At 35.6% G+C, this 144,179-nt stretch overlaps 3 protein-coding genes and 2 long non-coding RNA genes across 6 annotated transcripts in view; 1 reads left to right on the top strand and 4 right to left on the bottom strand.

Annotated features, from left to right (window-relative positions):
- The window catches only part of LOC115427583 (uncharacterized), a 14,417-nt gene extending 5,571 nt beyond the window's left edge, over window positions 1-8,846 (bottom strand). The window contains exons 1-2 of the long non-coding RNA XR_003936514.1: window positions 8,836-8,846; window positions 1,099-1,104 (exon numbers count right to left, since the gene is read on the bottom strand). This is a non-coding gene — a long non-coding RNA (uncharacterized LOC115427583). The remainder of the gene's footprint in view (window positions 1-1,098; window positions 1,105-8,835) is intronic.
- Window positions 1-12,398, bottom strand: part of gfra4b (GDNF family receptor alpha 4b) — a 94,995-nt gene extending 82,597 nt beyond the window's left edge. Inside the window, exon 1 of the mRNA XM_030145044.1 lies at window positions 12,034-12,398. Coding sequence (XP_030000904.1) covers window positions 12,034-12,076 — 43 coding nt within the window. The 5' untranslated portion in view covers window positions 12,077-12,398. The remainder of the gene's footprint in view (window positions 1-12,033) is intronic.
- A 36,397-nt stretch (window positions 12,399-48,795) lies between these two features.
- On the top strand, window positions 48,796-72,103 carry LOC115427585 (uncharacterized). The gene is made up of 4 exons (XR_003936516.1): window positions 48,796-48,885; window positions 52,978-52,984; window positions 70,138-70,140; window positions 72,093-72,103. It is a non-coding gene; the product is annotated as an uncharacterized LOC115427585 (long non-coding RNA).
- Window positions 72,104-95,210: 23,107 nt separating this feature from the next.
- smyd5 (SMYD family member 5) lies at window positions 95,211-108,792 on the bottom strand. Its single transcript, XM_030146175.1, has 13 exons — window positions 108,675-108,792; window positions 105,790-105,898; window positions 105,330-105,469; window positions 102,205-102,326; window positions 102,023-102,092; window positions 100,627-100,731; window positions 100,321-100,383; window positions 99,495-99,565; window positions 99,284-99,390; window positions 99,013-99,069; window positions 98,790-98,884; window positions 97,915-97,985; window positions 95,211-97,478 (listed from the first exon to the last, which is right to left on the bottom strand). The coding sequence occupies exons 1-13, from the start codon at window positions 108,765-108,767 to the stop codon at window positions 97,328-97,330; spliced, it is 1,254 nt and encodes a 417-aa protein (XP_030002035.1). The 5' UTR covers window positions 108,768-108,792; the 3' UTR covers window positions 95,211-97,327.
- A 3,637-nt stretch (window positions 108,793-112,429) lies between these two features.
- sfxn5b (sideroflexin 5b) lies at window positions 112,430-143,738 on the bottom strand. Of its 2 annotated transcripts, XM_030146178.1 has the most exons (14): window positions 143,326-143,737; window positions 132,793-132,861; window positions 130,497-130,574; window positions 127,077-127,103; window positions 126,914-126,968; window positions 126,792-126,817; window positions 126,581-126,634; window positions 126,344-126,400; window positions 125,413-125,478; window positions 121,806-121,896; window positions 120,332-120,447; window positions 119,997-120,082; window positions 115,651-115,768; window positions 112,430-113,404 (listed from the first exon to the last, which is right to left on the bottom strand). In XM_030146178.1, exons 1-14 carry the CDS (start codon window positions 143,380-143,382, stop codon window positions 113,327-113,329), a joined length of 978 nt encoding a protein of 325 aa, XP_030002038.1. In that variant the 5' UTR covers window positions 143,383-143,737; the 3' UTR covers window positions 112,430-113,326. The 2 variants fall into 2 exon arrangements, with proteins under 2 accessions (XP_030002038.1, XP_030002039.1); XM_030146179.1 differs by lacking the exons at window positions 126,581-126,634; window positions 126,792-126,817; window positions 126,914-126,968 and having other exon boundaries at window positions 143,326-143,738.
- Window positions 143,739-144,179: the final 441 nt, after the last annotated feature.

Raw genomic sequence — 144,179 nt, 5'->3', positions numbered from 1 at the left:
CAATAACTGTCATATTTTTTAACCCTTTAAATGCCGTGTTTGTAATATAAACAAACCATTTTTTTGGATGCAAAAAAACACAAAAAATTATTCTTTTTCAATATACTACATAAAAAGTGGATCACATATTATTTGATTTCTGCAGCCTGGCATATGTCAATGATTAACTCCAACATTGGTTCATTTGCATTATTATTTTTGGTGCTAGGTCAAACGTTCAAAAATACTAGCATCTGTCACCAAGTGTGCGTAAAATGCACACCTATAAATCAAACTATTAAATATTATATATTGATTTATTTTCTGCTCTAATTTGATTTATTTTTGTAAATCAAGGTCAGCCCTAATCATACATATCAAATGGAAGAAATAGTGCGTTTTAGACACACTTGGGAGACAGATGCTAGTCTTGTAATTTTCTTTTGTTTACAATGTGCACATTTTAGTTGTGGCCAGAATTTTAAAGATCATGCAAAAATGAACAACTTTTGAATTCTAACCTTATTTAAATTGTGAAAAATAATATGAAGTTTTTTAACGAGAAGTGGAAAGTGTGCCTAAAAAGCGCACCCGGATAGCGGAGGGTTAAGTAAGTAGGCAGACCTCCCCCCATTTATTTATTTATTTATTTATATTAGTGTTCATGTTCTGACATCACATATATTGGATACTGTATATGACTTTTTATATTGTCATTGTCCTAATTTCAATAAAAAGAGTAAAAAAAAAAAAAAAAAAGAACCAAAAATTTAAGAAAACAAAGGGTGGTCTAATAATTTTTTCCTCGACCTTATATAATGTGACATTTTTTTTCCATTTTAGGATAATGTATCATCAATCCTAAAAACACACAAAACATACAAAATATGCTCAGTGGTTACAAAATGCAGAGAGATTTGGGGGAAAAGACTGACATAAGGAAAAAAAATGTGCAGGATTTTCACCGGACTGTAATGTTAAATTAGTCTCATTCCTGTTTTTTCTATATTTATCCAAAGCCACTAACACTCTTACAACCTAAGCGACCGAATTCCTGTATTTCCTTCTCTTCATTACTCATTGTTGGTCATTTTTCTCCTACTAAACACAGTCTATCACATAAATCTCAAAATGTAAACACATTCATTAATGAGTTAACAGTAATATAACTGGAGGCACTCAAGTACAATAATGGATTACGGCATTAAAGTCAGACTCATTTATTTTTCACCCACATCCATCACACACCTAATCAATGGCACGTCTCAGGCTTTAACCCTCGCCCTGAAGGCCCTGACGGTAGCGCTGCCTCCTTTGCACTGTTAGACTTCTGCACTGAGAGCGACTCTTTTACTCCAAACTTTACGTACTGTTTAAAAGTTATCGCAGTTTAATATTAAAGGGAGATGATGATTATGTGAGAAATTGAACCGTTAACTGTTAAAGGTCAGAGCCATCAGGCTGACTGACACCCGATGAATGGCAATGCGCCAAATTTAAAACCTCAATAATTAAATACAAAGACATTTTTTGGGGCTCTGACAAAGAATGGAGAATAAAAGCAGCTCACAGGGAAAAAAAAATGTAACAGCCATTCTGTCTCTAAAGCTTTTAACCACAGCTCTGCCAGTGAGTGAATGTTACTCAAATCTATATCGATAGGGTTTAGATGGAAAAAGTCATATACCTCACAGAGTATTGTTTCCTGTAGTCCATAAGGCCGGTCCGATGCCGACTCTTGAGGTCTAACGATCAGATACTGTAAAAGTTTACTGAAGATTAAAGGTACCATTAGGACAGATGCATTAAGTCCTGACTCTGACTGTAATTTATTCCAAATTTTCTTGCGTTTTCTAGCTAAATCAGTAACTTAGGTAAGCCTTTAACCCCTTTAAAATAAAAGCAGACCTGCATTAAACTTGTTATCTGACCTTACTCCACAAAAAAATAGTGTTTTATGTCAGTCTGTCTTCTGTCAGCATTATAAACATGGGTTCTTGTAAAGATAATGTGACTGCGATCACATTAGTTTAGTTTAGTTGAATTCATTTCAGACACAAACATAATACAAAACATAGGGGGAAAAAAATAAAACAAACAAAAATAAAAATAGCATAAAGGTAGAATATTACATCTACCATTTTCTTACATAGTCTTTTATTCTCTTAATACTACAAAAAACATAAAGAGATTCATTTTCCTTAAACACCTACAGGCTTCTAAATATACAATAAACAATAATACATTCATTTTGAGATTACCAGAATACACCATTTCACATCTTAGTTGCACTAAAAGGTATGTAATATCAAGAGTTGAATAAATCACCAACACTGCTATGTTTCTCTTGCAGTTCTTATGTTGTGCTTGAATAGTAAAATGTCTGGCTTATTTTGGAAACAAGATCTAATTAAACAGATATGCCACTGTGATTTTTAAATTAGACACAAATTTTAGATGATGTGTGAAAATGGATGCTGAGAATTAAGTTCCAAAGAAGTGACAAAACAACAGAAACAAATATCTGATCAGTAAATTAATTAGAGTAAATTATGTGAGTATTCAGGATAAATAAAGTTGCAATTATGTTAATAGAGTCATCATCGCCCAGGGTCTCACCAGTATACACAGTGTAGCCCAGTTTCACCAGAAAAATGATTATATTAGTCAGTTGTTATAAGTGGATAAAATGATTGTGTATCATTTTTTTTTTGGTAAAAATTTTAGAACATTTTGATGATATTGTTGCATAGAGTCAGAGGAGTAGATGTGGTGGAATAAAAGAATCAATAAGAAGTAAAGGATGTTAATGTAAAACCGTCCCTAAGTGTTTGCTATTGTAACCATAATGATATTCATTATACAGGGTGGGGAAGCAAAATTTACAATATTTTGAGGCAGGGATTGAAAGACAGTGTATGACCAATTAGTTTATTGAAAGTCATGAGAATTTATTTGCCACAGGAAAATGTACATAATAGAAAATGTTTTTATTCTATGTGTCCTCCTTCTTTCTCAATAACTGCCTTCACACGCTTCCTGAAACTTGCGCAAGTGTTCCTCAAATAGTCGGGTGACAACTTCTCCCATTCTTCTTTAATAGTATCTTCCAGACTTTCTCATAATAGTTTTGCTCATAGTCATTCTCTTCTTTCCATTATAAACAGTCTTTATGGACACTCCAACTATTTTTGAAATCTCCTTTGGTGTGACGAGTGCATTCAGCAAATCACACACTCTTTGACGTTTGCTTTCGTGATTACTGATATGGGCAAAAGTTTCTGAAAAGGTATGGATAATAGTGTTAGGTATGATTATGACATCAATATATGTTTGGTTTCAAAACAATTGACGTAGTGCCTGCTGAGAAAAAACAACTAAATGTTCATTGGAAATTTTGCTTCCCCACCCTGTATAGTATTCATAAAGTCGAGGAACAAATTATTAGAACATTGAAAGTCATCAAAAACAATAGTTATGCAATCAAGTACTAACTCCTGTGTGTATCATGTGACTAAAACAGACAGAAAGAAAACATGGAATGCCTAAAAGCACTGTTTTTGTCAGTACAATGCCATAGATAATGATGTAAGAACTGAAGTGATTTTGGTTATTATCAAGAAAGCATAGAAAATGGATAGATACCAGCTCTGAATTAAACTACTATGAACTATTTTTGTGTTATCATTATATTTGTCCAAATAAATGTACCTTTAGTTGTACCAGGCATTAAAATGAACAAGACATCACTACCTATTGGACTGAAACTTTTGAGACTTTGTCTAAGATTTTTAAGAGACAGTTCCCTCCAGATCCAATAACAATAATGTTGGGTGTGGAACCAACAGGAGTGGACCTTAGTACTAAACAGAGTGTTATTTTGAAGTTTGTGACACTACTGGCCAGACGCCTTATTCTGTTAAACTGGAAGAACAAAAATCCTCCAACTCATCAGGTTCTGTTGAAAGATATTATGCAACATTTACATTTGGAGGAAATCAATTCTTCATTAAAGATAATGGAAAGTTATTGTATTCAATCTGGCAGCCCTTTATAGATTACTTTAATATTAAATAAGTAGGCAGACCCCCCCCCATTTATTATTTATTTATTTATTTTAGTGTTCATGTTCTGACATCACATACATCACATCGATAGATATCAGCTCTGAAATTAAACTCTTACGAGCTATTTTGTTGTTGTCATTATATTTGTCCAAACAAATGTACCTTTAGTTGTACCAGGCATTAAAATGAAACAAGAAATTGAAGAAAACAAGGGGTGGTCTAATAATTTTTTCCACGACTGTATTTTAGCTCTACTGTGATCTTTTCCTAACCATGACCTCAAGACCCAACCATCCACTAGCAACCAAAATCACTTACTGATCTAAAATGTTAAATAACCACTAAAGCTATCAATACTTTGAAATAATTCAGGAAAAATGCAGTTTCAGGGTCATCAGATATGACCCATTTGGGATGTTCAGAGGCTCCGTAGTTACCGTGGAATCACTGTCATCTTCTACGACATTGATTCACCAGTAAAACTCATGGAGTTGGATCAATGACAGTGGATGGAGGTACTTGTTTTATGTTCAGTTATTATCCCACCCCCCGAAGTGGAGGCAAGCGGTATTGTTTTTGGTTTCAGTTTGTTTCTTTGTTTGATTGTTAACACTCTAGCAGCAAACTATTGGTTGAATCTTACCAAATTTAGTTTATAGATTGCACGTGAGCCAGAATAGATCTCATCACATTTTGGGAACAGTAGGTCGAAGTTCAAATTTTTATGAATTTTTAGAATCTTTTTTTCCCATTTACTTATAATTGGCAAATTTCAAATGTCTGTAGCAGCAAAACTATTGGTTGAATTCACACCAAATTTGGTTTATAGATTCCCAGTGACCCAGAATAGACCCTCATCACATTTTGGGAAACATAGGTCAAAGTTCAAATTTTTATGAATTTTTAAAATCTTTTTTTCCTCCCATTTACTTATAATGGCGAAATTTTCAATGTCTATAAAAACATTTTGTTTCAATTTACTTCAAACTTGGCACATATATAGAGGCAACTGATATCTGACATCAGCACACGCATCGACATGATGACATCAGCTGGATTGATGCCAAAATAAGCTACTAAACGTACGAGGAGTGGGGTTTGTTGTGCCTGTACCACTTGTTAATATATTGTCGGAAAAAGACACTTTTCTTCAGTTTTCTGTTTCTGATATTATTAACCTCAACTTTAATCTGACCTTTTATAAACATCTGCAGGATCAGTAAATTCAGTATAGCAAAAACCAGATTAAACACACACACACAAAAAAAAGCAAAATAAAGAAGATAATATTACAATAAATCACTTAAGGGAGTTATTTTCTACATTTATATTATTAAATTATTGTGACATTTTGTGCCATCTGCTCTATTGCCTGCATCTGCTATTTTGGTGCATATCTCCTGCACAAATCTGCATACACTCATGTCATTTTTGAAGTCATGAGCGATCAGTCTATTCTATTCTATTATGAGTTCTCTCATATTATCATGTTTTGACATAATGCAGTGTAATGAGGAGGTTCAGTATTAATGGTTATGACACAGAACTGTAATGAACCTTTAACCCTGAGCAGTAATAATGATAAAACACATACTTAACCCATGCTAAAGATCCTTGAATCATAGAAACGCCTTCTCTTGTCACCATTTTCCTGAGGCTGACCCAGCTGTCCCATGAAAGAAGCATGAGCGTGAGGGGATGTCCGCGGTACCGGCCTCAAATGAGATTCATGACAAATCCCTTACAAGAGGTCGACCATACAGGTGGGTAAGATAGGTAATAACATGCTTGGGTGGTACTTATCTATCTCCATTAAAGACACAGGTCATATCCCACAATGTCCATAACCATTATTGTAAAAAATGTAGCATGATCATGGGGTTAAAGAGAAAGTCTGACTGAGGAAGGAGATTAAAAAGAGCCAGAGCTCAAATCAGGAGGAAGAAACACAAAAATTAGAAAATGCACACCTTCCTTCTACCACGCTCCCCTGTCAGTGTAATCAAAGGAATACGTATAAATATAGATGAGCATGTTTACAACCTTCCATGTCAAGTCACAGAGTACAGCAGTACAGTTGTGAGTAGCTAAATGTGATCAGTGATTGGTAATTACAGCTGTCAATTACATGTTTAAACCCACCCCATGTCCATAGAAATAGCTGTAAGTCATGTTTCCCCTGAGGCTACTTGAATTACAACATGCAGAAATATGATAATTAAGGATTTTTTTTATAGAATAGAATGAATAGAATAGAATAGAATAGAATAGAATAGAATAGACTCCTTATTGTGAATACAGTCACAGAAAAAAATATGAGATCACCCTTGTTTCTCTCCAATTTCTTGTTTATTTAATGCCTGTACAACTAAAGGTACATTTGTTTGGACAAATATAAAGATAACAAAAATAACTCATAAGAGTTTAATTTCAGAGCTGATAGCTAGCCATTTTCCATGTTTTCCTTGATAATAACCAAAGTCACTTCAGTTCTTACATCAATATCTATGGCATTGTACTGACAAAAACAGTGCTTTTAGGCATTCCATGTTTTCTTTTCTGTCTGTTCTAGTCAAATGATACACACAGGAGTTAGTACTTGATTGCATAACCATTGTTTTTGATGACTTTTGATGGTCTAATAATTTTCCATGACTAGTCTTAAAATGCATTCATATAAACTACACAAATAAATGAACAAAAGAGTGTTAAAACCCTTAAAAAAAAAAACTCTAAGACAACAATTATCTGGTCTGACAAAAAGGTTGCCAATTTATCTTTATGTAAATAACTCAAGCAATAATTTCCCTAAATATATAAATATACATAAAAGTTATTTTGTGCCTACCCACAACAGAATAGAATAGAATAGATAGAATAGAATAGAATATCTTCTTTAATAGCTAAAAAAAAAAAAAAACATACATAGAAATAAAACTATACAAATGAAGAAATGCTCTATAACATTTAAAAAAAAAACCTATCCATTCAATCTTTCTTTAATACTTCTACATGAACTATAAAGTTAAGTTACCTCCAATCTGCAAGTAATTTTCTGCTGTTACTGTAAACCAGAAATAAAGGGGTTTATTGCACAGCAGAAAAAAAAATGTGTTATTCATCACACAGCCCAATTTTGCTGATTAAAATACTGTGTAAGTATTTATAAAGGGGGAAAGGGGTTTATGGGTGTGTTCACTGACTGCCCTCTAGTCATGGGAAAACTCATTTCAGAGTCAAATACCACTACTACCTAAAACACAAATGCTCCATCTTGCAGTTTTATTGGTCTTGTACAGTCTTACATGTCTGAGCCCCCGTCCAGTTATTTAACACGATTACTGCTGCAGAAGGAATCTAATCACAATCAAAATTACATAACCAGAGGAGGCAATTTAATTAAATGCAAAATTTGCCACATGTAGGTGTAAACATGCAAACCGGTTTCTGTCTGATTGGAGCGGGCTCATTCTCCCATCCCATAATACGGACATGTCCAGTTGGTTTATGTGTAGCTGGTGGAGCATGTCCACTGTTGACTGACTATCTGATCTGGAAATACTTTGGAAGTCAAGTTCTCCAACATCACATTACAGCATAACAGTAATCTGTCAGCAAGCACGCACACTAATGAAAGTAGATGATTATTCTAAAGCTACATTTTCAACAGTAAATGTAAGCGTTTTTCTTTTTACAGTGCACATGGTCCTCCTGATCATGATGGATCGTGTTCACCATTTCAGTATATTATTATATAATAACTAGGGCTGTCAAAATTAATGCATTAACGGGGATTAATCCATCATCATGATTAATCTGATTAAAAATTTTAACTCAATTAACCCATCTGCTATGTAAAATGACTCTGAACGTCTCTGCCAACACATTTGGGTCAGTTTGTCTAAGTAGAGTTACCACCGCACATGTGCAAATGTGCAGCTGATCTGGTAGCGACAGGCAGCAGAACCAACCCATGCAGATGGAAGACACTAAACAGCACGTTGGCCCTCTGGATGGAAATATGAGGACAAAAAAACCAAGACAGAACAGTTGTTTACAGTTGTTTTGTTGACAGTGTTTAATAAACATCTTAAGTGTATATATATATTCCCTTCTTTCTTGAGTCTGTTCGCTCAAGCAAAATGAAACGTGATTAATATAGATTAACTAGAAAAGCACTCAGCGCAGACCTCCGCCAAGGCAGATCAGTGCCCCCCCCCCACACACACACACACACACACACCCGGATCACCACCAAAACTGAATCATTTGTTGCTTGTGCCAGTATCAACATTTCCTGAAATTTTCATCCAAATCTGTCCATAACTTTTTGACTTATCTTGCACACAGACAGACAGACAGACAAACCAATGCCGGCAAAAACATAACTTCCTTGGCGGAGGTAAAAATGACTGATATTTAATCGTGATTAATCGAAATTAATCCACAGCAAACCATGTGATTATCTGATTAAAAATTTTAATCATTTGACAGTACTAGTAATAACAATAACACTCCATTCACACTGCAATCAGAAGTTGCCCAAATCTGCTTTTTATGACAAATCCTTTTTTTTTTTTAAACCAGACCCAGGACAGTTTCATATGCGATCCTAAATCAGATGCATGTCACATTCATCCGACTTTTACGCCATTGAAATTGCGACAGAAGCACTGAAGGAGGTGGGAGCTGGCAAAATCCATATCTAATTCCGTAAACACAGTATACTGCGTGTGACGTCATGTTTTCTAGGCATGTGGGTCACTTCAAGACCACAGACTGTTCCCACATGAGTCTGATGGCATCGCATTTACATTATAATATGAACACTTACTTGTCCATATGCACATTCTATATTCATATAATGTTTTACATTTTATTTTATATATTTTATGTATATTTTATTTTCTACACTAGGCACAGTTTGCACAGGGGTGCTTGCTGCAGTTTCATTTCGCTGTGAGTGTACCTCTGCATGTGACATGTGACAAATAAAAAAAACCTTGAATCTTAAACAACCACACAAAAAAAAAATCAAAATTGAGCATTAACACCTGCAGTGTGAACATAGCATAAGACAAACGATTATCTGATCTGACAGAAATGGTTCCTGTCTTACCTTTACATAATCAACTCAAGTAGTGATCTTCTTTAAATATAAGTTATATCTGTACCAACACCCAAACAAACCTTCACCCCAGCACTGTCCTTATGTAAAAAGACATATTTCATGACTTGGAAAATCTTCCTACAGGTCATACCAAAGGCAGCCGACAAGGATCTGAACCGCCTCCTTTTTCCTCAGAGAAAACAGGTGATTATGAGCACCCTTTATGTTGGCCTGCAGTATCTGGAGCACTTACTAGACCTGGGTAATGTGTGAACTCAGCTTCAGCTCGCTTTATATTAACGGCGGAAGTCACAGAAACTCACCAGACTGCCACATAAATGAGTTGAGTCATCTTAGCAGCGCGTAGTTGATGACCTTTTGCAGCTTTGTCTTGGTTAATTGACTTGAACAGATGGCTAAAACAGACTACAGTCATCATCTCAACCTCACGGGGAAAAGTGGATGATGCAAAAAACCACAATCTCTGTTTGACTGAATCGCTAAAATCTAACTTAAAATATGGAAGTAAAGGAACGACCCCTGTTTTTAGATGTACGTCTCCAGCTGCTGCGAATCATCCGCTGTTAGACGAAACATTTGCAATAAATCAGTGACCATGAAATGACAGTACGGATGCAGGAGCAATGATTCAAAAAGCAAACTATCCTTTTTCCTTTTCCATTCACCGTCCCCTCTGATTCCTCTAATGAAACCTCTAAAGGAGGACATTAATAATGAATAAAGAGGTCAGACATCATACATATTTCTGCTTTTGTTAAGCAGGAGGCTGAAGCCAATTAAAATGAGAACCATTATCTTGTGGTGTCATGGACATCAGGGCGAATAATGGAATTAACACAGCAGCTGCAGGAGTCAGATTGACACCTATAGTGACAAAGGGGACAACTAGAGCCAACAACACAGCACTTTTTCTCCCAGACCCTGGATTGTCCTCAACAAAAAATCAATATCCCAACTTAATTCACTTACATGGAGAGCAGGTAGCTCAGTGACACTCAACTGCAATGACTGATGCACTGCTGAGGGTGGAGGATTTACCAAAATAAACAAAAACCCAGGTTTAAAAAGGGGGAAAGTGGGACATTTCAATACATGCAGCAGGTCTATGGGACTGAATAAACCTCTAAATCAGGGGTGTCAAACTCATTTTCTTCCGGCGGTCCACATTCAGCCCAATTTAATCTGAAGTAGGCCAGACCAGTAAAATAATAGAATGATAACCAATCAATAATGACAACTTCAAATTGTTTCAGTGCAAAAAATAACATTCAACTATGCCAATATTTACATTTACAAACTATCTAAACAAAAAGGATGTGAATAACCTGGAAAAAATGAAATTCTTTAAGAAATATAAGTACAATTTTATCAATATTATGCCTCGACTTATCATTTATACATGTGCATTACAGATCAGATCTACAAAGGCACAAAACATTTAGTAACAGGCAGAATATTGTTAAAATTGTGCTTAATTTTCTTTCGACATTTCAGGTTATTCATATTTGTTCAGGTTATTTACATTTTATTGTTAAAGGATAGTTTGTAAATGTAAATATTTTCATAATTTAATGTTTTGTTGTGCTCAATCAAAGGGAAAAAATGGTGTTGTCATTATTTATAGGTTATTATAATATTATTTTTGGGTGTGATGCCCGTCTGATGGCCGTATTGGACACTTTAGTGGGCCGGATTTGCCCCCCGGACCGCATGTTTGACACCTGTGCTCTAAATGGACAAAGTGATTAATTTAGGCACATTAATGCTCAGAATTAATAAAAAACTGTTGCTCACGTTGCTTCAATAGGAATTAAAATGTTTGTGCAGGTTTCTTACACACACATGCACACGCACACATTTACTAACATGCGCGTAAGAAGCTTATTTTCACATTTTCACTTCACAAAGCTGCGCAACAAGCGACTATAGAAGGATGATCTTATATTAGTGAAATAGTGCAAGTTTGTGTCTGACGTGGAGAATCCCAATCATCTCGTAAAACAGGGGTGTCAAACTCATTTTCTTTCAGGGGCCACATTCAGCCCAGTTTGATCTCCAGTGGGCCGGACCAGTAAAATAATAGCAGAATAGTCCTATAAATAATGACAACTCCAGATTTTTTAGTGCAAAAAATAACATTAGATGATGAAACTATTTCTATCCAAAACAAAAAAAATGGGAATAAATGGAAAAAAACTGAGATTTCAGAAGAAAAACATGTACAATTTTATCAATATTATGCTCAACTTATATATTAATATATATATATGTATATTAACACATGGGCATTACAGATCAGATCTACCAAGACACAAAACAGGCAGAATATTGTTAAAATTGCACTTATTTTTCTTTAGAAATTCAGATTGTTCATCTTTGTTCAGGTTATTGACATTTTATTGTTAAAGGATATCAGAATTATGTTCTTTTGCAATAAATCAAAGACAAAAAATTGGTGTTGGTATTATTTATACACATGTCATATTATTTTTTTCACATTAAACCAAGAAGAAATTTGGAGTCATTACTTCTAGGTTATTACACTGTTATTTTTTGAGTTTGATGCCCTTGACTGTTAATATCTTCAGGGTAATTTTTGCATTTTGCACTATATAAATTCATCACGCGGGCCAGATTGGAACCTTTGGCGGGCCGGTTTTGGCCCCCGGGCCGCATGTTTGACACCTGTGCCGTAAAAGGTTCCAATATGTGCCATCAACTCTTTAATTCCAGTTATAATTAAACTCTAACAGGCTGTGATGGGGTGTTTAATTTCCCCTGTTGAGAAGAGGAAATTCCAGTATTTGCAGAATTCAATTAGCGAAAAAAAAAAAAAAAAAAGACGTGGTTACTTACCCAAACTTATGAGATGAAACAGATAAAGTCCCCACAGATCCATTTCTTTTCGAGCTGAGAATGTCAGATTTTCGGCTTGAACTACACCTACAGCTGATTATGACGCCAAACGGTGATATCCTGTCATACATGAGGAGATTAGAGTTGGCACAAGGATGAGAATGTCTAGAGTGGGAACCCTTCAGTCCTTCAGTCACTCTTTGGGCTTGTTCTGCCTTCTTGTTTCAGTGTTTCTGCTCTTTCTCTTAAAATCCAGTTTCTTCAAGGCGGTGTCTCAGTCGCGCTTTTACCTTTTTGCGCAAACACACAGCCATGCGTAATAATGTCTGTGAAAGTTGACCTGAGCGGTGTTTTTTGCGCAAGTGTGTTCACGGAGCCTTCTGTTGCGCCGTCGAGGTGGTCGCACAAGTCCACGAGTGTGTGCAGGAGAGATGCTGAGTGCTGCCGGGAAGAACCACAGAGAAGAGGGAGGGAGGGGGAGAGAGAGGGAGGGAGGGAGGGAGGGAGGACTGTTTGTGCGGGAGAGGACAAGTGAACAGCACGGATACACGGTCATGGCTTCTGTGGCGTTAATAAACTATGACATAACATGACATTCATTGTGCAATGAAACATAATTTCACTATTCCTACTGGGATTGTGTGTAGTTTAGAGTGAGCTCAACTGATGCCATGAAACTGGACTTTTATTTACTGGGAGTCTCATTTTCTTGACATTATATTATTACAGTTTGCAGAATAAATATGACAAAACTAAATAATCCTAAAAAATAATTTTATGACCATTGATTTTTATTTATTTATTTATTTTTGTAGAATTAAAACAGATTAAGTTTTGGCTTTCAAACTGTACTTTTATTTACTGGAGTCACATTTTCTTGACATTATATTATTACAGTTTGCAGAGTAAATATGACAAAACTAAATAATCCTAAAAAATAATTGTATGACCATTGATTTTTATTTATTTATTTATTTATTTATTTATTTATTTATTTATTTATTTTTGTAGAATTAAAACAGATTAAGTTTGGCTTTCAAACTATACTTTTATTTACTGGAGTCACATTTTCTTGACATTATATTATTACAGTTTGCAGAATAAATATGACAAAACTAAATAATCCTAAAAAAAAATAATTGTATGACCATTGATTTTTTTTTTTGTGGCATTATAAAGTTTAAGGTTTGGCTTTGAAACTGTACTTTTATTCACTGTGAGTCACATTTTCTTGACAAATTTTTATTACAGTTTGAAAAATGAATATGACAAAAACTAAATAATTCTAAAAATGTATTATGACTATTGATTTTCTGTGGAGTTATAAGAGGTTAAGGTTTGGCTTTGAAACCGTAACTTTTATTTACTGTGAGTCTCATTTCTTGACATTATATTATTACAGTTTGCAGAATAAATATGACAAAACTAAATAATCCTAAAAAATAATTGTATGACCATTGATTTTTTGTAGAATTATAAGAGGTAAGGTTTGGCTTTGAAACTGTACTTTATTTACTGTGAGTCACATTTTCTTGACATTATATTATTACAGTTTGAATAATGAATATGACAAAAACTAAATAATCCTAAAATATAACTGTATGATCATTGATTTTTTTTTTTTTTTTTTGTAGAATTATAAGACATTAAGGTTTGTTTTCATAACCGATGCGATGAAACTGTACTTTTATTTACGGGAGTCACATTTTCTTGACATTATATTATTACAGCTTGAATAATGAAAATGACAAAAACTAAATAATCCTAAAAATAATTGTATGACCACTGATTTTTTTGTACAATTATAAGAGGTTAAGGTTTGGCTTTGGAAACTGTACTTTATTTACCAGGGAGTCACAATTTTCTTGACATTATATTATTACAGTGGAAAATTACTGAAAATGACAAAAACTAAATAATCCTAAAAAATAATTGTATGACCACTGATTTTTTGTAGAATTATAAAGAGGTTAAGGTTTGGCTTCTTGGAAACTGTACTTGATTTACTGTGAGTCCACATTTCTTGACATATATTATTACACGTTTGGAATAATGAATATGACAAAACCTAAATAATTCTACAAATTATTTCTGACCATTGAGTTTCTGTGGAGTTATTAAGAGGGTACGGTTTGGCTTAGAGTCGTACTTTATTTACTGTAAGTCGCATTTCTTGACGTTATAGTATTCAGTTTGCAGAATAAATATGACAAAACTAAATACCTAAAAGAAATATTGTAATGACCACTGATATTTTTATTTTTTGATTTTATTTTTTTGTAGAATTATAATAGATTAAGTTTTGGCTTTGAAACTGTACTTTTTATGTACTGGAGTCACTTTCTTGACATTATATTATTACAGTTTGCAGAGTAAATATGACAAAACTAAATAATCCTAAAAAAAATAATTGTATGACCATTGATTTTTTTTTTTTTTTTTTTGGTAGAATTATAAGAGTTTAAGGTTTGGCTTTGAACTGTACTTTTATTCACTGTGAGTCACATTTTCTTGACAAATTTTTATTACAGTTTGAAAAATTGAATATGACAAAAACTAAATAATTCTAAAAATGTATTATGACTATTGATTTTCTGGTGGAAGTTATAAGAGGTTAAGGTTTGGCTTTGAAACCGTACTTTTATTTACTGTGAGTCTCATTTTCTTGACATTTATAATTATTACAGTTGAATAATGAATATGACACAAACTAAATAATCCTAAAAAATAATTGTCATGACCACCTGATTTTTTTTTGAAATTATAAGGGTTAAGGTTTGGCTTTGAAACTGTACTTTATTTACTGTGAGTCACATTTTCTTGACATCATATTATTACAGTTTGAATAATGAATATGACAAAAACTAAATAATTCTAAAAATTTATTATGACCATTGATTTTCTGGGTGGATTATAAGAGGTTAAGGTTTGGCTTTGAAGCTGTACTTTTATTTACTGTGAGTCTCATTTTCTTGACGTTATAGTATTACAGTTTGCAGAATAAATATGACAAACCTAAATAATCCTAAAAAAATAATTGTATGACCACTGATTTTTTTTATTTTTATTTATTTATTTATTTGTAGAATTATAAGAGATTAAGTTTTGGCTTTGAAACTGTACTTTTATTTACTGGGAGTCACATTTTCTTGACAAATTTTTATTACAGTTTGAATAATGAATATGACAAAACTAAATAATTCTAAAAAAAAATAAAAATATTATGACTATTGATTTTCTTGGAGTTATAAGAGGTTAAGGTTGGCTTTGAAACTGTACTTTATTTACTGTGAGTCACATTTTCTTGACATTATATTATTACAGTTTGCAGAATAAATATGACAAACTAAATAATCCTAAAAACAAATTGTATGATCATTGATTTTTTTTGTAGAATTATAGACATTAAGGTTTGGTTTTAATAACTGATGAGATGAAACTGTACTTTATTTACTGGGAGTCACATTTTCTTGACATTATATTATTACAGTTTGAATAATGAATATGACAAACACTAAATCATTCTAAAAATTTATTATGACCATTGATTTTTTTTTTTTTTTAGTGATAGTTAAAAAGACATTGTGGAGGGAAGAAAAAAACAACAACAACCAACACAACTACACATAAAACAAAAGGAAACTCAAACAAATAAACAAAAAAAACAACAACTGTGAGTCACATTTCTCGCCAATAATATTAATACAGTTAGAAGAATAAATATGACAAACCTAAATAATCCTAAAATGTATTATGACCATTGATTTTTTTTTTTTTTTTTTTTTTTTTAGTAAGTTGTGTTTTTTTTTTTTTTTTTTTTTATTAGTGATAGTTTTAACAAGACATTGTGGATGGAAAAACAACAACACATAACAAAAGGAAAACAAACAAATAAACAAACCAAAAACAGCAACAATCTGTGAGTCACATTTTCTCGCCCATAATATTAATATAATTTGAAGAATAAATATGACCAAACCTAAATAATCCTAAAATGTATTATGACCATTGCTTTTTTTTTTTGTTTGTTGTTTGTCTGTTTTTGTTTAGGAAGTTGTTGGGGTTTTTTCTCAGTGATAGTTACGAGACTTGTGGACAGAAAAACAACACACACATAAAACAAGGAAACTCAATAAAAATAAACCAAAAAAAACCCAACTGTGAATCCCATTTTCTGACCATAATATTTATACAGTTTGAAGAATAAATATGACAAACCTAATAATCCTCAAAATTTATCATGAACGTTGATTTTCTGTAGAATTATAATAGATACAGGTTTGGTTTTAGTAACTGACATGATGAAACTGTACTTTCATTTATGGGGAGTGACATTTTCTTGACATAATAATATTACAGTTTGAATAATGAATATAACAAAAACTAAATAATCTAGTCTGTTTGACTAAAATTTAGTATGACCATTGATTTCTTTAGAATGTTTGGCTTTAAATAATCAATTCATTTTTTTTCTCTTCTGCTCAATCATTATGTCAAGGTCTAACACTTTCCCTCAGGTTTATTTAATGCATTATATAAGATCTGAACAGGTATCAGAAAGAAGTTAAAGAAGAAAAGGAAAATTGTAGCTGTAGCTAAATTTAAGATTAATGTTCAGATGGTTATTTGGTAAAGATAGATAGATAGAAAGATAGAAAGATAAGATAAGAAAGATAGATAAGATAAGATAAGATAAGATAAGATAAGATAAGATAAAGATAAGATAAGATAAGATAAGATAAGATAAGATAATATAAGATAAACTGGGATGGCCGTGGTTCACACAGTGTTAGTTTCTGTGTTATGTTATGCTTCTGTGGTGTGATATGTCACTCATGATCAATACCTGATCTAAAAATTAATGATTAATTAATAAAGAGAGAACATGTTTCATACATAGCAGTTTTAATCTTCCCCAAAGATGTATTACAGGGGCTCCTAGAAATTAAACAAAAGATTAATATCATGCAAGATTTAGCAGAACTCTTAGTAGAGGCAGATTGGGGCACTTTTCAACCAGAAACTTATTTAATTGTACGATTCCTGTGCACAAAGTTTGAATCCTCAAAGTCCAAACTCACATGCCGACAGCATACCTCTAAATTGGTTATACAATCAAATACAGACAGACAAGCAGTCCTTTCTAGAATATTCCTCACTAAGTCTCATGGTTTTATGTGGTGAATAACTAAATTTGATACAGTTCCTCTCAGGAGTTATTAAATAATAATAATGGTTAATATGTGGAATATTAACAGGCGGAAAGACTTTCAGCCACACCACAGAGAAACCTGGAGAGTGTGTGTGTCGTGGATGAAAGTAGATTTTTGTCTCCTTCTGCCAGTCACACAAATATGAAACACTTTTCCCCCATGGAGAGGCTGATCCAGTTCTTGGTCACTGAAAATGCTCGATCTGCACAGCTCCAATGCTTTCAGTGCAGTTCACTGTTTTGAAACAGATATGTATTGATTTATTTTTAGCTGTAAGAGTTTAACTTTCGCTCCATCTGTTCATTTTACGGTCAGGACTGAGTATGTCAACAGGCCATTGTGTACAATCGAAGTTTGTTGACTCACCCCTTTAGTACGTCTTCAAAACAGCAGCAACAAATGGAGTTTCCAGATGATGCATGCAAACAAAGCTGGTGAGGAGCAGATAACAAAGGGTCACCATGTTGGATCAGTCACACTCAGCGTGTGTGCTTTACTGTATGTGTGTGTTTCTATCTGTAAACCAGCCCTGGGGTCCAAAAGGATGATCCAGCTGTGTACCAAAGACACACTGAAGACCTCTAAAGACCCATGTCAGCCCACTGCTGTTATCTTTACTGCCATTCATGATCACTCTACTATGGAGTTTCAGTGCATTTACATGAGCTGAAACATCATTTCAACTGAGTTTAGCACTACAGTTCTTCCTAGTTTGGATTTTATTTTTTGCTGAGAGCAAAATTGGAAAGACTATAACTGTAAAATGCCTTTACGCCTCAACAATTGTAATTTTAACTCCCTAACAAGCTTGCTAGGAAAATATTTGGAATGATACATTACTGTCTATTGGGACTTGGAGTACTTAAACGTGGAGAGATAGGCTTTGGAAATGCTTTATGAATCTTTAAAGAGTGGCTCAGTGCCTTGGGGATGTTCGGGTAAAGTACATATTTGCAATGTGCATCTACATTTGTAATTCAAATCAACATAAAATTGTACAAGAATGAAAATGCTCCATTGAGAGTTCAGTGAGAATTACAGAGAAAATGTTTATTCTCTCCCAGACCGTTTAAGTCTTTGGCTCTGTCCCAGTGGCCAAAGACTTAAACCAAATTAACTAGCACTAACCTAATGTGACAAAATAAATAAATAAATAAATTAGCCCCTCCACTATAAGTGTTGCACATATTAGTCTCTGAACCAAAAGTCATCCTATATATAAAATGATCATGCTATACATATACAGGGTGTATCAAAAAAAAACTATACATTTTGAAAAATTACCCCCAGTTCCGCATTTGATAATTTTTGGAATTGTCTTTTATGGACGTTGGTAGGTAGGGATTGGTGGATATTTGTATAACTGAACCGAACCCTAACTTGTCCTGTCCTCAGTGACATTTTTAGACCTAAACAAGTTGAATTAACTTTGAAAGGCAGGAAAAGCTGCCATGGGTAAAAGAAATGAAATTGACATGGTGGCCAAAGTGTTAATGCTGTAACCTGGCAATTTTGTGGAAAACACAGATGGATGCTCATTGTCTCCTACCATGACCTTTGATCGGATTTAATCCTACTGTTACTTTGCACAAACCAGTTTTAACTTGGAGTGCGCAATTTGCCCCTGCTCACGTCATGCATGAAAACCTGGGTCTGTAAATTTGGACAAATATCCACCAATCCCCTACCTACCGACGTCCATAAAAGAAAAGTCCAAAAATTATCAAATGTGGAACTGGGGGTAATTTTTCACAATGTATAGTTTGTTTGTTTTTTGATACACCCTGTATGTACTTGGCACTATTAAAAATGCACGGTCCAAAATTATTTGCTCAGGTGCCTATTTTGTATATGTTGCTCATGAGATGAGTAACACAGTTAACAGCTGTGTTTTTTTCAATCCTGACGTGTGCAAGGTTGGAGTTTGGACTAATGCCTTAATGTCGGACATTGAGTTGAATCTCTTGTACAGAGTCTTGACTGGTAACTTTAGGTGTGGTCAATAGTCCTATATAAAGGCAGAAAAGAAACGCTGAAACGTTTTTGCCAGCTCAAAATGCCACGACTTACGATAGAACAGAGAGAACGTGCCATTGGCATGATACAAACAGGTCTGAGACGTGGTCTGCGCTGTCATTGCAGTACAATCAGTCGTCTGAGTGATCGGATCGGATCCCTCAGGACAGGATCATGACACTTGTCAGTTCCATGCATCGTCGCTGCACTGCTTGTTTGGACGCCAGAGGTGGACACACCCTATACTGAATGATGACACTTTCAGTTTCTGAGTACCTGTATTCAGTGACTGAATAAACGTGTTAAGTCGATCACAATTTGTCCACAGTTCATTCTCTAATGACCAATGCTTCCCTCTTTAATATGAAGGTAACCTTTCTTCCTGTCATTGATTATGGTGATCTACTGTCAGACATGCAGCTACCTCCCCTTTAAGGAGCCTCAATTCAGTATATCGTGTTTCTTTATGTTTTATTTCTAATGCAAAATCTCTCACTCACCACTGCATTCTCCATGACTTAGTGGGCTGGACTCATTAACCATCTAAGACAAAAACACTGGTTTATGTTCATCTATAAAACTCTGCTGGGTAAACTCCAGAATACCTCAGTAATCTTTTTCTGTTAGCTCTACTAGTTACCATTTACGTTCCTCCAAGTGGTTGCTTTTGACTGTTCCCCAAGTTCTGACAGACTTTGGAAAAACAGCATTTTCCTACCGTGCACCATGGTGGTGGAATAATCTTCAAAAAACTGTAAAACTACATACATTAATTTCTATGAATGATTTTAAACATATCATGGAGAATGCAGTGTAGGAGGAATGCCACTGTTTTTCTTGATGCCATTATGGTTGAATAGTTGTTACTGTGTTTTATTGCTCATTGTGTATCATGTATGTGTTTTATGTTGTTTGGACTTTGTATGGCTGCTACCTCGGCCAGGTCTCCCTGTAAAAGAGATTCCTAATCTCAATGGGACTTCCTGGTTTAAACAAAGGTAAAATAGAAATAGAACCCCAAACCAATTAATTCAATATATCTCCAAATATACATATTATTCTGACTGGTGCATTTTTAATGGCGCTAAGTATATATAGAAACTATAATATGCTTTGTGCAGAGATCTTACTTTACTGATCTCTTATTTCTCTACCAGTCTTTCAATATGTAAAGTAGGTCTGGTTTAAACATGACAGACAGCTCTCAGTTCTTGCTTGAGGCAAAGGATTCATTGATTTCCTATTTTTGTGAGCTGGAGCGGAGTGGACACAACATTAATGAGGGATTAGTTATTGTATCCATTATCATTGCTGTGTCAAAGTGCCAGAAATGGCAGATGAATAGAGGCTTTGTAAATATTTGTTGGAATCTTTTAACAGTTTTACTTCCTGCCAAATGCAGACTTCTAACTTCTGCATGACAAACCAAAGCAATGTGGCCCCATTTCCCCCATTTTGCTTCAAAGCCAAGTGTCCCGTTGGATGCATACCTATTTTTTGTGTTTGGGGAATTGTGTTGTTTTGTTCTGGAGTTGCTTTACAACTCCTACACACTCTTGGCACAGACACACAAGTGTTTTCATTTGACTTCACCTGATTAGACCTCATTTCGGAACTTAGGCAGAACCATGCTATAATTCACAAGGTCAACCCATACCTCATAGTTTTTCACAGGGGACATTCACATGGTTGAAAAGTTGAAAATAATAATGTCTCTGCCCTGTATCTCATTAATGTACATCAGCGATCTAGAATGTAAAATATTAGAACTTCAACATCAGAAATCAAACACCAAATTTAGAACGGAGACTGCTTTTACAACTAAGTAGCAGAATATGTTGCTGTTCCAGTTTTTGCAGCTCATATATACTGTACATACTACTACTACATTATCATCACGTTATAGCGTTTAATTTACCATAATGATTTTAAGTGTCTATGCTTGTTTTTTTAGGTCTACATTGCACTTACAGAGCGTACGTAAGATTAAGGGAAGATAACAAGGAGTGATATTTTGCTTCTTTAAATGGAATTCTGTATTTTAAAATATTTCCCTGTGGTCTACATAAACTGTAAATGCTATGCTTGGGTCTGAATTCTTCATTAATTCAACTCCACAGGTCCATCTTCAACCCTATTTCTCAGTAATGACACCAGAAAGGTTGTTTTGAGCGCTGGCCCTTTAAATGCAAATGAGCCACTTCATGCCCCACCCCCTCCAGGTTGTTGGCTGTGCTGCTCTGTCCCATTCAACCAACAACTGAACATTTTAGGTAATCGGTTCGAAGTTTGGACATATTTTCAGTATGGGCTACAACCACTGCTGCTGACAAACAATTATGTCGTACTCGGAGAAATGTTCGTCAGAAGTCTTGACCTTATATGTGCAAATGTCGTTACGTAACTAGTTGTAGATGCGACAAATTAAGAAGGAATAAAAACAGGTTATAGAAATCCACTTGATTTTTGCCAAAATGAATATAAAGATAGCTTTGTAGCACCTGGAGGGTTCAAATTCAAACTTTATGAACTATTAGGAGTCGAATACACAAATAAATGTAACAAAGACTAATACAAGTGGGTTTAGTAAAATATGACCCCTTTAAGACGATACACCAAACAGGTAAATTTGACCCATATCATCATTCTTAGCCACTAGTGTTGCATAAACCTGAAAATATCGGTCATACATTGTATATAACTACAGGCTTGAGGACCTGTGATGTTACTAGCTGGTTTCTGAACTGATGTTTTGAGCTAGTACTTTGCAGTTTGGCCATCCTGTTGGGTTTTGGAACCAGAAGTGACCACATTTGGACAAAAGGAGCTTGAGGTGCCAGAGGTGAGCTAATGCTAAATGCTAGCATACTAATGTGTATAAGCTGTAAACTCCATCAAGTTTACATAACAAAGTAGTTTTACATTCTTGTTAGTGAGATGTTTTTACCACAACTACAGGGGAGCCGTCAGTCAGGAAAAATATACTTTACTGAATAAACAGAAACTCAAGAAGTCTGACTCAGCAGGCGAGCGAGCTGTCATACTGACCTGTCAATCAAAGCTCAACATGGCAGCTTCCATTTGACCAGAGATCTAATTAACGGGGGAAGAATTTACAGACGGACCACCAGATCACTTACTGGAGAGTCCAAATAAAACAGACAACAACAGAATGAATCCTGGAAAAAATAACAGAGAAGTTCAATATAAGCCAGTGTGTTTTCTGGAGCCACGCCCATCTGCTGTCAACTGTATTTATTGTACTTAAGATACTTCTACTGGCTTCATTTTGGAGCCAAGGTCAGCATACATAGGCTGGTTTCTCCTGATTTGTGTATTCATCATCTGCCTCCTCTGCATCCCACACACTGAAGAAAAAAAAAAAGACAAAAAAAAAAAAGACAATTTTTTTTTTTGTTGTTGTTCACACATCATGTTAACTAATGTTAACATGATGTGCAGTTTACATTCAGAGAATCAGATATTATAAGGTATGATTTATGAATTCCACAGCTATTGGTTCATTTCAATAATTTTAAGAAAATCATCCTACATAATGAGAAAAATATTGTTAAATGTTGTCTTTCCATCAAGAAATTTGCAGTAGTTTATAGTATAATTTTTCCTTATGTCAAGATGATGGCACTAGCATTTACTTAATTTAAAAATATTTTTCAACATATTGAGAAAAGAAGTCTCATGTACTTTATTTGTATCAAGAAACATGTACTTATTAGTGACAATACACTAATTTTAAGGTTTTTCTGGGTTTATTGAAGTCAGATATATTTACTTGTTTTTGACAGTCTTGACAAGCCTCATTTTACGACATAAGAAAATAAAAACGCCTGTCACTACGAGAATAAAGCCGTAATTTTTCGAGAATAAAGTCATAATATAATGAGAATAAAGTTGTAGTTCTAAAAAAACTCATTATTTAACAAAAATAATTTCGTACTTTTATGAGAAAAAGTCGTAATATTTCGAAAATAAATTCCACAGAGTTTCCGGTTACAAGCAGCAACTTTCACTTCTGTTGGACCAGATGAACCCCATATAAAAGTATAACCTCACAAAATGTTCCAAGTTCTAAATTATGCGACGAGTGGGTACGACTTTATTCTCGTAAATTATAATATTTTTCCCACATTTCTCATAATATTATGGCTTTATTCTCAAAATATTACAGCTTTAATCTTATAAAAGTACAACATTATTTTCGTTAAATAATGAGTTTTTTTAAAACTACGACTTTATTCTCAAAATATTGTGACTTTATTCTCATTGTGACAAGCATTTTTATTTTCTTATGTGGCCCTAATACACCATCGTATCATTTTCTTGTTCTATTGGCAGATAATTTTGCTTAGCTTAAGTAATATTCCCCCAGTTTTTTTTTTTTTTTTTTTTTTTTTTTGTTTCTTGTTTTTGAAAGCTGGCTTTTTGCAGTGTAATGCTGATTTGCAGAAATACCTTTTTTTTTTTTTTTTTATACTTTATTTATTTTGACACAATATCCAATCCAATCTAATCCAACTTTATTTGTAAAGCACTTTAAAACAACCACAGTGGACCAAAGTGCTGTACAGAAAAATAAATAAATAAATAAATATCAGAGGAAAATACAAGAATAGACTGACAGACAACTGTAAAAATAAAATAAAACATAAATAAATAAATACAGAATATAATAATAATATATAACAATATGACAAAAATAAAAACAAATCTGAATCTGAATATTAAGGTTATCCAGTGAAATGAGTGAAGATCCATAAATGACAGTATAAAAAAAAAAAGATTTAAAAAACTGACATGGCCTTCAATTCCAATTTGAACCACGTTGCGTTTCTTTTTATTTGACAGTGGTCTTAATCGCTTATGGCATGATTCAAACAACCACAGCTCACTGTCCTTTCAGAAGACGCCTTTAGCTGCCTGTCATTTTCCTGCATCATTAACAACTGTAACAGACTGGAAGACTTCTTATGCTAAACATAATCCATCACAGTAACATAAAGCCCTAATTTCACTTGTATCAGGATGTGCATTATCTTACACTCTGCCTACTGTCAATCATGTGATGTCTGCAGGGGGAAAAAATTGGATTGCAGGAGAAATAATCCCTGACAAGCACCTTAAGTCATGTTATTGATTCGATTATTTGATCCGTTCTTTAATACATGTTTGTTAACCATGACAGCCAGGCTAAAGTAACCGACCCCTCTCTAAATAATGTGAAGAGGGAGGGTCGGAGGTGGAGACGAGGGGCTCATGTTGCACTGAGTAATAATGAGCGTGGTGACATGTGTTGCAGTACTTCATTCTACAGCTTCTAAACACACACAGTTGCCTAAAAAGCAGGCCATACATACACACTCCCAGGACAGTGACGTCATGTCTACACTTGATTGGGAACAGAGTTGTAGTTGTTCTGCTCCGTGAACCCCCGGGACACTTCCTCTTTCTCGTTCTTCCGCTCCCTAACAGCTCAGTAGGTCAACACGGCCCGAGCTTCAAACAAACTGTGAGAAGATTTCCACATCAGAAGTGTCATTGTCCTGTTCTTGGCTCTGTGAGGAGGCTCAATGTCATTTAAAAGAGTGATATTTAGCTTTTTTTAAAAATGGAATTATGCATTTTTAAACATTTCCCTGTGGTCTACATAAACTGTAAATGCTCTGCTTGGGTCTGAATTCTTCATTAATTCAACTCCACAGGTCCGTCTTCAACCCTATTTCTGAGTAATGACACCAGAAAGGTTGGTTTGAGCGCTGGCCCTTTAAATGTAAATGAGTCACTTTACACCCCACCCCCAGCCAACAACTGAACATTTTATGTTTATGTTTATGTGTTTATGTTTATGCATTTGGCAGACACTTTTTTCCAAAGCATGAAAAAAGGTAAACGACACGCACATCCAAAATTAGAGGTGTGCAGGATCCCAAAAAGTAGAACGTAAAAAAATAAAGGAAGGCCCGCACAACCTGTGAGCTCCCAAACCATTTATTGGTGACGTTTTGGGCCGAGGCCCTTCATCAGACTGAGGACAGAAAATTACACAGGTGTTTTATATGTAGCGTCTAATCACAACACGTGACCCGCGTTATACGTCATAACAGAAAAAAGTATTAAAACTTTTCAAACATATGATCAACTGTAAATGATCAAGAGTCAAACATTTCAAAGTATCCACAAGTACAAAATACACAGGTGTTTTATATGCAGTGTCCGACCACAATAGCACGTGACATGCAATATACGTCATCTTAGAAGAGCAGAAAATAACTTATAAAGCCTTATCATACGTACAATCCATCATAAATCATAAAGTGTTTCAAATGTCTACAAATATACATAATTTTTAGTGATCAAATTGCTTTGCACTCATATTTGTAAACAGATATTAATCTAATTTCTACAGGTCCATGTAGTTATACTGTCCATCTGAATGTGGTGACTTTTTTCCAAAGCGACTTACAGGGGAAAACCAATCAAATCACTCAATCAATCAGATTTTATTTATATAGCGCCAGATCACAACAGAAAAGTTATCTCATGACACTTTATATATAGAGTTGGTCAAAACCAGACTCTAAGCCAATTTACAGAAACACAACAGAATCCTCCAGGAGCAAACACTTGTGACTGGTGACAGTGGCGAGGAAAAACTTCCCTTTAACAGCAGAAACCTGGAGCAGACCCAGACTCCTGGAGGACAGCTGTCTGCCTTCACCAGTTGGGGTTAAAGAGAGAAAGTAAAGAAAGAGAAAAAGAGAGAGCGATAGAGATAGAGGCTGGGGTAGAGGGGGAGACACATGGAGGCAGTTGAGGATAAGTGAGTGATGATGATGAAGGCAGGAGAGAGGCAGGACCACCGCAGCAGGTCCAGAGATAATCCTGAGAAAATCTGTGATAATCCTGGGAAAAACCTTATTAAAATATTTAAAATGGAATGTCTGGTAATCAGCTCGAAGTTTGGACATATTTTCAGTATGGACTACAACCACTGCTGCTGATAAACAATTATGTCGCACTCAGAAAATGTTCATCAGAAGTCTTGACCTTATATATGCAAATGTTGTGATGTAACTAGTCATAAAACTAAATAAATTAAGAAGGAATTAAACAGGTTGTAGAAATCCACTAGATTTTTGCCAAAATGAATATAAAGATAGCTTTGCAGCACCTGGAGGGTTCAAATTCAAACTTTTTGAACTATTACGGTCCAAATACACAAATAAATGTACCAAAGACTAATACACTGCAAAAGTCAAAATCTTACCAAGTGTATTTTCTCATTTCTAGTCAAAATATCTCATCACACTTAAAATAAGACATAATCACCTAAAGAGTAACTTTTCAGTGAGATATACGAACTTATTTTTAGACAACAGATCTTGAAAATCTTATTTCAAGAAATCTTACCAAGATAATTTTCACCTGTTCCATTGGCAAAATTTTTTGCTTAATCCAAGATTTTTTGCTTAATTTATGCGGAAAAAAAAGAAAAAAAAAAAAAAATCTGCCAGTGGAACATCTACATGATCAGAAAATTAAGTATAGGAAAATACATGATTTATATCGAAAAAAACACAAAATACAGAGGTTAAAATTATGATAAATAGTGATAAATCAATTAAGAATGATTAAATAGATAGAAAAATTCATTTGGCTGCCACAGAAAAAGCACTGGGTCTTTATGGGTTAATTTAACATATGATGTACTTTAGAGAGACAGCGTTCATTTTAAATAACCAATTTATCCATGTAACAATATTTGACAGACAACATTGCATTGGGGTTGTAGCATTAATGAAGTTCATGTCTGCCTGTTGATGCTGATACTTTAGTGTCTGTCTGCCCTGAACTATTCTGTTTCAGTCTGTGTTCAATCAGTTTCGATGTGTGTTAACAGAGTTTGTGCAACATGTTGTTTTGCAGCTGCTGAGGACATGACAAAGAGTTACCTTAAGTCCACTCCAGTGGGAGAGAGTCAGATTTACACAGAGGCTTAAAACATATAATGTATTCCAACTTCTGTTAGAGTGTAAAGAATGTTTTTGATTCACTAGCAAACTTCTGCAAAATTAAATAGGCTGTGGAAATCTACATAATTAACAGAAACACTCCAGCTGTCACCGCTGGAAATGAACTGTATTTACCTCAAGCAGATTGTGTGAAAATATTATAGTAATGTTGAACAGAAATGAACACTGTAAAAAAAAAAAAGAAAAAAAAAAGGGAAATGGTACTCAAACAAGTGAAATATCTGTCCATGCAGCAAGATCATTTCACTTGACAAGATTTCTTGAATGTGTATGTATGTATCAGTGTATGTATTTGTATGTGTGTGTGTGTGTGTGTGTGTACATATTGCTGGTTTAGACAAAGGCGTAAGAGCAAATAATCTATGCTTCTTCTCACTCCTTTTCGAATATGACTCTTTTTCTTTTTGTTTTTTTGTTTTTGTGTGTATTACTATTTTGTGCTTCCTTGAATTTTCATTTCTATATTATGTTGTGCAAAGAAGTCAATTAGTAGCAATCAGGAAGCTTGTACCATTTCTACATTTGGAATAAATCAATAAAAAATTTTTTTAAAAAGATTGTTAAATCTAGAAATAAACATGTCTACAGATGTATGAACACTTAAAATAAGAAATGAACTCTTAAAACAAGATAAATTATCAAATACTTCTAAATCTAACTTTTTACCTCCGCCAAGGAGGTTAGGGTTTTGTCGGCATTGGTTTGTCTGTCTGTCTGTTTGTGTGCAAGATAACTCAAAAAGTTATGGACGGATTTGGATGAAAATTTCAGGAAATGTTGATACTGGCACAAGGAACAAATGATTAAATTTTGGTGGTGATTGGGGATGGAGGGGGGGGCACTGATGTGCCTTGGCGGAGGTCTGCGCTCTACAAGTGCTTTTCTAGAAAAAACAGCACAGACCCCCATCAAGGCAGATCAGTGCCCCCCCCCCCCACCCGCGATCACCACCAAAATGTAATCATTTGTTCCTTGTGCCAGTATCAACATTTCCTGAAATTTTCATCCAAATCCAGGGCACTGATCTGCCTTGGCAGAGGTCTGCGCTCTCTGCTTCTAGTTTTTTTTTTTTTTTTTTTTTTTAATCTTATTAAGAACAAATAATTTGCAGTGAAAATAGTCTCAAATCAAACAACAAACCATCACATGCAGCCTAAGCCTCCAGAACTGATTGACTGATTGAAGTATTTATTTCGAATATGAATTTAAAAAAAGGAAAAGAAATAAACAGTCAAAACATTTAAACATAAAACATAAAATACATATTCGAAAAGGAGAAGAAGTATAACTTATAAACTCCCATCCCTCCTCCTTTAATAATTAATAACAATAATAAGCTTCCTAGTCTAAACATATCAATACTTTAATGCCTGATTCTTAATGTTAAATAATTCTGTTTAATATTACGAAGAAATATAAATATAATTTACATATACCCATAATACAAGAACACATTTATATGTACATACATATACGTACACAGACATATATACATACACATGCATATACATATACAAATACACACATATATACTGTAACACCCAGTGATCCACTACACCTCCCTCATCCCTGTACCTGTAAGGATCATGTCTTTGTACCTCATTTTAAATTGTTTCATGCTTGGACATTGTTTTAACTCTACATTGAATCTGTTCCACAGTCTCACCCCTCTGACTGAAACACAAAAACTTTTCCTGGCTGTGCATTTTAAATGAACAAAGAAACATGAAAACAAAGAAAAATAGAGGAAATGCACTTCTAATGTAACTCTACATTTTATATGAGGGGAGATAATTCTGATTCAGATCATGGATTGTGATTATATCTCAAAAGATTGTCGATTAGGATTTTATGGCCAGCCTTAAAAATATTAATATGAGACACGTTTTGGTTTAAAATGTGTTTTAATTTACACAAAGACATGCATAATGGAGATATTTTATTCTGTTGGTTTCGTTTCTTTATGTAAATCTCCGGAGGAAACCACATGCTACTGTCTCTAGTCTTTTCCAAAGCTGTGTGTAAGTTTGGGTGCATGTAGCCTTGTTGATATGATAGAGATATGTTTCACAGCCTTTGCCAAATAGAGTAGAGCTCAAATGGTGCCAGACTCCACGGCAGGCGTTGGCGCAGGCAGCGACTGTTACCTCTTACTACAACAGATGGTGCGTCTCATGGATACTGTGTAGAAGGTTATGTTACTGCTCTGCGGATGCCTAGTTGTGTCTTAAACCTAATTTGGACCACACAAGTGCAGACACAGACAGACACACTCGTGCATAAACTACATGTAGTGGAGGAGCAGACACTGGTGAATTAATCAGGCAGTAAGTGCTGAAAAGTTGACTCTAATAGTTTTCTAATGGTGATACACAGCGAAGATCGACACACTAGGCTGCACCGCCAACACACTGACAATGGTGTGTGTTGGTATTTTTATTCAACCTTATTACGATAGATGTTCATGGCTTCATTTTTTAACATTTTCCTGTACTTTCCCCACAGACTTCATTCATTATCTCCCATGGAACTTTTTATTATGCTTAGAAATTCCCATTGTATTTTCTTTTGCTGCTTTTTTATTTTTTGTGTCATATTTTAGTACCTTTAAGTGCACCTTTGGGAGTTTCCCCGCAATTTCATCATGTGAAATCATGTGTACAATGAAATAAAGGCTATTCTATGCAACTACACTGCAAAAATCTAAATCTTACCAAGTGTATTTTTCTCATTTCAAGTCAAAATATCTCATCACACTTAAAATAAGACATAGACACCTAAAGAGTAACTTTTCAGTGAGATATAAGAATTTTTCTTATCTTATTTTGCTTATTTTTAGACAACAGATCTGGAAAATGTTATTTCAAGAAATCTCACTAAAATAATTTTCAATTGTTCCATTGGCAGATTGTTTTTTTTTTTTTTTTGCTTAATTCAAGCAAAAAAAAAATCTGCCAATGGAACAAGTGAAAATTATCTTGTTAAGATTTCTTGAAATAAGATTTTGTAGATCTATTGTCTAAAAATAAGTTCTCATATCTCACTGAAAAGTTACTCTTTAGGTGATTATGTCTTATTTTAAGTGTGATGAGATAATTTGACTAGAAATGAGAAAAATACACTTGGTAAGATTTAGATTTTTGCAGTGTAAAGGTTAGGATTCAAAAGGATTCAAAGTGTTTTAATGTCATGTGTGGAGTAAAGGAACAGGTTTCCCTGTTCAATGAAAATCTTACTTTGCCGTCCACGCTGAATGCCAAGAGAATTTAAAATAAGTGTGAGTTTAAGTATAAAAATTGAAATGGAATAATTTAACAAGGAAATTAAAACAACCAAAACAAAGTAGCATTAAAAATGGCATGCAAAAAAAAATTAAATAAATAAATATATGTATTTATTTATTTATTCATTATTATTATTATTATTTTTTTTTTAAGTATATATTTACATAAGGTACACTGCAAAAATCTAAATCTTACCAAATGTGTATTATGTCTGTGTGGACTCAATAATCACACCGTGGTAGCTTCGTGGGTTAGCTTTACTCAACACATCTGCATTCGCGCTTTACATCACTTGCCGTGCATCCGGCTATGTCTCTTAAAGGCACAGGAGCATTACTTAATGCAGCTGAACTTCATGAACCATAAACTATAAACTATAACTCTATATGTATATAACCATATCTCAGACATCACAATATGTTTTTCTCATTTCTAGTCAAAATATCTTATCACACTTACAATAAGACATAATGACCTAAAGACTAACTTTTCAGTGAGATATAACAATTTAGAACCAAGATAATTTTCACTTGTTCCATTGGCATATATATATATATATATATATATATATATATATATATATATATATATATATATATATATATATATATATATATATATATATATATATATATATATTTTTTTTTTTTTTTTTTTTTTTTGCTTAATTCAAGAATTTTTTTGATTAATTCAAGCAAAAATGGAACAAGTAAAATTATCTTGGTAAGATTTCTTGAAATAAGATTTTCTAGATCTACTGTCTAAAAATCAGTTCTTATATCTCACTGAAAAGTTACTCTTTAGGTGATTATGTCTTATTCTAAGTGTGATGAGATATTTTAACAAGAAATGAGAAAAATACACTTGATAAGATTTAGATTTTTGCAGTGTAATTGTGTTAAATGTCAGAGGTAATTGGCATACAACATTTGCCTGAGATAAGTAAGATGCTAAAGGTGCAAGACTGTCAGAGATGAACAGAATGATAAATATAAATATAAGGTGCATAAACAGTATCACAGTTGAAGGGTGTACACAAAGGAAGCACAAAAACGGCTATAAGAGGTGTTAAATTCCTAAAACCCTCCTTTTTTTTAACCAGTAGAGACGATACTATGTGTGGTAGGATAAAGTAGGTGAGGAGGTTATCTGGCAACATGTATCACTGATTTCCTGACAGCCCCGGTGGCCAAAAATAATCACAAGACACCTGGATCAACAGCCCTGTGTTTTAAGACCCGTAACTCATCTCTGGGGATTTTGTGAATGCGAGCGCTCACTCAGATGTGTGTGTTTGCCTGTGTGGGTGTCTGCAAGTGTCTATAAAGGCCCATTTATTCTTTTTGTCTCAAAGTTTGAGCAGAGTTTATGCCGTGCACTAAACAAGTTTTTTTTTTTAAGGTAGAGGCACTGAGCAGATGCTAGTGGGAAGTGATGCTGCTATTGACGAACTAATTTCAAGCACATTCCACTTAAAATTTAAACATTTTCAACCTTTTGTACATTAATTTCTGTGTGGTCATATTCATGTCAACAACAACGACAACAACATGCCTTATCCACTGAGTGTGCATCAAGATTAAATGAGGAGTGAGTGTTTATATAATGTGTTGCCTATAACAGATTCTTGTGTTTATGTCTTTTTTTGATAATGTCTCATGTGAAGTGTGGTCTTTTGCCAAGAGATTGAGTGATTGTCTTTGTTCGCTTTGTTTTGTGTAATTATAGTGACTCACATAAAACCGTCTTTTTGGCCTATACGCATTTAGAAACATTACTTTCAGCTTTATTCAGTTTGATTTCTTGGATATTTACGAATCCTCCCTCAAATCTCCGGTCCATGTTGTCAGTGCTATGAGTCAAACTACACTGTTTGTTGTTGATGCTTTATTAAATAATCTGTTTGTACACTGTAAAAAAAAAAAAATCCTAATAGTAACAGTTAATTGGAAGAGTGTCAAATCACCAACGGTAATAGAATGGAAACAAAGACTGAAACAAGTGTACACTATGGAAAGAATGACCGCATCATTACAAATGAAAATGGATCTTTTTAAGCGGAGATGGCACATGGTCGAAGACTATTTGTATAATTAAACTTTTTGGGTTGTTGACGAGAATTGCTCTGATAAGCCCTGACATGAGGTGTTTTGTATTTATATAGATGTGTGCATATGTATACAAATATATGAATATTTCGATATTTGGCAATGTATCTATAGATGTAGTATAATATTTGTAACAATAATAATACTATGTGGTGTAATTTATTTTTTTATTTATGTCTTGCCTCAGATGTTTTGTTTTGTTCTGTTTGATATTGTGCAAAATCTAAATAATAAGTTAAAAAAAAAAAAAAAAATCTTGTTGTTTTTATGGGAAAAAAAATGACAACTGTGGTTACCAGAACAATACTGTAAAAATATATTCACGGAGTAATTGTTTGGCATTGCTTTGTCACTGTGTCTTTGAATGTAGAAAAAATCCATTGCTCTTGAATTAAGTAGGATTATTGCTTAAAATGAGGAGAAAACATTGGTTGCTCCTCTTGCACATTATTAGAGCTAATTTCTAGATCATTTGTATTCAAAACAAGATGCAAATTCTGACCTAGTAAAGGGAAGATATATGGTCTAAAAATGAGGTTGACATTGCTGCACTGCCAAGATATTTTTCTATCAGATCTTAAAATTAAAAAAAGAAAACATTAAAAAGAAAAAAAAAAAACAGATTGATATCCCCCAAAAGTAAATTTCCTTTTTTTGAATATCACTTTTTGCAGTGTGGTCTTTCCTTCTGAACTACAAATTATTTGGTTCTTACCAAGATAAAAAAAAAAAAAAAAAAAAAAACCGACAACTTAAATTTAGAAGTGTTCGATAATTTGTGTTATTTTCTGGGTTAATTTTTTATTTTAACCCATAAGGACCAAGCATGACTTTTGTGGCAGTTACCAGATGCATTTCTCTCTCTATTTGATTATTCCTAAGTGATTTTCCGCTATTTATTATAATATCATCCTCTTAATTTTGCATTTTTTCCAGTGGAAACAATCTGTTTTCCTATGTCTAATTGACTTATTGTAGATGTTCCTAAAAGCTCAGAGCAAAGGCCAAGGTTATTGTATCAAAACAGACAAAAACTGAAGAAATAGTGACTTTTTCAAAAAATCTATCATTAACTGAACATAAACCAAGTGTCTCCATCCACTGTCATTGATCCAACTCTATGGGTTTTACTGGTGAATCAATGTTGTAGAAGATGACGGTGTTTCCACGGTAACTACGGAGCCTCTGAACGTCCAAATGGGTCATATCTGATGACCATGAAAAGACGACAAACTGTATTTTACACTAATTATTTACATGCATTGATAGAATTAGTGGATCAACAGTTCAGATGCTTTTGGTTGACAGTGGATGTTTGGGTCTTTATGGGTTAAGTGTTCATATTTAGACATGTTTATCTCTAGATGTAACAACCTTAATTCAAGCAATCTTGTCGAGTGAAATTATCTTCTTGCATGGACAGATATTCCACTCGTTTTAAGTGCCTTTCCCCTCAGATTTAGTGTTTTTATCTTGTATTTAGACACCTCTTTTTTTGCAGTGTAAACTTGTATACCTTAGTTATCGGCCGTTTGTCAATCAAGGCTTATTCACAGCCTCAACTGTTGTGTTGCACTGTGTCATGTGGCAACTATTGAGCTTCACCCCGTAATCCTTTAGAGCCTATCGATGAATGGTGAGAAAAATAACGACGCTCTGGTTCGACCCTCTCACCTTGACTCTAGCTGCGATCGAAAAGAGCAAAACCATACGTTATTTTTCTCTGCTTTTCACAGCTCGTACATTTTTCTCTTCTAATGGCTATGATGCATCAGTGTATCAGAGTTGACTATGAATCTCTTTAAGTCAACCGAGGCCAGCCGCAATACAACTGGACCCCATGTGACCTGGTCGGACTGGAAAGTAATTCACACATAGGTTGAGTGTTGGATATGAAGAATCTAGAGAAGCCAACGACCCTTTTCTTTTAAGCTCTGATGTTAGAACTCACAAGTAGGGATCTCCTGACAACCTAATTTACATTTTGTCTCGGCCATTTGTGGTTCGTTGTGATTGGCTGCAGCTACATGCAGTGTCAACCTAATGTAAAGAGCAGCCACACACGCATAACTCAAGGTTTATATAACGTTAATTTTAGCAGATTTTAACGCAAGAAAAAATGTTTGTAGCCGGAGGCCGCGCTGCTCCTCTGAAGACCGAATTGATTTGATATGACGAATACAGCAAACATCTTCCCATAATAAGCCAAAGTCTACAACTCAATGTGTCGCTTCGCTTCAGTCATGTTTCTGCCGCAAACTCGAACCACAGCCAGACACACAAAAGCATCTGCATAAGTTAACTATGCAGAATGACAACCCAATTGGCAGAATAAAATGTTGCTGTTGCACGCTTATGCAAACCATGGGTACTTATAGTGTCAACCTAATTTGTCATTGAAGGATACGCTACTTTTTTTTTTTGCCTTTCCTCAATAGGCAGAAGGCAGTTGTTGTGGATGGTGAATATATATGAAATCCTTTTTCTTTGTGTGTGTGTGTATTTTTGCCAACAGAGAGTTCACATCCTGATTCCTCTGGCTTTTTAAGTTTCTGCTATAAAAGTATGATTGTGGTTTTGATGTAAATGCTGTATCGCAAGTGTTTTTTAATCACATCTTGGCAGCAGTGGCAGTGCTAAATGAGACTCGGGGGGTGGGGGTGGGCAAGAGAATGTGTACACAGCAGTTATGAATATGAAATTTATGTTCGATGCAAGTCCACCTGTATTTTTTTTTTTTTTTTTTTTCTATTAGCAAAAAAGGGAAAGGCAGCAGAAGAAATTACAACGTATTACATGTACAACTCAAATCTTTGTAGCCCGTGTAGTCTGGGGCGCTGATAAGGGGGGGTAAACATGACAAATCCATGGGGCCCAGCATTAGTGTGTGTGTGTGTGTGTGTGTGGGGGGGGGGGGGGGGGGGGGGGGCATAGAGCAGTGGAGGGGGTCCAGTGGATACAGGCTAGAAGTTATGAAAATTTCATGCAAGATCTGCTGTATAAAAGAGGAATAGAAGACACTGAAAGTATGTTAGGTTTCAGTTTCATTTTCACGCTAGCATAAGTGATGTTATGTACAGACTGCACCCCCACATACATACACCCCAGTGATGATTTCTCATAGACTGCAAAGGATTTCCCCTAAAATTACAAAAATTAAATGGTTAAATATGTACGGTTGTGTTGACATTTTATTGACTACAAATGTGTTAGAACACGTTCATCTCACAGACGAGTTCGTTCAGTATCAGCTTTATCACAAATCAAAGGACTCGATGTTGTTCACTTCTCATACATTCCCGTTGCACTGTTTTCTCATTCGATCTCTGCTCAGTGCATTTGCCCGTAGACACTCGGCATCCATGCACTTCAATGGGACTGAGTGGAACAGTTTTTTTCATTGCCTCAAAACTGGACGGTAATTGGATAAATGCCACGATGTTGTCCCGCCCCCGGACGCCAGGCGTGTCTGGGGGTGAATGGAGCTGTGGGCGGAGCTCGGCCGGGCTGGATGCCAGGATTTCACATGCTGATTGGAGGATCGGTCGAAAAGCTGAATCCTGTTTGATTGACAGCTATTTTGAGATCTACTCCTTCACTGACAGTTCAGTTTAATACCGTTGCACATTCTGCTGTGAAATCGAGAGAGAAACCACTACGAAATTACTCGTTCATTTCTTGCACTGTAAATAAAACACACTCATTGCACTTCCTTGATTCAATTTAACATGATTTCAACGTTTTCTTGATTACTCTGTACGATACGACCATTTTCTTAAAAGGAAAGGAGGGCCAAATTTATGTTTAAATAACTTTTTTTTTTTTTTTTTTTTTGATGTAAGCTGACAATGAGCTTCCCCTCTCTGAAAGACGAGCAGCCGGCACTGATACACCCCCACCCCCAACACCGACAGATTGATAACACACTGAATTTTCTGAAAGGGTCCACAACGTGTACCTTTCATGGGGCCCACAATTGGTGCTGACGCCCCTGCATGTAGTAAACATAGATTAACCATTCCAACTCCAGTCTGCTGCTTTGGCATGGACCTGTGTTACCTGAGTGACCAAGTAGGCAAGTGGTGTTTGGACTCATACTTTGTCTAAAGGGGGAGGAGCTAAGTTCATGTCCACACGAAACCACTTCTTTTCCTATCCTGTCTTTTTCTGTGTCATTTTCAAAAAAGTGCTCCTAGAGTCGTTTCAGGAAATATCTCCGTCTACTTGAAACCACTGAAAACGATGAACAAATGTCAGAATACGTGGAGTATGCGCATAAAGCTTACTTGGTTCTACCGGATCTGATCCAATAGTTCCTTCTGGTTGCCCCTCTCTGTGGTAGATCCAAGAGCATGTAGTGAATATTGTTAGCTATGGTTGTTTGTTGCTCATCGTAATGAAAGAGTAGCCGAAAGATTTTGATTCAGTATTTCCAATAAGCTCAATAGCTGTTGTAGCACGAGCACGACTGTGTAGGCCGACATTATTGTTGTTGTTGTTGTGTAGTGGTGTCTTGCTTCTGGGGTGAAAGGTTAGAAGGGTGGGGCTACACTGGAAAAAAATCTAAATCTTACCAAGTGTATTTTTCTCATTTCTAGTCAAAATATCTCATCACACTTAAAATATGTCATGATCACCTGAAGAGTAACTTTTCAGTGAGATATAAGAACTTATTTTTAGACAATAGATCTAGAAAATCTTATTTCAAGAAATCTTTCCAAGATAATTTTCACTTGTTCCACAGGCAGATTTTCTTGCTTAATTCAAGCAAAAAAAAAAGGACTTAAGCTGTTTTGTTTTTTGTTTTTTTTTTTTGCTTAATTCAAACAAACAAAATAAAGGATGCTTATGCTTTTTTTTTTTTTTTTTTGCTTAAGTCAAGCAAAAAAAATTGGCTTTTGCTTTTTTTTGCTTAATTCAACCAATAAAAATTTTCATTTGCTTTTTTTTTTTTTTGCTTAATTCAACCAAAAAAGAAATTGGCTTGCTTTTGTGTTTTTTGCTTAATTCAACCAATAAAAACTTCATTTGCTTTTTTTTTTTGCTTAATTCAACCCAAAAAAAAAAAAAAAATTGGCTTTTGTGTTTTTTGCTTAATTCAACCAATAAAAATTTTCATTTGCTTTTGTTGCCTAATTCAACCAAAAAAAATTGGCTTTTGTGTTTTTTGCTTAATTAAACCAGTAAAAATTTTCATTTACTTTTTTTTTTGCTTAATTCAACCAAAAAAAAAAAAAAAAGGCTTTTGTGTTTTTTGCTTAATTCAAGCAGACACACATGCTTCCTTGTGCACATGCTCTGTTCCATCATAGTCAAAACTGGACATTTCAGCAGATAATGAAACACATCCAGGACATGGTGAAACTGTCAAGAATGTAGCTTTTTTTCTTGTTATCAATAAACTGAAGGAAAAAAAAATATCATTTTTGCTTGTGCCTGATGCAGCCATGCTGTTTAAAACACAAAAACAATTTTTCTTCAAATATTTCATGGTAATATTTGAGATTGTGTAAAATGTTAACGAACGTTTTTCCACTACTGTAGTTAATAATGACTGCAAAAGTGCTAAACATTAACTGCAGGACACGGGACAAGTATTGCAAGTATAAAATATTTTTTATTCTTCTCCAAGTAATTTTAAGCACCACTGGTTGCAGCTTTTTTCATGTGAAACCTGTACATTTTTAGGGGTAAGTAATAAAAACACTCTGGTTATGGTTAGGAAACATTGGCTTTTGGTTTACTATTAGTAACTACACAGTGTACTTTTTTTTTAAATCTGCTTTATGCAGAACTCTTCTGCATTAAACCAAGCTCTGGTGTCTGTCTTTAAACCCATCCAAGTGCCAAAAACAACAAACAGTTCAATTATCACATGTTAATTCTATTCCCTCAAAACCTCCAGACACATTTAAGTGCCATATGCAATTAAAACACCATAAAGTTACTTAAAATAAATGTGTTTTTGTTTGTGAGACAAGAGCAGAAAATACATTTTATAGACAATCCTTATGGCTTTTACATCCATTTTTAAAATGTTTTTAATTGAAACCCAGCAATAAAATTAGAAGTGATGCGATTGATCATTTGTGAGTGACAAGATTGAATGTATTTTGGCACATGTCTGTAGTATGAATCATGTCGTAACACTGACCTGACCTGAATTCATTGATGTTGCCCATGCCAGTTGTGTGTGCATGTCCCAAAGGAAAAACACAATTAGCCAAATTAGAAGGCAAAATCTGGTGAGGTCAAAAGTCAAAAGGTGAACCAGGGGTGGTGTCCACACAGCCTGTAAAGAAAACAGCTCAGCACCAGTGTTATTTCTATAAGCCCAAACTGGAAACCTATTACTGTGGCTGGTATCTCCCAGTAAACTCCTATGAATTTATTCCTTGCATGACAGAGATCACACCAGTGAAACACACATGAACAAATACACAAAGTGTACACACATCTTTTTTTCACACAGATGTAAATGCATTATTGTTTTCATTGCGTATATCCACACTGCAAAAATCTAAATCTTATCAAGTGTATTTTTCTCATTTCTAGTCAAAATATCTCATCACACTTAAAATAAGTCATAATCACCTAAAGAGTAACTTTTCAGTAAGATACAAGAACTTATTTTCAGACAACAGATCTTGAAAATCTTATTTCAAAAAATCTTACCAAGATCATTTTCACTTGTTCAATTTGCGGATTTTTTTTTTTGCTTAATTCAAGATTTATTTATTTATTTATTTATTTATTTATTTATTTTTTGCTTAATTCAAGCAAAAAACAAAAATCTGCAAATGGAACAAGTAAATAATTGCCATAAAATGCGGTTTGTCATCTTTTCACGGTCATCAGATATGACCCATTTGGACGTTCAGAGGCTCTGTAGTTACCGTGGAAACACCGTCATCTTCTACAGCATTGAATCACCAGTAAAACCCATGGAGTTTTTAATCAATAGTGGATGGAGACTCTTGGATTATGTTCAGTTAATGATATATTTAATTGAAAAAGTCACTTTTTTGTCAGTTTTCTCTCTCTTTTGGTTATAATAGCCCTCAAATGTAATCTCAGCATGATGATTAAAGTACATGATCAGTAAATTAAATATAGGAAAATACCTGATTTTCACTGAAAAAATGCAAAATTCATAAGATAATATTATGATAAATGGTGATAAATCACTTTAGAAAGGTTAAATAGAGACAGAAAATAATTTGGGAACTGACACAAAATTATCACTGGGTTTGGTCTTTATGGGTTAATTATGTATTTTGCTGAAAAAGTCACTTTTTCTTCAGTTTTCTCTGTTATTTGACGTAATAACCAAGTTTGAGCTTTTATTAACATCCACATAATCAGTGAATTAAATATAGGAAAATACATGATGTTCACAGAAAAAAAGCAAAATACAGAGGATAATGTTATAATAAATGGTGATAAATCACTTTAGAAAGGTTAAATAGAGAGAAAAAAATTAGGAACTGACACAAAATTTTCTCTGGGTCTTTAAGGGTTAATTATATATTTTGCTGAAAAAGTCACTTTTTTTTTTTTTTTTACAGTTTTCTCTGTTTTTGATGTAATAACCATCAAATTTAATCTGATCTTTTATTAACATCCACATCCAAATAGAGAGAAAAAAAATTAGGAACTGACACAAAATTTTCTCTGGGTCTTCAAGGGTTAATTGCACTGGGTTACAGAAAAATGTTTTTTGCAAGTTGTCTAGGTTTTTTCAACTGAATTAGGACCATTTTGCACCGCTAAATCCAAAAATGACATCCGTTTTTCTCAATCAGGTCAGGGTTTTTTTTGCTAATTTGATTTTGAAAAATTTGATCTTCTCACAAAATATAATAATTAATACCAAAATAAGATTGGTAAACACACTTTATGAAACTTGTGACTTGATTCCTGTTAGGTACAATGGTGTATTCACCGCAGATGTAGCAGAATACGTCAGGCTTATTTTTGCAAGATCTTCTAGTCGAAGCCATTTCATTCACCTGTAATACTAAAAAAACCATTAATCATAAATCGGCAAAAGTAAAATCTTCAGAACTCGTTTATTGCAAGAAATATGAAAGAATTTTGTATCATATGATGTGAAAATGCCCATAAATGTAAGCAAAAATGTTAAAAAGCCAATATGTAGCATAGTTCAGAAAGTTGACCTGATTGAGCAAAATTAATGTGAGTTTTGGATTCAGCACACCAAAATTATCCTAAATCAGCTCAAAAAACTTAAACAATAAATTTGTTGTTGACCAGTGTTATATATTTTGCTGAAAAAGTCACTTTTTCTTCAGTTTTCTCTGTTATTTGATGTAATAACCATCAAATTTAATCTGAGCTTTTATTAACATCCACATAATCAGTGAATTAAATATAGGAAAATACATGATGTCCACAGAAAAAATGCAAAATACAGAGGATAATATTATGATAAATGGCGATAAACCAGTTTAGAAAATTTAAATATAAAGAGAACATGTTTTGGAACTGCCATAAAAGTAGCACTGGGTCTTTACGGGTTCATAGAATAGAGAGTGAGAGGTTGTTGTGAGTCCTTTATTTTTATTTTTTGAGGGAAAATAAATTTGCAATGAGCTTTGCATTCATGCAAGTAGTTGTTGCGGAAATGTACTGTTTGGTGGCGCATGTAGATCGAGACTGTGAAAATTCCCACTGCAGTTTGCAAGATGTCATTAATCTATTGTTTTTTTTTTTTGTTTTCCATTACTAGTTTGATAATCATACTTGTTAATTCCTAATCACAAGGGCTTTTTCACTCTTTTTTTTTGTGAGCTGTAAACACATTTATTCACTGAGCTCAGTATTTATCTAATGAATGTTGTGCTTTTTCAGTCATATGGTTGATGTATGTTCAGTATGTAGCCCATTGTGCATCAGTCGTTTTTGACCGTAGGCTAAAAGATGTGATCCTTCATGCAGTATTCACTTCTATAGGTTTTTCACCCTGACTTGCATTGCTTATATACTGGCCTGAGGTTTCCATGAATATTTCACTGTATTATGCCCCATGGTAAACTCCATGTTGTGTGCAGTGTATCCCATTACTTTATGAAATATAGATGAAGGTTATAGCAAAGGGATACTTCACATTCAATGTCAGTTTTAGATTAGGAGTTCTGAGGCCACTTTTTCTTTCCGATACTGACTCAGAGTAAACTCAAGAGTGTATAGAGCCAATCAATTACCGGCGCTGTTTTATTTTACAGCTTAAACTACTTCAGCTTTTTTTTTTTTTTTTTTTGCCTCTTGATGTGGGACTGACATCTCTTATTAACTATAAATGGAGGGTTTCATACACCTACAGCCTTGTACGAATCTTAATGGTGCAGGAACTCGATATAGAATTTTCATTACTGATTAATTGTCTATAAAATGAACAGTGTAAAGAAAAATTAGCACATGGGCGCATCTTTAAATTGACTTGTTTTGAATAATTAACACCCCCAGGGATGTTTTAGAATGGGGAAGCGAAATTGAAAAGACAAATAATTGGCAGGGGGAAAAAAAAAGATTAAAATATACATATGGAAGCAAATTTGTTGCATTTTTACGTGTCATAACTTTAAATAACAAACACATACACGTGCAGTAGTCTGTATTCATTATACTAAAGTTACTACGAAAACTAAGAATGTATTGAGAGCCGTTTATAATGAGAACAGGAAAGAACAAGTGGTGCCAGGCACAACGAACCCCGCCCCCTCGCACATATTTCACCCATTTCAAGTAAACAGGAATATTTAAAAAATTCGTTAAAAATTTGAACTTTGACTTACTGTTCCCAAAATGTAATGAGATCTGTTGTGGGTCACTGGCAATCTATAAAGTCAATTTGGTGTGAATTTAACCAATAGTTTTGCTACTACGGACATGTGTAATTTCACCCATTATAAGTAAATGGGGGAGAAAAAAAAGATTTTAAAAAATTCATATAAAATTTTAACTTTTACCTACTTTTCCCAACATGTAATGACCATTTATTCTGGGCCACTGGAAATCTATAAACCAAATTTGGTGTGAATTCACCCCATGGTTTTGCTGCTACAGACATGTGAAATTTCGCCATTTATAAGTAAATGGGAGAAAAAAAAAAGATTTTAAAATTTCATAAAAATTTTTAACTTTAACTTACTGTTCCCAGAATGTAATGAGATCTATTCTGGGTCACTGACAATCTATAAACCCAATCTGGTATAAATTCAACCAAGAGTTTTGCTGCTATAGTGTTAACAAGCAAACAAAGACACAAACAAACAAAAATTACAAACAATACCCCTTGCCTCCCCTTTGGGGGGTGGGGTAATTATGAATAAAACAGTTATTCTACAGAGTATGATATGTATTCAGTCATAGCACTGATTTTGACCGTGGAAAGAATAAAAGAGGTATAAAGTGGATCCATGAATCAGCTTCATTGATGAACTCATAGTTTTATCAATTACATTTGATCAACAACATCCCCACATCCTGTTTCCATAGTAAGAGTGGTAGCACTATCAGATCGAGGGTTGACAAAGAATAAAAAGAATAAAAGAGGTATAAAGTGCATCTGTGGTTCACCTTTTCAATGTCGAACGTCCCATATTTGCATCAAACCATTTCTATTATGGAACCAGCCAAGATAGCATATGTACCCCAGTGGTGGTTTTGGGCATATTCAGTAAGTACATAGTCAGGACACTGAAAATAATTTTGTGGCATCAATAAAACCATCTCCATTTCCCGAGACGGGAATATCTGTTTCATTCCTTTTTCATTACTACTACTGTTGTTGCAAATTTGAATCATATACACATTTCTATCTGTTTTATATGTTATACTCAAATTAACAATCCCCTCTCAATTAACACAAGTAATTTATTTTTTTAATATCCTCCTGAGACCCAGGAAAGTAAAAGTTTTGGCTTTTTTTTTTTAACATTAAATAACTGTCTTGATTGGAAACAGAATGATGCAACAGTTTTTTCATACAGACTTTTTTTCTATTTTTTTATGGAATGTCCTTTGCCACGGAAGCGTATTGCATTCACATGAAAAAAATAAAATCAGCTCTGTTTTTCTGAAAGATAGCAAAATACAAGATAACAAGATAATTTTCTCGAAATTATGAGAAAAAATGAAATTATAAAAAAAAGTGTCTGTTTTTCTGAATTAACAAGATAATTTTCTCATAATTATGAGAAAAAATAAAATTATAAAAAAAGTGGCTCTGTTTTCATTAACAAGATAATTATCTCATAATTACAAGATAATTATCTCATTAATTCAGAGAAACAGAGCGGATTTTTATTTTTTCATGTGAATGCAATACATTTCTGTACTTTGCAGTGGACAACGTTTTTTGTTGTTACTGTTGTTGTTTTTAAATAAAGCTATGAAACTCTCATCCCCAACAGAAGACAAAAATGCATTGCTGGGTTTGTATATAAATTCAGGCATTGAGAGGATAACAGATACAACCACAGTCGCAGCACCTCAGATAGTCACTTGTAACAGAGAAAGAATAATTTTGTTGACTTTAGTTATTAACACATGCTCATCTATGGATAACCTCCTGTGACCCAGCAATGCATTATGTTAAAAAATAAATAAATATCTGAAAAAACTGTTGCATCATGCTGTTTCCAATTAAGGCAATTATTTAATGTAATATGGCGAAAATGTTTACTTACAGGGTGTCAGAAGGTTAAGACATTAAACATGATCAGAACGGTCACGTAACTGTTATGAAACCACTTTTTTTTTTTTTTTTTTTTTATTAAGTAATAAATACAAACTCCCTTCAAAAGCCCCATAGTTGTAACTTCTAATAGAAACTGTGGTTATTTTCTGGAGAACAGCTATCAATCCAACTGTGTGGCTCTTGTCAGTATGTCTTATTTTATTGATATAAGTTGTGTGACAGCAGCAGAATCTAATTATAGAAATTAGACTCAAAAAAAGAGCTGTTTTTTTTGAGAGCCACTTTCAGGACTGTGGAAAAGTATTTCTGTCGTAGCATAATTCAGCTCTATATTTCCCTGTGAATGACTGTTTTTAGGTATGCAGTACGCAAGTGGTTTTACATCGTCTCTACATCTTATAAGTAAAGTAAAGCAAAGTAAATTTTATTTATAGAGCACTTTTCACAGACAGAGTCACAAAGTGCTTTATCAATTCAAATCAGAATCAAATTAAGTTTACAGAGACCCAACAGAATCCTTCAGGGGCAAACACTTGTGATTGGTGACAGTGGCGAGGAAAAACTTCCCTTTAACAGCAGAAACCTCGAGCAGACCCAGACTCCTGAAGGATGGCTGTCTGCCTTGACCAGTTGGGGTTAAAGAGAGAGAGAGAGAGTAAAGGAGGAGAAAAGAGAGAGCGATAGAGATATAGAGAGACTGGGGGGGGGGATGACACATGGAGTACGTTATGATGAATACATAGAGTGTAATCAGTCTGTGGTGGTCCTGGGTCAGGTGGGAGACTAAAAAGCCTTTTTGAACAGGAGGGTTTTGAGGTGTTTCTTAAAGCTCTCTACAGAGTCCATGGACCGTAGGTGTAGAGGCAGGTCATTCCATAGACGTGGTGCCACAGCTTTAAAAGACCTGTCACCGCTTATATCAGTTACATTTAAAGTGTCAATTTCCCCAGTAACACTATATTTACTGCACATGTATATTGAACTTTTCACTTAAGAGGCAATAAAATAATACATGTGAAAATGAATGCCCTGCCAGTAAAAGGCCGTAAGAGAATTTAGGTCATGATTTTACTAGACTCTCTTCACAGCGGTGCTCCCATAAACTGTCATTGTAAAAGTCATGTATAATGTGCAGTGAACATTATAAATAATAAGGCAATCTGCCGCAGATGTCATCGCCTCTGCTTTAATAAATAGCCTCTCCAACTGGTCCCACATCACATAGTGCACTCACTTTGAGCTGGAAATCTGCAATATAACAAGCTTTGTCTTTTCTACAAATAAGAAAAATGTAATATTAACCAATAAAGACCCAGTGGTACTTTTGTGTCAGTTCCCAAATGACTATTTCTCTCTATTTAACCTTTTTTAAGTGATTTATGATTATATTTATGATAATATTATACTCTGTATTTTGCATTTTTCACAGTAAATAATGTATTTTCCTTTCTCTAATTTGTTACATTTACTGTAGATGTTCATGAAAACTCAGAGTAAATTCAACAGTTATGTCAGAAACAGGGAAAACTGAAGAAAAAGTGACTTTTTCAGCAAATATATCAATAACTTAAAGGTAGGGTAGGAGATCCTGGAAAAACGGTTTGAGCAAGCTACATTTTGAAAATACGCAATTCAAAAGTCCAAACCCCTTTCTTCAGACTTCCATTGTATTGATTGTACTCACAGAAGGGGGAGGGGGGAGGGACACGGCAGTTGAGTTTGATAGACATATCACCATTCAATCATTTCGATGGGCCGGTTAAAATGATTGGATGGTGTTTTTTCAGTCCTATGTTCCACAGGTGACTCTTTTTTTTTTTTATTTTTGTGTTACAGCATTTAATTAATTGATTTGAAATTGGGGTGTAGTAGTAGTAGTAGTAGTAGTAGTAGTAGTAGTAGTAGTAGTAGTAGTATATTTGGTCGTTAATTACTTTAAACAACAAACAAAAAACAACATATCCAGTGTTCCATATACAATGCAACCGAAAAGGGTTTAGTTAAGTTCAGACTTATTTTGCCTAACCCTATTTACAATTAACACAAAGTTTCTACATGAAGACTAACAAACAAACAATAACATTTTCAACGTAATCATTGGTAAATATACAACAGAAGAGAATAGATATTTAATTTAATTCAGGTAAATTATATCTTTATCTCTACCAATATTGATCCTAGTCATTTAAACAAGTATTTTCTTTGGTCAATCCTGAGCTCTATATTTTTGAATAATAATTAATTATTCATTTGCAATTCTTTTTAAAAGTTTTAATTGTTTAGACTGTTTTAATTGATCTTCCAGTTTGAAGGGGATAGTAACCAATATTGTAAAAAAAATGCTCCAGAAAAACACCTCCTATCCCACCTTTAACATAAGTGTCTCCATCCACTGTTATTGATCCGACTCCATGGGTTTTACTGGTGAATCAATGTTGTAGAAGATGACAGTGTTTCCACAGTAACTACAGAGCCTCTGAACGTCCAAGTGGGTCATATCTGATGACCATGAAAAGATGACAAACTGTATTTTACACCAATTATTTACATGTGTTGATAGAATTAGTGGATCAACAGGTATTAGACACTTTAGATCAGTAGATGGTTTTGGTCACCAGTGGATGTTTGGGTCTTTATGGGTTAATGCCCCTACTTGTCTATTAATGCTTACAAGTTATTCGTTATTATAGTGTAAAAGCTGCTTATTTAAGCCTTTTTTGATTTATGCATATAGACCATTTCGATATTGGTAAACAGTGATGATGTATTTTGTGGGCGGGGCCTAACAGAAAGTGACAGTTGTGGTGTCAACAGTACATGGAAGCCGGTGTCAGGAGCGTGAAAATCAGGAGAGAAACAGAGTAATGGAAGATACAGAGGCATTCTCCGATTATTTTAATGGTCTGTCAATGAGAGACAAGGTGTCTTCCAGAGATAAGTTGACCGTTAGCGGCGGGGTGAGGTTTCCTGAGCCATACTCACTGTCATGTCAGACATCTGTTTATACCTGATTGAAAAACCCAGCGTTTACACAAAAGAAAAGCTCAAGGCATACAAACCCCTCGACGCCCATAACTTTGTTGCACCGGACGTTTTAACTCACACAATTCACAGGAGAAAAATCCCATACGCAGCCTGTGTCACTTTTTATTAGTGAACATCCTGTTTGACCCTTCAGTTTTAAGAGCACTTAACAGGTGTTAAGGGTACGTGATATTCTGTTAGTGATGGTTGTATTTTTGGAGTTTTACCTTCTAGGTATGGGTATGATTTTTTTCTCTCTCTTTGTAGGTTGTGTTTTGAGTGAGGAGGAGTTGCAGGTGCGATGCTGGAGTGCTGTCTGATGATTGGTTTCTCAGCGGTGAGCGGGAAGATATAAGGTCGACTCAATCTACTTCCTGTGGACTCCTTTCTTCCCATCCCCCTATGTTGACCAGCTGCCTGTAATTTTGTTGAGAGAGCTCTATTGTATTATAGGAACTGAAAGGAGGGAATCTTTTCTTTAAGTTTTCTCCTGTTTCTTGGGTAGGAGTATAGGTAAGACTGATGTACTTTGTTTTTTCTGTCTTTATGTTTGGTAGGTAAGAACTGGGGTGCCGATAAGGGGGGGTAAACATGACAAATTCATGGGGCCCAGCATTTGCGGGGGACCCATAGAGTGCAGGGGGGGTCCAGTGGATACAGGCTAGAGGTTATGAAAATTTCATGTATGATCCACTGTTTAAGAGAGGCATAGAAGTCGGGAATCAGATGTTGAAAGCATGCTAATGCCGTGTTTACGCTACGTGGGACCAGCTCGATTCGACTTGGTATTCATGGAGACTGTTTCTATTACAAGATTCTACCGACTTCACAGTACCTGGACGTCATAGCGATGAGGTGCGTTACTTCCGTGTCGTCTGTTCAGAGAGTTGCTGAAAACTCGCTCATTGCGTGTTGTCTTGTCTGAATTTTCACGTCTTCCACCACGGACTGAATCTCCTCGACCGACCATGGCGTAGTTTTGGGCTGTTATCATGTGGATTAATGTACCGCCATATTTACTGTCAACTTCTGCATCTGTTTTTGGTAAAATGGCAGGTCACAGAGAAAACTGTCTGACCAATCAGTGGTCTGCAGTGTGTACACGTCACGTTTTAGTATCTGGTCCCGAGTCCTGGAACCTCAGCGGAGGTGATACCGAAAAAGTAGTACCGGGTACCAGATTGCTGGTCCTTTTTCGTAATGGAAATGCAAAAAGGACGAGTCGAATCAAGCCAATACCACGCAGTGGAAACGGGGCATAAGTTTCAGTTTCGTTTTCATGCTAGCGAAAGTGACGCTATGTATGGACCCCACACACACACACACACACACACACACACACTCCGGCAGATCGACAAGATACTGAATTTTATGAAAGGGCCCACAACCTTTTGCTTTCATGGGGCCCCCAGTCGGTAGCGGTGCCCCTGGGTAAGCATAGTGGGTTTAATGTATTATCTTTGTTATTTTCTTTATTTTGATTCCCTTCCTGATATCACTTTTTCTTTACTTCTCTATAAATAAATAAATTCATATCACAGTTTGGCTGATTACTGGTCCTTTCTTGTTAATTTGCTCCCTTTTATTAAGGGACATGGAAGGAGGGGGGTCTCACTTCATGTCTGCACCTTGCTATCCTCACAGGTTGGAATATAAAACAAACTTTGTACTTCGTGATCATGTCCAGGATATTGAATACCGAGATTTGTGTAATGGTTTATCGTTGGGGCGCTGATAAGGGGGTGTAAATATGACAAATTCATGGGGCCGAGTAGTTGAGGGGGGCCCAGTGGATATAGAAATTGTGGAAATTTCATGTACAATCTGTTGCTTAAAAGAGGTGTACGTCGGGAGACAAATGTTGAAAGAATGTTAAGTTTCATTTTCATGGTATTGTAAGTGACGTTTATGGAACGCACCCCACACACACACACACACACATTGAGAAGATTGTCAATTTCTGTAGGGTCTACAACGATTATGCTTTCATGGGGTCCATAATTGGTAGCGGCGCTTCTGGGTTTTCATGTGTCTAGGACCAACATGCTTCCTAGTCAGCGACAGGGACATATAACACAGTTTTACAGGACGTGGGCAATCATTGACAAGTCGACCAACTAGATACTGACAGTGAAGTGCACTTGCATGGCTGGGTAAGTGTTATTTAATGTACATACTGATATGAAATGGGTACTGCAGAGCCCAGAATTCCAGATGATTTCATCAGTCCAGTCCATCCATTTAATGGCTTCAACCATAAGCATCTAAGGCAGGGGTATTCAAATCCGGTCCTCAAGGGCCGGTATCCTGCATGTTTTAGATATTTCGCTCATCTATCACACCTGGTTCAATTAAAGATCAGCTCATCATCAAGCTCTGCAGAAGCCTGATAATGATGTAATGGCTTCTAGGTGTGATGGAAGAGAGAACTATCTAAAACATGCAGGATACCAGCCCTTGAGAACCAGATTTGAATACCCCTGATCTAGGGTTTGCCTCTCAGGGTGTCTTCAATGACGGTATTTTTCCTCCTCCTCCTCCGATCTCTCAATTTACCTCCGTTGATATACAGTGTTTTTCTGCCACCAGATTGCACGCGCAACTGCGGTAACGTTGACTACGAAGTGGTCTATAGTGCAGATGGGAGTAGCGTGAACTCATCTGAGCGAGCGCAGACAGTTCATGATAAAGGATGTCATCAGATGTTTCAAGTTGTAAACAGTCAATAAAAACACGGAGGTGTGAAATGGAATCTGAAAGTGTCTCAGTTTCAGCAAATAACTTGTATAATGGTGTGACAAATTAATCAGCACCGAGACATCCATATTAGACATGACAGTAGGAGGAGATAATCGCAAAGACATTTTTATTCTAACTGTGCGTGTTCTTGTTCCAACCTGGTGTTATTATCCGTCCTTAGCGTTGCCGTTACATGTGGACGGCGCTAATGCAAGGCAGGGACATACTCAGGACACAGAGAGTTCATTGTTTTCAGATTCAATCTCTCAAGACTCATTCAGAGGAGGTCATATGTCCACATCCTCTCTGCAGCCTGAACAGGAATGCATCCTGGGACAGATTGAAAGGCTGCTCTCTCAGCTGACATGCTCCGCGTAGCGTGACAATGGCATCATATTTAAGTGTTGTAAAGACGTCTGATGTATTAGGAGCACTTCATACGAGTAGCACCAGAGAGCACTAGACTGACGCTCCATGAGGAAACACAATACAATACAATACAATATCTGAGGTTCACGTAATCTGGTAGAAATGTACATATATGTGCAGAAGTGGGAGTCGGTCACATGTGTACAAGCAAGAAGCCAATGAGGAGTCTTCACCTTTGAGTATTTGTGGTGAAAACTGAGCAAGTCGTGTCAAGTCACTGCTAAAAGTCAAATAAGACAAGTCATAGTTGATGTTGAATATGACACAAGCTGTCATCTGCCACAAGTTAAAGCCAGTCTTTTATCAGTGTTTGTCTGAAGTCTTAAAGATTGTAACTTAAGCCTGACTTAACCCATAAAAGACCCAGTGCTACTTTTGTGGCAGTTCCCAAATGAATTTTTCTCTATTTCTAGCGCTTCTTAAAGTGATTTATCAACATTTATTCTAATTTTATGCTCTGTATTTTGCATTTTTCAATGACAATCATGTATTTTCCTATATTTAATTAATCGACCACATAGATGTTCATAAAAGCTCAAATTAAAGTTGAGGTTTATCATATCAAAAACAGAGAAAACTGAAGTGAAAGTGACTTTTTCAGTAAAATCTATCTTTAACTGGACATAAACCCAGTGTTTCCATCCACTGTCGTTGATCCAACTCCATGGGTTTTACTGGTGAATCAATGCTGTAGAAGATGACGGTGTTCCCATGGTAACTACAGAGTGTCTGAACATGCAAATGGTTCATATCTGATGGCAAACTGCAGTTTACACCTATTATTTACATGGATTGATAGGTAGGCATTTAACTTTTTATATCAGTAAATTATTTTGGTTGCCAGTGGTTGTTTGGGTTTTTATGGGTTAAGTAAGTCATACGGATAAAGTTCCTCCTGGTTTTAAGCCCTTGAAGATTCAGTCATCACTTAAATATTGGAATAACTTGTTTTCAGACATAATTCTTATTTACACACACCAGTAATCACCTTTGACCAGATGCAATGATTACAAACTGAGTCCCAGTTACACTTTATCTATCAAGAATAAATCACATTGTCATAGTCATTTCATGAGAAGAGGTAAAATATATTGTGTTACAGCTTTATGGGCGAAAGTGTATATATCATACAAGAGAACCAATAAAAAAGAATAGAATGGTCAACACCTTGAGGTGCATTGATTGATTCTCTACTCTGTAATTTACTATAAAGATTAAAAAAAAATGTCACTTTGATTTCAAAACAGAGATTCACAGCTATTTTTGAAGGTTACAAGTGTGGAGGATTTTGTTGTCTATTTTTTTAAAGGTAGAATGCAGGCTGGTATATACTGTCTAAACATTTGCTTCTTCCTGAGCCTGTTGAGTCACCATGAAAGTAAAACGTACACTGTTGGTCTTGTTTCTACCGCCTATAGTGTTATTTATTTACTGTATTATCTGTGATGACTGAATAAAAACAGTGATTTATTTATTCAGTCACAACCATCATGCCATGCAGTGAGTTACAAAAAAGAAACGTACGCAGGGGATGACATTTGCAAAGAAATATTAAAAAATTCAGTCTAATGACCGCTGGAAAAGCTTAGATACAGAATAGATAAAAAGTATAAGGATTTCACTTTAACTTGGATCCCTTTTGTAAATTTCATTCAAGGCATCCCCTTCTTCATTCCTTCTCTTTTTTTCATTTATATCCTCATTTTCATGGTGACCCTAGGTGTCATATAACCACTTACAAAAAGATAGCCTATTAACACAACCATTATACATCAGACTCTTATTTTATTTCACCCCGTTTTTTTAATGATAAAAGTCAGTCTAACTCTGTGCCCCCTTTTTCTTTTTTTTCTTTTTTTCTCTATCTGAGCCTTGGGGTGGGTGGGTAGAGTTTGATGTTTGTATATTGTTCTGCCATGGACTAGTTCATATGTCCTGTGCTGATGTAGATGCTTATTTGGAAATGGAAAAATGAAGTCTTTAATCCTTTAACGCCAAATGTATCATATTTGATACATGAGTTTTGAAGCCCACTACATAATCAATCAATCAGTCAATCAATCAATCAATCAGTCAAAGTTTATTTTTGTAACACTTTACAACAACATGAAGACCAAAGTGTTTTACATCTAAAAGCATGATTAAATTATAAGCTGGAAACAGTTTAGTTAAATACCATAAATAGGCATAAAACAATAAGACACAACACACAGTGATAAAAAAAAAAGACCACAGATTTAAAAGCTAATAGTGTCTCAGTGCTAAGGGTTAAAAACTAGTCTAAACAGATGTGTCTTTTACCTGGACTTGAACAAAGACAGGTCAGTGAGGACTCGCAAGTCAGGCAGCAGCGAGTTCCATAGTTTTGGAGCGGCGACAGCAAATGCACCATCACCCCATTGTTTGTATCAGGACCTGGGGACACTGAGAACCATCAGAGAGAACAATCGGAGGGCTCTGCTGGGGCAGTGAACTGTTAAAATTTCAGATAAATAGGGAGGAGCCAGACCATTTAAAGCTTTAAAAACAAACATTAGAATTTTAAAATGATCAGTGTGGTATTTGTTTTCTTGAAAAACCTGTTCTAGTGTTAAATTATCTTAAATACAGTTAACTCTATAACGCCAAACGTATCATGTTTGATCCATGAGTTCTGAACAAGGTTATAATAGTTTTGGAATTTTAATTATAGTTTAGTTTTAATTAGTTTTGACTTTTTTTTCCTCTTATTCAGTTAGTTTTAATTAGTTTTTAGAGCAGGTTTGTTAGTTTTTATTAGTTATTGTTTTTTTCTGAATGCTTAGTTTTAGTTTAGTTTAGTTTTAGTATTAGTTTTAGTTATTTCATATATTTTATCTTCCTCATCATCCTATTCAAAGAAATTAGAGAGGCGCGGATATGGGTTACCCTGGACACTTTATTTGGGGGTCGGGTTAGGGCGGCTCATGGACTGAGCAGAGACACAATGTACCGTACAATGTATAAATTCCCTATAGCAGGTTGAGGGGCGGTGCAATCCATACACAACATCACTTACGTGAAACAATGCGAAGATGTGCAAAGCATGAGAGGAGATGCACAAAGCAGCCAGCAGTTAAAGCAGATAGAAACATATATAACCAGCTAACCAGCAGTTAAAGCAGATAGAAACATATATAACCAGCTAACCAGCAGTTAAAGCAGATAGAAACATATATAACCAGCTAACCAGCAGTTAAAGCAGATAGAAACATATATAAACCAGCTAACCAGCAGTTAAAGCAGATAGAAACATATATAACCAGCTAACCAGCAGTTAAAGCAGATAGAAACATATATAAACCAGCTAACCAGCAGTTAAAGCAGATAGAAACATATATAAACCAGCTAACCAGCAGTTAAAGCAGACAGAAACATATATAAACCACTTATAAACATATATAACCCAGTTCCTCATCAGTAAACCACACCTTAGCAGATATCTCATCTCTTAATCATCTCCAGTTCCATTATTAGCCAACTTTGCTTCAGTTCAGTTCAGCTAGCTGTAGCTAGTAACATCAAACGTTTTTTTAAACATTCTAACAGGTTCCATACCTCTGTAATTGGATTAGTTTTCATCCTCCTCTGTTCTCCTCTTCTAAACTGTGCAGTTCAGGGCTTGGAAGGCCTTTTCATGGTGATAAAGTCTCCAGTTTTAACCTGGATGCTAGTCCTGTCTGACTCTGTCCTTTAGCTCTGCTCTGTCTCTGTCACTCACGCGCACACACATGGTACGCCAAAAAAAAAAAAAAAAAAAAAAAAAAAAAACGACCCATGTATCACTACAGTAAACCCCAGACAGGACTGTGCTGCTTTGTCTCAGCTTTAGTCTGTATGTTCCAGGTAGAGTGGGGACCAGAAGACGACTGGAAACCACCAGTGACCAGACATGACAGACTGTGAAGTGTCGTATGGTGTTACCAGCTAAAACTGCTGGAGCGAAATAAATTAATTTCATATCAATCCGACATTGACAAAGACGAAAACGAAGGGAATTGTATCCATAATTTTTATACGTTTTAGTTAGTTTTGTAAGCTCACGATACAGTTTCAGTTAGTTATCGTTTTTTTCTTTTAATTAGAGTTTTTATTTATTTCAGTTAAAAAAAATGTTTTTTCAATTTTAGTTTTCGTCATTTCGTTCGTTTTCGTTAACGATAATAACCTTGGTTCTGAAGCCCTCTACATCACAGGTGTCAAACATGTGGCCCGGGGGCCAAATTCGGCCCGCCAAAGGGTCCAGTCCGGCCCTTGGGATGAATTTGTGAAATGCAAAAATGTCATTGATGATATTAACAATCCTTTTAGTTCATGTTCCACATTCAGACCAATTCAATCTCAAGTGGGCAGGACCAGTAAAATACTATCATAATAACATAGAAATAATGATAACTCCAAATGTTTCTTTTTGTAAATGTAAATATTTTCATGTATTTACACTAAAACAAAGTATAATTTTGCAAAAAATATGAATAATCTGAAAAAATATGAACAACCGGAAATATCCTAAGAAAAGTAAGTACAATTTTAACAGTATTCTGTCTGTTACTAAATGTTTTATGTGTTTGTAGATCCACTGTGATCTGTAAGTTATAATGTAAATGTGTAAACGACAAATTGAAGCATAATATTGTTAAAATTACACATATTTTTTCAGTTTGTTCATGTTATTCACATCTTTTGAAAGGATAGTTTGTAGATGTAAACCTTTTCATAATGTAAATGAAATGTAAATGAACTTTTTTCGCTCTAAAACATAGAAAAAAGTTTGGAGTTGACATTATTTATATATTATTTTGTTATTATTTTACTGGTTCGGCCCACTTCAGATCAAATTCAGCTGAATGTGGCCCCTGAACTAAAATGAGTTTGACAGCCCTGCTCTACATGATCAGAGTGATATTTTTTTTCTTGAAAAACCTGTTGTATACAATTAGATACATGCAATACATGGCTAATCCATCAGGGGGGAGGAATTCATTTACCAGAGGCCTTTCCAGTGACACTACAAGATTGTCATTAATGAGGAAAGAGGCAGAACTTTGCCAATTTTGAAAAGGAATTACCAATTTGTTAGACATGTTTATGTTGTATTATGTTTTTGTTTGTTCAAAAATAATAATATTTGAGCATTGAGACCTGATGTATCAAATATGAAAAAAAAGATACAAAATTGAAATTCATACATCGAAATTGATATTTGAAAAAAATTGGGTAGTTCAGGAGGACCAGTAAAGGCTCCAGTTTCAAAGAACTGGAATTTTCTGTGAATGATTTAATGGTTCAGGCTTTACAGAGCAAAAAAAATAAAAATAAAAAAATTCAGTCTAATGACGTTGAAATGAGACCCTGCACCATGTTTAGGTTATAGAGCAGCAAAGGGAGATCTCCCTCTGGATGCATTTGGAGATAGAGTCTAAAACCAGGTGTGAGCAAATTCACTTGGGATCAGATCATGAAAAACACATGTTAATGGTGGGTCTGAGGAAGGCCTGAGTGGAGCCTGTTGTTGAGGCGTTTCATTGGGCTGTTTGAGGCACATAATCACACATGGCATTAAACTTAAATCTATGTGACATGATTAAAAAATTAGCTTCAAGCTGCTTTAAGCTGTGGTTTTATTGCATTTATTCCACCCTAGTGCCTCTGATTCCTCTTATTAAACTTATCCCACATCTGACTTTTCTTTCATAGGCTTGTATTGTATTTTCAGATAATGATGGATTAGTCTGCAAAAGAACAATGTTGAGATTTCCCCATTTTGATTATTGGGTATCCAGATGGTTTAATACATAATGAATGCTGCAGCCACAGAGCCTTGCTTTTAGTCTAATGAATCGGCTTCACTGAAGAACTCATAATTTTTATCAATTATGTGTGACCACCCAATTCCCCACATGCTCTTTCCATATGTAGGAGAAGTGCCACTATCAGACTGATGGAGGGTTGGACAGGTGTTTTTAAAAAATTAGCTTTTCTGTTTTATTTTTTTGACCCCTCTGACCTGTTTTTTGGACCAGATAAAGCACATTATGTCGTGTCATGTCAGCTTGTAAACTACAGCTGTCTCAAGGGAATGAACGTTTAACAAGCTCATCGAAACTTTAACACTGAGGCGGCTGTAAATTGAATTTACCATTAAATGACTTCCTGTCTGTTAACAACAAGACCATTAAAACAGATACGTGTTAAGAAAATAGACAGAGATGGAACTGAGGATTCCAGGCCATTGACACCGCCTACATCAATCTAAGCTTGTGAGTGAGCACAGAATGCATTCAATTCAACCGCCAAGTAAAAAAAAGTTAAGGATATTTTTAAGTTTTGGGCTTTTTTTTTTTTTTTTTTTTTTTTCAGTTGGGATTCTTGCACAACGCTTTTTATTTTTTTGTGCGTGAATTAAATTGGAACACATTTTTTAATGACTAGACAGTTTTATTTAGAAATGGCAAAAATGACAAAAAAAGACAAAAAAAAAAAAAAAAGAACTATCCTTAACTTTTTGTTTGTAGTGTATGTGACTGCACACGTCATTCAGGCTCTACCATCACTCCATCCTTATGAATGTGATTTCTCAGGAATGTCTTGCAGAAATTTCAGTAACATTTTACTTGAAGGTCTAGTTTATAATGCATTAAGCGCACATTCATAAGACATTATAATGCATTTATAATGCATTATAAAAGTCATTACAACAGTTTATGATCATGTACAACAACTTATACCAAGGTTACTAAAGTATTATAAGTGCAGACATAATGTATTATAAATTCAGCTTTCATAATGTTTTATACATCCATACCAAAGCAGTGTGAAGGAATTTATTTTTTTAGGTGGGGAACTTTTTTAGGTTTTGTCACTGGTCCCTATACCCATCTATTTTAGGTATTTCATATTTATTAAAAAAAAAAAAAAGTATGTGTTTGAATTAACAAAGATTTGGAGCTGCCACATTATTTTTTATTTATGTACAAAGCAACATGTAACACTTCGATTTACTGTCTCTGTTCTTTTAATGTTTTGTTTTTGCAAAATAAAGAGTTATTAAGAAAACTCTGATGTATAATTTTTGACTTACACTTTTCTTAGAGCCAGTAGATACTGCTCATATGTCATCATACTTGTGCTATAATATCATCAGTCATCCTGTAACTTATTATTGATGTTTCTAAGGCATTATTCAGTTTCAGAAACTACATGTCAGAGCAGTTCTCTGTGTCTTCATAACTGGCTAGAGTTATGATGGTTAGAAAGTGTTCTGTAACCCAGGACTGGAGATTCCTCCTTCAAACACAGTTGTCACTTTGGTATGGGTGTATAAAACATAATGAAAGCTGAATTTATAATGCATTATGCCTATACTTATAATACTTTATTAACCTTGGTATAAGTTGTTGTACATGATCATAAACTGTTGTAATGACTTTTATAATGCATTATAAATGCACTATAATGTCTTATGAATGTGCGCTTAATGCATTATAAACTAGACCTTCAAGTAAAGTGTTACCGAAATGTCTTTAAATTTGGAAGCATTTGCTCAGACTCAAGCGTGAACTGATTCAGTTTTGTTTCTCAAAGATCAAAGTCACTGTGACCTCAGGTTGGCCTCATTCTGCAGAATACCAAGTCTTAACCTTTAACCTTTACTGGGCAAGTGAATTTTTTTGGTCATTTCCACACACATTCACATTACAAGACAGTGACAGTTACAGTGAGGACAGTGAGCTAACACACTCGCTGTTCATGTAAAGGTGGACCTTGCAGACCCTGTAGACCACATTGGACCTGAGATTAACTGCTGTTAGGTACCATGAAGTGATGGTACTAATGTAAGTAATGATGTTCAAAGGGATATTGTGGATGTGGACAGGTGTGTGACGTGATGTTCCAATGTTCTAAAATACATGGTCTTTTCACGTTTCATGTGTTTTTCTTGGACTTTTTATGTATATCTCTTGGATTTTTTTTTTTTTTTTTTTTGCAACATATAGGAAAGGAACCAAATATGTTAACTTCATTAACCTTGATTTTCTGTCTCCTGTCTTATGTCTGTTCTGTCCCACTGTTGTGTGTCAGCCTGTCACTTTGTTAAGTCCTGTCCCTGTGCACTTTTGTTTATATGAACCCCTCCCTCTATATATATGTGTACTAGCAAGGAACGGATGACAATATGAGTGTAAACTTGAAATTGTTACTTGTCACTTGTTAAGCACAAGCTGCAATTAACCCTTTCATGCATGAATTATGAGAACCTTAATCATGACCCCCCCCCCCCCCCCGCTTTTATTCCTCTTTAGGCATGAAAAAAAAACAAAACAATGTGATTGACAGCTTTTTATGAACCTATTATTCATGTAGTTGCAAAAATGTCCACTCAAATGGATACAATACGTTTAATTTCTGAAGCCAAGAAACGTGTATTTACTGATATACTGTGAAAACTATGAAATAAAAACACTTTTAATGCTGCTGATCTGATGTTCTCTCATATTTAAACATACTCTAATACTAGTTATTACTCACTTCATGAAGATAATATACAAAAAAAAAACATTTTGTTAAAGAAAAAATGATAATTACAGTCTAATAATGATTGATTTATACTCAAACATGTTACTGCAGATGAGGTTTATCAAAAACAGCAAAGTTACATGATGCATAAGTGTCCACTGTGTTGGCTGATATGGAACTAAAACAACAAAATCCATGAATATAAAAGAGAACAGCTGTAGAATAACTGTCCACTGTAGTGACCAGTATGCATGAAAGGGTTAAAAAATAAAGTTGTCCCCCGAAGAGGGGTGGTGGTGGCAGGTTAAAGAAAAAAAAAAAAACAAACTTTGATTGTCAACATGATTTTTTTTTTTTTAATTTAAGTTTTTATTGGAGTTTTCACTTGGTACATGACAATCATACAATGTTGCTCAATGTTAACAAACAGGGCTTCTATACATATATGAAAAGTATCAAAAATGCTACAAAGCAAGGAAGTTCTTAAGAAGAAAAAATACAATAAAATAGATAAATAAATAAATACTAGAGGGAAGTAGTCCCGCTGTCATCCTGCTGACTGTCAGTCATAGTTATGTAAGACTAGAATGGGTCCCAAACTGGTGCTGTGATCCCATCCTTATTGTTAAACTTATGAAGCACACATTCATATGAAGAAGTCTTTATCATCATGTTTACCCATTCTTTAAACTGTGGGGCTTTAGGGGTTTTCCAGTGTTTAAGAATAATCCTAACTGCCACTGAGACCCCAACCATAAGAGATAAGAGAGAATTTCCCATTTGATACATTAGCTATCTGCCCTTTTTCACCCATTTTACATGTTGTTTTTTTTTAATTATTATTTCTTTATTTTTATTATTTTTTTTATTATTATCTATTAAGTGTTTTTGAGTACCTAGAAAAGTGCTATGTAAAACTGATGTGTTATATTATTATTATTATTATTATTATTATTATTATTTAACAAAAGTAATAAAGTCTCGTTACATCCTCCAATAACACACTGAGGTTGAAACATTGAATTTCAGAGCATTTCTATGGGTGTCCTATAAAGGGTTAATCAAGGCCTTGGATCTCCTAGACCGAGACCAGCACCTGTTTAACTGAATCCCACCTCCCCTTTAAGACTATCTATGTCTGTGTATAATATTTAATATTATCTGTTATATAACACTTGTATTTCTCATAGCTGATTCTCATAAATTTCTTGTCTGTTTATTCTGAATGCATAATAAATCTGACACTTTCCTCACCCTGACCTGCTGGAGCATCACCATCTTCCAGATTTACAAATGAGGCGCTGGCGAACACGATGTTTGAGGAACGCCTTGAGGGAATTTCTTTAAATCTGGCAGAAACATTTGTTTGCCTCAAGGATGAACTGATTACATTTTCCAGACTAAAGGTCAAAGTCACATGGATAAAAACATGTCACAAAGTTTTTGACTCAAGAATTCAGACCTTGATTATGACACGATTTTTTTTTTTTTTAACAAATATAAAATGATGAAGTGCAGAGAGTCCTGAAGAGCCAGTCACTGTATTTGTATCCTGTGGGTTTCATCTTTACCCCATCCCCACATCTTTTTTAGGAGACTAGCACCCGGTCCTTTAATCCATAGCATAGATAAATTCTGGGTCCATTTTCAGAAGCCAGATGAGAAAAATGTATTTTATCTGAGGCAAATTGATTTTATTTTAGATGAGAACAATTGATTTTACTTGAGACCTGTTTCTGTCTCAGCAGCAAACTCTTCTGAGCTGTGGTGCCACATGTCACATCTAAAGAGGGTTCAAACCAATACTAAAATACAGGAAATTATTATTTTAACCCTTTCATGCGTGAATTATGAGAACCTTAGTCAAGATTTTTTTCCCCCTAATTGTTTTTATTTCAATTTAGGCATGGAAAAAAACCCAATGCAATTGAATTTATTTTAATGATCCTATTTTTAATGGAGTTATAAAAAAAATCCACTCAGCTGGACACCATGTGTTTAATTTTTGAAGCAAAGAAACAATAACAGAAAATGATGAACTGTGTGAAAACTATGAAATGACAACATTTTTAAAGCCGCTAATTTGATGTTTTCTCACATTTCATTATACTCTAATACTAGTTATTACTCACTTTATGGAGATAATATGCAAAAAAAAAACAACTTTTTGTTAAAGAAACCTGTTAATTACAGTCTGATAACAATAAGCAATTGATTTACACTCAAACATGTTATTGCAGATCAGGTTTATCAAGAACAAAGTTATGGTAATTATATGAATGTCAGTGTGTGAGATGTAGCATAAGCGTCCACTGTGTCAGCTGATATGCAAATAAAACAACAAAACCCATGAATATACAAGAAAACAGCTGGAAAATAACTGTCCACTGTAGTGACCACTGTGCATGAAAGGGTTAATTGTTTAATTTCATTAGTGTACTTCCAAGCATCTATACAGTATTCTCACCCATTACCATCAAGCACTCAGCACACTCATAAACCACAAAAAGAGTTTACTGAAACCCCAGAAGCAATGTGATTCAACTAAAAATGACTTCTGGACTGTAAAAAATGCAGTGTCAATATTTCAGAGTCAAGCCATTTACCTATATACCTAAATAGAATATCTGTAGCTCAATGGAAAGTAAACCAGCTGTAACTGTAGACTTAAAAGTCAGTGTAAAGTTCTGCACAGATGCAGTGTAGAATTCAACTCTACAGAGCAATGATTAGTGCCAGTCTGTCGCATTGCATTGTGGGTACTGGACATTTTACTCATTGTGTTCTATTTTATGTGTAGGGGTTCAAGGGGGGGGAGTTGTATTAATGTTTATTTAGGTTAATGTGTCTGTTTTACAATGTTTATTGGCCTTTTTATGTTTATATTTGTATTAATTTGACACCATTAATCAAACCTGTAGGCAGAACAACACCGAAACTGATCGTCGCCATGGAACTTATAATTGTTTTACAAACTGGAAGACTTTATTCTATCAAAGTAAAAGTATGTCTTAGGGAGATTGAAATCTGTAGAGCTAACTCACGCCCTTCAAGACCGTAATCATCTGGACTGCACTTTAACCCTTTCATGCACAAATTATGAGAACCTTAATCAAATTTTTTTCCTGAGTGTTTTTATTCTTCTTCTGGCATGAAAAAAACAATGCGACTGAAAATTTTCTTCTAAAAAATAAATAAAAAATAAAAATAATTTAAAAAAAAAAAATGTAAAAAAAAAATACATTAAAAAAATAATTAAAAAAAAAAAAAAAAAACTTCTTATGGACCTGTTTTTCATGAAGTTGCAAAAATGTCCACTCAGCTAGACACCACACGTTTAATTTTTGCCGCACAGAAACATGTATTTACTGATAAATTGTGTGAAAACTATGGGGAGGGCTTTGTGATTCTGGGGGTTTATGCTCAGGAGAGATCTACATAATGTTACCAATTCATGTCAGAAAAGATATGTAGTGTCTTAAAACTTTAATAAAGATATATGTGAAAAAAACAACAACAACAAAAACAACAAAATCCATGAATATCGAAGAGAAAACCTGTAGAATAGCTGTCCACTGTAGTGACCAGTATGCATGAAAGGGTTAACATTATTTCAGTATTATCATTAGTGATGGGACTTTTGGCTCTTTGAAGGGAACCGTTCACTGAAAAGAGCCGTTCAAAAGACTGGCTCTTTTATGTTTTTTGCATTATTTTGAAACACCAACGTTTTAATGACTAAATAGGCTACATGTGATGATTGACATTACATTTTAAAGGTGTTTAACTGGCGCGGCAGTAAATATTATCTTACCGTAACAAAGAATAGTTAGTTCAAATGTGTGGGCTAAATACATGACATGAGAGGTGACATTAGGCTAATGCTGGAATTTGACAAAAAAACATCACGGTACATCATGTGGACTAGTCTGTAGCCTAAAAATGAAGAAGAAAATAAAACATTTTCTTATGAAATAACATTTGATTCTCCTCAAAACAAGAACAATAAATGTGTGTGAACATACGGAAAAAATTGCACAAAACACAACAGTGATTAATCACTGCAATTCCAGTACTTAAATACCTAAAAACTGTAGTGCAAATAAAATACTTCAAGTAACATTGCAAAGCACCTGATATCTCTAACGTAAATATCAAAATGATACCACATCAGGAGTTCTCTCACTTCTACTCTGTATATAAAGCCAATGCCTCCCCAGTGACGATAAACTGACAGACAATCAGACACTCCCTCCTTAAAAAAATAAAAAAATAAAAAAGAACGGCTCTTTACAAAGACTCGGTTCCCATCGTTCATTTCAAAGAGCCGTTCAAAAGATTCGATTCGTTCGTGAACGTCACATCACTAATTAGCATAAGGTACAAACTGATGAAGAAAATAATACTGCAGAACAATAAATATTAAAACATTATAGAGTCATTTTAAAGTAAATATGGAGTAAAATTAGCTCTATAAAGTGTAATGACATTGCTCTTAACAGTTTTACACATTTTACACATTTCATTATTAATTTTGACACTGAATTGAGTAAAATTAAGTCTGAAAATTTGACACTGGGCATAGAGTAAAATTTACTCTGATTTTGAGTGGGACCAAATGCTATCTGAAACAGAGTTAAATTCAACTCCCTAAGAGTTAAATTGACACTGTCTTTTACTGTGTACAAACCTGAAAATTCAGAGATTGCTTTGTTTTGTAATGACACACACACACACACACACACACACACACACACACACACACACACACACACACCAGTCTCATCCATGACCACAGTCCACACTTAAGAGACAGGAAGTGTATAAAATTTCATCCCATTGGTGCAACTTGCATCATGTTTGATTTCATATCTAAAGGGTCAAAGGTCACCTTCAATGTGACATCATCTTCTGCTAAACCATATCTTATTACCCTGTAAAAATATTGGTTTGTTTCTTTTTTTTTTTAAATCATCAAATTCCATTGAAGTCACTGCATGTATAATAAAAGTCTGAGGGTGTGATGTTTCTTCATCATTTCTACATCTAAATTCATAAGACAGATGCAGGAGTTTCAGTGAGGTCATCTTTAGCCGTTTCTAACTTCAGTCAGTTTTGCAGTTTCATTATTTCCAGTGCATTTGTCCTTTTCAGAAAAAAAAAAAAAAAAAACGAACCGATGAACAAATTCATTACATTTTCACTCTTCACATCACCTTCACCTCGACAAACCTCAGAGACGCTCGGTAAGTGCAGATAAAGTGGAGGAACAATCAAAGCTGATTGAGATAATTATGTAATATCCATTAGCTTGGGCGATAATTGGTCTCATTATGCTGTTGAGAACTGAAAGGAGACTGGTGACTGTACCAAATGTCAGAAGACATTTTCTAGAAAATAAATAAATAAATAAAAAGTTTTTTTTTTAATGAGAAATAATCATAATAAACATCAAGTTCTACATGATTTTTTCAAAAGAAAACACTGAACAAACAATACAACTTTTTTACTTTGACGGTCAACTGCTTGTTTTGTTTTGTTTTTTGTATGTTATTCTGTGTATACATGTTTCATGTTTAAGTATTATATTATCTGAAACTACAGTTGCAGAGAAAAATTATTAGACCACCCCTTGTTTACTTCAGTTTCTTGTTCATGTTTTGTTGTTTTGTTTTATTTATAACAAATAAAATGAGCACTGAAGCTGAAACGTTTACATTTCCTGGTTATTTCTTCTTATTCTGTCTATCCATTAATCATATCCATCCCATATATCTAGGAAATACATCTTTTACACTATTTTACTACTATTTACTACTACTACTACTACTACTACTACTACTACTACTACTACTATTTTAGATTAGATTAGATTAGATTAGGTTGGATTAGATTAGTTTAGATTAGATTAGATTAGATTACATTAGATTAGATTAGATTAAATTAGATTAGGTTAGATTAGATTATTTTATTTTATGTTGGATTAGATTAGATTAGATTAGATTAGATTAGATTAGATTAGATTAGATTAGATTAGATTAAATTAGGTTGGATTAGATTAGATTACATTAGATTAGGTTGGATTACATTAGATTAGATTAGATTAAATTAGATTAGGTTAGATTAGATTATTTTATTTTATGATGGATTAGATTAGATTAGATTAGATTAGATTAGATTAGATTAGATTAGGTTGGATTATATTAGATTATGTTAGATTAGATTATTTTATTTTATGTTGAATTATATTAGATTAGATTAGATTAGATTAGATTAGATTAGATTCGATTCGATTCGATTCGATTTGATAGAACTTTATTGATCCTTTGGGCAAAACCCTCAGGAAATTTAGGTACAGTAGCAAAACATTAGATATACACACAAGAAATACTGCAAGAAAATAGCAAAACAATAAATCTAAAAAGAAAGCAGTGTTGAAATAACAGGCAATTGCACATTGTAAATTACGAGTAGAAACAACAAGTCGCAAGGTGGCAAAAAATAAATAATAAAGTAATACTAATAATAAATGGCTAATTATGTTGTATGTATGTACAGTTGTGGAAAAAAATTATTAGACCACCCTTGTTTTCTTCAATTTCTTGTTTATTTTAATGCCTGGTAAAACTAAAGGTACATTTGTTTGTACAAATATAATGATAACAACAAAAATAGTTCACGGGAGTTTAATTTCAGAGCTGATATCTATCCATTTTCCATGTTTTCTTGATAATAACCAAAATCACTTCAGTTCTTACATCAATCTATGACACTGTACTGACAAAAACAGTGCTTTTAGGCATTCCATGTTTTCTTTTCTGTCTGTTTTAGTCACATGATACACACAGGAGTTAGTATGATTGTCCTGTTCAACTGACGGACTGAGGAGGTCTTTTCTCCCCCATGCCATTCGGCTCTTTAACTCTACTCGGGGGGAGGGGGGGGGTTAAGTAGCAGTGGTAGTTAATACGAACACTCCTCATGCTCCTGGACAGTAGGATACACACACTTTATCCTTTGCACAGACTCCTTCATTGCATTGACTCTAAGCACAACAGCCTCCTTTGCACTGACTCCTTGTGGAAAGTTAAAGCGTTTTTTTTTTTTTTACAATTGTGTTTTTACAACTGTTTGTTTTTTTAAGTTTGTGGATACTGCTGGAACCTGTAAATTTCCCTATGGGATGAACAAAGTATCTATCTATCTATCTATCTATCTATCTATCTATCTATCTATCTATCTATCTATCTATCTATCTATCTATCTATCTATCTATCTATCTATCTATCTATCTATCTATTGCATAACCATTGTTTTACGATGTCTGTTGACGGTCTAATAATTTTTTCCGCCGCTGTACGTCATTTACTTCGTTAAACGTCACATCAAAATGCAGTTCATTTCCTCAAACATCACTCTTTATTTCTTTCTCTAATGCCCTGCTGCAGTCAGATTCACACTGATTAGTCTGGGACATATGATCCTACAAACGTGGTGTGAAGTCCTGCTAAAACCGAAGAACCACAGCAATTTGTTAGATCTAAGATACAAGTACTTAGAGGAGCTGAGGAGGGTTTTTTAGGTAAGCTTCACTGTCTAGATTTACACTTGTGTGACAGTGTTTGACATGAGTAATCGGAAATATACGCATTAAAGCAGTGGTTCCCAACCTTTTTCGGCTCGTGGCCCCATTTTAACATCACAAATTTGTAACGACCCCAGACATTCAAAACGGAGACTTTTTTTTTTTTGGCTAAAATTAATTTGTTTTTGATCATGTAATAATTTGCTGTACTATGTTGCAAATAAACATTCATTTTAGGCAACATTTAGTCTATATAATGTATGTTATTATGGACGGAGGCAGAAAAGCCAGATGTAGATTACTGCACAAAGTGAATATGTACAGTCAGTCCAGTTTGTATTTACAAGGCTGACAGTTAACCCTTTCATGCATAGTGGTCACTACAGCTGTTCTTTGTATATACATGGATTTTGTTCTTTTAGTTCCACATCAGTCAACACATTGGACGCTTATGCATCATCCCAAACACTGCATTTGATAACATTACCATAACTTTGCTTTTTTTTAGATAAACCTGATCTAACATGTTCAAGTGTAAATCCATTCCTTGTTATTGTTATTAGGCTGTAATTAAGAACAAAAAGTTGTTTGTTTGTTTGTTTTTTTGCACATTATCTCCATAAAGTGAGTAATGACTAATATTAGAGTACGTAAAAATCTGAGAAAACATCAGATTAGCAGCATTAAATGTTTTTATTTCATCGTTTTTGCACACTATATTAGTAAATACATGTTTCTTTGCTTCAAAAATTAAACGCATGGTGTCCTTGTTGAGCCACATTATGTAATAAATTCCCATTGTGTAATAAAAGTTCAAAATATAATAAGAATGTCACGTCATCTTGTAATAAAGCCGCGTTCTGTAATAAACTGACGAATTTTGTAATAAACTACCTCAATGCATTACGTAGCAAATTTTTTTTGCATTATGTAGTAAGTTATCACAGTTTGAGAAATTTATTACAAAATGCACTTGACACATTTTTATTTTCATCTTCAAACTGTGTGGTTAAAGTTCTGATTGCATTACCTGTAGCTCCTGTGACTGATTTCTTCTAAATTGCTCTGAAATTATATTAATTTGGATTGTTATTACATAATGAACCATGTTATTACATTTTTTTAAACCCCTTTAGCCCTATCAGCCCGCCCGCGGGCCGAAAAAATTATATTAATATTCATCTACTATAAAAGTATAATAAATCAGGACAATAGACGTTTTTTTTCAACTTTTGCTCAAAGTTTAGACCCTAATGTTAATAAAAGTACATCAAAAGTGTATTTTAGTGCAAACTTTAATGTTCAAACATGATTTTTAATCTTTGTGGGGTGAAATATACGCTTTTAAAAATCTCTGACACAAACAATTAATTTATGCATATCATTATCAATCCAGTCGAAAAAAAAAACAGGCAAGGATAAAAAATTATAATTTCTCGTTTAGTTTGTTACAGTTTACTTAGGCATAGTAATAATACAATATTTTAGACAATGGGAATAGATTCTGTGAGGTCTCTAAATGTCCATAGACACCAAGAACATCCATATGAACCTTATTATTATAAGTATTATAAGTAATTCTTCATTTACTTTGGGTATGTCTTTTTAGGTGTTTTTCCCCTGAAAATATGGTCAGGGTTAAACAGGTTAATAAAAATGTGTCAAGTGCATTTTGTCATTAATTTCTCAAATTGTAATTACTTACTACATAATGTGAAAAAATTTACTATATAATGCGGTGACGTAGTTTATTACAAAATGCGTCAGTTTATTACATAATGCGGCTTCATTACAAGATGACGTGACGTTCTTATTACATTTTGAACTTTTATTACATAATGGGAATTTATTACATAATGCGGCTCAACAGTCCTGCTTAGTAGACATTTTTGCAACTCTACAAAAAAAATTTCCATCGCATTGTTTTATTTTTTAATGCCTGAAGAAGAATAAAATCACTCAGGAAAAAAAAATTTGGATTAAGGTTCTCAAAATTCATGCATGAAAGGGTTAATACTGAACAAACAGTAACTCAACTATGAATTATGAAAGAGCTGCAGCATCTGAAACAGACCACAATGAACATTTGAAAGATAAACAGAACCACAGTGCTTCAGTTTCAGCTTCACAGTTTGTCATGTCTGATATGTATTGGGATTGTCTCTCTCAACTCACCATATATTTTTTTCAGTAAGTTTTTGTTTTATTTCTATTAACCCCTTTCATGCATAGGCCACTCCAGTGGACAGTTCTTCTCCAGCTGTTCTCTTTTGTATTCATGGGTTTTGATGTTTTAGTTCCATGTCAGCCAACACAGTGGACACTTAATCACTACTTAATCATACACTGTAATTCAGATCATTACTGTAACTTTGCTGTTCTTGATAAACCTGATCTGCAGTGACATGTTTAAGTGTAAATCAATTGTTATTTGTTAAACAAGAAGTTTTTTTTTTTTTTTTTTGCATATTATCTCCATGAAGTGAGTAATTACAAGCATTAGAATATGTTAAAATGTGAGAAGACATCAGATTAGCAGCATTAAAAATGTTTTTATTTCATTGTTTTCATATCACTTTTTGATATTGGGTTTTAACCCATACAGACCCAGCGCAACATTTATGGCAGTTCCCAAATGAATTTTTCTCTATATTTACCCATTCTTAACTGATTTATCACTGTTTATTGTAATATTATCCTCTTTTTTTTTTGCACATCTTCAGTAAAAATCTGGTATTTTTCTATATTTAATGTACTGATCATATAGATGTTCATAGAATCTCAAATTCAAAGGTTTATTTTTATCAGAAACAGAGAAAACTGAAGAAATAGAGACTTTTTCAGTCAAATCTGTCAATAACTGAACATAAACCCCAAGACTCCATCAAATGTCATTGATCCTATTCAGTGGGTTTTACTGGTGAATCAATGTTGTAGAAGATGACGGTGTTTCCATGTTCACTACGGAGCCTCTGAACGTCCAAATGGATCATATCCGATGACCATGAAAAGACGACAAGCTGTATTTTGCACCAATTATTTACATGTATTGATAGGATTAGTGGTTTAACAGGTATTAAACAGTTTAGATCAGTAGATGCTTTTGGAAGACAGTGGATGTTTGGGTCATTATGGGTTAAACATATGTTTCTTTACTTCAAAAATTAAATGCATAAATATTTTTGTAACTCCATAGGAAAAAAAAAAAACTCAATCGCATTGTTTTTTTCATGCCTAAAGAGGAATAAAAAGACTGAAGAAAGAAATCTTGACTAAGGTTCTCACAATTCATGCATGAAAGGGTTAATTACTAGAAATTTCAAGCGACCCCATTTGAATTCCAGGCGACCCCACGTGGAGTCCCAACCCCAAGGTTGAAAAACACTGCATTTAAGCATGTTATAGTGCAGCCGTACACAGATACAGTGCACAAAACAGCACGCAGAGTTATTCAGGTCCATGGGAAATGTGCCCCCGTGTCCTCTGGGAGCAACAGTGAATGGGAAGATTCAGGATCTGCTGGGCTGGAAAAGGATTACATCCCACAGGGTCTCTAGGGGAGGAAGACACAGATGCTGCATTGATCCTTCTGATAAACACTGAATGGCTGGAACCTCCAGTCAGTGTCAGGTTCCCCAAACGGAAATGCCAAGACGGCCTGAGATGAGGTTCGGAGCGGTTTGTGGAAGATTTTCAGATAATCCTACAAAATGTGAAATTAGCAGAACTGATGTGTGCCGGTAATTTACATAATTTCCCCATCGCAATGTCATCAATAGAGATGTGAAACTTAATGAGAGACAGATCTGTGCGGTGTGCGGTCCTGAGTATCAGTTAATGAATATCACTGAAAACTTTTATTTCATTAAGCAGTTTACATAATTGGAAATAATATTTTTTTTTGGCATACATTAACAAAGGTTCTACTTAGTGCTGAAATTAACTGTTCGAGCTAGGTGATGTATTATTACAAATATTACTAAAAATAAATAAATAAATAAATTCATCTAAAAAAAAAAAAAAAAAAAAAAAGGGGGGGTCTATTTGTTGGATCCTGCTCCTCCCAGTGTCAATATTTGCTGATTATATCACTGTAAATTAATTTTTGATGGATTTGAACAACATACTTGAAATTTTTTTTTTTTGACATTTTAGCAACCAAACAATTAATGTGTGAATCATAAAAAAATAACACATCAATCCTGCAGATCTAATTTATACAGTTACTTTTCACTTATATCACTATGACATTATTTCCTTTACAGTCACACTAATAAAAAAAACACACATTCTGGATGTTAGTTGTTAGTAGGCAATAATGATAATAAGAAAGAATTAAAATATTTTCATTCATCCATTAATTCATTTATTTATTTGTTTTGAGCAGAAGAAAAAAATCAATATTTTTTGTTTACAAAGAACTAATATCCAAGAAAAAACATTAATAAATAAAGATGATCAAGACAAAATAACAATTACCACATACACTAGTAATAACAAAATAAATTCAATATGTACTGCTCACATTTATACAACATAATACATTACTTTTGCTTCCTTAATGATATATGAAAACATTAGAAAGCTAAAAGATTTACTGACTAAAACTTGACAGTAAGACTTAAAAAAAAAAAAAAAAAAAAAGATTTGGAACATATATATAGGATAAAAGTAAAATAACTTATAACTACAAGCAAACAAGGTGCAAATGTAATATATATATTAAAAAAAATCTCATATAAAATAACATGAAATGCAAATAAAAGAGCATTTTAGAGATAAAAGTGTAAAATATGGAAATGCATAAGAATACTAAAAGTTGGATTTAAAAAAAAGGATGGAAATTCAATATAAAAATACTTACACTTAATATTTAAATAATAAATAATGTCAACAAAATTATGAAATACATGACAAGTTCTAAAACATAGTGTAAAAGTCAAATAAATAGTAGTGCATTAACTGAGGCATAAACAAGACAATGAAAAATCCACTTGACTGATTTTTCACTAAACAAGATGCAATTTTCAGATTCCTTGTTTTGTCGCAATGTGTTAAAATTCAAGGTTGCAGGTGAAATGTAAAGTCTGGCTTGTGATGAATGCCTGACTGACGGACCGGCATAAATGATTAAATGATTTACAAACCTGCCGTCAATCAACCTATCAATTAGCAGTTTCAACACTAATTAAAATTCCATTATAGGTTTGAATGGTGTCAAGGCTAATGTGTTTCTTGTAAATTTCAGCAAAGATAAAAAGCTTGTATATGTCTTTTTATGCCTTGTGGCAGCGCGATAAAGACATGAGCCACCTGAAGGTACAGAGCACAAATGACAGAAGACACAGAGGGGGTACGTCTGCTGTGAAAAAGACCCTCCTGAACAAAAGGAGAAAACTCTGTAGGCCTGAATTATGCCTTTAGGACTGATCTGATGAAACCACACAGTATGTCAGGCCAGTTCTTCTGGCATTTGGTGTGTTATACGGATGCATTTTCATATTTTAGTGTGTTATTCAACGCCTGTTTATTTACACCAAGATCTCCGGTTTACATATACGTTACCCCTAACCCAAAACCTACCCCTAACCCTCACCTCTAAGCCCCTAAACCTGAAGCATACTTACATTGTAAAAACACATAATAAACATAATAATAAACATGTGAATAGCACTTAACATGTTAATAACCCTAACCCTTGTAAAAAATGTGTAACATATAATAAAAATGTAATAAATGTGTTATTAATGTGTTATAAACATGCATAAAAAAACATGGTATTTACGTATTATAAACATGTAATAACCATGTTATTAAATTCAACATGTAAATAACCCTAACCCGTGTAAAATGTATAACACATAATAAAACTGTAATAAACGTGTTATTAATGTGTTATAAACATGTAAAAAAAAACAGGTTACTAACATACTATAAACATGTAACAACCATATTATTAAATTAAACATGTTAATGTCCCTAACCCATGTAATAAGGTATAACATATAATTAAGCTGTAATAAACGTGTTATTAACGTGTTACAAATATGTAATGACCATGTTATTAAATTTGACATGTGAATAACCCTAACCCTTGTAATAGTGTATAACATATAATTAAAATGTAATAAACATGTTATTAACCCTTAAATACCTTGAAATAAAACACTAAATATAAGTAACATACAAACATGTTAACACTTACCCTGTAAATAACCTGAAACCTAATCCTAACCCTTCCCTGAACCCTACCCCAAACTCTAGCCCAAACCCTAACCCAAACCCAAACCCAAACCTTACCCCTACCCCTAACCCTAGCCCTAACCCTAGCCCTTCCCCTAAACCAAACCTTACCCCTAACCCTACATTTAACCCTAACCCTAACCCTAGCCCTAGCCCAAACCCTAACCCTACCCATTACCCTAACCTTAGATCAAACCCTAGCCCTAACCCAAACCCTAGCCCTAACCCAAACCCTAGCACCAACCCTAACCCTAGCACAAACCCTAGCTCTAACCCTGGCCCAAACCCTATAACCCTAGCCCTAACTATAACCATAACCCTAACCCTAACCCAAACCCTACTCCAAACCCTACCCCTTACCCTGACCCTAACCCTACCCCTAACCTTACACCTAAACCTAACCCTACCCCTAACCCTAGCCTTAACCCTAGCCCTAATCCTAGCCCTAACCCAAACCCTAGCCCTAACCCTAACCCTAACCCAAGCCCCAATCCTAACCCTAGCCCTAACCCAAGCCCTAACCCTACCCCTAAATCTAACCTCTACGCCACAAACCCTGACACATATTTACATTGAAAAAACATACAATAAACATAATAATAAACATGTTAAAAATATGTTTATAACCCTAACCTTTGTAATGATGTATAACATATAATAAAAATGTAATAAATGTGTTATAAATGTGTTATAAACGTGTAAAAAAATATATTAACGTATTATAAACATGTAGTAATCACGTTATTAAATTAAACATGTTAATAACCCTAAACCTTGTAATAATGTATAATATATAATAAAAGGTAATAAACGTGTTATTAATGTGTTATAAACATGTTAAAAACATGTTAAAAACCATGTTAAAAACGTATTATAAAATTGTAATAACCATGTTATTAAATTTAACATGTTAAAAACCCTAAACCTTTTAATAATGTATAACATATAATAAAAATGTAATAAACATGTTATTAACATGTTATATACAGGTAATAAACATGTAATCAACACTTACCTTGTAAATAACCCTAAACCTAACCCTAACTCTACCCCTAACCCTACCCCTAAACCTACCCCTAACCCTACCCCTAACCCTGACCCTACCCCTAACCTTACACCGAACCCTAAACCTAACCCTACCTGTAACCCTAGCCTTAACCCTAGCCCGAACCCAAACCCTACCCCTAACCCTAATCCTAACCCTAGCCCTAACCCTGGCCCTAACCCTTGCCCTAACCCAAACCCTACCCCTAACCCTAACCCAAACCCTAACCCTAGCCCTAACCCAAACCCTAACCCTAACCCAAGAACTAACCCTAAACCTAGCCCTAGCACTAACCCTAGCCCTATCCCAATTCCTAACCCTAACCCTAGCTCTAGCCCTAGCCTTAGCCCTAACCCTAACACTAGCCCTAACCCTAGCACAAACCCTAACCCTAGCCCTAACCCTAGCCCAAACCCTAGCTCAAACCCTAGCCAAAACCCTATAACCATAGCCCTAACTATAACTATAACCCTTACCCTAACCCTGACCCAAATCCTACCCCAAACCCTACCCCTTCCCCTAACCCTGACCCAAACCCTACCCCAAACCCTAGCCTTAACCCTAGCCCTAACCCAAACCCAAGCCCTAATCCAAACCCTAGCACTAACCCTAGCCTTAACCCTAACCCAAACCCTTGCACCAACCCTAACCCCAGCCCAAACCCTAACCCGAGTCCTAACCCTACCCCTAAAACTAACCTCTAAGCCACAAACCCTGACACATATTTACATCGCAAAAACATACAATGAACATAATAATAAACATGTTAAAAATATGTTTATAACCCTAACCTTTGTAATGATGTGTAACATATAATAAAAATGTAATAAATGTGTTATAAATGTGTTATAAATGTGTAAAAAAACGTGTAACGTGTAAAAAAATATATTAACGTATTATAACGTATAGTAACGTATAGTAATCACTTTATTAAATCTAACATTTAACTAACCCTAAACCTTGTAATAATGCATAATATATATAATAAAAGGTAATAAACATGTTATTAATGTGTTATAAACACGTAAAAACATGTTAATAACACATTGTAAAAGTGTAATAACCATGTTATTATATTTAACATGTTAAAAACCCTAAACATTTTAATAATGTATAACATATAATAAAAATGTAATAAATATGTTATTAACATGTTATATACATGTAATAAACATGTAATTAACACTTACCCTGTAAATAACCCTAAACCTAACCCTAACTCTACCCCTCACCCTACCCCTAAACCTACACCTAACCCTAGCCCTCACCCTAACCCTAACACTACCCTATCCCCTTCCCCAACCCTAATCCTAGCCCTAACCCTAACCCTAGCCTTAACCCTAGCTCTAACCAAAACCCTAACTGTAACCCTAGCCCAAGCACTAACCCTATCCCAATTCCAAACCCTAGCACAAACCCTAACCCTGGCCCTAGCTTTAACCCTACCCTAACCCTAGCCCTACCCTTACCCTACTCCAAACCCTACTCCCACCCCTAACCTTACACCGAATCCTAAACCTAACCCTACCGGTAACCCTAGCCTTAACACTAGCCCTAGCCCTAACCCTAACCCTACCCCTAACCCTAATCCTAATCCTAATCCTAATCCTAATCCTAATCCTAACCCTAACCCTAGCCCGAACCCTGGCCCTAACCCTAGCCCTAACCCAAACACAAACCCTAACCCAAACCCTACCCCTAGCCCTAACCCTAGCCCAAACCCTACCCCTAACCCTATCCCACTTCCTAACCCTAGCCCAAACCCTAGCCCTAACCCAAACCCTACCCCTAACCCTATCCCTATCCCAATTCCAAACCCTAACCCTTACCCTAGCACTAACCCTAACCCTTACCCTAACCCTAGCCCTAACCCAAACCCTACCCCGAAACCTAACCCTAGCCCCAAGCCAAACCCTAGCACTAACCCTAACTCTTGCCCTAATCCTAGCCCCAACCCAAGCCCTGGCCCAAACCCTACCCCTAACCCTACCCCTACCCCTACCCCAAACCCTAACCCTAAACCTACCCCTAAATCTAACCTCTAAGCCTCAAACCCTGACAAATATTTACACTATAAAAACATACGATAAAAATAATAATAAACATGTTATAAATATGTTTATAACCCTAACCTTTGTAACGATGTGTAACATATAATAATAATGTAATAAATGTGTCATAAATGTGTTATAAACATGTAAAAAACCCTGTTATTAACGTATTATAAACATGTAGTAATCACGTTATTAAATTTAACATGTTAATACCCCTAAACCTTGTGATAATGTATAATATATAATAAAAGGTAATGAATATGTTATTAATGTGTTATAAACATGTACAAACCATGTTATTAAAATATTATAAAAGTGTAATAACCATGTTATTAAATTTAACATGTTAAAAACCCTAAACCTTTTAATAATGTACAACATATAATAAAAAGGTAATAAACATGTTATTAACGTGTTATATACATGTAATAAAAATGTAATTAACACTTACCCTGTAAATAACCCTAAACCTAACCCTATCTCTACCCCTCACCCTCACCCTACCCCTAAACCTACACCGTACCCCAGCCCTCACCCTAACCCTAAACCTAGCCCAAACCCTAACCCTAACCCCCTAACCCTTACCCTACCCTAACCCTAACCCGAACCCTAACCCAATAATAATAATGGATTGGATTTATATAGCGCCTTTCTAGACACCCAAAGCGCTTTACATTATTGACCCATTATTCATTCGCGCTCACATTCTCACTCTGGTGGTGGTAAACTACATCTGTAGCCACAGCTGCCCTGGGGCAGACTGACAGAAGCGTGGCTGCCATTTGCGCCTATGGCCCCTCTGACCACCACCGACCATTCATACACCAGTGTGGGTGGCACTGGAGGCAAGGAGGGTGAAGTGTCTTGCCCAAGGACACAACGGACTGACTAGGACAGAGCGGGATTCGAACCGCCAACCCTTCGGTTATTGGACGACCCACTCTACCAACTGAGCTATGGCCGCCCCAATCCCAAACCCCCAAACCTTACCCCTAACCCAAACCCTAACCCTAATCCCTAACCCAAACCCCTAACCCCCAAACCCCTAACCCTAACCTAAACCTAACCCTAACCCCTAACCCTAACTCAAACCCTCTAACCCCACCCCAACCCTTACCCTAACCCCCTAACCCTAACCTTACCCTAACCCCTAACCCCAAACCCTAACCTAACCCTAACCCTAACCCAAACCCTAACCCCAAACCCTAACCCTAACCCAAATCCCTAACCCTAACCCTGACCCTCTAACCCCACCCCACCCCAACCCTTACCCTAACCCCTAACCCTAACACCTAACCCTAACCCTAACCTCAAACCCTAACCCCTAACACTAACCCCTAACCCTGACTAACACTAACCCTAACCCTTCCCCAACCCTAACTCTAATCCTAACCCTCTCACCCTAACCCTAACCCCTAACCCCCCCACCCCCTCCCAACCCTAACCCCTAACCCGAACCCCAAACCCTAACCCCGAACCCTAACCCTAACCCAAACCCCCCAACCCTAACCCTAATCCCTAACCCTACCCTAACCCTAATCCAAACCCTCTAACCCTAACCCCTAACCCTAACCCTCCCCCGACCCCCTCCAACCCTAACCCTATCCCTAACCCCTAACCCCTAACCCTGACCCTCACCCAAACCCTCTAACCCCACCCCAATCCTTACCCTAACCCTTACCCCTTACCCTAACCCCAAACCCTAACCCCTAACCCAAACCCGAACCCTACCCTAACCTAACCCTAACCCTACCCTAACCCCTAACCCCTAACCCTTACCCTAACCTAACCATAACACTAACCCCTAAACCAAACCCTAACCCCTAACCCTAACCTAACCCTAACCCCTAACCCTGACCCTCACCCAAACCCTCTAACCCCACCCCAACCCTTACCCTAACCCCCTAACCCTAACCCATACCCCTAACCCTGACCCTAACACAAACCCTCTAACCCCACCCCACCCCAACCCTTACCCTAACCCTTACCCCTTACCCTAACCCCCTAACCCCTAACCCAAACCCTAACCCCCAACCCTAACCCCTAACCCCTAACTCTAACCCCAAAACCTAACCCCAAACCCTAACGCTAACCCCCCCACCCCCTCCCAACCCTAACCCTAACCCCTAACCCATACCCTAACCCTAACCCCCTAACCCTAACCCCAAACCCGAACCCGAACCCTAACCCCCTAACCCTAACCCCTTACCCTAACCCTAACCCCTATAGCCTAACCCAAACCCTAAACCCCTAACCCAAACCCTAACCGTAACCCTAACCTGACCCTAACCGTAACCCTAACCGTAACCCTAACCCTTACCCTAACCCCTAACCCTAATCCTAACCCTACCCTAACCCTAAATCTACCCCTACCCCTAAACCTAACCCTACCCCTAACCTCTTAGCCCCAAACCCTGACACATGCTTACATTGTAAAAACACACAATAAAAATAATAATAAACATGTAATAAACATTTCATTAACACTTAACATGTTTATAACCCTAACCTTTGTAATGATGTGTAACATATAATAAAAACGTAATAAATGAGTTATAAATGTGTTATAAACATGTAAAAAAAACCATGTTATTAACATATTATAAACATGTAGTAATCATGTTATTATATTTAACATGCTAAAAACCCTAACCTTTTTAATAATGTATAACATATAATAAAAATGTAATAAACATGTTAACGTGTTATAAACATGTAATAAACATGTTATTAAATTTAACATTTTAATAACCCTAACCCTTGTAATAGTGTATAACATATAATTAAAATGTAATAAACATGTTATTAACCCTTAAATACCTTGAAATAAAACACTAAACATAATTAACATGTAACAAACATGTAATTAACACTTACCCTGTAAATAACCCTAGCCCTAACCCTACCCATAACCCTACCCATAACCCTACCCCTAAACCTAATCCTAAATTTAACCCTAAACTAACTCTAACCAGTCACTGTGTGGTATTTGACGCAGCATGAACACACACGCAGAAAATTTATAATGTAGACAAATAAAAGTGCCATGTATATGTAAGGGTAGAGACTGCGATCTGGTAGGATCGGCGATTCTACCAGTAGAGACTCCGATTGTAGTCTCTACCAGTAGAAACTCCGATTAGAGTCTCTACTGGTAGAAACTCCGATCCTGCCAGTAGAAGGGCTAGGGTTAGGGTTAGGGTTAGGGGTTAGGGTTAGGGTTAGGGTTAGGGTTAGGGTTCGGATCAGAGTTTCTACCAGTAGAGACTCTGATCGGAGTTTCTACTGGTAGAGACTATGATCGGAGTCTCTACTGGTAGAATCGCCGATCCTACCAGATCGCAGTCTCTACCCTGACATATATTTACACAATTCATGACATCACGTTGCTTTATGCTGTACACAGGACGCTGCACAGTGGAGGAAACACACCCGTCTCAGCCCTACTGCTCTTGGATTTGCGCTGTGTGAGAAGCCCATCCTGTTTGTGTCGCAGTATGAGCCCGAGCAGCGGCCACCCATTAGGTAGGGACTGAGGAGAGGAGGTCCGAGAGCCCCTCTTGAATTAAGGGTGCATTCATCGAGTCTCTGGGGAGGTCTGCTGATTGCCCATGGCACTGCTAATTGATTTAGTGCAAGGTCAGAACCTGAGTGCCAGAGGGTAAAGGGAGGAATTTCCTGTTTCTGCATCTATAATTCAGTAGCTTCCTGTGTATATGTGTGTATGTGTGTAGTATGCATTTATATATTATACCACACATCACGTCTGGACCTGCTACGTAGTACCTTGTAAGCACACGTTTGCTTTTTCCAGTTTCAGTCTGTACATTGAATGCCCATCCATAATACTGAGTTATGTTGTGTTTATGTGTGCTGGTCCAGTTAACTTGTGTTGTGTTGTGTTGTTTTCAAGCTGTCCAAACCATCAGAGTTCCAACACTCCCCCACCGTGCTCTCCTTTTGAAGGTCTAGTGGATTTCCCTCTGGTGTCTCAAGACTCGTCAACGTGCCACACAAACACGCCGGCAGCTTCATGAGAGAGGCCTTTGTTTTTGTTCCTTCTCCACAATACTTGAGCCATCCCATTACAACTGAACACACACAGCAGTGTCGCAGGATCTGTGGAACAGTTCTTCCACTCAGCAGATGATGGAACGTCACTTGAAACGTGGAGTGAGGCTGTTTTCATTCATAGCAGTCAGGAGAAAGAGTTTACTCAAATCCCAGAAGCAATGAGAATCAACCAGATGACTTCTACAAACCTAAAATCCATTTCAGGGACAATGTTTTTGCTTTGTTTTGTAAGGAGCGGGCCTGTTTTACTTTGTTCATTCTTGTTTGAGACTAGAATGACCCTCAACTTGCAAAAATTTAAAATAACCCCCAAGGCATCTTGTCTGAGAGCTGATGGAGGTGAGAAAAGAAAGGATGGAGCTGCTTTCTTGTTCTCTGAAATAGATCTATTTGACACAAACACACAAACCTTTCACAGAGAGAGAGAGAGGGAGAAAGCCGGCAGAAGCCCAAGATTTCAAACAGCCTGAAGCAACCTGAGCATCTTTGACTCAACCCCAGAAAGTATCCTCACACTGCTCCAAAAAATGCTTCCCTTCATATTAAAGAGAAACATCTGTCACTTCAGGGGCCGTCATCCAGTGTCACACTAAACAGGTTTATGTTAACAAATGCTAAACATCTCCAGAGGAAGCACAGCAGAATTACGGTGTTGAGTTTGGGATTTGTTGGGTGGATCTCCTACCACAGAGGTTCAGGCCTTAATCACATTTCCAGCTTTCACTTACAACCAGCTTTCTCTCCTGGTGGATTTGCCACTTCGAAGCTCAATCATTAAACTTTCTGGAAAGGTGCACAGGCCTCCAGAGGGTTTTGGGTTGGATTCATCTCCATCTGTGTAGGATTGCACACAGTATTTAACTAAACATCGCATCACCTGGGAAATTCTGCACATTTTGGCACACCGATGCTGCCGTTGAGCTTTGAAAATGGTCCCATTTATAGGTTGTGTCAGTTCATTTCATGAACACTCTTTAGATATAATAGAAAGCTAGTGCCAGATGATACGCTCATTGTTTGTTCCAGTCATGTGGCTCCTTGGTAATTAGATGATGTCCTGAGGTGATATTGGTGAAAAATGAAAAATATTTTCCTCAGTAAAAGAGCTCTGCTAGTGGCAGCAGGCTTACACTGGGTACGGTTACATGAGGTTTTTTCTCGCAGCCCTTCTGTTAGCTTAGCTTAGCATAGTCACTGCATTTCCATGGTCACACGTACCCAGTTTTTTAAAGGTGATTTGTTGTCTTCTGTAAGTGATTTTCTGAAATCCGATTTTCCCTAATTATTTCTTTAGATCTGCGACTTACTGCACTCATACAATCTTGGGACTGTTGTGTTGACGGAAGTTGGAAAATCTTTTTGTTGGAAGGGATGCATGCGTTAAATTAGCTTTGCTTTACTGTTTTAGCTTTGCATTAGTTTTTATTTCCCAAGATTTTCTTACTGCAGTAAGTCACTTCACCATGATTTGAGCCTCAATTTGTGATCATATTGACCCCAGCGGACTAAAGGAATGATTCGGGAGAACTGAATTTCACAAAATCACTCATAAAATACTACGAATCACCTATAAAAGCCTGGCTATGTCTGACCATAGGAATGAAGCGATTATGCTAAGCTAGGCTAAGCTAAGATAATGGAGGGGCTGCGAGAACAAGGCAATCGGTGCACTGCAGTGTAAACTGATTTGCCCACTTATCGAACTCATTAGTGCATGACAAATGAATGAATAAAAAACCAGGTGATGACCTATTCTTTAAGGGTTTTCCAGGCTGGTAGATCCCATCAGAATAGCCCACTGGAACGGTTTGGGTTGACTAGACTGCATTGCATATTCTTCCGCCAGCGCAGAATGTGTGCGTCATCGCGACAGGACAAGACAACGAGCATGAGCAGAATGGCAGGAATAAAGTCCAAACGGAATAAAGGGTTTACGTGTCTGAGGAATAATTTAGTTCGGAATTAAAAGGGGATTAAACCAGTGACTTTATTGGGATTTAAATTTAATCCGAACTATTCTTTTTCAACTGGAATAAGGTGTTTACATGGGCATCTTAAATAGGATCTAACATTTATTCAGATTCAACCAGGAATAAAAGTTGTCATGTAAACGCATGGAATGTGAAATAAAGTCAAATATTTAGTCAGTTATTTATAATATTTAATGAAAATCAGAATCTGAAATAAGTATATCTGTAAATACATCACTTTCAGAGGGATATCATATGTACTCTATTAGAGGAATATGTTCCCTGGGCCATTTCACACTGAAAACATAATGACGGCTCCACATGAGAGCACAACTCCTATGTGGTCTTTTTATGTGTAATCAATGGAAATTGTGAGGACCTGAAATAACTGCACAAAGCATTAGACATGGGCTTCCTTTCCCCCATACTGGTCAAAGTGTGTCCTGAGGGTATATGGTGATGAGGGATGGAGGGAGCTCACTTTCACACACAGGCCATTTCATTTGGGACACAGCAGTGAAATTTACAGATGAGGGATCATTTTCTTTTAAATACAACGTAGAGGCCATACATCTTGAAAGGGTCGCAGCACAGAAGCTCCTGCTACTGACAGGCATTTCTATACGAGATTGGTAGAAATATCACATTTACAAGGACCAGTAATATGTGAGTCAATATGAGGATCAATATGTCAAAGCCAATTTATGTTGATTTACCCTTTGCATAAAAGTGAAACAAACATTACAGACAATAATAAACACCCAAACTGCTCAGAGCTCATTTAGTGGCACAAAATTAAAGAAATAATTCCTATTTTGGTATCATTTGCAATACAATAGCTACTTCAATCATTATAGACAAATCATCAGAGAAGCTAAATGTACTATTTTAATATTTCCTGAATTAAACTGGAGTAATCTGCCTAAATGCTCTACACCACAGATATCAAACATGTGGCCCGGGGGCCAAATTCGGCCCGCCAAAGGGTCTAATCTGGCCCGCGGGATGAATTTGTGAAATGCAAAAATTACACTGAAGATATTAACAATCCGTGGTGTCAAAATCATTTTAATTCAGGTTCCATGTACAGACACATACACATACAGTCTAATTAGATATCAAGTGGGTCAGACCAGTAAAATATTATCATAATAACCTATAAATAATGACAACACCAGCTTCTCTCTTTGTGTTTTTTTGGTGTAAAAAAGTAAAATTACTTGAAAATGTTTACATTACCAAACAATACTTTTACAAAAAACGTGAATAACCTGAACAAATATGAACAAACAGAAATGTCATAAGAAAAGTAAATGCAATTTGACCAATATTCTGCCTGTTACTAAATGTTTTGTGCGATTGTAACAAACATGTGTGAATGATAAACTGATAAACCGAGGCAGAATATTGTTAAAATTGCACTTGTTTTTCTCAAGACAATTCAAGTTGTTCATGTTATTCAATTTTTAAGGAAGCTATGTAGATGTAAATCTGATCATATATAATTTTACTTTTTTCACCGCTATTATTTCACTGGTCCGGCTCACTGTAGATCAAATTGGGCTGAATGTGGCCCCTGAACTAAAATGAGTTTGACACCCCTGCTCTACACCCTAAATCCATCCATCCATAAAGACTGGTTTTATTTTGGTCATCAAATACTTCTGCATGTGAAACTGTAAAAAAACCCAAACATTTCAACAAAGAAATATGTCTCTGATAGTGCTTCAGTATTGAAAGTTCTTGTTCTAAAACATATAATTACATTTTTTTAAATGTAGTTTTGAATAATTTTTCATTTATTTTTCTCAGTTCAATATATATTTTACTTTATGTTTTACTGATGAGAGGAAAAATTAGATTTGAATAACTCTGGTCCCATTTCTGAAGTATATTGAGTTTGTGCAAGCATAAAACAAAGTTGTGATTCTTCAAAATGGCTGGTTTTCCAATTCAAGAAACAGTCATTCATCTTCTGAACCTGCTTTATCCTCACTAGGGTTGTGGAGGTCACTGGAGCCTATCCCAGCTACCTATGGGTGAAGATGGGGTACACCCTGGACAAGCCACCAGTTCATCACAGGGCTGACATATAGAGACAAACAACCACTCACTGTTGAGCCGCATTATGTAATAAATTCCCATTATGTACTAAAAGTTCAAAATGTAATAAGAATGTCACGTCATCTTGTAATAAAGCCGCATTATGTAATAAACTGACGTATTTTGTAATAAACTACATCAACGCATTATATAGTAAATTTTTTCACATTATGTAGTAAGTTACTACAATTTGAGAAATTTATTACAAAATGCACTTGACACATTTTTATTTTAAAAAAAAAATGTAATAACATGGTTCATTATGTAATAACAATCCAAATTAATATAATGTCAGAGCAATTTAGCAGAAATTAGTCACAGGAGCTACAGGTAATGTAATTAGAACTTTAACCACACAGTTTAAAGATTAATTTAGCACATTACATTTTCCTGGAAATAAAAATGTGTCAAGTGCATTTTGTAATAAATTTCTCAAATTGTAATAACTTACTACATAATGCGAAAAAATTTACAACATAATGCATTGAAGTATTTTATTACAAAATGTGTCAGTTTATTACATAATGCGGCTTTATTACAAGATGACGTGACATTCTTATTACATTTTGAACTTTTAGTACATAATGGGAATTTATTACATAATGCGGCTCAACACACTCTCACATACTACAAAAATCTAAATCAAGTGTATTTTTCTCAGTTCTAGTCAAAAGATCTCATCACACTTAAAATAAGACATAATCACCTAAAGAGTAACTTTTCAGTGAGATATAAGAACTTATTTTTAGACAATAGATCTAGAAAATCTTACTTCAAGAAATTTTACCAAGATAATTTTCTCTAGTTCCATTAGCAGATTTTTTTGCTTGACTTTAGCAAAAAAAATCTTGAATTAAGAAAAAAAAAAAAATCTGCTAATGGAACAAGTGAAAATTATCTTGGTAAGATTACTTGAGATATGATTTTCAAGATCTATTGTAAAAAATACGTTCTTATATCTCACTGAAAAGTTACTCTTTAGGTGATTATGTCTTATTTTAAGTGTGATGAGATATTTTGACTAGAAATGAGAAAAATACACTTGGTAAGATATTGATTTTTGCAGTGCATTCAATTAACCAATTAACCTATCAGTGGATGTCATTGGAAGGTCTGAGGAAGACCTGGAGAGAACCCACCCAAACACATAGAAAGGATCTTCTTGCTGAGGTGACAGTGCTATCCACTGCACCACCATGTCACCTAAATTAACAGTCATGTATCTTATATTTACTCCTCTCACAATTTATCGAGAAGGCTGGGCTGTGATAGTTTATCTATTTTTAATAGTGATTTCCCAGAATAAACCCTGTCTTTGAAATACGAGGCTTTTTTTTGTTTGTTTGTTTGTTTTGAGATCTGAGTACAACAGTATTCATCACAATCAGTTAACCTCAAGTAACTGTCGCTTCTAATCCTGTCCTATCTCGTCTATATTCTATGAAAAAATTCTTGTTATAATTGCTTCATGAATTTGACCTTTTGTATGATGTACAGTCCATGAACCAGCTGGTGACAGGATGTGAGAGAACCTCGATATTGAAAAATGTCTTATCTAGCTAAGCTATCGTGCTAGCATGCCTATGATTCGGACTTGCGAGAATAAGCCGTGCATAATTGGATATTGTTGGTCCTTTTGCATCCAGGACCTTAAAATGCCAGAGCCACAGAAAGCCTCAACCAGCAAGGACATGCTGAATGTCCTACAAGAGATGTGAAAACAAGATACGGAGAGATGAAGCTGAATAGCCAAAGTGTTTCAAATGCCTCATTTGCACTACATGAGTCAGACCATGTTCATTGGGAATGTGTGGCTTGACCTTCGTGAAAGAATTCATCGCGTATTCACAGTTAATCACAGCTGATCTCTTTCACATATAGCACAATGGTCTTTTTTAATTGTCAGAGCCTTAAACTTGAAGGTTTGTGATATAAAATGTTCCAATACCCTGAAGGTCGTAAACCACAACGCATAGAAGGCAAAAAAAAGAGATTCAAAAACCAGTAACTGAATATGTTTTAATTATGGTTATAAAGACAGCTTTGTTTCAATACAAGAACACTTGAACTCATCAGTGGTGAAATGACCTATCCGTCAATCTTTACACACTTGAAACAGAAATTCTCTCATATGACCTCATGCTATCATTACTGAAACCGGTGCTGGAATATTTCTCTTGCTTTCAAGTCTTTCAACTCCTGGTGAAGCTGCAGAAAATATATGTTCACAAACCTCCTCGGGTATGGAGAACAGTGTTTTCTCTCAAATCCTCTGTAGGATGGGCGCAGACAGTTTTATAGTTTATCCTGTTGTGTTGTAACATTTGCGATGCTAAAGCCTACATTGGGATGATTCACAGCTCAATTCTTCATGTTCCATTTCACTGGTTCAGGCCAAGCTGCATGATTTATTTGACGCCACTGAGGTCTTAAACGTTTCTCTGCAAAGATGAATGTGAGGTTACTGGGCAGCCCACAATGTTTCAAAAGTATCCCTGGTGACCACATGGCAGCGGCACTGTTGGCAGGTCTCACCATTTTGATTTTCACTGAGGAGATTATTTCAGCAGGACGTAACCACAGAAATCTCCATCACCGATCAAAATCAACAGGTCACTCAACAGCTATGTTTGTGTTATGAACTGTATTTCTCTCTTGTGTTTATTTTATTACGGGGTGAGCTAAAGTGCAATAACCTTAGTCCAGGTCTGCTGATTTCACATGAGGCAGTCGTTCATCACTTTACCTCTGCACTCACCCTCTGAGGCAGCAATGGCATCCATTGCGGTAACTGATGTGGACAGCGCTAATGTAGGTAGTAGATTGTTTCCATATGGGGCTCATTTTGAGTAGAATCACTTTGCTTGGTTTCTAAACCAGCTTCCATTTCATAGTTTGCCCACTTAAAGCATACAATGTGAAACAGTTAGACAACTTTAGCACTAGCAGCCATAAACAACTCAGTCCACCTTTAACCTTGGTGAATAAATCAACAGCAGGTTGCTTGAAATGCTCTGAGGAGTAGCTCTGTTAACAAGGGTGGAAATAAAATTATGTCCTTTTTTCTGTCATTTTAATCTGCAAAAGCTTTTGGAACCTGCCATCAGTGCTTTAATAAATTTCACATTACATTACTGTAAGTCTTTTGATTCCCATCTCATTCAGTGGTCTAATTTAACCCTATAATGCAGTGTTATTCAACCCTGGGGTCGGGACCCCATGAAGGGTCACCTGGAATTCAAATGGGGTCACTTGAAATGTCTAGTAATTGATTTAAAAAAAACAAAACATACTTACTGATAAAAAAAAAAATATATATATATATATATATGGTGAGTTGAGAGAGACAGTCACAATATATAAAAGACATGACAAACTCTGAGTCTGAAACTGAAGCACTGTGGTTCTGTTTATCTGTCAAATGTTCATTGTGGTCGGTTTCAGAGGCTGCAGCTCTTTCATAATTCATAGTTTGACTGATTGTTTGTTCAGTACTAATTGTCAGCCTTGTAAATCCAAGCTGGACTGACTGTACATATCCTGACCAAGGAAAATAAAATTCTCTCTTTGTGCAGTAATCTACACCTGGCTTTTCTGCCTCCGTCCGTAATAACATACATTATATAGACTAAATGTCGTCTAAAATTAGCGTTTATTTGGAACATAGTATAGCAAACTACTTCATGATCAAAAACAAATTAATTGTAGCAAAAAAAAAAAAAAATTCTCCGTTTTGAATGTCTGGGGTCGCCAGAAATCTGTGATGTTAAAATGGGGTCACGAGCCAAAAAAGGTTGGGAACCACTGCTATAACGCCAAATGTATCATATTTGATACATGACTTTTGAAGCCCTACATGATGAGTGTGATATATTGTTTTCTTGAAAAACCTGATGTATACAATTAGATACAAGCAATACATGGATAATCAACCAGGGGGGAGGAATTTGTTCACCAGAGGCCTTTCCAGTGACACTACAAGACTGTCATTAATGAGGAAGGAGGAAGAACTTTGCCAATTTTGAAAAGGAATTATCAATTTGTTGGACAGGTTTGTGTTACATTTTGTTTTTATGTGTTCAAAAATAATAATATTTGAGCATTGAGACCTGATGTATCAAATATGATACAAAATTGAAACTCATACAAGGAAATTGATATTTGAAAAAAAAATTGTTTCAGTTGTTCAGAAGGACCAAAAAAGGCTCCAGTTCCAAAGAACTTTAATTTTCTGGGTTAATGTGACGCTCTTACAGTCATGGAAAAAATTATTAGACCACCCTTGTTTTCTTCAGTTTCTTGTTCATTTTAATGCCTGGTACAACTAAACGTACATTTGTTTGAAGAAATATAATGATAACAACAAAAATAGCTCATAGTAGTTTAATTTCAGAGCTGATATCTATCCATTTTCCATGTTTTTTTTTTTTATAATAACCAAAATCACTTCATTTCTTACATCAATATCTATGGCATTGTACTGACAAAAACAGTGCTTTTAAGCATTCCATGTTTTCTTTTGTGTTTTAGTCACATGATACACACAGGAGTTAGTACTTGATTGTATAACCAATGTTTTTGATGACTTTTGATGGTCTAATAATTTTTTTCTGTGACTGTACATACTTCAGAAATTGATGTTTTGATTGTGCTTTTTCAGGTACAATGTGGAAATGTTATGGAATGTGTTTCTAAAGTGTTTTAGAAAATTGCAAAGATTGATCTTTTTGAAGATTTTTTTTTTTATTGCTTTTTGAAGGTCTTGGTTTCATCTCACACGTAAAGAGTCTGGGTTTTATTTCAAGACCACTCAAGACAACTGAACTGTCTGTATATCATCTGATTTACTTATTGAGCATCAATGCTGTGGAGGAAAAAGTAATTGTGATCATAATCTTTTGATCATTTCTATGAGGTCAAAATGAATAATGATGGAAAGTCTTTATTCTCACACACACACACACACACACACACACACACATACACACTTTGACTGCAGCTCTAATACTCAGTAGTTTCAGACATTTAATTAGTGGTTACCTACCCCCCGGTGATGGAGTGGTAAGCCTTTGTACTGTAAAAATGGTCATGTTATGTGGGGTTTGGAAGGTGTTTCAAAAGTGTTTTAGATAATTGCTAGACATTTACAAATGTTCTCTGAGGTGTTTGTGAGTGTTTCGAAGGCTTTTTCATGCGGCTGTCTAATGTTACTTGTGGAGTAGTAATAATGCTTTACTATGTGCTTCAGAAATGGACCAGCTCTGATGTATGTTTCTGGAGTGTTTTAGGTATTAATAAATGATCCTTGAGCTGTTTCAGGTTGTTTCTAAGGCTGTTAGTGAAATGTAGAAATGCTATACACACCAAAAATGGTTTTTGGATAGATTTGAAAATGTGGTCTGTATATAATTGGTAAGACATTAATATGAACTGGTGGAGGTGTTTCAGATTTTTCAAAGGGTTTTTGTAATTGTCCTCAGGTAAAGTAGTAAGGCTGCAGTGTGTGATCTGAAAGTGGTAATTTTGTAAATGTTGTGGAATAAGTTTTAAATAAGTGTTTTAAATAATTACTCAGATTAATCTTGGTCTTGTCTGACACAAAGATGATTGTGGATTTTATTCCATAACCATTCAAGTCTGTGGCTGCAGGGATGACACTAAACTGGCTGTGCATTGCTTGATTTATTTAACAGCATTGCTATTAAAAAAAAAAAAAAAAAAAAAAGATTTGAAAAATTGATTTGAAATGCCTCATAAAACATTTTTACTCCCTTTCAGATCATGTAGGACTGGTAAAAAAATAATTTTAAAAAATCTGACCAAAATTCTATTTTTTTTAGAGCACATAGTATAACCTTATATTTGACCACTAAGGGGGCGCTGACGAAATAACTCATAAAACATTTATTGATGTCTTTTTAATCATTTAGATTTGTTTTTGTAGTAAATTTAAAAATATGACCAAAAATACAATTTTGGGAGCACATGGTATAGCCTTATATTCAACCACAGAGGACACTGATAACCCCCTAAAAAATGGTTTGAAACAGAGAAATACCTCATACTCAATAATTGATCACTTTTGGATTACTTAAAACCAGTAATGATGAAACTGAAAAATCTGACCAAAATTCCTCTTTTCGAAGCACATAGCATGTTGTGTAAATTGCTCCTAGTGTAGTATGTCCTTTGGAAGGTGTTCACACTGCAGGTGTGTGTCAGTGTTAGAATGGGAGCAGGTGGTCCCAGGGGGATATCACTTCTCTTACTAACAAATGACCTACTGCTTACAGGCCCTATACAGGATTAGCCCTCATTATGGTTCTGAAGTGGAGGCACAGTTAAGACTCCACTGGTAGATTTCTGTTAGCTTTCTATACCATTATTTCCACTGCTTAGTGAATGTGTAGAATACAGAATATAACCTATTAGACCAGGGGTGTCAAACTCATTTTCTTCCGGGGGCCACATTCAGCCCAATTTAATCTGAAGTGGGCCGGACCAGTAAAATAATAGCATGATAGCCAATAAATAATGACAACTCCAAATTCTTTTAATGCAAAAAATAATATTCAATTATGCCAATGTTTACATTTAAAAACTATCCAAACAAAGAGGATGTGAATAACCTGAAAAAAATGGAGTTTGTTAAGAAATATTATAAGTACAATTTTATCAATATTACACTATATTGCCAAAAGTATTGGCTCACCCATCCAAATAATCAAAATCAGGTGTTCCAATCACTTCCATGGCCACAGGTGTATAAAATCAAGCACCTAGGCATGCAGACTGCTTTTACAAACATTTGTGACAGAATGGGTCGCTCTCAGGAGCTCAGTGAATTCCAGCGTGGAACTGTGATAGGATGCCACCTGTGCAACAAATCCAGTCGTGAAATTTCCTGGCTCCTAAATATTCCACAGTCAACTGTCAGCTGTATTATAAGAAAGCGGAAGTGTTTGGGAACGACAGCAACTCAGCCACAAAGTGGTAGGCCACGTAAACTGACTGAGCGGGGTCAGCGGATGCTGTGGCGCATACTGCAAAGAGGTCGCCAACTTTCTGCAGAGTCAATGGCTACAGACCTCCAAACTTCATGTGGCCTTCAGATTAGCTCCAGAACAGTGCACAGAGAGCTTCATGGAATGGGTTTCCATGGCTGAGCAGCTGCATCCAAGCCGGCAATGCAAAGCGCCGGATGCAGTGGTGTAAAGCACGCTGCCACTGGACTCTAGAGCAGTGGAGGTGCCTTCTCTGGAGTGACCAATCGCACTTCTCCATCTGGCAATCTGATGGACGGGTCTGGGTTTGGCGGTCGCCAGGAGAACGATACTTGTCAGACTGCATTGTGCCAAGTGTAAAATTTGGTGGAGGGGGGATTATGGTGTGGGGTTGTTCTTCAGGAGCTGGGCTTGGCCCCTTAGTTCCAGTGAAAGGAACTGGGAATGCTTCAGCAGACCAAGACATTTTGGACAATTCCATGCTCCCAACTTTGTGGGAACAGTTTGGAGCTGGCCCCTTCCTCTTCCAACATGACTGTGCACCAGTGCACAAAGCAAGGTCCATAAAGACATGGATGACAGAGTCTGGTGTGGATGAACTTGACTGGCCTGCACACAGTCCTGACCTCAACCCCATAGAACACCTTTGGGATGAATTAGAGCGGAGACTGAGAGCCAGGCCTTCTGTCCAACATCAGTGTGTGACCTCATAAATGCGCTTCTGGAAGAATGGTCCAAAATTCCCATGAACACACTCCTAAACCTTGTGGACAGCCTTCCCAGAAGAGTTGAAGCTGTTATAGCTGCAAAGGGTGGACCCACGTCATATTGAACCCCATAGACTAGGAATGGGATGGCACTGAAATTCATATGCGAGTCAAGGCAGGTGAGCAAATACTTTTGGCAATATAGTGTATATTACTTATCATTTATACAGATGCATTACAGATCAGATCTACAAAGGCACAAAACATTTACTAACAGGCAGAATATTCTTAAAATTGCACTTAATTTTCTTCAGACATTTCAGTGTGTTCATATTTGTTCAAGTTATTCATATTTTAACGGATAGTTTGTTAATGTAAACATTTTCACAGTTTAATGTTTTTTGCACTAAATCAAACAGAAAAAATGGTGTTGTCATTATTTATAGGTTATTATGATATTTTTGAGTTTGATGCCCTAACTTGCACTCTGCAAATTCATCCCACGGGCCGGATTGGAACATTCGGCGGGCCAGTTTTGGGCCCCGGGCCGCATGTTTGACACCTGTGTATTAGACTGAGGTTCACTTGAAAAACAACCATTTATAATTATCCCGTTAAGATGTTCATTAATCCAAAGTGTGACAATGATATGCACTTGAAGTTGAACATTTCTGGTTAATGGCATGTGGGCATATTTCTGGCACTCATCTCTATTATGATTAAAGTGAAGTCTGTAAAATCTGACATATTTTATCTCTTTAAATAGAGTCATGAACTGTTCCTCCTCTATATTTATAATGTGACAATGACAATATGCTTTTTTAGATCACAGGAATCTTTGAAATGTATACGAAGTGTTTTGTTCTTAGTTTGACAGACTCGTTATAAAAGACTCTTTCTCTGCATAATAATAATTGTCCTTCATGCAAACTCCCCTCCCTCTTTCTAACACTTGTCTCCCTTTCCACCCCCTCAATCCTCAAACAAGCATCTATCTGCCCCACTTCTCTCAGGGTGAATGGACTTTTTGACCCCCTTACTTTTTCTACTTGAAACAGCCGTTGCTTTGTGATGTGCAGGCCTATATGTATGCCTGCCTGAGCTGGACCCCTGCCGTGGGCGGCCGCACCAAAGTCCACGTTCCAAAGTTACAGAGCTCCTGCAGCGCTTCTGGCATGGCTTCAGAGGATGACAGCCAACAGTGGGGGAGTTCCACTGGAGGACATGTCCAGAGGTCCGACCTCCTGCCACGCAGAGTCCCAGGTGTGCATCCTTTCATGTACATAATGTGTTCTTTCTCCATTTCTCTTTTGTTCATCCTGGGTGAATTAGCATTTGATGCATCACGGCAATGATTAAGGACATAAAGGAATAAACACAGAAGGTGAATATATAACTGTAAACCAGGAGTGTCAAAGTCATTATAGTTCAGGGGCCACATTCAGCCCAACATGATCTGAAGTGAGCCAGACCATTAAATTAATAACACAATACTATATAAATGTCAAATCCAAACTTTCTGTGTCTAACTTTAATGTTTTACAATGAAAAAAGTTAAATTTCATTACGAAAATGTTTACACCTACAATCTATCATCTAAAAAAATGTAAATAACATGAACCTGGAATTTCTACTTCAGAAATATAAGTGCAATTTTAACAATATTATGTCTCAGTTTATCATTTATTCATATACATTACAACTGTGTTCTCTAAGCTGTAAACAGCAGAATATGACTAAAAGTTGTTCATATTGCTTCAGGTTATTCACATTTTTTTGTGAAAGAATAGTTTGTAAATGGGTGCTCCTATGAAACCGGTCCCTAAAAACAGAACATGGGGGCTAAAAATTCAAACCAGATGTAGACTGATGTTATGAAGCAAGTTCAGAAGCACTTTGGGTCTACTTTAAAAATAAATATTTACTGAGATAAAAGAAACTTTTTCAGATAAAACACATTTTAATATTATTTTACATTATATTTAATACACAAATCTGTACGTAACATGGTCAAAAGGACAGGAAAATTACACGCTACTATTTTTTCAAATATCTTTTTATTCTCTCACAGGTACGTTTCAGGAATTGAACTAATTATGCAAGGCAGAGTGTTTCACAAAAATGAATGCTCTTGAAAAATCATTCACGATTTATATGCATTTAAATAGGCAGGTTCTGCATGTGACGCAAGTGGAAACGATGGGTTACACACAAAACCTGGAATGAGACTGAGGATTCATGAAAAACCTGCATATCTGAATTAGAAAAACCACTAGGATCATCAAATTTAACAGTGTCTTTATTTATAGCAGTATAAAAGACCATTTCAAGCCATGTTTTCGAGATAAAATCCAGATACCTAGGTGGTTTTTCATGTCCTAATTTGGATCTTATTTTTGGTCCCAATATTTGAAAAAAAAAAAAAAAAATTCATTTATTTTGGGATGGCTCAGAGCAAGAGCATAATTTTTTTTTGCATTTATCTGAGGTCATCATTAGGTACATCCTGGGGGGAAATATGTCTAAATTTCTCTTTTATTATTGGGTCTAAAAAAGCTGGCAAAGTGCCAGGTACCAAAATGTACCCAGTTACATAGAAGTACCCAAATGTAAACATTTTCTTGTAATTTTACTTTTCCTACGCTAAAACAAAGAGAAAAAAATTGGAGTTGTCATCATTCTGGGTTATTATGATAGTATTTTACTGATCTGAGCCACTAGAATTTGGCTGAATTTGGCTCCTGAACTAAAATGATTGTTAATATCTTAAGTATAAATCAAATTCCTCCTGGGGGTTGGATTGAACCCTTTGGCCGCGGTCCGCGGGCTGTATGTTTGACACCTATGCTGTAAACCATACATCACTAAAGCCAATGGGGTTAAATCTAGAAGACATTGACTTCCTTTGCTAAGACATCATTTCTGTAGATTGCTTGTTATCCATACCTGCTAGCCTGAATTAGATCGTTTTAATGTCAAAGTGAACAATGATTGAGCGGCAGGTTTCTATGATCAATTTTGTAATGGACAGATAAATAAGACATTTAGCTGACGTGTGCCATTTTAACACAGCCTAAAGCAAGAAGGCAGTCTAGAGAGCAAGAGTCATAAAACAGCAATGATTAGTGAAGACCCCCAACCCCCTGAGAACCACAATTTGCCTAAAGATTTGTGGTTAATATGCGATGGCTGAACAAATATTTTACCAGTGCTATCCTCCGTAGCAAAGTCAGGTGGTGTGTAAGCCAGATAAATGACTCCAGAGACATCCAATTTCAATGGTTTATGCCAGAGTAGTAAAAACAACAACCACTTGGATCCTGTTTGATGCCGTTATAATATTCAAATTACACTTGTGTGCCTTACAAAGCCATGTTCTCCGGTGCCGCATCATTGCAAAAGCCTACTGAGAAAATTGAGATTACTCATTCTATATTTCCAATCTTTGTCAAGTAAGTGAAAATATTGGGATTTGCGATTACAGTCATTGTGGTAATATTGATTCATGTGTGGGCAGCGGCAGCAGTTTCATTCATGTGGAACCACGGTTGATACAGTTCTCAACAAAGGGCAAACAGTTACTGACAAAGCAATTTTCTACTCAAGGTCTCCATAATACATTAAGTAAGGTTTAACGTAACCCCATAGATCAAAGCATGAAAACCGACCAATACTTCACCGGTGGGATGCCTCCTATATGACAGGACTGTAATTACAACAGAATATAAATAAAAAGCCTCTGCGATACAGTATGCATAGTCATGTTAGAGCGTAAAAACCTGAGAACCAATTACCTTTTGCTTAATCACCTTGTCTTGTTTCTTCAGGGGTGAAAGATGATAAGCATTTCTTTGACCTGGGAGTCACAGATACTGTTAGTAGGAAATATTATGTCTGTTTTACATCTGTACTTCTGCACACTGTATTTCAAGATACTTTAAAGTGCTGACTTTCAGTTTAACCAGAGGGTTGTTTACATCCCTATCCAATGATCCATGAAGAAAGTTTAATGCTTGATATATAGAGCTCCCCAAAAGTAAAATGGTCTATGATTCCTTTTTTTTTTGTTTTTTTTGTTTTATACATCCAATATACATGCAAATACCCATAAATGCCCTAGAAAAATAAGGCTGGCAATAAAACTGGACTTTTATTATCATTAGCAAATCCCATCAAAACCAAAACCAACAATATGTCAGTGATTAGCGCAATACTTTTAACACATCTGCTCTCTCTAAGGTGTTCAGTTCTGAGCTCATCTTGTCCAACTGCAGACCTCATTCTTTAAAAACATGTCACAAATATACAGAAAGGTGACAAATTAAAGCATAAACCAACAGTAAGTTTCTTAAACTGCCAGAGGAGTTGTTATTGATTCAACAAGTCTGAACACCATTCTTCAAAAAGATACTCGGTCATTTGGTGTTTTGATGAAGGTGTTAGTGGAGAGCGCTATCTAACACACTGGTCCAAGATCTTCTATGGGTGAATGTAAAATCCAAAACGAATATGAATGACCTACATCATTTTCATACTCATTAAACCTTTAAGTGCTCCCTTGTACACTCCGAACAGAAGTATTGACATCCTGGAAGAGACCATTCCCATCAAGGTTTTCTTTTCATTTGTCACCCATCTGTGCATTTCCATTTAGAACTGGTCCAATAACTTCCTAAAACAGATGGCAGTTGATTGGTAGTTAAATTACACTGTGTTCATTGTAATGTAGAAGCATGTCAACCTGTCTCACAGTCAAGCTCATAATTCCACCATTTACAGCACATATTAATAAGCTCAATCATTCCTTGGCTATACATCAAGCACTTATTAGTAGGATTAATTATTACATGTACCAATTATGTTCTGTTTTCACCTGCTCTTTTGGCTTGCCTGTCAACAGGATAATGCAAAAATGACCCTAACCATCATGTAACTTGGTGAAAAGATAGGCCATGCACCATAAAGGAAACCATTACATTTTGTTACTAGTCCATATAAATGAGTGAATCCCACTTAATGAGGTATGCACTCTGACAACCCTTCTAGTTAATTGGGTTTTTGGTGTTTCTGTGGAATGTATTGACATCAATAGAATATTAGCATCTTTCAGTCTTAGTCAGCACTTTAAACAGTCACGATCAATGTTGCATGTGAAATACAGTGTACTGAATTACAGGAACTGGGTCGAACACAGAGACATTAAACATTTTCTTTGGCCAAACATGGGTGAAATGTTTACATCCTAAGACCTGTTTCCAAAGGACTAATGTGCCGGTGATAACGCAGATGATTACTTGGACTGATCTCTATTCTTGTGGGCTTCATGGTGTTTTTGTGTGGAGGCAGGCATGGGAATGGCTGAGAACAAAATGGACAAGTCTTTCATCAGACATCTGTCATCTCATCTTCCATCTCATCCCCCTCTGTTTCACCTTCTGCCTCGCCTTCTTCTTCATCTTCCTCTTCTGATGTCATATCCAGCTCATCCATCTGGGAGACACACTTTGGACACGAGCAGACAAACAGGTAGTTCTCCCTGGGAACAAAATGTTTTCAGTCATTTTGCTGCACCTCTAATTAGCGGTAATTTACACTCTGCTGTTCAGTGCGCGGTGTGCTGTGTTAAACATTATTAATGTAGTGCCATTAATCATTTTAGTCAGCCAGTGTGATATAGAAGTTGACACCCCCACACCTTCAAGGAGAAGAATACTGTCATTTTGCTGGATATAGAAAAAATTGTTCAGATATAATGAAGTTTCTGACAAAACTTGCCTCCTCTTTGAATGTTTAAGATGTAGTTCTAACAAGTACTGACATGTTGATGGGTGAGTGCAGGAGCAGGAGTAGCCCTCAGACCCCTCACACTCCTGCCTCAGGATTGCCCATTATTGCCTGGAAGGCTTTTTATTGATCCGGGTGAAATTTGTAGTAGAAGGGTGATTTTCAAGTGATTCATCTGAGCTGTTTACCTCAGAATTTTGTGTCTGCTATGACGGCTTCGGTCCCGCTGACAGCAGTCCAGATAACTGATGCAGATCTCCTGAAAATGGAAGAACATACACAGGTGAGGTGTGTAAAGCGCTGAAATATTGGGAACACAAAGTTATTGGGACTGAACGCCTCAACAATGACATTTTAGTGAGACAGATGTGCTATAGATGTGACTCAGATTTGCTAGTCGAGCTGAGAGTCCAAACTAAACACGGTGAAGCAGCATTTATCTTTTTTGCTGAAAGTGTGTCTTCAGTGTGCCCCAAATATATGTACTTTATACTTATTGCACAGTAACGCTTATGCAGTATTGTGCTGTAGGTTTTCTGCATTGTAATTCTGGACTAATGCAAACATTTTAACAATTATTTTATCATTTTCTCTTTTATTATTAAATTGTCTACTGTAATTTAATTTTGTAATATTTCTGTCTTTCAGCACTTTCCCTCTGGATGTTCCTTTTGTTTAGACAAAGAACATTTGTCTGACACCTTTTTTATTATTGCTCAAATGGCAGAAACATTTCACGTTAGCCCAATGGTCTCCCCTGTGCAGGAAGTTGCTGTGTCCCTCCATCTCTCTGTTGGTGAAATGTTGTACAAAGCACTCCTGTCTTAAGCAGAATTCAAAGGAGAGCTTTGCTGTGAACGTAGTGCGGCTGCTCTGACATTACTGTGCCACGCAGATGCAAGGCTTCTCAATCTTTCTGACAGCTTGACAAACCCACTCCAATCCTCAAAGTCTCAGCCTTCTAATACTGTCTGACAAGGGAGCACAAAGCTAGAGAGGGATGTTCTGTCCCATCGATGCCAGACCAGACTTTATCAACCACAACACAGGCATGTCAGCTGACCTCTCCTGGGCTGATGTCACTAAGGGCACTGAGGTGAAGCAGGAAGTTGTTGTCAGGGAAGGATGCCTCTGCGTTGGGTATGCAGCTGTGATTACCTGCCAACATCAAAATGAACAATGTCATTGGTTTAGATTCGTTCTGATCTGTAGCCTGTTTACTTACAAACCATCTTTGAACTGAATCACTTTTCTTACACTTATAAATATACTTGAACTGCACTTACATGAACTTTGAAGCATAAACAGTCCAGAGCCCTCACAATTTAGAAAGTCTCCAGTTTCTACAAAGACAGAAAGAGAACTCATGTAAACGTATGACTTTGGTTGAAACTGGTACACAGGTTAGATCCAGGTCACAGCAGCACCACTGGACAACTGTGCATCAGAAGCAAAAACAAATGATCAGTGGTACTTTATGGCCATTATAATTCTGCTCAACTGAGACAAAAATATTTAGTTCACAGAACTACTGCACAACTGAGATAGTATTGTGACCTTTCTCAATGTCCTTGTACAGCTGGTCAATAAAGGAGTCCAACTGCTCCCTCTGCTGGGCAGGAAGCTCAAGTGCATCGCAAGCATGAACCCACTGACTCAAGGAGCTTAAAAAAAAAAAAAGACAGAAAATTGACGAAAAAGATTAAACAATACAATCCAAATAGAAGATCTACTATTTTAACACTTAAGTGAAAAGGCAGGTGCATACCTGGTGCCAATGCCTTGTCCGTTAGTTCCCACAAGAGCAAACAGAGAACGGAAACCCTCAGGAACAAACCACTGCAATGTAAAAATGACTTGATTGATCCAATGTGGAGAATAAGTACTTTCATCTGACCCTCTCTGTCCTAAGACTAAAGGTCAGTGTCTCCTTGAAACTCCATAGAGCTGGAAGGATTTCAGTCAGTGTACCTTCATCTGTTAGTTACTGTCTGTTAGCATATGTACCCAATCCTCCTGTTAAATGTTTAAATAAGAACAAATGATGGCAGAGAAGCACCAGAGCTTAGACAAACTATTTAAAAGTACCTTCTGGTTTTATGTATTAGATTAAATACCTAATAGACTATTGATCAGAGAGAAACAACTACAGCTGTCACCTTGTACTGTGAAGCATGAATTACACCTATGAAATGTGTTGACCAAAACCAAACCAACAAAAAAATAATCACTAATGAGAAATACTGTTCATTGCCACAATACTTATTAAAACTCCTTTTTGCAACAAACAGCCTTTGCAGCACAAGTCGCCTGCTTGATTGAAAGAGTAAATTAGATTTTCAGGGTCAAAAAGCATTGCAGATAGCATCTATGTGCCGTATATTACAAGTGATTTAATTAGGCCAATATGCAAGAGACAAAGCAAATCCCCATAAAAATCTGAACTGTCAGCTAAGAGCTTCTCTCTGTAATTAGCTGCTGCCAGCTACAACCTTCAAGATATTATTGCAGCTATCCACATTTGTTGAAAAGTGTTTTATAAAAATTATAGGATTGAAAAAGCACAGAAATAAAGTGACATGAACTGTACTTACCCGACTGAGATGATCATCATAAAGTGCTTCTGAGAAAAGGCTGTGTAGCAAGGCCAACTGCCCCTACAGACACAATGTAAATTAATATTATGATTTACACAACGTTAAGTTGGACACTAATCAGTGACCCTAGTGGGAGTTTCAACCTTTGTCAGAGCAAAGTGACAGTCAAGCTTTGCCTGCTCAGCTGTAAAGAACTGCGATCACCACAAGAGCATGATATTGTGTTTGAAATGCCAGGTTTTTCAACATTTCACACCTCAACAACTTCATATTTCCAGCAGAAATAATATGAAGGTAACATACTCTGAATTGCTCTCCCAGGAGCTTATGGGCGATCTCCTCTTCCTCATTAGCTGTCCGACTGCAGAAGTGAGAAAACAGCTTCTGCCAGTGTGCTTTGTCTTTAGCCTGGACACAAAACCAATATCTTATCTTTATTATGTAGAGTATATGGAGTGAATCTTATTGTTAGCACATAGGACCTTATGTATACACTTTATTCAAGGTTTATTCCATTTGATGTTTCAGCATTACATGTGACGTATAAATACCCAGCGGTGGAGAGTGACAGCTTGTCGTTTTCTTTCTACATACCCTTTCTATGACCAGTTTTTTTCCCACAGTATGAATTCTATCTCCTTCAAACCTGAAAATTATCTTTATGTGAAATAAAACAATCCCTCTTTCTCAGCTCACTTTAAAAAGTTTTCTTTCTTTTTCCAATTGTCTTTTTATTAGGATTTTCCATGGTTGACATGTTTATTCACCATTCTCATCCATTGATCTGAAAATTACAACTGAATCTCACAGCGATACGTCTGTGACTCCACAGACAATTACAGATAAGGATGACTGGTCCTCCCTCAGCAATACAAAAGATGTAATTTATACAATACAAAATTAAGAATTAAACTCCTTAGAACAGGAATGCTGGGATGCACATGTGTGATATTAAAAAGACAAAAGAAAAAACATCTATACAAAAGCATTAAAGTCGAAAAAGGGGGTGAAATGGACATAAGACATGGCCTTAGATAAACGATGGTCGAACTGGTGTGACATACCTAATCCCATCTTTTCAAAAACAGACCTTGTTGTAGTCTTATTGCAAAGCTAATTCTTTCCATCTTAAAAATGTCATAAATGATGTCAATCCACTCCTCCACTAGATTTTTCTAGTTTTAGCCACTTTCTTGTAATGGCTTTCCTACAAGCAGCACTTAAAATCGGAAATAAATATTTATCATTAGATGAGGCATTTTCTGATGCTAGAACTCCTTAGCACTTAATAAAGTTTTCAAAACAATCTTCAACAGATGAGTTTGATTATGAGGCTCATGAAGGTGTGATATTAACAGGAGAATAACTCTAACTCTTGATAATAACTCCTAACACTACTACAGAAATAATTTTCACACCTAGCTTTTTTTTTTCTTCTTAATAGCGATTGTGTGAAAAGTTAATTTCAAGCTAGGTTTAACACCATACAGATTGATTTAAAAGTTATGGTGGAATGGGGAATGAAAATCCAATTAAATGCAGTGTGCATTGTCCTTTTAGCTTGAAGTTGTTTGTGTTGTGTTTTTCAATTATTTTATGTGGATATATTGAAAGTTAATGCACACACTTCAATGAAATAAACTGTAGATACCACTACATCTAAACAATTTTTAGGATTTATAAGCACTCAGAGACTCACCTGTTTGACAGCAGCTACCATTCTAGCCATGAGCATAATGCTGGAGGTCTCTGGAGGGTAATGCATAGTCCTGAAAAAAAGACAAAGCATTACTGATGAGACTCAACACACTAAAAATCAATGCAAATCAGTACTTAGGGGAAAAGGTTTCAGCATCTGTGGTCAATGAAAAGCTCTTTCACCTCCATGCATCTTTAAGTTTGTTGATAGGGTGGTCTGGATCTTCATGAGAGGGACCCAAACATAAAACCTTATGGTACTGGTCTGCTGCAGCTTGTCGACACTCGCTGCTGCAATACATAACCTGCAACGGACGGTGGGTCATACTGATCAGAAAACACTACACAAACGCTTAAAACCAATTCAAATGACAGGTATGATACACAGCATATTATTAAACATATTAAAATGTGAGTTTCTCAATGGTCTGCTAAATAAAGGCTGTTGTAAAAAAAAAATGTGTGGTTTACTCTTCCTTCAGAGAAGACATGTAACTAGGTGTGACCTTTCTACTGGTATCTTTTAGACAAATAAACCATGCATATTCCTCCATGAGATCTGGGATATCCTGAACTCATTTTTATAGAACAGGACTTTTCAAATACACCATCTCCATGTAAATCAATGCAATGTAGTGTCAGAGGTATTGTTGAAAATTATCACAGCATCCCACTGAGGAAATATTTCATCCTAATTCAGCATTTCTGTCCTCCAAGTCAAAAATTGCTTTTTTCAATTAAACATTTAGACCATTTGGTTATGGCTTACAGGGACTGTATGTGATATATATATATATATATATATATATATATATATTTTTTTTTTAAATATTAAAAATCACCTACAATTATCATGAGAGTTTTGAGAATAAAGAGCAATGAAGCAAAGCCAAAGATGCCAATGTACTGGATTACAGAGATCTGAACTAAATACATTTACAGTAGTCGCTTTTCCATTGGACATCTGTGCAAAACTTTACCGATATTTACTAAATGTCAAAAAAACAGAAGTATGTAATGTCGGTTTTTCCATTAAATCACAAATGCGATGATTTGTTTATTTATGATCGCGAGATGACATGAGAAGTCGTTCCATAAACATGTCAACGAACGTAAATATGGTGTTGATTTACAGATATATTCATTATTATTACATAGTACCCCTCTATCTTGTACTAAATTAAAAAATGATTGGGTCTCCTGGTTTGTACACACATACCGCGACATGTTTCTTCTTCTTCGCTTGTTGTAACGTCCATCAACATCCAGTTTTTTTTTTTAATTCACCTGACTCTAGTTGTGAAAAAAGGTCTTTCCATTTTAGTTTTGCGTGATATACCATTTGTGCTATGCCCGAAAAACCACCTCCTGCCAGCACAAAAACTTTTAATCAAAAAATTATACTTTTGGTGAAATCGTCGTTTTTCCACTTGGAAAAATTTTTATGTGCAAGTTATTTTTGCGCAGTTTGAGGGTCAATGGAAAAGCGACTACTGATGGGCCATTGGATTTATTAGACCACTAGAGTGACTTCATTGGTCTCCTTCGGTGAGGAAAACTAACATCACAGGGCCTTTGACCAAAACATCACAGTAAGTGACAAAGTGGGATGAGAACAGTGAAAGAAACAACTTCAAGAGTCAAAGAAAGTGACAAAGTGATAAAATCTAGAAGCCTGTTGTTGTTTTCACCACTGGACACAGCTTTAAATGAAAAGAATGGAGTTTGATGCGGAAATTGCAGTGTTTCTTCTACTTGGATGAGTTTGATTATGAGGCTTATGAAGGTATAAAGTTATTATGTGGTGTTATTATCTTTGCTAAGTTGGTCTTTTGTTGATCCACGGTTCAGAAAAAACCATGACAGTTCTGACTTTATTTGAACAAATCAAAACAGATCTTTAGTGAAGCTATTTTCAACACAAACTGTACGGATAACAGAAGTGATTAGTGGTTTTCCTGTGGCTGTTTTCTATCTAAAAGCACAGCTAAGGCTAAAAGAGCTATAATGTAAATTACACTGGTCTACAATTTTTTGGAAATGATTTGCTTCAGAGATTAAATGTGCTAAATGTTATGTATTTTAATAAGATTAATTGGAAAAAAAATGACAAAAGTGCCGGTTTGCTGATGTTTTCAAGGTATATGATTAAGTGTTATTACACATATATATTGGTTTATGTACATTTATATAATAGTTTTATAAATCTTCCACTAAATAGAACCTGTAAAGTGAATGTATTCCAATGTGCAGACAGTGTTTTGAAGTAGATCTTGTAGCTCTGAGACAAATACTCCTTTTGAGTCAAACCCATTCTCTCGTTAATTCTTGAATTTCACATTTTGACCCAAGGCCGTATCTTGGAAAGTTCAGCCAACCAGCATTTTTTACTTCATTTTTCTTTATCAGTGACTCTCATGTGGTAAAATTTCATTACTTTTATTCTGGAAGCATTTTCCTTGTAGACCAGTGTTATCGCATAACATGAACATGATTATATGACAGAAAATCACCAGCCATGGGATTTTTAGCTTGAAAAACACTTAATGATACCATAATATAGATGAATGTAAACATTGATACTTATATTTTAAACAGTGAGTGATACAGTCTGCCGATTTACAGTGTTCACTGTGTTTCACTGATGGTTTTGATAGGCTTAAGTGTGGTTTGGTACGTGACTCCCCCTGGTGTTGATAGTTTAGAACATCAACACTACATAAGGTTGTGTTTTAGAGAGGAAATTTGTTTGGCCACATCAAGCAAGCTATTTCTCTGAGTAAAAAATACTCAAAGCATATTTGCATATTGTAAACCTATTAAAAGAACACAGAAGGATTTACCTGAGCATCTTTAAACTGTTTTATACTTAATAATTCAAGGTTATAGTTCATAAAACGTGATAGTCTTTGTTTATTTGCTTCAGAAATACAGGATATCTACTATATACACTGTGGTGCATTTCAAATGAGGGAAGTTTGGGCTGCTCTACAGTAAGCTACAGTTTAAGAAGATAAATGCATGGATGGACAGATGGACGGATGGATGGTCTTATAGATCCATGGCACAGACACCAGCCCTTAAAAATTGATCAGCCACGTGTGTTGTCCAGCAGTGGTAAACAGGAGGCTCCTCTCTGACCACAGTTGGTTTAAAATCAATACAGTTCTTGTCTCTTATTACTTTTTAGAGGCTATTTTACCAGAAATATTTCAACTTCTTTGCGGGGAAAGTGCAGGCTGTAATTATTCAGGAGTGAAAACGGTCAAAAGGAGCTGTGAGTTGATGCATTTCCTGACTGGGCTGACCTGACACTGAGGGCAGGCTTGGTGCAGCTCCGGTCGAACCCGGCAGAGCTCAGGGTGTGGAAGGTTGAGTCCAGGGATCCCGCTGAGTCTCCTCGCATTCTCCTCTGCCGTCTCCAGAGCACGTAAGCAGTACTCACAAGCTGTAAAAAACACAAAGACGGTGAGGAGAGGAAAGTCAAGACATCACTGCTGACCCTAGGAATCACATTTTCAAGGTTTTATTTCAGTCAAAGCTCAAAGTCACTATTTCATCTTAAATATTGCTTTTATCAGACCAAATCCTATCATCCATAGCTGAATAAATACATAAATGAATTAATAAATAATAAGATTTTAGTGTTTTACACCAGTATTTCCATTCGTTTGTTTAATGTTGATTAGGTTAAAGCTCTGTACATCATGCACTTTTACTTTCTTTGCTAAAACACAGTTCATCCAGGTAACAGGTTATTTCACTCACCTTTATATTTATACAAAGCATTCCACAGGAACTGGGCAGAGACAAGAGGCCGCTCAATGAAAATGGAATCCCCTTTTTTGATGCTCTTTTTGGCGAAAAGGCCCTTCCCCTAAAACATGAACACAAATAAACAATTAATTTTGGTGCCTGTGTTATATAATAATCACAGTTGCAATAATCATAATTTGCTCACTGAACTCTTCCAGACATGAAAAAAATCTCTGCTTCGGACAATAATAATAGTCTGATATGATTTCACAAAAAAAGAAGAGAAAACGGATATGAAGTAATGCAAATGTTAAATATCAAGAACCTCTGAATATGCTATTTTTGTCCATTTCAGTTTTTCAGTGCTGGACTCAAATGTTTGCTGCTTTCCTAAGAATCATAAAAATTTCATTCTATATCCGTCACAAATCCTTCTCGAAGAACCACACCTTAAAAGTGATATTTAGCCTCAGCATGCAGAAATCTTCTCCTTTCAGCAGATGAATGTCAAACTATCTAACTTCTGTCAAATTTTTCACAGAGAAACTGCAATATCACATTCAAATGATTGAATGAACAAGGATAAACTTATTTCAGAATGAATGACTAAAAGACTTCAAAATCCTTGCACCTTGAAATCAGAGATGGACCAGAATATGAATGTAGATGCTGTGCTGATTAACTATTGTCAGATTCATAAACTGTGTGCATAAATTTCATTTGGTACAGTCATGTTGTTGGTTTACCATGTGCTTATATATTGACTGTAAGCAGTGGTGCAGCTTGCCATTAGGCAAGGCAGGCAGCTGCTTGGGGCCCCTAAGCCAGCAGGGCCCCCCAAAGGACCAACAGACTTGACACAAACAGTCTAAAGAATAAGTTCACTACACAGCGGCAGTGAGAAGGTGCAGTAACAACTAGCTGTCTCAAATTCTCTGAAGGGGCCCCCTGAGTCCAAATTGCCCCTCCCCCACCTGTATGTGTGTATGTATGTATGTATGTATGTGTGTGTGTGTGTGTGTATGTATGTATGTATGTATGTATGTATGTATGTATGTATGTATGTATGTATGTATGTATGTATGTATGTATGTATGTATGTATTTATTTATTTGGCCCAGGGGCCCCTTTCTGTGCCACTGACTGTAAGGACAATACCTAGTTCCTCAACTGCAATATTACAATGTACAGTGCTATATTACATTTCAAGTGCAATACTATATCACTTTTCTAGGATAATATTACATTTATAAATTTTACAGTGCAAAAAACTCTGTAAAATCTGTTTTTACAACTGTGTATTTGTTCTTCTACAGTGATTTTTTTCTTGCACAAGACTGTGTAAAAACAATAAGGTGCAGTGCTTTGCAAATTTATCACAACACCACCCAAGATAGGGTTTATGCCAAAGCTACACTAAATTAATAGCATCGGTAGTAACCAAAGTAATTTTTTTATATTTCTGTGATGAATAATACACCAGCATGTAGAAGCTCTTTAACCAAAATGATATCTTTAAATTCTAAAATATAATTGTCACTGTTATCCATGAATTTTCAAAGTTACTGTTTTCCAAAAAAAAGAAAAGAAAAAAACAGTAAAGCACATCATTATTTCTTGATTATGATGTCAAATTATAGTTGTTTACTTGCATTCCTGAATTTTGTTTTAATGATTGAATGTTATGCTTGATTAAGTTATGACTTCTCAGAGAAGCCCAGTGAGTCGGCTCAAATTTGGGAATAAAAAGGTAAATTCAGTCTGAAATTCCTTGTTCCTGTTCAAAATGGAAAAATGCCGAGAGTTCACTGGAAATGAAAGAGTCCACATCATGATGCTGGATGGTGTCTGAGACAAATAGGGAAAGGTGGTCTAATAAATTTGTTATTTACTGCATAGTCTGATTTTGATGCAGTACAGATTAAACAGATGTACAAAGCGGATAAAAAATATCTGTGCTTTGTCGTATTACAGAACAACATTTCAGATTGTTAAAGGCTTACATTTTCATTTCATAGATTTACCATCAATAGACACTTAACCTTAGTCATCATTAGCAAGTCTGTATCTAGGATGGAGCTGTTGCCAGGCAACCGGTGAAGACAACTGAAGTTACAGCTCAGACATAAATGAACAACTTTGAAAAGAGAAACAGTCCAGAACATATACGTCTATAGAGAAAAAAAAAAACAAAACATTTTGACAGTATAATTTTTTACATAAATTACATAAAGCAGGTGTACAATTTTAATTGGTGTGCTGCTCTGGTCTAAGCTAACCGTTCCGCCCCATTTCCAGTGTTTATGCTAAACTAAGCTAGGCTAAGCTAACAGGCTTCAGGTTGTGATTTTCAGACACATTTGAAATATTTTCTAATTTATGGGAAAACAGAAACTAAAAATCAGTTCATATACCGTTGCTAAGAATATTTATCCACTTTCTAGGCTTTCAAGATTTCTTTTCACGTTCAGTTATGTTAAAGCACACAATTAACCAACCTAAATGTAAGCTAATATTATATTTTGATTGTTTGACGCAGTAAACTTTGACTAGACAATACAAAATTTACACGGCAATGTTAATATTTTCAGTAATTTCATTGAGTCCAACGACATGATTTAAATCTTAACGCTAATATGGTTTTAACACACGTTATATATATAGACTTATACGTTGTCTAAAGTGACCTGAGCATACAAATAACCCAGATACTGTCATAGAATCCACGTCCACTCGTGTCAGAGGAGCCTTCTGCAGATGCTGATGCCTCCAGTCTGAGCCCGGGCAGCGGTGAGCCTCTGCCCGGCTCCATGCCCCCACACACCGGCCTGTCAAACCCGCTCAGTCCCGCATTTGTCCGAATGACTCTTAGTCTGTCAAAGCGGTGTTCGTCTTACCTTGACGTTGTCGATAAAACGGACTTCCACGCCGCCGGCAACTTTACCGGGGTCCACGCAAAAGGAAAACATGTCATCCAGGGGGGCAGCCATGTTTCACACGACCTTTTACCTTTCAACCCTGACACTGGAGCTTTATGTCTGAGGGAAAGCGGCGACCCCTGGTGGTGAATGTATGAACAGCAGGACTGGAAATGAATGGCCCTGAGATGGAAAGTGTCATCATCCAGAACAGAGGAGAACAACCATACACACCAGTGTGGCTGGACCATTAAAATAATAATAACTAGAAGCATTCGGAGAGCGCAGACCTCTGCCAAGGCTGATCAGTGCCCCCCCCCGTGGCCCCCCCACCCCCGATCACCACCAAAATTAAATCATTTCTTCCTTATCCCATTTCCAACAAACCGTGAAAATTTCATCCAAATCTGTCCATAACTTTTTGAGTTATGTTGCACACTAACGGACAGACAAACAAACAAACAAACAAACAAACAAACAGACAAACAAACCCTGGCAAAAACATAACCTCCTTGGTGGAGGTAAATATATAAATAATGTCTACTCCAAACTTTTCTCTATGTTTAAGACTGAGAAGAGAAGAGAAGAATAAAAGAAGAGAAGAGAAGAGAAGAAGAAAAGAAGAGAAGAGAAAAGAAGAGAAGAGAAGAGAAGAGAAGAGAAGAAGAGGACAAGAGAAGAAGACAAGAGAAGAAGAAGAAGAAGAGAAGAGAAGAGAAGAGAAGAGAAGAGAAGAGAAGAGAAGAGAAGAGAAGAAGAAGAGAAGAGAAGAGAAGAAGGAAGAGAAGAGAGGAAGCGAAGAGAAGAAGAAAAGAGAAGAGAGAGAAGAAGGGAAGAGAAGAGGAGAAGGGAAGAGAAGAGGAAGAGAAGAGGAGAAGAAGAGAAGAGAAGAAAAGAAGAGGAGAACAAAAGAAGAAGAGAAGAGAAGACAAGAGAAGAAGAGAAGAAGAAGACAAGAGAAGAGAAGAGGAGAAGAAGGGAAGAGAAGAGGAAGTGAAGAGGAGAAGAGGAAGAGAAGAAGAAGGGAAGAGAAGAAGAGAAGAGAAGAAGGGAAGAGGAGAAGAGAAGAAGAGAAGAGAAGAAGAAAAGAGAAGAGCAGAGAAGAAGGGAAGAGAAGAGGAGAAGAAGGGAAGAGGAGAGGAAGAGGAGAAGAAGGGAAGAGAAGAGGAAGAGAAGAGGAGAAGAAGAAGAGAAGAGAAAGAGAAGAGGAGAAGAAGAAGGGAAGAGAAAAGAGAAGAGGAAAAGAGAAGAAAAGAGAAGAAAAGAGAAGAGAAGGGAAGAGAAGAAGGAAAGAGAAGGAGAGAAGAAATGAGAAGAAGAGAAGTGAAGGAGAGGAGAAGAGAAGAAAAAGGGAAGAGAATTTGTTTCTTCTTTTTTTATGTATTATTATTTTTTGCTTCCTTGAATTTTCATTTCTATATTATGTTGTGCAAAGAAGTCAGTTAGTAGTCATCAGGAAGCTGGACCATTTCCATATTCAAAATAAATCAATTAAAAATAGAATAGAATAGAATAGAATAGAATAGAATAGAATAGAATAGAATAGAATAGAATAGAATAGAATAGAATAGAACAGGATAGGCTTTATTTTCATTACACCAGTTGTGCAACAAAATAGCAGAATAACATTAACAACCATATCCTTCAGTTTTCCTCATCTGTTTACTATCTGTTATTTCCATTACTAAGACTCTAAACAGATGTAACTTCATCATCAAGGAAGTCGAAGCAATGTGTTATGTTGTATAAATGTGAGATGGGGGTGGGATTTAATACGTTTTCTTCTTCCCACTCCTTTGTGAGCAGTTCATATTGAACTTATTTTGTTATTACTAGTGTACATGGCAATTGCTATATTGTCTTAATCACCTTTATTTATTAATGTATTTGCTCTGCTATTGGTTCCTTGTACACCTACATTTTTTTTCTCTTCTGCTTGAAATAAGTAAATGAGTAAATAATATTAACCATGAACGACTTGAAATTTCTAAAGAAAAATAGATGCAGTTTTAACAATTTTATGTCTCATTTACATGAAAAAATATCACACAATTAGGTTTAATACTGTTGGGAAAATAGTTTTTTTGGACTAATGATTTTACTATTATGTGTAAAAATGAACATAGAACACTATCAGTGAAAATATTTTGAGTATACTAAATGTACAATTGAGTTGATGAAGAATATTATAATTTTTGTCTTGTCAAATTAATAAATGTTTTTTCAGGGAAATCATGTAAGAAATATGAGAGGTTAAAAGGTTATTGTTATTTCATATTATGTGAAAATATTTTTGCGATGAGTGGACACAAATATTCCAATGTATTTTTAGGAATAGGAAATAAAAAAATATTGAACTTCTGCTTGAAAAACCATCTAAAATAAAAAGCTTTGGACACAATCATCTAATTTTTCTGAGCAAATTATATATAACAATCCTCCAACATTGATGACTTTGTTGAAATTTTTGGTTAAAATGGTCAAACCATGACAGTAGTTAATAACAGGCAATAAATTCGATTTTACAAAATGTATAAAACCATAAACATTTTTGATACACCATCATTATGCATAAAAACTATATTAAAATCAAAGTAATTTATAACAGAAGCAAAAAAAAAAAAAAAAGAAAATTGCATGATCGGTAGAAGATGGCTGTGTTAGAGCTTCATGAAAAGAGCAAAACAGCTGTTCTTCACAACTTTCAAAGAAAAATTATCCTGAAAAATAAGTCAATTTGGATACAAGTGATGGAAAAGTGCTGATAAATATGTCATATTTTTCACGTATCTCTAGTTCATTCTTTTTGTTGCGTAGCTGACTCATTTCAAGCGGTTATCTAACTGTAAAGCAGGTGCATGACCCATACAACCGGAATTAACGCTTGTTATTGTGTATTTACCGTAAAATAAACGTCCTTTGTGTCAGTCAGCTGTGGTCTGTACTCACCTTTTTGCAAAATCCACATTAAAGAGACAAAAAAAAAATCCCACATCACACCCAACCAGTAATTATTTCCAAAAATGTCTAATAACACTGGGTTACAAAAAATATTTTTTGCAAGTTGTCTAGGTTTTTTCAACTGAATTAGGACCATTTTGCACCGCTAACTCCAAAAATGACATCTGTTTTTCTCAATCAGGTCAGGTTTTTTTTGCTAATTTGATTTCGAAAAATTTGATCTTCTCACAAAATTGATTACATTTTTGTGACTTTATCAGTTGATTTTTTATATAGTTCTCACCCAAAATAGGTTTTAAGCGAAAAAAAATCATTTGATCACTTGATTCCTGTTAGGTACAATGGTGTATTCACTGCAGATGTAGCAGAATACGTCAGGCTTATTTTTGCAAGATCTTCTAGTCGAAGCCATTTCATTCACCTGTAATATTAAAAAAAAACATTCATCATAAATTGGCAAAAGTAAAATCTTCAGAACTCATTTATTGCAAGAAATATGAAAGTATTTTGTATCATATGATGTGAAAATGCCCATAAATGTAAGCAAAAATGTTAAAAAGCCAATATGTAGCATAGTTCAGAAAGTTGACCTGATTGAAAAAAAATAATGTGATCTTTGGATTCAGCACACCAAAATTATCCTAAATCAGCTCAAAAAACTTAAACAATAAATTTGTTGTTGACCAGTATAATCAACAGAAATGGTTCAACTATTAAAAGCCATAAAATCAGATGTACATTCCAATCAGGAAATAAAAGTTTCACAATCAAAGTCAAAAGAGATATTGTTTTTATTGTATATTTTCAAAGAATATACATAATGTAGATAAATGTCTTATGCTGTTTGACTAGCAAACATTTAATAAACTTTTAGTAGCAGTAGAGTTATACAAATAATTAAAAACACTAGTTCATAACAGGTAGAATAATATATTATTATATTAATTTATATATACGTCCAAAATATTGCAAGAGGAGTAGTTGGTTAAGAATACAGCTCTGGTTTAACAAACAGTCTGTACTGGTGCAAAACATCCTTCCTCTCAGGTAGGAAGAAAAGATATTTGGCTACTGTAGAAAATAAACACACCATGACAGTAGTAGATTGTAGTATTTCACATTAATAGGGTTAAAATACGTGGCGTGTACCAGTCGTTTACCAGTTTAAAAAGTGCGTAAACGTATTAGGATCTACAGTAGAGTCTCCGCATTTTCCCCTAGACTAATTTAACTCACATTATTCTTTGCTCAGATCACATTTTTCTGCTCATTACACAGATCGCACCATGATTAGTATAAAGATTTTGACGATTCGATGTATTAATATACTGTATATATCGTATTACAAAAACAGTTAGATCATCGTTTCAGTAGAGATACTCCTTAACTCACCCTCAAAGAGAATAAGGAATGTAATAAAAGTCTACGTCGTTGTAAAACTCTGAGGAAACCTTGACAGCAGGAGACGTGAGAATCATATACAAAGGTTGAGAAACCCTGGATTAGTGTGCGATGATCTACAGCTTCTGTTACAGTACAAACGCAGCAGTGAGTTCCCAAAAAAAACACTGGACAAGGAACCCTGGGTTGCTCATTGCAGATATTCACAAAACACCCTCATTTTCACCGTGCTGCTCCGTGTCCTCTCTTCCCTCCTTCTACACCATCCATCATAAGCCCTTGTTGTAGGTCACCACCTTGCAATCGGTTGCCATGGCGATCTCCGGCTCAAGGCGAGACACCTCAATCTGCGAGAGAGAAAGAATGAAGGTAAGATCTTAGGTCTAAAATCTCTGAATCTGTTTAAGCCCCGGGAATGATTTTTTATTTATTTATTTATTTTTTTTTATAATATATATAATTTTTTTATTTTGGAATAGCAGTTTATATTACAGAGCATAACATGTATAATATCCAGAGCAGTTTTGGACCCACTGCCATGCACATATTTTACAAATTTCAGTCACTTTATACATATTGGGAAAGAGAACGTGTACAAATTGACAAAATAACTAAAATCAGGGAGAAGGGATTAGAAGCGGTTAAAAACTATAATAAATGCAAAAACAATGAGAATAAGGTAAAGTCAAAGTTACAGTTCAGGCTTCCACAAAATCTGGTTGTAAAGGCTAAATATACTTGACCCATTTGGTCCAGAGTTTAATCAAAACAGTTTTCTTAAGACGAAGAGAAGAAGTCATCCTTTCCATTAAATAAGGTGTCCCAAAAAATGTAAACACACTTTAAATAATTGTAAACTAGGTGTTTATTAAAATTCATTTAATTTTCAAAATGTAATAGAATTTACAAACATCATTTTATTGTTTTGTCACCGCCTGTTCTCAAACTGACGTCCGTTCTGGTCCAGACACTGTTGACAACGCCAAGCAATGGAATCGTACACATCACGAAACGATTCACTTCGTGTTAAAAAACTTAATATTATTTTTCACAATTTAAATAAGGTTAGAATTCAAAAGTTGTTCATTTGTGCATGATCTTTAAAATTATGGCCACCAACTAAAATTTGCACATTGTAAACAAAAGAAAATTACAAGACAAGCATCTGTCTCCCAAGTGTGCCTAAAACACACTATTTCTTCCATTAGAACCACTGTTTTTGATCTGAAAGCCATTAAGGCATAAATCCTGTTTTACTGATATCTGGGCTTCATTTGAGAGGTGAGGGTCTAAATTAATTTATTAACGTTGCTAATGTTGCTGTTAATCATTGACATATGCCAGGCTGCAGACATCAAATAATATTTAATCCAATTTTTGAAAAACAAAACAAAACATATTTTGTGTTTTTTGCATCAACAAATGTAGTGACATCATGATGACAAGAGGTCGTTTAAAAGGTTAAAAAATGTAAAATGAATGATTATTTGATATGTATGATGATTAGGGCTGACCTTGATTTACAAAAATAAAATCAAATTAGAGCAGAAAAATAAATCAATATATAATATTTAATAGTTTGATTTATAGGTGTGCATTTTACGCACACTTGGGGACAGATGCTTGTATTTATGAACATTTGACCTAGCACCAAAAATAATAATGCAAATTAACCAATGTTGTAGTTAATCATTGACATATGCCAGGCTGCAAAAATCAAATAATATGTGATCCAATTTTTATGTAGTATATTAAAAAAAAATCATTTTTCGTGTTTTTTGCATCCAAAAAAAATGGTTTGTTTACATTACAAACACGGCATTTAAAGGGTTAAAAAATGTGACAATTATTGAGTAGTTGGTATTTTTATTTACGGCTCAAGTTGATGAAATAGAAAAAAAGTGTAAAAGAATTCAAAACAAACTGTATGAAAAATTTTTTGACATTATTCCACAAGTGTGCCAAAAAGGCACACTTGGTGCTTAGTAAGGGCCTTGCTGGACGGGATACCGGGGGGTTAAAGTGTGTATACATTTTTTTGAGACACCCTGTATATCTCTCCACTCCTGTATGATGGGGGGGGGGGGGGGGCAACCGTCATCTGGTGAGTGTTTTTTTTGCAGGCCACTATCAAAATATTAAATATTGATCAGAATGCCCTAAAATCAACATTCCCTAGAAATAATGTGGGGAATTGCAAGGGTAAGTCACATTTAAATATGTGTTTCAAAGCTTTATTAACCTCTGTCCAGAAGGGTTGAATCACAGGGCATTTCCCAAAATATATGCTAATGGTTTGCTACCAGAGACCCACACCGTCTCCAACATTTGGCATCACCTGCAAAGTCTGCTTTCTGCTGGGGTGTAATAAAAAAAACAAAAAACAAAAAAACTAACAATACATTTCCACCCAGTCCGGATGATTTTGACATCTGGATGAAGAGGTCAAAGTCACGCAGGCTTGTGGGCGGAGCCTGTAGATGTCAAGTGATGTGAATGTTAATTGAGTTTCTTCCCCAGCTGCTTCCCCTAAAGCTATCTGACCTTAAACGAGCAGCAGAGGCGGTTCTATCCGACTGTTTGTCTACTGTACCTGAGACATCTGTGGGAACAGGCTGATGGCCACGGGCAGGGAGAGGCCGAAGGTAACCAGGCACACGATGCTGTGGATGGGCAGCAACAATCTGCGGTTGCTCTGCAGAAATCGCAGCCTACAATAGTCAACACAGTGAAGAAAAAAAAAAAAAAAGAAATCGTGAGCCTGCTGTGTGAATCCGTCCCAGATGACTACTGCGAAGCACGGAGTTATTTTTGGATCTAGAGAAAAACGTCATGTGCATATTTAGAGGGGAGCTATTTTGCACAATTAGTGGGTGTGAGATTTCTGTGTGAAAGTTGGAGTTCATGCCTTTAATGCCGCACTGTGAAAATATCCTCTTTTATTTAACTCCAGGATGGAAACACAAATTCTATTTTTACTCTAATCTTTTCTGCCTTTGAATGAATGAAATAATGCCCCTAACTTTTATGTCTCATTTATTCCTCTGACTATAGTGACCTACTAATGAATAAATAAACGGGAAACACTCTAAGGCACGACATATGTTCCTACGGCTCAGTACACACACATATTTACAGGGTATTTCAGGGCAAAATCAGACAGACAATACAGTATTATGAATGTTTTTGCAACGTTCTTTGTATTTGTTGGTGAAAAAAATTACTGATGTGCTGACAAAATTTTGACCAAACATGTAAATTTTTCAAACTAAGTAAAAAAAAAATGTAAGTAGTTTTACTGCAATACACTCTACACTCCACCTGTTGTGTATTTTTTCTTTATTCTTAAATGTGCTGGTGCCCCAAATCTAATTATTTAAATTACTGAAGGGATCCTTTTTTGTTTCCCCTATATTTGTTCATTAATTTAACTGCTATGGTTTAGCGGTTTCCCGTCATGTCATCATATCATATGTTTATGTACCATTCTCCTGTATTACATAAGAATTTTAAATATCTTGATGATTGATTTAGTGTGATTTCTAACGCAAAACTGACAAAAAGGCTTATTTCAAATGCAAATATGTTGTAAATGTCTTAGCTATTTGCATGATAATGATAATTAACTGTATTTCGGGTGTAAGTCTGTGAGGAAAACAAAATACACACGAGGAGGTGTCAAAGTGATAATAATGTGATAATTTTTCAGGATTCGCTGATATTTTACACAAACTCTTACACCCAATAAGACAAAAACTCAAGCTGTAGAATAATAAATATGCAAAATGATCATTAGTTGTCGCCTAAAATGCTTAACCCATAAAGACCCCAACAGCCACTTACTTTACTGTTGAACCACTAATCCTATCAATACATGTAAATAATTGGTGTAAAATGCAGTTTATCATCTTTTCATGGTCATCAGATATGACACATTTGGACGTTCAGAGGCTCTGTAGTTACCATAGAAACACCTTCATCTTCTACAACATTGATTTACCAGTAAAACCCATGGAGTTGGATCAATGACTTGGTTTATGTTCAGTTATTGATAGATTTTACTGAAAAGGTCACTTTTTCTTCAGTTTTTTTCTGTTTCTGATATAATAACCTTTGAATTTACTCTGAGCTTTTATGAACATGTACATTATCAGTGAATTAAATATAGAAAAATACCTATTTTCACTGAAGAAACGCAAAATAAAGAGGATAATATTACAATAAATGGGGGTAAATCACTTATGAAAGGGTAAATAAAGAGAAAAATTTATATGGAAACTGCCACAGAAGTAGCTCTGGGTTGCGCTCTCTCATTCAGCCCTTCTGGTCGGAGGTAAACAAAGTAATGACGAAAACACTGGGCTTTAACATCAGCTGCTCTTTTACAGTATTCAGGGTTGCTATACATTTGAAATTTCAAACTTCCATACTTTTTCCAGACCATAATTTCCAGATGTCTTGGTAAAAAAATTCCAGCCAGCCAACCAGTCTTTATATTCAGGATTTATGAGCCAGTCGTCAGAGAATTTACATCTACCCATTATGAATGATCATACCAGGCATGTTGAAAAGCTCACTCACTAACAGTGTGTGGACATCACCTGTCCATCAAAGCAGCAGTGAAACATGACAACACCTGGGCGGGCCTTAAAACGGGTTGGAAGAGGATAAGAGCAGAGGGCTGGGCGTTCAACTTGTCAATCTACCCAAATGTTTTCTGGGATACGTAGTCTACTGTATGTGCTCCGACACAAACATTTTAGCTGTGCTAGCAAGCACCGTAAAAAACACAGATCAATCCATTTCTTTTTTTCAGATCTTCAGAATTTTATGTTTCAGAAAATAGAACAGTAGTAACAGTCTTGGAAATATGAATATTTTTCCATATATTTGTGTCCAATTTCCATACTTTTCCAGACCTGAAAATGTATAAAATCAAATTCCCCTCACCCTCAACTGTCTCATCTGACTCGATGGACCCCCTCATGTTTACAGACTGGAACTACCTCATCAAATGGACGTCCATCAGTCCTTTTGCATCTATAGCCTGTCCATCTATGGAAGTGGATCTGTCCTTCACTGTGGTTCTCCCCAAGGTTTCTCTTTTCCAACTGGGTTTTTGGAGTTTTTTCTTGCCGAGAAGGAGGGTCTAAGGACGGGGGGGATGCCCAGGACATTAATCCATTTCCTTCATCTATTGTTTATTAACTGTTGTTTGTTTTCATATCCAACTAATTCTGTAAAGCCCTGTGAGGCAACCTTGTTGTGATATAGGGCTCTACAAATAAAAATGAACTGAACTGGATTCCATACTTGTCCATGACCCTGGGTCATAATTTGTCTATATGTATATGTACAGGGTGTCCCATAAGTCTCCATACATGGGAAAAATAAACGTTTCTTGACATAAACCATTTTTATTTATATAATATGCTCTATATGACTGTCATTTTGTCAGGAACACATTTCAATGCGTGTCTGCTGAAGAACTATAAAGAAGAAATATAAAGAAATACATGTTAGAACCATATATGTATGGAATGTATTATGTCTCCTATGTATGGAGACTTATGGGACACCCTGTATATATGTTTTCTGTTTAGTGTGTGTGTTCTCCCCCGTCCTGTAGGTGTGCTGCGCCCTTTTGTGTCTGTTTGTGTTGCAGGAAGCAGATTGGTGGAGGGTGATTGCCCGGCCCCTTTAAAAAAAGCCCTGGAGCTTCCGTTCGTTCTCTCTCTTGCCTCCTGCCAGCTCTCAACCCTGTGTTCTGTGTGTGACCGCCAGTCTTTGTGTACTCGTGTGAAATTCGATTGTTTATAGTTGTAAATAGTTTTTTTTTGTAAACTGAACCTTTTTCTGGTAGGGGAGGTTGGCTCTTTTTTGTTTCACCTTTTCTCCTGTTTTTTGAGTTAGGGAGTTTAGGTTAGTTTTTTGTATTTTATTTCTTGCATTTATTTTGAGTAGGCAATTTAGTTTAAACTCTACAGAAGATATTTTGTTTGTTGTTTTAGCTGCTCCCTCCCCTAACCCTTCCTTAGATGATATAAAAATAAACATTGTGATTTTTAGTTTTGACTGACGTGTGTGTTTGGGAGCTGGAAGGGGACAAAGTGAGCATATTATGTTCGCCCTGGTGAACCCCTAGGCCGGGGCGTAACACTTTCCATACTTTTCCATACTTGTGCAGGAACCCTCAGTATTATATCTTGGTTCCTTCCCACATGAACTGCATTCAGATGATGTTTACCTCCTAAAGATTCTGTTAACATCAGCTAAAACAACCATAACAAAATGTTGGCTACAGAAGGAGCCACCTGCAATGGGGCTTTTTATTTCTATTGCAGAAAACATTAGACCGATGGAACACATGACTTTCACCCAAGGGCGCCGCTACCAATTGTGTCCATCATTGTGGACCCTTTCATAAAATTCTGTATCTTGTCGATCTGTCGGACGGGAGGGGTATGTATGTGGAGGTACGGTCCATACATAACGTCACTTACGCTAGCGTGAAAACGAAACTGGAACTTAATATCCTTAACGTCCGACTCCCAACTTCTATGCCTCTATTATACAGCGGATCTTACACGAAATTTTCACAACATCTAACCCGTATCCACTGGACCCCCTCCACTGCTCTATGGACCCCCCACAAATGCTGGACCCTATGAATTTGTCATGTTTACCCCCCCTTATCAGTGCCCCAGCTTTCACCCTGTGGTTCCCGGAGGAGATGGGAAAAAGACGCTGAAGTAAATGGACGGACTTTACATATGGTGACAGTACTAATTAAAAACGGTTGATGCTGTATGCGTGTTTGATGTTATAATTATCATCCCTAGACCTCACTTTCATGTTCTTGTTTTGCAAAATTAAAATGTGTATAAATAAAAAGTAGCTCTGGGTCTTTATGGGTTAAAGAACAAATAACAAGCGAACCTCTCTAGGTAGGACATGATGATGGGGGGTAGGACGAAGATTGGCATCGGGAGGACCACACGTGTGAAAGCTGTCTCCATGATCGCCTGGGGAAAAAGAGCAGAACATTGTGCACATGCTTCATTTCCAATACTTCAACGAGACGGATTTAATTTTCCCTTTTACGAGTTCAGATGGGTACTGAGTGACAGCGGCCGAGCCAGGAATGATGGATTTTCCCATTATCGGCCACTATCACGTTTTCAATTCACCAAAAAACAGCGGCGTGTACACACATTAAGTGCAGTCATGTCACAAAGAAGCTGAGTACACACAAAAAAAAAAAAAACACTCACATGTCTTGCAGCGACTTTGGATGAGCCCACCACATTCCCGTTGTTGTCCAGAACGTCGATACCTTCAGACAATTCGTTGTGTCTCATCAGACCCACGTTGCAGATGTTTGCACTGGCTGAAAACAGACCGGCGGCAAATATACACAGGATTAAACACAGAACAGAAGACAAGTCAGATTATTTACTTCATCAATCCAACAATTTCAACAAAGCATAAAAACTACTACACTACAGCCTTAATTCAGGTTTGTCTTATTTGCAGTGATGTTGAGATACAGAGACATTTACAGACAAAACACACAGTTGTACATGTTAACTAAAAATGATCAGAAAAAAAAACGGAGAAACTGGTCTAAATGGTTTGAAATGTCTGATATCTAAGGACTTAAAAACTACTTTCTACAGACATTTTTTGTGCTATTGTAGCTCTTAAAGGTCCTTCATAGTACAGCATGTGACTAAAATTAGTACATATTATGACCAAATAATGTGTTAATGTATTCAAATACAGCTATCGTGTGTCTTCATTTCATTTGAATATGTATTTTTATTAATGTTTTACTGTGTAAATTTTAACACAAATGTACTTTATACTTTCCTTTTTAAAAGCAGGCTTATTACTTCAGTTTTAATGCATTTTATTATATAATGTCATTTTACATCATTGTGTATCTCCTCAACACTGGTGAATATCATGCATGACCAAAAAAAAAACACACTAAAAACATAACAGACATACAAAACATGTCATAATGTTTAAGATCTGTTGCTGACATGGGAAATTATTTGCATTTTGTAGTAACATTGATTTTTTTTTTTCTTTTTCAGCGTATAATTTTTTTAAACTTTATTTGATGTTAATATGGTTTATTATAAGAAATGAGGTTTTTTTTGTTTGTTTTTTTTTCTCTTCTTGAGCCCACTTCCATTTCCACAGACAAGATAAACTACTTGCATACACGTACACACAACCACACACACAGACACACTAAATACTTACAAACACTCAGTACAGGTACCTTTCTTCTCCTCTACCCCTTTTCCACTACCCCCACCCCCCACGATTTATCAACAAATATCTAAATCTGTTGTCTGTCTAGGTCTGTTAACAAGTGTGTTGTATTGTCTTGTATCTATAACTGTTGCATTATTTGAGTGTCTGTTTTTTACGTTGCACTTTGGTTGTTCTTCATTTGTCACATCACTTGTTTGAAATAAAAAAAAAAATGCAATAAATAAATAAAATAAAATTAGGTACAACCAGCCTTCAATATTTACTTTTATTCTCCACATTTGTTCACTTTTTACTTGGCTAAAGAGTCTGAATCATTTTTACTTTAAATTTTATACATTGTACCACTACTTGATTAAAGATTGTGTGTATTTTCACCACCTCTGTCTATGACTGTATCCACCAGAGGGCAACACAATGACAAACTAACAGAAGGTTACACAGGGGCGTCTGAAAACCTACCAACAGCTGGGAAGGGGACGAGTCTCTGAATTATCATTCTGGTGGCGGGGCTCAGCTTGTTGGCCTTCTGGATCAGAACATTCAGTCCAACCTTTAAAAAACAGCCCAACTGTATATATTAAATGCAAAACAACAAACACACAACTACTGTATAGTTATGGTTATTTTGATGCTCACAGTAGAAATACTCAAAGGTACATGTACACTGTACAACTCATTTCACGTTCTTCTGAAGAACAACTGTATGTTTAACCGGTTTCTACATTTTCAATGAGTTCTGTCAAGTATTAGTATGTTTAGTGTGATTTCTCAGACAGGCTCTATGTACATCTGTCTAAAAGGTGTTTCCTATGTTCATAATTCTGGTTTAACATTTTTTATTTGGTATTTTTCATTATTTGGTGTTGTAAACAAATAAGTCTTTTCTATTTTGCAATGACACAAAACAGAAAACAGTAAATATGAATGAATATGAATCATCTCCAAATCTCTTACGATTATTATTTCATTACATTTACTATTACAAAAAAAAGATTAAAAGTAATATTAACCCTTTATAGGGCACTCATAGAAATACTCTGAAATTCTAAATTTCAACCTTTGTGTGTTATTGGAGGACATAACAGGATTTTATTACTTTTGTGAAATTTTCAAATCTTTTTATTGTTACGTAGAAAATTAAGGTCAGTGAAGTTGCCATATTTGGTTCCTTGCCCATAAGTATAAAAACAATTAAATTAATAAAAAATAAATAAAAAATACAAGAAGAATATATAAAAAATACAAGAAAAACACATGTAAAGTGAAAGGAACATGCATCTTAGAACATCACTTTTAGAACATTACATGCACACCAATACTCTGATCATGACCCAATTTCTGCAGTTATCAGATTATTCTAGTGATAATGTAAACAGGACAATCTGATAGGTTTTATCTGATAAATTATCAGTTATCTGATTATGAAAAATTGGATTAACACACCTAGATTTCTCCCACATACTCCAATGTTTTCACACATGTAAACAGGTTAATCTGATTTATTTCATTCTTTTACATCTGTGCATGTGTAAACACAATGAAAACTAGTAGAGAGCGGAAGCTATGTACTCAAATGTGAGTGGAAGACAACAGGAAGTGTAAGTCTACCACCACTACATACGTACATACGTACTCCGAAAGAAATCCAATATTGGACTGGAGCGTCTAACCCAGGATTTTTCCGTTTTCACATTATATGTGCAGGATCTAATTATTACAATTATCCGATTACTCCCGGATATCGGACTTTTATAGTCATGTAAACAGGCTCATTATCCCTTTGAACATCATTCCTTACATTAGTACCATTACTTCATGGTAGCTAACAAAGCAGGTACACTTTTCATGCAGCGGTGGACCTTACAGACCCTGTAGACCACGTTGGACCTGAGATTGTTGACTCATTATCCTCACTGTAACTGTTGCTGTAACTGTCTTGTAATGTATGCGGAAATTACTACAAATAGTCACTTGCCCGATAAAGAGTTAAAGTATTTTACATTTAAACTGGCCTGACTTCTTGAAAACTGGTTCATGGCTGATTCTTGTTGTGCAGCTCACATCAAGCAGAATCACAGTTACACAACAAAACAAAAATAAAACACAGGAAGTAAGGTGAGTCGAAGCACCGGTGCATCACATCTGACAAACAACAGACCTGCTGATGCCTCTGTCGTCACTATTTGATGTTTGTTTGTTTAGAGGCATCAGAGGCTGCTGCCATAACCCACGTACAGTAAAGTGTACCTTTCCACTGCAGACACTGATATATACCACACAGAAAAAGAACAGCCCTTCACATTTAACACTGCTGTTAAAACACGGTTAATCTTTTTGATATTATCTTGGTTGTAAAAATCATTATAGCACTGACATGTTCACTGAAATAAATACAGCGGTGTGCAAAAATATTAGAACACTTGTCAAATCTTAAGAAACTGGTGGTTTATTTGTTCCCAGAGCTTGAATTTCACTTTTTTTTTACCATTGCAAAAGGTAAAGGCAAAGGTACTAAGAATATTTCACCTACAAATTTATCAGTCCAGTCCCTTTTTTTACATTTTACTCTAATATTTAGTGTGGCCCCCCTTGGCAACAATCTAAGGAAACTCTCTGGAATGAGCTTCTGAGAGCGTGGAATGACACTGGGGTTGAAACTCTCAGAAAATACATCGACACAATGCCAGCAAGATGCACTGCTGTGATTGTTGCCAAGGGGAGCCACACTAAATAGTAAAATGTTAAAAAAAAAAAAGACTGGAATGATAAATTTGTAGGTGAAATATTCTCAGTACCTTTGCCTTTACCTTTTGCAGTGGCAAAAAAGTGAAATTCAGGCTCTGGGAACGAATAAACCACCAGTTTCTTAAGATTTGACAAGTGTTCTAACATTTTTGCACAGCACTGTATTTACTTTTGAGTGACATACTAAGAACGTGTTTAGTCAAGAAAAAAGAATTTCAAGAATTTTCAGAGATGTGCATTTGCTGTTTTGTAAATATTAAAGATGATTCAAGACATGTACCAGGTAAGAAAATGACATTAAGTTTTCTGCTTCTGCTATTGTTATTATTATTATCATCACTCTCAGTCATTCTTGCTATTTATTTATGTATTAATTTATTTAGGATTACTGATAGTTATACCATAGTAACAACTATTCTCCCGGGAGTCCACACAAAAATGAGCAAGTCATACATCCGACATTACTGACAGTAACTGACAAATGAAAAACATAATTGCATCAGTTATTGATGAAAAGGTATTCCCTTTAGCTACAACACTTGTACAGTCACGGAAAAAATTATTAGACTGCTCTTGTTTTCTTCATTTTTTTGTTCATTTTAATGCCTGGTACAACTAAAGGTACATTTGTTTGGACAAATATAATGATAATAACAAAAATAGCTCCTAAGAGTTTAATTTCAGAGCTGATATCTAACCATTTTCTATGGTTTTCTTGATAATAACCAAAATCGCTTCAGTTCTTACATCAATATCTGTGGCACTGTACTGACAAAAACAGTGCTTTTAGGCATTCCATGTTTTCTTTTCTGTCAGTTTTAGTCACATGATACACACAGGAGTTAGTACTTGATTGCATAACCATTGTTTTTGATGACTTTGATGGTCTAAGAATTTTTTTCCCACAACTGAATTGTTATTATTACTTTCAGTCATTTTTGCTATTTATGTATTAATTTACTTTGGATCCTTGTTAGTTATTACTGCAAAAAACAAGCAAGACATACACCCAACATTACGAACAACTGACAATAAATGAAAAACATAATTGTATCTGCTACTGATGCAAAGGTATTCCCTTTAGCTAAAACACGTGTGTATGGAGTAGCCTTGTACTGTTTAATGTACTGAAAAAAAACACTATTAGCAGTGCTGCTCACAACAAAAAAAATATAGAATGCAGTAAAAATACAACTATAAGTGTGCATACATCACATCCAGTTATGGTCAAGTACAATAACATTGAAGAGGCTGCCATCAGTAGCTGTCATGAGTAAAAATAGTTGAATTCTTTGAGAAAAATCCACAGAAACAAACTCACTGCAATGGAGACGGCACTGGTCACAGCTCCTACGTAACCTTGAAGAAACTTGGATGTTGGTGTGGGCTGAGTGTGGACAAAAGAACAACAAATACAGCTTTATTCATGGTTACCTTGTGAAGCTGGGTATGAAATTAAAAACAACACTGGTCAAAAATCACTTTTATATTTTACCTCAATCAGGTATGTTGAGTCCAAATCTGAGCTCAGAATTTCTCTGACATTTTGAGTTAGTTAACACAGACCCATTAGCAGCATATCCCAGCAGTATTTTAATATTCAATCAATTGTATGTGATTAAAGTTCAGATGATCGTAATACATGAAAGATAAACATAGTGTAGTGTAGTGTAGTGTAGGGGCGGCCATGGCTCAGGTGGTAGAGCAGGTCGTCCAATAACCGAAGGGTTGGCGGTTCGAATCCCGCTCTGTCCATGTGCTGTTGTGTCCTTGGGCAAGACACTTCACCCTCCTTGCCTCCAGTGCCACTCACACTGGCATATGAATGTTTGGTGGTGCGAATTGGCAGCCACGCTTCTGTCAGTCTGCCCCAGGGCAATGGCTACAGATGTAGTTTACCACCATCAGAGGGAGAATGTGAGAGCGAATGAATAATGGATCAATAATGTAAAGCGCTTTGGGTGTCTAGAAAAGTACTATATAAAATCCAATCCATTATTATTATTATTGTATAGTGTATGACGAAAAAACCTAAGTTAGAATTTTCTCTAGACCCCAGACTGAAGAAATCAGTGGTGATCACATATTTCACTAAAAGCTCAATGAATTTGTGCAAATTGTGCAAAATGTTCCTGACAAACATAAAGATCCAAATTATGACCAATTAGTTGAAGAAAACAGTAAAACCCAATATTGACTGATATGCGATTAAATATACAATACAACTGTGTTCTACTTCTGAATATCCCTACCTTTGTAGCATTGCGGTTTGCATAATTCACACAGGCATTATGACTCTGGTTCAGCCACTGACGGAAAGAAGGAAAAAAAGAACAGACAACACACCAGTAGCACTTAATTTGACAAAATCTGTTTTTCAGTTTATGACAAAAAGGAATGTTAGACTCTACAATAAAAGTGCACTCACCGGATGTTCTGAATGGATAATAAATGCAATGGCTGTACAGTATGTGTCTTAGTTACAGTACCTGCCATATAATGGTAGACACCACAGTCTGATTTGGAAGAAGAAGGCCAATGACCTAGATGAAACCAGGGAATAAGAGCTTATTTTTGAACAAAATAAGTCCAAAGTCTCATTTCATCTGTGATAATGTCAATGGATAACTTCCGTAGCCAAGTCAGGTTGATGTGTGATTAAATGTATGTTTTTTTGTTTTTTTTTCAAATGGAACTTACTATTGGTGTTCCAAATGGTACATAACCTGCACAGTGAAGAAATGATTTTTCAGTGTAAAAAACGATGAGAAAAATGGAAGAACTTCAGCCACTGTATCAAAGATCTTCATCTGAGGTCATACCTGACATTCGAAATGGCATGAAGATCTTCTCTCCTGTGTCAGGATGAATGATGGCCTGCGTGCAGAGAGCATGGCATCATCGTCATGCTGCCAGGAGCTGACAGAGCTGAATGTATGGAAGAGCAGTAAACCTGTGTCCACTCACAGCTGCTCAAACACTTACCTGCTTGATCTTTTGCGCTTCCCACAGCTACAGAAATACATAATAGAGGTAAAAGGAAGAATTAGTTTGCATTGAATTCCTTTGATATTTACATTTCTACACAGCATCATTCACTTAAGGAAGGGTATGATCATTATTTGGATTTGTATGGTGTGTGTATGTAAACATGGGGGTGCAGACGTGTGTTGATGTACAGCAGTAGACATAAACTGGTGTGTATGTATAGAATAGAATAGAATAGAATAGAATAGAATAGAATAGAATAGAATAGAATAGAATGCCTTTATTGTCATTATACATATGTACAACGAAATTATAAGAGACAACTCTCTAGTGGTGCGTAGTGCAAACAGTTTAACCCTTTCATGCATAGTGGTCACTACAGTGGACAGCTATTCTACAGCTGTTCTCTTGTATGTTCATGGATTTTGTTGTTCTTTTCGTTGTTTTTTTTGTTTGTTTGTTTGTTTGTTTTTTTACACATCTTTATTAAAGTTTTAAGACACTACATGTCTTTTCTGACATGAATTGGTAACATTATGTAGATCTCTCCTGAGGATAAACCCCCAGAATCACAAGCCTTCCCCACAGTTTTCACACAATTTATCAGTAAATACATGTTTCTGTGCGTCAAAAATTAAACGTGTGGTGTCCAGCTGAGTGGATATTTTTGTAACTTCATGAAAAATAGGTTCATAAGAATTTTTTTGTCATTATTACTTTTTTTCATATATTTTTAAATTTTTTTTACAATTATTTTTATTTTATTTATGTAGTTTTTATTTATTTTTCAGAAGAAAATTTTCAATCACATTGTTTTTTTCATGCCTAAAGAGGACTAAAAACACTCAGGAAAAAATTTTGATTAAGGTTCTCATAATTTGTGCATGAAAGGGTTAAAGAAGAAGAAAGAAAAAGAGTAAATATATATACAGAATAAAAACAGGCATGTCACCAACCAAGAAACAGCAGAGATAAGAATATATTGCACTTTGACCCTGGTGAACACTATGAATATATGTTAAATATATGTCCTTTGTGAGGTATTGTCATTGCAGTGTGTTCAGTACCCGTACTGCACTTGGATAGAACGTACTGCTAAATCTGGAGGTGCGGGCTTGGATGGACCTGTACCTCCTCCCTGAGGGCAACAGTGAGAACAGGCTGTGTCCAGGATGTGAACTGTCGAGGGTGATGCTTCTGGCCCTGCGCAGACACCTGGTGTTATAGATGTCTGACAGAGAGGACAACTGGACTCCTATGATGCTCTGGGCTGACTTCCTGACTCTTTCCAGAGCCTTCACGTCAGCCTGAGAGCTGCTCCTATACCACACTAAGATGTTGTGAGTAAGGATGCTCTCCACAGAACATCTATAGAAGGACAGCAGCAGTTCCTGGGACAGGCTGACCCTTCTCAGTGACCTTAAAAAGTACAGGCGCTGCTGTGCTTTTTTCACAAGGGCACTGGTGTTAGTGCCCCATGTGAGGTCCTGAGAAATGTATGTACCCAGGAATCTGAAGTCACTGACCCTCTCCACGGTGTCCCCTCAGATGAGAAGAGGGGGGGATCCTCCGTCTTCCTCCTGAAGTCCAGCACCAACTCCTTTGTTTTCGAGGAGTTGAGTGCCAGATTATTAAGGGAACACCAGGTAGTGAGGTTCAGGACCTCCTCTCTGTGGGCCGTTTCATCATTGTTGTGGATCAGCTCCACCACAGTGGTGTCATCCGCAAATTTGACAAGGATGTTGCTGTTGTGGATTGGTGCACAGTCATGGGTGTACAAGGTGTACAGCATGGGGCTGAGCACACAGCCCTGGGGGGCCCCAGTACTCACTGTCAGGACAGAAGGGTGATGAGGCCCCATCCTGACTGACTGCAGATGGTTGGTGAGAAAATCTCCGATCCATCTGCAGGTGTGCTCGCCAATACCCCCAGACTGTGCAGTTTGGACAACAGTCTGCTTGGAATGTGACTGTATGTGTGTATGTAGATGTGTATGTGACTGTATGTGTGTATGTATATGTGTATGTGACTGTATGTGTGTATGTATATGTGTATGTGACTGTATGTGTGTATGTAGAAGTGTATGTGACTGTATGTGTGTATGTAGAAGTGTATGTGACTGTATGTGTGTATGTAGATGTGTATATGACTGTATGGGGGTACAGGTTGGTAGGGGTGTGTTTATAGATAATCACAATCTTATGTTGTATATCAAGTGACTAGCACTAACAGTCTGAGGTCTGGAATCAGGGGTAGGACTGGATAAGCAGTGGCTTCTTCCTACTCCCTTTCGGGCAAAACAGTTGTTCTTTTTTTTCTATTATTTGATTTTTTGTGTATTGTTTATCATTACTATTTTTATTTTTCTGTTGTTTAGTTTTTTATTTTGGTATTGTTTATTATTATTATTATTACTATTTTTAGTTCTGTTCCATATGTTTTGTATTATGTCTGTGTCTGAAATAAACTAACCTAAACTAAAAAAAAACTCTCAGAGACATCTCTATTCTAAACAGATAATTTCATGTTTTTTCATTAAACTGTTACTGCAGATTCTTAGTAATGAATGATATATATAGGGACGGGAATCAAGAACCGATTCTTTTTGAGAACTGGCTCCCAGTAGCTCGATTCCTTGGAATTATTTGCTTCCCTGCTTAACAATTCTGCTTATCGATTCCACCTTTGACGTCGCACGCACGCTGCATTGTTTTGGTCAGAAGGTAGCCAACATGGTGTTAAGGCAGAAACGCTCCAAAAAGACGACACCAGGTCCACTTGTAACACTTGCAAAGCTTCCGTTTCTTTAAAAGGGGGAAATACCTCCAATGTGCACAAACATTTGTCCACAGCATGTGATTCATTTGCAGGAATGTCACGTGTTTGATACGCTACTTAGCGACGCTTGTGAATCTGGCGGCAGAGTGAACACCAGGCCGTCATCCAGGCCAGGTTGTGATGGGGGCAACAAACGTCCTGACGCCTCAGATAAAAGTTTGCAAAGGTAGGGAAAGGAAAACAAGGTGCACAACAACAGGAGACATAGAGGAATTAGTAAAGCGTCTTAAGTTTCAGTTTTACTCTACGGTGGCCGGCATCATCAGTTATTATTATTTGTGCTCACTGTATATGTTACATTTTCTGTGCAGAGATGGAAATATAAAAGACAGTTAATGCAAACAAACCTGTTTGTACTCTTTTATTCCCTCACCCAATGAGAATCAATAAGAGAATCGATAGGGAATGGATAAGGAATCGGATCGATAAGCAAAATCGATAATGGAATTGGAATCGTTAAATTCTTATTGATTCCCACCCCTAGACACATACTAACATATACAAATTTCCCATCTGTGGCAGAGGCTTACAGTGCTTCATACTTTGTGCTGCATCCCATTATCACCAGTAAAGACTCACCTGATGATCAGAGACTCCTGATGGAAGCGTGCCATGTCGATAATCATCCAGGAGTTTGATGCTGTCTTTCAACTGTTTCTACATCAAAATAAGAAAAGGGAAATAAAGGGTGCTTAATTAGAAAAAAAATATTTTATTCGTAAACTTGTTGGCTTTAAGGATAAATACAATATCTGTCTTTCAATAGTAATACTGAATGTTAATTTTCAGTTCGTTAAATCAAAGGCCCAGAGCAGTTTCAGACTTCTGCCCGCCTGTATTTATTCTGTTTTTCATCAGTTTTCCATCAGTTATAGTGATTTAGAAGAACTCAATACTTCATCTTTTCTTTTAAAGTCCAGCTTTTACATTCTTTTTACCTGAGAATGGATCATTTTACTGAAATCAAACACTAAAAAATGATGTTTTTACTGTGAACATTGAAGAAACTCACTGTTTTCAGCTACAAGATGATTTTTTTTTTCTCTACATCTAATCTTTACGAAGCAAGTTAAGGCCCTTCATATTAATACTGTTGAGGGTGTTTTTCACTGTATTTATTTATGTTTAACAATCTGACTATGTACACGTATCGGACAATAATTATATTATCAACTAAACCAATGCAAACAGTCAAACATATGTTTGCATTAATTATGGAGCCTCTGAATGTCCAAATGAGACAAAAAATAGAGAAGCTACACATTGATATATGATATGATATGATATATGATGTGACGTGACCCTGATGTGACGTGACGTGACATGACGTGATGTGACATATGATATGATACGATACAATATGATACGATATGACAAGATATGATATATGATATGACATGAAATTATGCAAGATATGATATGATATGAAATGAAAAGATATGATATATGATATGAAATGATATGACACATGATATGATATGATATATGATATGATATGATACGATATGACATGATGATATGATATGATATGATACAATATGATATGATATGATATGACATGATATGATATATGATATGACATGAAATTATGCGATATATGATATGATATGACATGAAAAGATTTGATATGATATATGATATGAAATGATGATATATGATATGATACGATATGATATATGATATGATATATGATAAGATAAGATAAGATAAGATATGATATGATATGATATGATATGATATGATATGACATGACATGATATGATATATGATATGATAAGATATGATCTAATATGATATGATATGATATGATATGATATGATACGATCAGTCTTGGCTTTTGAGGGTGGACACAAAATGTCTTGTTCTAATTAGACCAATAAATGAAATGTAAGTGGTTAAAAAATAAAATAAAATTACAAATCTGTCGACAGATGGACTCATTCATTACAGTTTTAATATTCAACACTTGACATAATTCAGTACCTAATAGAAAGGGTTGGAATGAAATTAAAGTACTTCTTCTTTACTACTTTAGTCTACAAGTTGAGGTACATGTGTTTTACTTCCATTTTAAGCTACTTTAAACTTAAGCTCCACAACACCTTGGAAGAAAATATTCCACTATTCACTCCACAAACCTATTTTCAGTATTTCTAAGTGTTTGTTGTTAAGTTCCCTTTGTGTGTTTTTCTCTTCCATCTTAAGCAAAATAACCTGTTTAACCCTCGTGGAAAAATTCTATCAACAATTGAATCCTTTTTTCTCTACTGTCAACAAGAGTGTCCTGCTGTCTCCTATGTCCTCTTGATGGAGAAATTTGTTGTTAGTATACATTATATTAACTCTCAATCAGCCCTGAGCATTGTAAAAACAAGTTAATATTACTTATTTTGTTGTTCTTGTTGGGGTTTTTTTGTATGATTTTGCCTTGTTTTGTTTTGCAAATTAGTTGTGTAATTTAGTTGTTTGTATCGTGTTTGTGTGGTTCTTTATATCTCAGTACAAGTTTGTGTCAATGCATAATTTAATAAAATAAAATAAAAACTCTTGGAATAGGTGCATAATTCAATTTAACAAAGATGAGAACAGGGGTAGTTTTCTGAACTCATAAGACGCTGACTTTTCAGAGGACAGATGATGATCTTATAGAGTAGGAATCATCGCTTTACATTAAAATGAGCTCAATATAAAACATCTACAGCAGTAAAATCAGTCAAAAACATCCTATATAATAGTAAAACATTAGTATTCTGATATGGAATCGAGCCCATACCAGCTTAGATATTTAACCCCCAGTAATGGCAGCCTGTGTTAATAAATGAGATGATTTGTATTAAACACATGTAGTTCATTGCAAACATGGATCAAATTTTACCTCGGACACAAACAGGGTGCTGGGGTCAATGATGTCGACGAAGTGTCTCAGTCGACCGAGGAATGAACCCTGGAAAAGAAAATTTGACAAAGTTCATTCTTAATGAGAACAGACACATGATTATAGAAGATTATGCTCTTCTCTTTGACTGGATAATTCTCACATGAAGGGTTCTGGAGTCATTCATCACAGCTTACTTTAACATTTATTCCTAGTGAAGATCTTAAGAATACAGTTTATATTTCAATGCTATTTCAAGGTAGGTGGTGCACATTATACTAATATTACAAAGTCATAAAAAATGCGAGTTTTAACTGCAGTACATGGTAGAAAGAATTGTTATGTTAACCCCTAAAAGACCCAAACAGCCACTGGTGACCAAAATCATCTACCAATCTAAAATATTTAATACCTGTTGATCCACTAATTCTATCAATACATGTAAATAATTGGTGTAAAATACAGTTTATCATTTTTTCATGGTCATCAGATATGACCTGTTTGGACATTCAGAGGCTCTGTAGTTACCGTGGAAACACCGTCATCTTCTACGACATTGATTCACCATTATAACCCATGGAGTTGGATCAATGACAGTGATTAGACACACTTGATTTATGTTCAGTTAATGATATCCTTACTGAAAAAAAAAAAAAGATTTTTTTCTTCAGTTTTCTGTGTTTCTGATATAATAATCCTCAACTTTAATCTGACTTTTTATGAACATCTACGTGATCAGGAAATTAAATGTACAAAAAGACCTGGTTTTCACTGAAAAAACGCAAAATAAATAAGATAATATTACTGAATTTACTACAATATCTACATGATCAGTGAATTAAATATAGGAAAATACATGATTTATACTGAAAAAACTCAAATTAAAGAGGATAATATTATAATAAATGGTGATAAATCACTTAATAAAGGTTAAATACAGGGAAAAATTAATTTGGGAACTGCCACATAATAGAATAGAATAGAATAGAATAGAATAGAATAGAATAGAATAGAATAGAATAGAATAGAATAGGCTTTATTTTCACTACACCAGTTGTGCAACAAAATAGCAGAATAACATTAACAACCATATACTTCAGTTTTCCTCATCTGTTTATTATCTGTTATTTTCATTATTAGGACTCTAAACAGATGTAACTTTATCATCAAGGAAACAAAAGTCATGTATTATGTTGTATAAATGTGAGATGGGGGTGGGATTTAATACGTTTTCTTCTTCCCACTCCTTTGTGAGCAGTTCATATTGAACTTATTTTGTTATTACTAGTGTACATGGCAATTGCTATATTGTCTTAATCATCTTTATTTATTAATGTATTTGCTCTGCTATTGGTTCCTTGTACACCTAAAAATGTTTGTTTTGGTTTTTTTTTCTGCTTGAAACAAATAAATGAATAAATAATATTAACTATGAACGACTTGAAATTTCTAAAGAAAAATAGATCCAGTTTTAACCATTTTATGTCTCATTTACATGAAAAAAAAAATCACACAGTTAGGTTTAATATTATTGGGAAAATAGTTTTTAGGACTAATGAGCTTACTATTATGTGTAAAAATGAACTTATACACTATCAATGAAAAGATTTGAGTATACTAAATGTATGCCTTTATTGTCACTATACACATGTACAATGAGATTTAAAAAGCAGCTCCTTTCAGTGCAAACATATGCATAGAATAGTCAAATATATGCATAGAATAAAAAACAATAGATTTCAGTAATAAATAAATGTATCATGAGATAAAATAGTTAAAATAAATTATATATACAGTACGAAGTATTAAAAACGAAGTATTAAAAATTGCACAGTATTGTGGACAGAATGGTATTGCGCAGAAGTAGTAAATACTGACTGAAAAGAGTTGAAAAAAATATTATATTACTGATATTATATATTATATTCAAAGTCTTTGTAAATTTTCCCCAACCCTGTGTATTTAAAGACACTGATTAAAACGATTCCACCCTTACAAGCAACATAAACTCATCTTCACATCAAAATGCCCAAGTTCTAAGAAATATTTTTACTTCCGCATCCTCAAGAGGAGCTTCAGCCCTGATTCCAGCTTTTTTCTGTACGTTTTATCAGATCAGAATTGAAATTATCGGAAGTATTTGTTCAGGCTCATCATCATCTAGCCACGTGTGTTAATTATGAAAGCGTTTTCTCATTCTTCAGAAGAAACTGCAAATGCTCTATCAGATTCACTTAAATGAATCGTCTCTCGTTTCCTACATTATTAACTACTTGTGTGATGCCGATCCAAATGTATTTGCACTGATTCTCCTCCAAAGCATCAAATCATTAGTTCATGGCGTTACGTACTGAATAAAACACGGGTCGACCGATTATCATAATCTGTCAAATATATTTAACACTAGAGTTTTTTTTTTTTTTTTTTTTTTTTTTTGGCAAATGCAACCTCGGTTTGTACTGTTGAAGTTGAAAGTATGAAGCATTAGATACAACAGCTCACAGGTGCATCTGACTCCACTGTAATTCCCCATACAGCACTGCATGTACAGTCCTGCCTCACGGCGCTTTCTACATTTATAATTCTGTATTTTTTTCCTGTTGTGTTATGCAGTCCAGTACAACAGTCCTCTTTTTATTTTTCTATTCGTTTATTAATTCAGACTGTCAGGAAATTACAGCACAAACACTGAAGGTGTAAATGCAAATCTCCCACATACAGAAATGTGCAACTTTGTACTTTAGAAATAGATGAAAATGTACCGCTTTGTACATTTTTAACAATTATCATACATATCCTAAGAAGTGTTTACATCAGAAAATACAGTTTTGTTGACAACATGTCTAAGCATGTGGACTGTCAACATAATAACAGAAGAACTTGTTATTTTTGAAGGCACTTAGATGATTATTTTGAGGGAAAAAGACAAGACGTTCTCCTTTTATCTTTTATAATCTTTTCTCTTTATTGATTAATCTTGTCTCTTAGCTGTCTTAACTCTCTCTTTTTAATTAATGTGCTGTAATATATTGTTTTTTAGGGTGCCCATTGTCATTAGGAAGGGGGCTACAGCAGGATACTAAGCATGTTGGCTAAAGCTGCCCCCTTTTTTAATGTTATTGATACAGTTAATTAATTGGGATTGTCCACGATACAATAAACTGATAAACTAAAATAAACTAATTTTGTGCAAATTATGGGTTTTTGTGAAAAAAAATGATCCGTATGATCTGTAAATGCACTTTATCTACATCTGCAAGACTGTACACCAGGCATGTCCAAAGTCCGGCCCGGGGGCCAATCACGGCCCGCGGTCAGATTTTATACGGCCCACAGCTTCGGTTTTATAATGTATTATTTATGGCCCGCTTGGACTGTTGATCCGAGTACATGAATCATAAAAGGTTCCAAATGCAGTTCCTCCTTTCACCTCATGGTGGCAGCACCACTCTAACTCTATCTGGCTCTGTGACCTTGCCGTGAACCCTTTTCGCTAATTTCTAACCATGGCACCTGTAAATAAAAAAAAGGAAAGTTGACAGTGAGGGCCGCCGCTTCCAGGAGAGATGGGAATTACAATTTTTTTTCACTGAAAATCGAGGTGATTGTGTTTGCCTAATTTGTTGAGAGCTTGTTGCCTTGTTTAAGGAATTCAATGTAAAGAGACACGAGCAGACAAAACATGCTAATGCATACGACAAGCTAGCAGTGAGTGAGCGTTCTGAAAAAGTGAAGCAAATTCAAGCTGCTTTAAACTCCCAACAGTGACTCTTCATGTGAACCTGGGAGTTCAATGAATTCACCACCAAGGCAGGCTACCAAGTTGCCAGGTTAGTTGCCTATAACTGCTGGTGTTATGTAGTTGTAGATGTGACACAAATATTACTTTCTGAATGATTTTGTGAAAGACAAGAGTAAGAGTCATATGTTTTCATGTTAAACGTTAACAGACTTTACATTACTGAGTAATATATGAGTAATGATTACTCATATAAGTCATGTTTAAAATGAATGTGGGGTTAAGATTTTTATCAACTTTTTGGAAGTTTAAGATACTCTATACAGTTTGTTCTGTTATCTGACTCCAGATGTGAAAGGAAGGCAGAATTTGTTTTTTTTTTTTTAATTTGTTCACACCTGAGTGGCTCAGATTTGGTTACATTGCCATTTTAAAAACATTATATTGTGACAATGAAAATAAAATTATTGTAGAACAGCACATTTATATGTAATTTTTACTGTTTAAAAAACGTCCGAAGGGACCACTGGCCCCTGGCAATCTCCACATTATCAGATCTGGCCCTCTTTAAAAAAAGTTTGGACACCCTGCTGTACACTGTTTGTACAACGGACGGACGGACGGACGGACGGACGGACGGACGGACGGACGGACGGACGGACGGACGGACGGACGGATGGATGGATGGATGGATGGATAGATAGAGTGCATGTGACTAATAAACCCATCATATTTTATGTGGTGTTGTTTGTATGAGTAGTTTCTAGAAATACTCCTACTTTTTGGATGCTTTGGGAAAACGTACCAAAATAACTGTGAGAACCTGTAATGAATTGGTTTGATTTTATATTTTCATGGTGGATGATGATATTTTCTTGCTCCTTTTGCTTTTACAGAGACAATAAGATGAGGTTACACACCCTTATTATTTAGTGAAGAAAACCCACTGTGTTTAGTTTTACTTCATAACATATTGTTCCCAAAGATGTGGAATGAGCATCCAAGCACAAATCTGTTATGACCTCCACTTATGTTTTCATCTGGGTCTGTCTGTCTGTCTGTCTGTCTGTCTGTCGGCTAGCAAGGTAACTCAAAATGTTATGGACAGATTTTGATTAAATTTTCAGGAAATGTTGATACTGGCACAAGGACCAAATGATTAAATTTTAGTGGTGATCAGAGTGGTGGCGGAGGTCTGCGCTCTCCAAGTGCTTTTCTAGTGGTTATTATTTCTATCGTTTTAAGGAAAAAAAAAAAAAAAAAACGAATGAAGTGACAGCTCCAAATGCCACTTTGGAGGAAAGAATACTGAACTGTATTTATAAAGCAGTCACATATATTATAAAGACATCAGTTGTTCATAGGGATGTAACAATTACCGGTATAACGATAAACCACAGTAAAATTCCCGACGGTTAGTATTACCGTTTAAATTCTAATTATCGTGATAACCGTGTTTGATTACCGCGCTTTGAAAGACAGAGAGAGAGAGAGAGAGAGAGAGACTATCTATCTATTTATCTATCTATGAAAAAGAAACTAAAACAACTCAAACTTGACATGGAAAATGGTCAAACAATGGGCATAAGGTGCCATCTTTAATGCACATTAGTATGTTTGATGTTTACATGTTAATATTTGAATGTTTCTGCCAACAGAAAGTACACTGTGCCTATTTTATTAGTTTTTTTGTTTTGTTTTGTTTTTTTCAAAATACAACGTGGTTAAATTATTTCAGTGTGTGTATAAGTACTTTTTGAACATTTTGAGCACATTTCAATGATAACCGTGATAATTTTAGTCACAATAACGGTGATATGAAATTTTCATATCGTTACATCCCTAGTTGTTCGGCAATAAAATGTGGCTTTTACGGATTAACTTATTTAGACAGAGTAAGAATCTAAGTTTTCATTCACGAAAAAAAAAAAAAAAAAACTCTTAGTGAAGCCTGGAGCTGCTGGTCAGGCATCCTGTTTTCTGTTCCTTTCTCTGTCTGCATCACCATGCCAATTGCGAACACACAGTGCCAACCTTCTGAAAAGGCTCAGTAGCAGTGCATGCCAAGAGTCTTTTTGGCAAATCAGATGGGTGAAAACATAGCAGCTTCAATCAGATTCCCTGTGAGACATTTATCAGTTATGAAGGGCAGGAAACACAGCAAAGACAGTGGAACCAACATGTTTGTATTTTAATTATCGCTGTAGCTCTGAGTCCTAATTGAAGTGACTGGAAACAACCTTCAATCCTCCTCAAGAGTGGAACAATAGCATCTCTCAGTGTTATATATCTGTTTAGTTTTTTTTTTTGTTTTTTTTTTTTTAAATATATATCTCTTATTGTCGTTGCTTCATCACATCTCCTGCTCTGACAAGCCTTATGTGCTGCAGTGCTGTTTTGTAAGAGTGGTGTAGAGTGAGGATCCGTGTGAGGAGCCGGCTTTAATTATGCATGAGTCTCAGCTCCCCGGAGAGTACACAACAAGGCTAGCAGAGATGGAGCGCAGCACAAACCACAGACAAACACAGCAAGATTTGTGCTGATTCAAAGACTGGCCTAATTTTAAGCGCTTTAAGGCAAGGACATGAAAGTATTACAGCACCTTTATTAACTCTGCAAGGTTGGAAAGACGGAAAAAATTAAGGAGTTTTAGGTCAGATTGCATTGATTTAGAGTTGGAAAGAAAAATACTGTATACAGGAAAGAGCTAAAGCTAGACTCAATATAATCAGTGAAAATCTGCATTAGCTACGTTTCGTGTGATGCGTTTATGTGTTCATAGAAATGTTGGGTTTTATTAACACTTATTATCCCGCCCCAAGAAGGGGAAGGCAAGGGGTATTGTTTTTGGTTCGGTTTGTTAGCAGTCTAGCAGCAAAACTATTGGTTGAATTCATGCTAAATTGGGTTTATATACTGCCAGTGACCCAGAACAGATCTCATTACATTTTCAGAAAAGTAGGTCAAAGTTCAGATTTTTTAGGAATTTTTTTTTAAATCTTTTTTTTTCCCATTTACTTATAATGGGTGAAATTTCAAATATCTGTAGCAGCAAAACCTTTTGGGTGAATTCATACCAAATTTGGTTTATACATTGCCAGTGACCCAGAATAAATGTCATTACATTTTGGGAAAAGTACATCAAAGTTTACATTTTTTATTAATTTTTTAAAATATTTTTTTCCCTATTTCTTATAATGGGTGAAATTTCACATGTCTGTAGCAGGAAAACTATTGGCTGAATTCATACCAAATTGACTTTATGTATCACCAGTGACCCAGAACGGATCTGATTATATTTTGGGAACAGTAGGCCAAAGTTCAAATTTTTTATGAATTTTTAAAAAAAAATCTTCCCATTTACTTAAAATGGGCAAAATATGTGCGAGGGGCGGGGTTTGTTGAGTTTGGCACCACTTGTTTTATTATTGATTCATTATTTTTCTGGTGTATAAAAACAATCAAAGTGAAAAATGGTTTCTAAAATTCCCAAAGGTTATTATCAACCAAAATATATTCAATTTATCGTCACAGAGAGGAAGAAAAAGCAGGCTGCAATCAGATTTTTTTTTTTTTTCTTAAGAAAATTACTGAAATAAGTATTGATTCCGTTAATAGTCACCAACTAATCGTTCTACAGAATTAATTTATTAATATTGTCTTAAACAATAGCAGGTAAGACATTAGAGAAAATAAAATATACCACAAGATGCAATGCAGCCAAATTCTTTGCAATGTGGCAGCCTGTCTTTTTTATTTTATTTTATTTTAATTAATGTTATTTTATGTATTCATTTTGAGTGTGTGCATTTATATATTTTTGTTGGAGTATGAGGTGCATCAGGGTCGGGACTTTGTTAGAGTGGGTGTACATAACTATGTTGTTATATTTTATGTACATTCAATTGTCACAATATAAAAATTCAATTAAAAACATCTTTGGAGAAAAAAAACCAAAGCAGTAAAATGGTTTAGAGACGTGTTAACAATTTGTGAATATGGACTTAGCTCTGTGTTGTAACATCAAGTAAATAATTTCCTGTAAACAAGTAAGAGTGTAGACAGAGGACGTTTATATGTGACTAATGTAAATCTGTGCAGCTTTTCTGTTAATGTAACATCCGAGGGAACGTGAAGGTCACATTATCTCTCAAGGCTGACCAATTCAAATTCACTCGTGAGGATGGAAAATTGAGTAATGGGCTTGAGATAAAGATGGACAGCTCATTAATCTGGATCACAGGTGGAAGGGAAACAGAAAAAAAAAAAAAAAAAAAGTATTAGAGGTAAAAGAAGAACATGCAGAGTGAAAGTAGGTTTGGATTCATGTGCGAAATGATGCAAAAATGTGAAAGTGTCAGGATGCAGCTGCACCTTTAACCCTTTCATGCATAGTGGTCACTACAGTGGACAACTATTCTACAGTTGTTCTCTTGCATGTTCATGGATTTTATTGTTTTAGTTCCATATCAGCCGGTACAGTGGACACCTATGCATCATCCCATACAATGACATTCATACCATTACTGTAACTTTGCTGTTCTTGATAAACCTGATCTGCACTAACATGTTTGAGTGTAAATCAATTGCTTGTTATTGTTAATACACTGAAATTAACCATTTTTCTTAAACAAAAAGCTGTTTGTTTTTTTTTGCATATTAGCTCCATAAAGTGAATAATAACTAATATATAACTGCTGCTATTGTTTCACCTCTAAACTGAGACAGCATTGGTGCAATAGTTTGTATATTTTATAACGTGCTTAATTTTGTATATCCTTTTTATTCTTTTTATCCTTTTTATTCTATTTATTCTGTATGTTGTGTGCTTGGGGTTTATGGACTTGTGTTTGCAATAAAGTTTTATTATTATTAGAGTATGTTAAAATGTGACAAAACACCAGATTAGCAGCATTAAAAAAACATATTTCATACTTTTCACACAGTGTACAGGGTGGGGAAGCAAAATTTACAATGAACATGTAGTTGTTTTTTCTCAGCAGGCACTACGTCAATTGTTTTGAAACCAAACATATATTGATGTCATAATCATACCTAACACTATTATCCATACCTTTTCAGAAACTTTTGCCCGTATGAGTAATCAGGAAAGCAAACGTCAAAGAGTGTGTGATTTGCTGAATGCACTCGTCACACCAAAGGAGATTTCAAAAATAGTTGGAGCGTCCATAAAGACTGTTTATAATGGAAAGAAGAGAATGACTATGAGCAAAACTATTACGAGAAAGTCTGGAAGATACTATTAAAGAAGAATGGGAGAAGTTGTCACCCGAATATTTGAGGAACACTTGCGCAAGTTTCAGGAAGCGTGTGAAGGCAGTTATTGAGAAAGAAGGAGGACACATAGAATAAAAACATTTTCTATTATGTACATTTTCTTGTGGCAAATAAACTCTCATGACTTTCAATAAACTAATTGGTCATACACTGACTTTCAATCCCTGCCTCAAAATATTGTAAATTTTGCTTCCCCACCCTGTATCAGTAAATACATGTTTTTTTGCTTCAAAAATGAAATGCATGATGTCCAGCTGAGCGAATATTTGTGCAACTCCATGAAAAATAGGTTTATAGAAAAAAAAAAAACAAACAAACAAAAAAAAAAATTCAGTTGTATTGTTTTTTTCATGCCTAAAGAGTAATAAAAACACTCAGGAAAAATATCTTGATTAGGGTTAAAAAAAAAATGGTATTCAAAATCTCTCTGCAGGGACATTTTGGAGACAATTTGACCCACATTTTTACTTTTAACCCTTTCATGCATAGTGGTCACTACAGTGGACAGTTATTCTACAGCTGTTCTCTTTTATATTCATGGATTTTGTTGTTTTAGTTCCATATCAGCCAACACAGTGGACACTTATGCATCATGTAACTTTGACTTGACATGTAACTTAACTAGTATTAGAATATGTTAAAATGTGAGAAAACCTCAAATTAGCTGCATTAAACATGGTTTCATTTCACTGTTTTTATATCACTTTATGATATTGGGTTTTAAATACATGTTTCTTTGCTTCAAGAATAAAATTCATGGTGTAGCTGAGTGGACATTTTTGTAACTCCATGAAAAACAGGTTGATTTAAAAAAAAATTCAATCACATTGTTTTTTGGTTTTTTTTTTTTTTTCATGCCTAAAGAGGAATAAAAACACTCAGGAAAAAAATCTTGATTAAGGTTCTCATAATTCATGCATGAAAGGGTTAAATTCATTTTTGTTTTAGTTGGACCATAAGGGATTATCCAAAACAAGGGGCTACTTTATATTTGGAATAAATCTTGGAATGGCAATCAATTAAATTTCCCCCTCTGAATTGGACATTACTGCGTTTTGACCCATTAAGGTTGTGATAACTCATGCATGAAATGGTTAAATCCCCCAAAAAAGAACAGAAAAGCACACAGTTCAGACACTTAGGATCCAAAAGTGAATAGACATGAGTGTGAACAGATGGGATGTGCTGTCTTTACCATAACCTTAACTGTCTGATCACCGAAACACAGTGAAGCAGCGATCAGATATGATGTTTATCAGCACAATGAAACTGGAAACTAATGCAATTACATGAAGAAGTTGGTTATGAGTGGAAAGTTGATGCAGGTTAATGCAAAGCTGCGGGTTTTTAAATGAACTTTGGATGCACGAGAGTGAGCATCAGATGATCCGGAGGTGCACGAGCCGGAGCAGAGGCGGAGGATGGGACTGTTTTTCAGCCAAAGCCTCAAAAAAATGTCATTAACGCGTGTTTAATGGAGGATAGAGAGCACTTACCTGGTCGTATCTGGATCTGCCGAGTTGGAAAGCAGGACATACTGCAGATTCCGCCATGACACCGAACTACTTACTTATTAATGAAGTGAATCATGAACGGATTTTCAAGTGCAGCGAAGTACATTCAATGTGAAAGTAGTGAAGCGACGAGCCGCAACGCCCTCTGGGATATGTAGTCCTGTTCTTTACATCAGCGCTGGTAAAGTTAAAGCGCATGACTACACATCCCAAACAAAATCGATAAGGTTATCGCTATTGCGTAACTGTTCGGATTGATCTTGGCAGAGATAGGAGTTGGTTTTTGCCGATAGGTGTCAGATTGACCCGATTAATCATCAGGCTGTGGTGAGAGGTGTGGCCTGGAGGAAGAAACATGTCTGCACCGAGTCATGACAGAGCCGGACAGGATGCACAGAAGAGCCGGAGAAGACATGGACCCACCAGGACCGCATCCACACATGGATCCGGGTGTCAAACACACGGCCCGCGGGCCAAAACAGGACGCAAAAGGTTCCAATCTGGGCCCGCGGATGAATTTACCAAGTGAAAAAAAGTCACAGAAGATGTTACCGGCCAAGGAAGTCAAATAATTAAATTAACCCTTTCATGCATGAATTTTGAGAACCTTAGTCAAGATTTTTTTTTTTTTTTTTTCTGGAGTGTTTTTATACCTCCTTAGGCATAAAAAAAAAAATGTGATCGAGTTTTTTGTTTGTTTGTTTTGTTTTTTTTCATGGAGTTACAAAAATGTCCATGCATTTAATTTTTTAAGTAAAGAAATATGTATTTAAAACCCAGTATCAGAAAGTTAAATGAAAACAATGAAATAAAAACATTTTTAAGGCCTCTAATTT

Source organism: Sphaeramia orbicularis, chromosome 10 (assembly GCF_902148855.1).
Source record: "Sphaeramia orbicularis chromosome 10, fSphaOr1.1, whole genome shotgun sequence".
Classification (NCBI taxonomy): Eukaryota; Metazoa; Chordata; class Actinopteri; order Kurtiformes; family Apogonidae; genus Sphaeramia; species Sphaeramia orbicularis.
This window is presented reverse-complemented; position numbering and strand designations above follow the sequence as displayed.

Bases quoted from the DNA above. Each gene is read 5' to 3' on its own strand.
- sfxn5b (XM_030146178.1), bottom strand. From the start codon at position 143,382: ATGGCGGAATCTGCAGTATGTCCTGCTTTCCAACTCGGCAGATCCAGA. The intron at 126,401-126,580 runs GTACTGTAACTA...TCTTTCCGTCAG, and splicing joins TGTCTACCATTATATGGCAG to TGGCTGAACCAGAGTCATAA. The intron at 113,405-115,650 runs GTACAGTAGACA...TCTCTCTCGCAG, and splicing joins TGTTCCCACAGATGTCTCAG to ATTGAGGTGTCTCGCCTTGA.
- smyd5 (XM_030146175.1), bottom strand. From the start codon at position 108,767: ATGGCTGCCCCCCTGGATGACATGTTTTCCTTTTGCGTGGACCCCGGT. The intron at 100,732-102,022 runs GTGAGTCTCTGA...TTTTGTGTCCAG, and splicing joins TGGTAGCTGCTGTCAAACAG to GCTAAAGACAAAGCACACTG. The intron at 97,479-97,914 runs GTAAACAGCTCA...TTTTGTTCCCAG, and splicing joins AGCAGACACAAAATTCTGAG to GGAGAACTACCTGTTTGTCT.